This window comes from Macaca mulatta, chromosome 1, assembly GCF_049350105.2.
Source record: "Macaca mulatta isolate MMU2019108-1 chromosome 1, T2T-MMU8v2.0, whole genome shotgun sequence".
Taxonomy (NCBI): Eukaryota; Metazoa; Chordata; class Mammalia; order Primates; family Cercopithecidae; genus Macaca; species Macaca mulatta.
Window position 1 is genome coordinate 206,070,553 of NC_133406.1, and position 143,517 is coordinate 206,214,069.

Here is a 143,517-nt window from a genome sequence, read left to right on the forward strand (position 1 = left end):
GACCTTCCCTGGCCTCCCCATCTAAAATCGTAATTCCCTTCTCAGTTTTTGTTTATTGTCTCTCATATCACTAGAAATCTGTGGGGCAGCCATTTTCTTTCTGTTGTGTTTGCTGCTATATTCCCGGTGCCTAAAACAGTGCCTGGCACTTAGTAGACAAAGAATACTTGTCACACGAGTGAATAAGACCCCCAAAGCATGGTAAGCTCCTGTCCCAGGCCAGTGCATGGCAGCCGTGTCATCAGTTTCCTTCTAGCTCAGCATTGCCACCTCCTACTTGCCAGAAGTTCCTCCCTGATCAGCTGCCCTCCTCCAGGAAGCCCTTTTTGGCTGAGCCTCATTTTTCCCCTTTCCTTCCTGCCACCAGGTCAGAATCCCCGGTGCTCAGGGGTCAAGTGGGCTGCGTGGCTGGCTGTAGTCTGTCTGTCTTCACCCAGCTCCTTCCCTCCTTCTGGATGGGAGGAGGCTCCTTGCTTGGGCTGCGGTTCGAGCTGCAAGAGTGTAGGGCATCAGGATGTCTGGGGAAGCCAGCTTAAGGTGAGATGTGTGCAATAGGCCCTGAAATCAGTCTGCCGCCTGACATGTGGGAGCTTTTGGTGCCTTGATCCTGGGCTGCAGAGGTGACGGCAATAGATTTCAGGGCATAGAGCTTAGATTGTGTCTGAGCTGTAGGGCCATATTGTTCCCGGCCTCGCTGTCTCTACAAATTAGAGACGTCCTGACATAAGCACCTGATAAGATGGTTTGCCATTACCTGAGCTGTTAAGGATTAGGAAAGGAGCATATTGGGAGGGGCAGAAGAAAACAACAGGGTCCTTGTGCCTGGAGTTTGCTAAATGATCTGTATGTTTGTAAATGTGTTCTGCTGCGACCATTTTTTTCCTTTTTTAAAATTTTATTTCAGTAGTTTTTGGGGAACAGGTGGTTTTTGGTTACATGGATAAATTATTTAGTGGTGAGTTCTGAGATGTTGGTGCACTCATCACCTGAGCAGTGTACACTGTAGCCAATATGTAGTCTTTTATCCCTCACCCCCTCCTACCATCCCCCCAATTCCCCAAACTCCATTCTGTCACTCTTATGCCTTTACTTCTTCACAGCTTAGCTTCTACTCATAAGTGAGAGCATACACTATTCTGTTTTCCATTCCTGAGTTATTTCACTTAGAATAATGGGTTCCACTCCATCCAAGTTGCTGGTGCAGCTATTTATTTTTATTTTTTAATTTATTTAATTTTACTTTAAGTTCTGGGATACCTGTGCAGAACATGCAGGTTTGTTACATAGGTATGCATGTGCCATGGTGGTTTGCTGCACCTATCAACCCGTCATCTAGGTTTTAAACCTTGCATGCATTAGGTATTTGTCCTAATCCTCTCCCTTCCCTTGCCCCCCACCCCACGACAGGCCCCACTGTGTGATGCTCCTCTCCCTGTGTCCATGTGTTCTCACTGTTCAACTCCCACTTATGAGTGAGAACATGCCATGTCTGGTTTTCTGTTCCTGTGTTAGTTTGCTGGGAATGATAGTTTCCAGCTTCATCCATGTCCTTGCAAAAGACATGAACTCATTCTTTTTTATGGCTGCATAGTATTCCATGGTGTATACGTGCCACATTTTCTTTATCCAGTCTGTCATTGATGGGCATTTGGGTTGGTCCCAAGTCTTTGCTACTGTAAATAGTGGTTGCAGCCATTTTTGACAAGGCCATTGGAACATTCTGACATGGCCTTTAAAAACGATTTCTTATTGTGATAAAAGTGCACAACAGAAGCTTCACCCCATCCCACATGCATCCCCAAGCTTCACCTAATCCCCGGCACTTAGCCCATCCCCAAGCCTCAGGACTGATTGTTTTCACACAGCCAAAATGTCCTTTGCCTCCTGATGCCCTGCTATGGTTGGGTCTGAGTTTCCCAAGAGACATGTGTGTTTGGATGTCCAGAGGCAGCTGGATGAATGGGACTGGGCCTCAGGAAACAGAAGAGGAATTGGAACCCTTGTGTGAGTTGGTGCAAATGTAAAACAGTGCAGCCTTTTTGGGAAACGGTGTGGCAGTTCCTCAAGCACTTAAACACAGAATTACCGTAGGACCCAGCAAGTCACTCCTCGATATACACGCAAAAAGATTGAAAACAGAAACTTAAACAAATACTTGTACACGAATGTTCTTAGTAGCGCTGTTCTCAGCAGTCAAAAGGTGGAGAGAACCCGAATGTCCATCAGTGGATGAATGGATAAATGAAATATGGTCTATCCACACAGCGAACTGTTATCCAATCAGAAAAGTGAATGAAGTTCTGATACGTGCTGCAATATGGATGAATCTTGGAAACATTATAAGTGAAATAAGCCACACACCAAAGGAAAAATATGATATGATTCCACTTTTTTGAAATGCTGAGAATAGGCAAATCCACAGAGACAGGAAGTAGGTTAGAGGTTACCAAGGGTACCAGAGGTTGCTGGGTGAATGGAGGTTATTGTCGAATGGGTATGGATAGAGCTCTTGTTGAGGGTGATAAAAAGCCTCTGAAAGGCTGGGCGCGGTGGCTCACACCCGTAATCCCAGCACTTTAGGAGGCTGAGGCAGGCAGATCTTCTGTGGTTGGGAGTTCGAGACCAGCCTGACAAACATGGAGAAACCTCGTCTCTACTAAAAATACAAAAACATTAGCTGGGTGTGGTGGTGCATGCCTGGAGTCCAGCTCTCGGTAGGCGGAGGTTGTAGTGAGCTGAGATCATGCCACTGCACTCCAGCCTGGTGACAGAGCAAGATCCATCTCAAAACAACAACAACAACAACAACAACAACAACAACAACAACAACAAAGGCTCTGGAAATAAGTAGTGGTGATGGTTGCACAACATTGTGAATGTAATTAATGTGACTGAATTGTACACTTAAAACAGTTAAAATGGTAATTTTTATGTTAAGGATATTCTATTACAATATGAAAATAAAAAAAAAAGAAGGGTGGAAATACAGATTTTGTAGTCAACAGTGTTGGGATGGTGGTCAAGGCCATGGGAGAGGATGTAATTGCAATCGCCCAGGGAGGGCAGGGAGACTGAGGAGAGAAGGTGGCCTGGGACAGAGCCCCAGGGACCTTCCTAATTAAGAGGTGGACTGAAGGAGATTGAAAGGGAGCGGCCGGAGCAGTGGCAGGAAAACCAGATGAGTGGTGTCCCAGAAGCCTGGGTGTATTAGTCAGCACTCTTAATTGCAAGTGACAGAAATGCAGCTTGAGTTAGTTCCAGGCACAGAGGGCAATTCATTGGTTTAAAGAAACATGGGAAGGGCAGGGGGACCTTGGGGCCCCAGGGGTACCTGGAATTAGGTCTGGGGTGCATCTGGAGCTGCTCTCCCGCCTACTTCACTTCTGCTCCTCTCTAACTGTTGGCTTTCTTCTCTCCTTGCACTAATGGGCTTTTGCACAAAGTTACTCTTAGCTTGAGCTCCTCCCTTCCAAGTTTTGCCATGACACTCTTCTCTTAGAAATGATTGAAATGATCTGCAGAAGAATGCTGATTGGCTTCACCTAGAGGACACCCTGAGGACAAGGGACCTGGGCATCAGCCTGGCAGGTGCCTTTAGAACCCCAGTTTAGAGGAAGAGAAGTGCTGAGTGGGCAGAATGGGGAAGGACTCAATGGCCTGGGGAAGAGGCTAAAGAAGGAAGACCATCTACCCTGCTAAATGCCTCATCGCACAGACAAGGGCTGGAAAGCATCCACTGGGCTTACTGACAAACGAATCATAGGTGAACTTGGCAGAGGCAGGGCAGTTTGAGTGGCATGTGAGGACAGAGACAGATCATAGCTGGTGGGTGGGTGAGTGGGAGGTGAAGAAGTGGAGACAGTAAGTGTAGACATCAGTTTCAGGAGGCACAGTTGTGAAAGCCAGGAGAGAGATAAGGAGGTTGCTGCAGGGAACATGGGGTCAAGGAAGGGTTTTGCTTTTGTTTTTGGATGGGAAAGATCTGAGCATGCTTAAATGCTGAGAGATCCAGGAGAGAAGTAGGTGTCAGAGATGCAGAAGAAAGCAAAGAGGTGGGGGAGAAAGAGGATCCTGTGCACAGGTCAAGAGTTTAGAGAGTTAACAGTCGGCCCACCCCTTTGTGCTGTAGGAAAGGAGAGAGGGAGGTGGTGGATGAGCATTGGTCTGTAGGTTTGGTGGCAGTCGAGAAGAGAGCATTCTTCCCAGATAGCTTCTACTTTCTTTAAGAAATAGGATGTCAATAAGATGGAATGTGCTAGAAAGTTTGAGGAGAATGGAGAAATTGAGGAAGCTGCCACCATGTACAACAGCAGAGAGACCAAAGCAGAATTCGTTAGGTGGCATCGAGCGCCCAGGTTAGGCTGGAGAGCAAGAATTTGCAGTGGCCTCACTCTATTTGGTTGCGTGGTTTACTCTAGCAGAGTCCAACACAGGATGGAGAGATAGAGAAGCCCTGTTGGATTGATCGGGGCCTGGAGTTCTGCTAAGGAAGGAGGGGCAGAGGGTAGCGGGGATGCTGTGAGACAGCAATTCATTCCAGTCACCATCTCAGCAAATATTCATTACCCTTTTACTGTGTACTGGCCATGGTGCGAGGTCTGAGGATACATTGCCAAACCAGGCAGATACTGTTCCTGCCCTCAGAGAGCCTGTGGTCTAGTAGGGAAGGCAGATCCCATGTGAGCTGAGGGTGATAATAAAGACACTGTGGACCTCAGGCCTAGGCTGGCTGCAGAAGGAAGGGAATGTAGGGCAGGGAGGCTGGTAGATTGGGAGAAGGACACAGGGTCAGCTCTGGAAGTGCCTATGGGGTCATGAACAGGTGTTGAGGGATGAGCTAAGTGAGGGGGCTGGGGTGGAGGCTGTGGTCAGAGCATAGGAAGGCTTGCCCCCGTCTCACCATTTCCTTCTTCCCTCCTGATACAATAGCCAACCCTCCTTCTCTAGTCCAAGTCTCCAAGTCTGAGCCTCCTTCTGGCTCTGGATCCCATTCCTTCCATCTCTCTTTGGGACCTTGACCCTCCTCTACTGGATTCATCCCATGATTATTTAAACATTCTCAAGCCTCTCCTATCATTAAAAAAATCTTCGCTGGTCCGCTGATTCTCCTGCCAACAAACACCCTCTCATTTCCTATTCTTCTCACAGCCACATTCACCAGCCAGTTGTTCACACCTGTTTCCATGTGCCTGGCCCTCACTGTCCCTTCACTGCCCTGGGACCTGGTTTCTACATCCCATTCTCCTGCACAGGTACCCATGACCATCTTGTGAATGGAACGAACACTTTTCAGTCCTTATTTGATTTGGCCCGTGTCAGCGTTTGGCTCTGATGATCACTTTCTCCTAGAAACACTTCTCTTGGCTTCTGCGACACAATCTTCCTCCTCTACGACATCATACTCCCGTGGCTTGGATGATCTCTACTTACCCTTCCTGGAGCTGTCTTCCCCCATGTTATTTGACCTTTAAGTCTCCATCCTAGGGTATCTTCTCATCTCTCCCCCAGTCTCTGTATGGTCTTACCCACTCCCAAGGCTCAAGTCCCCAACTACCATAGAGGCCCAGATATGTCTCCAGATAAAACGTAACCCCCCATATTCCCATTGAGGAGAGCCTCAAAAATGTGTGTGGGCTGACTTGGATACATAAGCTCTTAGTGTGGTTGAAATAAAATGTACTTTATTCACTTAGTTTGTTATACATTTTAAAAATCACAAATTGTATAAAACAATGTAGTAAGAAGTATTAGTTTTTCTCTCCTCGTGCTTTATGAAGTAATTTTATTTAAATTCTTAACATTTTTCTCTAACATCTGAGTCCATATCATTAGAGCTTTGGTTGTTATCAACATTTTACAAAACACAAAAACTTTATTTCTGCCTAAATTATTTGAGACATAGTGCTTTTTGAATCAGTGTATGATGCTGGAGATTTTATTCTTTGCCATAAAAGTCTGGCTGCTTAATATTAGGTTGCATAAATTAAAAAAAAACTTCCAGTAGGTATTTGTCATCTCCATAACATAACCACTTCCTTTATTGTTTTTTTTTTTTTTTTTTTTTTGAGACGGAGTCTCGCTCTGTAGCCCAGGCTGGAGTGCAGTGGTCGGATCTCAGCTCACTGCAAGCTCCGCCTCCCGGGTTCACGCCATTCTCCGGCCTCAGCCTCCAGAGTAGCTGGGACTACAGGCGCCCGCCACCTCGCCCGGCTAGTTTTTTGTATTTCTTTAGTAGAGACGGGGTTTCACCGTGTTCGCCAGGATGGTCTCGATCTCCTGACCTCGTGATCCGCCCGTCTCAGCCTCCCAAAGTGCTGGGATTACAGGCTTGAGCCACCGCGCCCGGCTCCTTTATTGTTTTAAAGTGATTTTTTAAAATGGGTTTGCTTACAAAGACAATACTTACAATTGTAAAGTCCTGCCCTTGGGAATAATGATCCAATATATGTGAAATGCTTTTGCCTTCACCTTTTTTTTTTTCTAATTCTGCCAAGCAACCACCATGAATATCCAGAACTTCATTGATTGAGGTTATTTCAGGCTAATGAGTTTTCCCCAAAGAGCGTTTTGTTGTTTCAAAATGCAATAATTGAGAGCATGCCTCCCAAATGCAGGGGACTTTGTAAGGACTTGAATGAAAGACAAAAGCTTCCTTCCTAAAGGGTAATTTTGGAGCAAAATCGTGTCTTATATTCAGGCATTTATGCTGACAACTCCCAAATAGATATCTCCTGACTAGTCCTTTTCCCTCTTACATCAACAGCCTACTAGACGTCTCCTTCTGGGTGCTCATCATCAGTGTCAACCCATTTTAATTGAGTGCCTACTATGTGTCAAGCACTGTTCTAGGTGCTGGAGGATAGAAGGGTGAAGACAACAGAGTCCCACTTCTTAAGGAGCTCATCCCAGTGAGGCAACAAAAATAATAAATATGTAAAAAAATTTCATGTACTAGTAAGGGCTACAAAGAAGATAAAATGAGGTCACACAATGGAGAGTGATGGTGTGTGGTGGGTGAAGAGGTGGGTCAGAAAGGACCTCCTGGAAGAGGGGATGTCTGAGTTGAGATGTGAATGCTAGGGAGACAGACATATCAAGCTGGAGGGGAAGAGCCCTGTCAGCGGGGCAGGTGCAAAGACCCCAAGATGGGAGAAGGCCAGTGTGGGTGGAGCATGGCAAGAGCGGAGAGTGAACGGAGGTTGGTTTGGAGCAGTAGCCAGTGTCTGACCCTGTAAGACCTTGCAGGTGATGGTAGAGTTTGGCTTAAATTTATTTTTCTGGCCATGATGGGAAGCCACTTGGAGGATTTTAAGTCAGGGAGTGACTCCACTGATCTGACTGACATGCTAGAAAGATATTTCAGGCTGTTATGTGGAAGAAGAATTTTAGGGGAACAAGAGTGGAGGCAGGGAGATCAGCTGCTGTAGGTGTCCAGGTGTAGAAATAAGGTGCCTTCACCTGGGACTGAAGCACTTGGAAAGACTGGGGTGTTGGATATGAAGTCACCAAGTGATTGGATTTTGAATATGGCATTTTGGAATGATAGCCAATACAACTTGCTAATGGTGCCAATATGATTATGAGGAAAGAGATTCCAGGTTTTTGAACTGAGCATCTGGATGGATGGGGATGACATTTTCCAAGGTGGGGAAGGCTTGGAGAAAGCTTAAATCTGTTCTCGATTAGGGGAATTAGGAGTTCTGTTTTAGATGACCAATAGGAAGTTGAATACAGGAGTCTGACCCTCATAGGAACAGTTAGGTCTGGACACATCAGTGTGGGAGCCATCAGTTTATGGATGGTTTTATAGGTGGTACTGGATCAGGTCAGTGAAGGGGAAATGTATAGAGAGGAGGAAAGAAGGTAGAGAACTGGGCCCTGGGGCATCTTGCATTTAGAGCTTAGGAAGAGGAGGGAGAGGCATTGAAGGACATCAAGAAAGACCCATCAGCGAGGTGGGAGGAAAGCCAGGAGAGATGCTGCCTGGAAGCCAAGAGAAGACAATGTTTGAGGAGGGAGCTCTCCATGACTGAATGATTCTGAGGGAGTTAGGCCAGGTCAAAGAATGGACCACTGGGTGTGGCAGCTTGGAGGCCCTTGGGGATATTGACAAGAGCAGTCCTGACTGGAACAAGTTAAAGCAACAAGGAAGTGGAGGCAGCAAGTATAGAAGACTTTTGTTTTGGCAATGAGGTAGCAGCTGGAGAAGAATGGAGTGTCAAGAGAGAATTCAAAAAAAGAGAGAGATGAAATTATTATAGTACATTTGTAGAAAGGGAAATGGCAACGCAGGAGAGAGAGGCACCAACTGTGGAGCACAGTCTAGAGCAGGTGAGGGGTGAAGGGGTCCATTGTCCAAGTGGAGGGGAGTGTCCCAGGAGCAGGGACGCTTTGTCCATGTTACAGGGGAGGAGGCAAGGCCAACAGCCGCTCATGCTGTGAGTTTAGCAGATGTAGTGGTGGTGGGCTGAGCTAAGCTGGCCGGTTGCTTCTATTCCCAGCACTCTGTGATGCCTATCAGCTTAAATGGAGGATTAGGAGAATGGCGTCTGTTTGAGGAAAGAGGAGAAGGCATGATAGAGTCATTTTGGAGAGTAGGGATAAAGTTTTAGGAAAATATAGAATTTCTTAGAGGTGCTGAGTGTCCACTTGAAGTTTGTGGTCAGAAGTTTAAATGGAGACCAGTCAGTCCAGTTGTATTATCCTCCAGGTGCTCAGGAACAGGTGCCATGTGGAGAGTCTGGGTTTAACTGCAGTTAGGGTCTTGCCAGGTGAGAGCTAGAGAGGCATGGGAAGGTGAGGGAGTGGAGGACATTTGTGAACTGGTGATTAGCTGGGGGTCTGTGGAGTCTAAGCTGAGAAAGGAGGGCAGGGAGAATGGGAAGGGGTGGGGGAACATAGTGGTGGGTCAGTGGATGGGGCAGAAGGATTGCTGGAATGGGAACCAGGTTGGGTGAGCCACATAGATGGGAGATGATGCAGCTCTTGGTGGAGACAGGCCTAGGGTGCAAACACGCAGGTGGGTGGGTTGGAAGGGTGGATAAAAAGATTGTTGAAATCAAGGAAGTCAAGGAACTGAGAGGTCAAGGTGTTGAAAGTGGAGTCACTACTAATAAATGTAGTAGCAGATGGAAGACACTAGGCGCTGAGGGGCTGAGGTCATCCGTGAAGGAGAGGGAAAAACCAGGATATCTTACTTGTATCTCAGATTCAACATGTCTGAAACTGAAGTCATCCACACCTCCCCACTCAAGTAAATGGTACCACCATTCATAGCCAGAAACTTGGGTGTCACTTTGATCCCCACACCCAATTAAATCACCACATGTTTTGGATTCTATCTTGTAAACATTTCTTAAATCCATCTACTTCTTTCCATCCCCAAGGTGCACACCCTAGTTCAGGCCATCTCTCTAGGGATTTGTCGTTGTCCTCAGGATAAAGTCCAAAGTCATTAGCAGAGATTTACAAAGAAAGCACTACAAGGATCCAGCCTCTGTCTACTCCATCCTGACTCCTCCCTGAGCCCCTCACCCGGCCTGAGCGCTTCTGGGTTCTCCCCATCTTTGTCACCCGGCATGCTCTCCCTTTGCATAAACTGTACCCTCTGTCTGGAATTCCACCTGCTTGCTTGGCAAAATCCTCCTTCTCTAGATGTCTCAGGGAGCCTTTTTCTGGATGCCTGGATGTTAGATCCCCTTTCCTCTCTCCCCAGCTTCCCCAGTGTGCCATGAGTTAGGTAGCTGTCCTCTTCTCTAGAATGTAAGCTCCATGAGGTCAGGGACCATGTCTGATTTTTCCCAGATGACTCCTTAACACCTCATATGGAGCTTTCACATAAAAGTGAATAATAAAGAACAAATATTTCCAGGAATGGAAGGCTCTAGAGGTGGAAAAGTTCTGGGTGATGACCAGGTCTGGGATGGGGTCCTGCTAGTGGGTAGCTAAATGCTGTGGCAAAGGTAGTCACGGGATGGAAAGGACAGGATGATGCACAGGTGACCCCTGAGGCCTTGGGTCATGGGAGAATAGCAGGAGGAGAAGGCCTTGGGCTATAGGCTCAGTCTCCAATGAATGAGGAGAGATAGGTCACAATGATGTGGGCAGGACAGAGGGCAGAAGAGGAAGCAAAGAGGGATTTTTTTCAAGAAGGTGAAGGTGGACAGGTGTGAATGGTGGTGAGAGCAGTGTGAGTCTTGACATTGTAAGTGGGATTGAGGATAAGATGGCCTGATGGTTGAAGTGGTCCTTAGTCCCAGGCTCCTCTGAAAGTCCCCACTTGGCTCAGTGGCTCAGGACTCGAGACCTTTGGGAACAGCATCTAACGAGAGGTCGCCATGGGAGCTGTCAGGTCCTGGAGTGAGCTCACCATAAGCTGGACCCAGCAGCTGTCCCCTGGAGGATGGATCTGGAATCTTGGGGGCGTTGACTATTGTGGGGTCCCCTGGCCTGGACTTGGGAGCTACTGTGGTCTGAGCAGTGTGGGGCTATCTGGCTCTGAACTGGTCAGGAGTGCCCCCCTGTTCTCTCGGGCTGGTGGTCCAGCTCTGGTCTGGCTTGGAAGTGGGAGTTATTCTTGTTTCCTGGAGTCAGGAGTCTAGTAGATGGTATTGGTGCCCTGCCCATGTCCCCTTTACTGGGGGACATCCATTCCCCAAATGCTGTGAATATTGGCTGCTGATGGCTTATGGCTACCCCTGAAGAATTGATTTTGACTGAGCCAGAGCCACCTACCCCTTCCTGCCAACCCTCCTGCCACTGGGGGCGCCTGAAGTAATGACTGACTGAAATGTGGCAAGACTTATGATCTGAAGCCCCCTCATCCCACAGGGATCGGGCCAAGGCTGCATCTTCCTGAGTCTACATCCCTGCTCAGTTCGGCCCCTCCGTCCCCCACTCTCCTTGCTCCTTCCTTCACATGCACGCAAACCCCTGCCTCTGGCTCTGCTCCCAGGGAGCCTTGCCCTAAAGACGGGTGACTTTGATCTTATGCCGTAATCAGGGGTGGGTGTGGAGGCTACCTGTGGACCACAGAGGACACAGCCCCTGACAGACTCAGCAGATCTGTGTGGTCTTGAAGGGCCTCTTCCCCTTTCTAGACTCAAGTTTGCTTACCTAAAGGTGAGACCTTGATGCTGGCTCTAGTTAAACAACAGAAACAAAGCAAAGCAAGCAAACAAATGCTTTGCTGAACTCCGCAGGCTAGGTGTGGTGGAAGATTCAGATGAACAAGACTTAGTTCCTTCCCCCAAGCAGCTCACAGACTATTTACTCATCCAACAAGCATTTACTGAAGGCAGCAGGGACCTGGATGACTCAGTGACCTGCCCGTAAAGGGCTCAGAGACTGATAGGGAGACACTCGGGAAGTAACAGTTCCAATCTGGGGAGAGTGGCAGAGGGACAAGTGAGGCTGGCACTTGGAGAGATGGGTAAAGCTGTCCTAGAGTTTTGAGGTAGGGTCACAGAGAAGGTGGGAAGGGCATTCTAGCCAGAGGAAATAGCATGACAAAGGCACGAAGAATGACACCATGTGACGTGTCTGCCTGGGGAATCAGGAGCCCTTTGGTATTACTGGCAGGTAGAAAGGAGGAGGAAGCTGGGATGAGGAGGGCAGGTCAGCAGGGGCCATGCTGAGGACATGGGGCTGGTGATGGTGGAAGAAGTTTTAAAGCAGGAGGAATGACATGGTCAGTTGCATAGACGGGTAAATCACTCCATCCCTGTAGCGGAGGCAGATGGGGGAGGTCCAGTAGGTAGTTAGGTTGTTGTAAGGAGAGGAAGAGCAGATTCAGGTGACATTTAGGGACTGGAATCAGTGGGATTTGGTGCCAGTGGGGATGTGGGGTATGAGGGACAAGGATGTCAGGCTTGTCCCTTCCCCTGGCTTGGGCAGTTGGGTGAATAGCTGTGTCCTGCATGAGATGGGGCGGGGCATCTTTCAGGGGGCAAGTCTGTGGGGAGCTGCTGAGGTCAGCTTGGGAGTGGCGAGCATGAGACGGCTGGGGGCCTCCCTGGAAATTGTCTAGTGGGCATTTGGTGGGGCTCGGAGGCATGTTAGGGTGGAGGTGTGGTTCTGGGAGTTGCCAAAGTCTGAGTGGTTGTGGGGTGGGGGAGTATGGGATGGGGAAGTTGTATCAGTGAAAAAGAACATGAAATTCCATAGACTCCAGGATCCACGAGGGACCTTTCAGCTCAGACACTCTCAATGGGCCCTGGCCTGTAGGATGTGCCTCTTGGGCACCTTGACAGACCCCCATCCCTGGCTTGCTCTCAGCCCTGCCCCTCCCACTGTCAGAGGGGACTCACCTATCTGGGACCCGTGCTGGGCAGGGCTAGGGAGGCCCAACCCACGCTCATTCCTGTGATGGGCGCTCACTGAGAACCGGCTCCTGCTGGGCACAGAGTCCCCTGGGGTTCATCTCCTCCGGCTTTGGTCAGCTGGTTGCAGAACCAAGAGGCCCCTGGAGTACCTTCTGCCTTTAGGCACTCCCCACCATGTCCTGGGGGCACACTCTGTGTGTGCTGGGGGGTGATGGGTGAGCCTGGATCTGAGGTTCTGGTGCTCAGGTGCTCACCGAGTTGCCTTGGCATCCTCTCTGAGGTCCACCTAATCCCCCCACCCCCGTTTTCCTATCCGCCACTCCCCATTTGGTCTGCAAAGTACTGGGAAAATCGTATTTATTAAGAGGTTTGACATACACTATTGCCATATACAAAATCCCCGCCAGCCATCAACCTCCCTCCCCTGAGGCTCAGGACCCAGGGACCAAACTACCCGCCACCTCCCACATTGGCCCCTGGGTGAGCTTCCTGAGCCCCCACAGCCACCGTCCTCACCACCCTGCTACGGTAAGGATGCCCCTGCCCCTGCCTGTTTTCCTGGGTGGCCTCAGGTGGGGGGACCTGGTGATCTTATCTGCTGACCTCGCAGATTATGGATACCGACCTGCATCCACTGGGGCCGACCCAGCCTTCATTAGGACAGAGTTCCCATCCTCAGGGTGCCCTCCCTGGGAGAGGACATACGGTGGGCAGGTGTCGGGTAGGCGTTCCCGGCGCCGAGACCGCCGGTGCCTGGGGCTGAAGATCTCCGTGCACCTCTTGCCCACCAGGTAGAAGACCTCACTGAGGTTGAGCAGGATGCAGATGGCAGCTGTGGTCACCATGAAGTAGGTGAAGACTTTCTTTTCCGTGGGCCGGGAGATGTAGCAGTCCACAGTGTGGGGGCAAGGCTCCACGGAGCAGGCCACTACGCGGGGCATGTCGTAATCCTTGTAGAGGCGGTGGAAGATATAGAGGAAGCCGGCATCCACAGCGGCCTTGAAGATGAGACTCAGCAAGTACGTCCACCACAGCCCGCCCCGCTTCTTGCTCGGGTTGTTGTACAGGGACGGGGCATTGGGCCCGTGTTTCAGGCGATGCTTGCGCTCCCGTTCCTCACGGTAGGCCACGTGCATGACCACGAGCAGCGAGGGGCACGTGACCAGGATGAGCTGCAGGGCCCAGAGGCGCACGTGGGACACGGGGAAGAACTCGTCATAGCAGACGTTGGGGCAGCCGGGCTGCTTGGTGTTGCAGACAAAGTCCTTCTGCTCATCGTCCCACACCTCCTCCGCCGCCACCACGTACACCAGCACGCGAAAGATGAACACCACAGACAGCCAGATGCGGCTCAGAGCCGTGGAGTACTTGTTCACGCCACTCAGGAGGCCCTGCAGAAATGCCCAGTTCATGCTGGCTGTGTCCTGGGTACTGCACGTGGAAGATCTATACCTGGGTGCTACCCACCCACTCAGGCTTTGGGAGCCTTGAGGCCTGGGGGAACCTGGAGATGGGCACGCTTAATGCTGGTGCGATGGAAAAAATCTTTTCACAATCACCGTGTCATCATGTCCTCACTCCCAATGACTTGGTAGGGTAGGGATTGCCCCTGTCCCCATTTCACAAAGAGTAAGTGAAGGCCCAGAGATACCCACCCAAGGGTCCACAGATGGAAGTAGCAGAGTCTTGCACTTTGGCCTTCGGGTTCCAAAATCAGGATCTATTTTATTCTACAAGGTAATAGATACATGTGAAGACAATCATCCTGCATGGACATGCCAGCCAACCTCTATTACCCCATGTTTCAGCCCATGACTTCTAAAGAGATTGTGGGAAGGTTTGAATTGGATGATCTGCTCTCCCGTCAGCTGTCAGGGCTGGGCCAGGGCAGGAAGGGTGGGAACGTACCCTTATCAGTTGTCACATCCATCCCATTTTTACTGAACACCAACAAGAGCCTGGCCCTGTGCTCACATCAGCCCCTTGGTAAATCCCAGAACAATCTTCAACCTTACTCCTTGCCTCTGGCTCCAGGAAGGTTCTCTGCCCTGGCATTCCCTCCCAAACTAAAGAGAGGTGCTTTGGAATCATGGGGACTTGATATCATCCCTGCCAACCCATGTATTGATGCTGGGGCCTGAGGGCTGACTGTCTTGACCACAGTGGGTTCCTCTGGAATTCTAACCATTCCAGCTTTAGGAAGGACCCAGGATGGATTCTGGCATGGTCTGGACTCCCCATTTACTTTCTCTCAGGGCACCCCCTCCTCTGTCCATTTAGTGGCTGTTTGCTAGCCGCATTTCCATTATTTCCTCTCAGGCCCCTGTCCTGTGGACTCCGACCTCCACACCCCCTTATCTGGAGTCCCCATCAGGCTTCATCTCCAAACCCTCCCCTCCTCCTACCCTCTTCCCTCCCTGTCCCCAATCACTGACTCTGCTCTCAGCCTCTTCAGACATCGTGTGCCTGGGACATTTTCCAAGCAAGAGGTATCGCCTGTACCCAAATGGTCTATTCACCTGTCTTATTTTTTTGCCATACTGTCAGCTGCTAGAGGGCAGGCTCTTCACCTCTGTCTCCCTAGCACCCAGCACTGGCCTGGCCCAGTGGACACACAATAGATGTTTGTTAAACTGAACTGAAACCCATTACTTCCTGATCCCCCCTCTTCCCTAATCTTCTGTCCTCCCTTAGGTCAGCCAGGACATTCCTTCTCCTCCTTGGCACTTCCCTGGGGATCCTTTAGGGACCCTGAGCCTCTGACTGCCTCCCTAAAGCCCAGCTCACAGCCTGAGATCCCTTGGATATCCTCAGCTCAGCTGGTTGCTTTCTTCCGGCCAGCCTCCTGCCCTATTCAGTCCTCACCCTTCTTGGGTCCAGTAGCTCCTCCCTTGTCCTTAGGCTTGTCCGTCTGCCTCAGGACCTCCTGGAGGCAGCTTTTGTTCCTCACTCCCCTGCTGGGTGGGGCTTTCTGGGCCAATGAGCCAAGCGAGAGTGATTGGGTGGGCAGGCAGGAGGTTGGATTTCCCCGGGCACATATTCAGAGCAAACACCTGTGGCTCTTCTCTCCTGGCCCACGCCTCCTCTCTAGCCTGGCTGGGCATGGCTGGGCCTGGCTCCCAGGCAGGCAGGTATGTGGGTGAGACTGCTCTGTGGGGTTCAGGAGCCCAACATCATTATGCTCAGGCCTAGGACCGCACCAGTGGGATTGACCGTGTCCCCTTCCCATTGCCTCCTTGCCCTGCCTCCTTGCCCTCTCTCCTGCCCTTTTCCTGGGAAGTCTGATTCTGAGGTCCTCAGCAGCTGACATCTACGGAAAGGGGCAACCATAATTTAGTGCAGGAATGCATCCCATTCTGGTGGTGGGATATTTCTGGGATTGGAGCCTGGGAAGCTCTTGGATTGTGTAGGGGATGGGAGGGGTCAACTATGACTTTTCTAGACCAGGGCACCCACAGCCCTGGTGGAGGCAAGGAATGCAGGTCAGCAGCATGAAATGCCCCAGTTAGTACAGGGCCAGACACAGCATCGCTGTTCTTCCTCTGTGGGTCCTGGAGAAGGCCTCCAGGGAAGCTGGAGTGTGACCCCACATATGCTGGTGGGGGGCCTGGGACCTGTGTTCTGGCTGGGATGATGAAGGTTAATGTGCAGCTAGGGAGGGGCCTTCTGCCTCATTTCCCACAGGCATTATCGAGCACTTCCTAATACCAATGATTAACATTTATGTGTCCTTTTACAGCTGGCTAACCCTGTCCACAGCCATGAGCTCATCAGTCCTCAGCACAACCCCACAGGCTAGGTATTATTAACCAGTTTTGGAGAGAAGCTGAAGTTACTTTCCCAGAGCCCCGGTGGAACTTGGATTCGACACAGGCATTCTGAGTTCATGAACTTCCCACTGCCACGTGCAGCTCCTTGTGGACTAAGCTCTATTCTCTCTGCAGACAACCCACAGGCCTAAACTTGCCATGGGGCATAAAGGCTAGATGGGAGCATGAGCAAGTAGCACATCCCCTGGAGTTCTGGGGGGCCCCCTTTCTGGAAGAGAGGATGCCTCTCATCAGACTGGACCAAGTGCAGCCCTTTGCAGAGGCAGAGAGATTGACACCATGAACATGTGAGGGTCACAAAGGCCGCACAACCAGAGGGCACCTGGAGCCAGCAAACGAGTTGACTTTTATTAAGCTCTGACAGTGGGCCAGACATGATGAAGATGCCCGCATGTGTGTTCTATGAATGCCCGCCTCCCTCCAACCCTGGGCAGTGGCCCTCACTATTTCCATTCTAGAAAAGGAAACCGAGCTGCAGAGCAGAGGGGGAACTGGCCCAATGCCGTCCAGCTGGGGCAGGTGGCTGGAGCGGAGGACTGGGAATTGGCTCCCAGAGTGTCTGAATACTCTCTCTTGCCTGCCCCTACCTCACGGCTAAGCTCCCCCACTCTCAGGTTGCACCTACGAGAGAGGCTTAGAGCCTCCCCATCCAGGCCCAACCTGCCAGCCCAGTCCAGGCAGCCCCTCACAAGATGGTTTTCTTCACATGGTCTTGGGGGCGGTCTGGTAAGAGAGGAGGATGACTGTCTGAGCCCAGAAAGATGAGGTCACCCGAAAGGAGGTCGTCTTGTTTGCAGGAAGAGGTGGTGCCATGTGGGTGATGACCTGTGTACATGGCTTGGGCTTTCCTTGCTGCCAGGCACTCGTGGCACCTCTTGCTCACCAGGTAGATGAGCTCCACGAGGTTGAGCAGGATGCAGATGGCAGCTGTGGCCACCATGAAGAGGGTGAAAATGTTCTTCTCTGACGGTTTGGAGATGAAGCAGTCCACTATATTGGGACATGGATCTGCGTGGCACTTGACCACAGGAGGGAGGATATATTTGGGGTAGAGTGAGTGGAACACATAGAGAAAGGCGATGTCCACGCTGGCCTTGAACACTAGGCTGCAGACGTATGTCCACCAGAGCCCACCCCGCTTCTTGCCGGGGTTCAGGTAGAGGCGCCCACTGTTCTCCCCATGGGCTTCTCGGTGCCTCTTCTCCTGAACCTCCCGGTAGGCCACGTGCATGACCACGAGCAGGGAGGGGCACGTGACCAGGATAAGCTGCAGGGCCCAGAGGCGCACATGGGACACGGGGAAGAACTCATCGAAGCAGACGTTGGAGCAGCCAGGCTGGCGAGTGTTGCAGTCAAAGTCCTTGTGGTCGTCACTCCACACACGCTCGGCTGTCACCAGGTACACCAGCACACGGAAGATGAAGACCAGAGACAGCCAGATGCGCCCAAAGGCTGTGGAGTACTTGTTGACCCCGCTCAGGAGTCCCTCAAAGATACTCCAGTTCATGGTGGACCCACGCGTCAGCTGCTACTGCACGGAAACGAGAACAACAATTTCCTACATTTATCACAGACTCACTCTGAGCACTTTGTAGAAATATGTCATCGCATTTCATCCTCACCACTACTAGAGGAACTAGGTTCTACTACTGTCCCCATTTTATAGAGGGAGGAAGCTGAGGTTTAGAGGCATTATACAAGGTTACACAACTATTAGGTGCAGAGCTGGGATTTGAGCATAGGTAATTAAGTCCAGAACCCAACTCTTACCAATAAAAGTGGATGAGGGCAGGTCCAGGGAGCCACTCATTCCTCCCAGGGCCTGAGGCTGTGGTCTTGGGGTTCTGCAGAGTGAAGACTTACGGAGTTGGGACATTCTGCCTGCTCCCTCTATTTCAACCCTGGCCCTCCTCCTCAAGGGACTGAGCCTTGAGATGGTTCTCTCCTTTCTGAGCATTGCTGCCTCTTCTCAGACAGCCCCTTCCCCAGGGGAACCTGCTCTTTGTTCTTTTCTTGGCTCAGAGATGGGACTGGAAAGGAGGCTGGAACCTTGTTCCCAAGCCCCCATCTGCTCTAACACTCTGTAATTAGCCAGGCAGAGTCCTGCTTAGTGCCACTCATCCGAAGCATGCCAGTGCAATCCAGCTGAAAGCTAAAGCAGACAGCAATGAATTCTCCTCATGCAGTTGGCTGCCTAGAGTAGCCTGGTATTCCAGTGTTTCCCAAACAGTGTTCCCTGGAACCCTGTCCCATAGGTTGGCAATAGGAGAAGTGAGAGAAGAGGATTCTGTGTCAAGAAAAGTTGGCAAACGTTGGGTTTAGTAAAGTTAAATAGGGTTCTTTAGCTCAACCGTGCTAAGAAGCTCACTAATAAATTCACCAAAAGAGGTATGAAATATGTGGCATTGCCCAAACTCCTTTGCCCATAGAAGCCCTTTTCCTCCTTTTATCATCTTGTGGAACAGCCTTGTCAAGACATCAAGTGGGAAATGCTGCTCCTGTCACTTCTGCTGGTGAATTTGGCCTGATGGACTCACAGAATCAGATTCACCTCCAGGTAATGACCGTGACTGCAGAGTAAGGGGTCCCCACGTCCTCAGCTGCGAGTCCTCTGCCTGACTCCTGGGGATGGGGGTGTGTCCACTGAGACCCATGCACTGTGGTTTCGACCAACGGTGCACCCTGGGGCCCCAAGGAACCTGTCTGCCTAGCCGCTAAAGGGCTCAGGACGGTCTTCCCGTGCTGGTGCAGGCTGAAGCCCACCAGGCTGTCCCGAGCCTCCACAGGGACAAAGCAGAGGAGTGATAACAGCCAATATCCATGAAGCATTCGTGCCGTGCCGGGAACCGCTCTAAGTTCTTTGCATGAATCAGTACATTATTCCTTCACAGCAACCTTAGGAAAGGGCATATTTTTTATTCCCAATTTACAGATGAGGAAAGAGGAACACAGAGGGATTAATTAACTTGTTCAATGTCACACAGCTAGTAAGTGGCAGGGCAAGGATTTGAACCCAGGCAGGCTGGCTCTAGAGCCCACCCTCCGGGAACTGCCCAGCCTTAGGCCTCAGACTCTTTCCTCAAGTTTCAATGAGCTGCCTGCCTATTTGTGTGCAGACGGATTCTGTCCTCCCCGTTGTGCGTGGATCCTGGATGAGGGTGGCTGGGGGTTGGACGGCGGATGGGTGGAGGTGGGGGTCGGGGGGTGGGGGGCCTCTGATCTGAATCACCAGCTTGCATTCTCAGTCCTGTCTAAGGTAGGCGAGACTCCTGGCAGCTTCTCAGGGAACACCCAGGGAGGCTCCGCCTTTAGCCCCCAGGGGCTGTCACCCAGCCCATCCCTACTTGGAGAGGAGTGGGGCAGGGCTTTGCAGGCCCAGGCAGAGCTACCCTGCCTGCTGAGTTTCCGGCCTGGCCCCTTCTTAGCTCCTCTCCCACTCAGTTCCCTGCTCCCACCTTTGCCTGGCTGGGGAGAGCTGAAAGAACCCAGAGCCCCTTATGCCTCCACCACCAGGACCCAGGGCGGCGGATATGTCCAGGCCACCTCCCCCGACTCCCCAGCAGAGAAGTGTCCTCCTGCCACGTATGCCAAGGGGCAGGGCACATGTGGACACAGATGCCCTTACCTGAGTGGCTACTCCTCAGGGCTCTCCTGGCTCCCAGCAGCCGGCAATAGGACTCAGCAAGCAGCTGGAATTTCATATCCAGAAGCGGGGAAGGTTTTCAGGGAAGCCCGTTGAAGCCTGTTCCCAGGACAGAGCCTGTCGGGTGTGCCAGCCCAGCCCGGGAGGAGGAGGAGTTGGGGCCTGCACTGCCATTGGCTGGGCCCGAGCCTCCCCAGACTGCTTCTGATGAGGCTCAGGAAACTGAGGGGTTCACTCTTCCCAGGGCACTGAGCCTCAAATCCTGGTATCCTCTCAGGGGAGAGGCACAGGTCCACTCTGACTCCTTATTCATCCTTCCATCTGTGGGCTTGTGTGGGAGAAGCTGAGGCCTGAATCCCAGCTCTGCCACTTTCTCACTGTGTGATGCCTCGCCTTCTCTGTGAAAGTGGGAAAAGAACAAATCCTACCTCATAGGGTGGATGCATGAATTAACCCAGCCGTAGGGGTAAAGTGCTTAGAACAGTGCCTGGCACAAGGGAAGCCCTGTCTGCAATTGCCTGTAATGCGTGTAAACTGCCCAGCACAGGCCTGCCGCATAGTATGTCCTCAAAAAAATATTTCTTCCTCCCCCTTTTCCTTATTCCTAGGCGTTTTCTTTCTGAGATACAGGGAAGGCAGAGGAGAAGGGAGGGAGAGTCATATTCACTAGAGAAAATCTCATTTGGATGCATGTTGTCTTTGGGTTAAAAAGGCCAAACCCAAGCCAGGCAGGAACCACAGGAGAGGTGGAGAAGGTGGGCGGGGGTGCCTGGGGAAGGCTTCTCGTTAGTGCACAGACACAGTCCGTTGGCCTAATTAACTTCCAAGGCGCCCTGTATCAGCAGGTCACATAGGGTCAGGATTCAACAAAGTATTCAGCAGCCACAAACACCACATGTCCACAAGCAAACACAATGTGGCTTCACATGTGCATACTCTTACACACACAGGCCACAATTATGGGCACAGTGTTGCACACACATGCAGCAGTGGCTTTATTTTATTTACTGCTCTACCTCTCGTGCCTAGAATGGTGCCTGGTGTCTTGTCCAGTTAGGCTTCAATTTGTACTTATTGAATGAATGGTGTGTGAAATGCACACACCCTACAGAGAGTCACACATTTCTATACTCCTTCAGGCTCTTTCCAAAAAGCTGTTGCCAAGTACAGGAGAGAGGAGGCATATAAAGAGATCACTTACAACATTGGGAGAAGTCCTAGAAAAGACATAGATAGAGAAGGGAGTTTTAAGTTCCGCCAGAGGGAGACCCAGGGAAGGTAACATTTAAGCTGGGTCTTGAAGGATGTATAGGAGTTCACCAAGAAGAGATGCTGAGTGAGGAGGAGCCTTTGAGGCAGTGGGCACATAGTGTGCAGAGGACCTTTGTGAAAGATAATGGAAGAGCATTAGAGAGTGGGCTGGGTAGTGGTGGGGGCACCACATGGCCAGGTGCCTGGAAGGTCAGCAAAGACCTTCCAGACCATGAAGGACCTGGAATGTCATGCTAAGGAGTCTGAATTTATCTTGGGTGCAGAGGGAGGCATGAGGGAATTCTTTTCTTTTTTCTATTTTTACATTTGTGCTGAGGCAGGAGTGAGTTCTAAAAAAGGAAGAGACATGGTCAGATTGGTACCTCTGATTGTCATTATTCGAGGTAGTTATATTCTATAAGTCACCAGGAACACCAAGTTAGTGCATATTGAAGCATTCTTCCTAGAGGACATATGAGGTTAGGTTCCTGCAAGCTTCTGTTTGCAATGTGGTTATCAACTGATCAATATAGAAGTCTGTTTTATGTGTGTTTCTGAAGACACCTTGTTTAATATATATTGTTGACTCATTAATATTGGACTCATAGCCAACACCACTATAACTCGACTGAATGAAGCTTGTCTAACACACATATTTTTTCCATAAGGCCCATTATAGTCTTCGTGTGCTTAGAAACACTAGATGGCAGCTGGGCGCGGTGGCTCAAGCCTGTAATCCCAGCACTTTGGGAGGCCGAGACGGGCGGATCACGAGGTCAGGAGATCGAGACCATCCTGGCTGACACGGTGAAACCCCGTCTCTACTAAAAAATACAAAAAACTAGCCGGGCGAGGTGGCGGGGGGCCTGTAGTCCCAGCTACTCAGGAGGCTGAGGCAGGAGAATGGCGTGAACCCGGGAGGTGGAGCTTGCAGTGAACTGAGATCCGGCCACTGCACTCCAGCCTGGGTGACAGAGCGAGACTCCATCTCAAAAAAAAAAAAAAAAAAAAAAAAAAAAAAAAAAAAAAAAAAAAAGACATAAATTGTGGTGAGCTGGAGAAAGCACAATACGGAATCTGTGAATAATGAAGATGAACTGTGTGTTTAGAAGGCTCCCTCTGTTTGAGAAAAGAGGCTGGAGGGGCTTGTGAGACCAGTATGAAAGTTACTGCAATGATTTAGGCAAGAGATGAGCAAGAGGGTTGGATTTGGGAAATAGCTGGTAAATACAGCTGGCAGCTTTGGAGGACTGATTGGATGTAGGGTGTGAGGCAGGAGGCTGACCTAGGATGGTTCACAGGTTACTGATTTTGGTGATTTGATAGGTGGTTGGGCCACTGATAGAAATAACCCTATGAGGTAGGAACTCCAATGGCCCCATGTTCCAGATGGGAAAACTGAGGCCCAGAGAGGCTAAGAAACTTGCCTGGGCTTGCACAATCAGTAATCAGGAGAGCTGGGGTTGGAATTCAGGTAGCTGAGCTCCGGAGCCGGTGCTCTTAACACTGTAATGCTTCAACATCTTCATACCCAAGGATTTGGCCACACTGTTGGCTCCCTTATGCTTGATAAACAGAATCATTTACTCATCGTCAAATATTCATTAAGCACCTACTATGTGCCACATGTTGTGCCTGGTGGTGGAAATAGATCAGTAAGCATGATTCTCATGGTTCAACCTCTGGGCATGGTCCTCTTGAAGATTACAGTCAAAGGAGGAAATAAGACATTAAATACACACACACACCAATAACTCTAAAAATACAATTTTGATAGACACAAAGGAGAAGCACAGTGCCTAGAGAATGTAAAATGGAGAACCAGACCTAGTTTCAGGAGGCAGGGAAAGCCTTTCCAAAAGAGTAAGATGTAAATTGAGGCCTGGAGCTTTCTCCTCTGCCAGTAACCCTCTGCCTGCTTCCTAAAATGCCAGCACTCTCCAGAGCTCTGCTGGATTCTCTTCTCTCAGTGCACTCTCCACAGGCTGTGGCTCTTACCACCAGCTTGGGGCTGAGGACTCCAACTATTGCTGCCACCTCGTGGCCCTGGATAGTTCAAGTGGCGCCTACTCGGCACACATAGCACTGAACTCATTAACTCCAAACACATCTGTACGAACCTATGCACCACGTTTCCCACTCACTCCCCCTGCTATGCTTGGAATGTGTCCCCCAGTATTCTCACGTACTGAAACTTAACCCCCAATGCAACAGTGTTGGGAGGTGGGACTTTAAGAAGTAATTAGGTTAGATGAACATCATTATCATGGGAGTGGGTTTGTTATCATGAGAGTGGGTTTATTATCAACTGAGAGGTTTCAATGGAGGCTTCATGACTGTTCTTTTACTAAGGGATGGGACTTGGGGGATGCTGGAAATCCAGGAGTGAGCTGGAGGTGGGAGGGGTGGAAGGTGGGCATGACAGAGAAGAGGCAAACCTGGAAAACAGGGAAAGAGTTGTGTGATGGGCAGAATCTACACAGACCTGGGCTCAAACCCCATTTCTACTCCCTAGCTATGTGGCCTTGGTCAACTCATTTCTTCTCTCTGAGACTTAGTTTCCTTTCTTTAGAATGTGGAAGGGTTGGTGGGGGGTGCTGTTGTGAGGAGTGCTTGAGAGGATGTATGTAAACATGGTGATTTACAGTTGGCATGTCCCACACATTCATTTTCTTCCACTCTGTGGGCTGTTGCTCTCTGACCTGTTGGGTGGACATTTGTTTCTCCCCTGGGACGAATGGTCATGCTCTTCCCCTATGATATGCCTCCCTTCCTGGGCCTCTAGACCTACTCCACCAGCTCTGCCCATGCTTCCAAGCTCAGCCCAAGGGGGCTGAAACTGGAATGTGCCCCTTGGTCTCTCCCTATGATTTCTGAGGCTCTGTGTGAGCTGGGTCATGGAGAGGCTCACCATTCCTAAGACTGGGGCCCAATGCTTCTAGGTATCTTCATCCCTCCAGCCCGGCCCACACTAAAGCTGAATCGCTGGTCTCATTCACACAGTGTTTTGTTGTCTCTGGGCAGGTTGTCTCAGTTCCATTTGGGGCCTCCCTTTTAGAGTATTGAGGGCTTATGAGCAGTTCTTGAAGCTTTGGCCACTGGCTGCCACCTTTCCCCTTGCTAGCCAAGAGTTCCAAGGCCAAGGACCTTCCTGTTGGGCTCTTGCCTGGATGCTCAGCATCTCTGCTGAGTCATGGTCCACTGTGGGGACCACATGACTTACTGAAAGTTACCAGACAGCTCTGGATTTTAAATCTGGTTCCATCAAGTGGTCAGTACATGTAGCAGGTGCTATCAGTATCAGCCCCAGGTCCTCTTGGCATACTCCATTTCGGTGGTTAAGAGGACCTTGTACAGCACAATGATTTACAGAAGCAGGACCAGGGTCCAGTGGCCAGCACCTGCCACTCTGCCTGGGGCTCTCCGGGCTTCTGGGCCTCTGCCTGCAAATGGGGTAGGCTGGAAGTGCTAGCGAACTGATGCCCCACTGGGAAGAGCCCTCAACAAGTCACTGATAGAAGTTAGGGTATAAAATCTCCAGCCTCCTCAGCCTTTGATTGAGATGACTGTGAAGCCATTTTCTGCTGTTTCCCAGCAGTCCCCAGCAGGATTAAGCTCCATTGCCCATGGAGGTAACTCACTCAATTAAACACCCTTCATTAGCTTTCTTCCCTTCTCTGACTCACTGCCCATTCCCATGCTGATGTTTCCTGGGATGGCCTCCCAAATAAACAACTTGCATGCAAATCCTGTCTCAGGCTTGGCTTTTGGGAGAGCCCAAACTAAGACATCTCTTGTTTGAACAGAGAAGCAATCTCATTTCCTGGGGAATTCGCCTGTCCTCACTCTAACCAGCCGCATCTTCGCACATTGAGTGTTGATTGGCTCAGGGCTGGGACTGGCCCCTAACTGAGCTAATCAGTCACACGGATCTTGCTCAGTTGATTGGTCCAATGTGACAACTTAACCCATGCTGATCTACCAAGGGGTCTTCCCTGGGACTTTTGAACATGGGATAGGGAGAGTGTCTATCTGATGACAGACATAGTGAGAAGTGAGGCTCCGGAATTGTCGGCAGTTTGCTGTTTGAAAAAGCTGCTTTGCTGAGTGAGACAATGAATCTGATGCAGAAAGGGAAACAGAAACAAAAGATGAGCAAGCGAGTGCTTGGGAGGCTCTGGAGTCCCCGGCTTGATCTATCTTGGGAGCCCAGCCATAATGTTTTCTTTCCCGCATGCACATAAACCACTGCATTTTCCTTTTGTTTTAGCCTGTTTAATTTAGGCATCTGCCATCTGCAGCCAAACATACTCTCTATAACCTTGGATTTACCATTTAATAGTGCCTGGTGCATAGTAGGTGTTTAACAAATATTTGTTGACTGACTTGTACCCTCTGGACCCTGTTTCCCTTACTTGTGTGTTGGGGGTGATAAGAAGTAGCTCGTAGGGCTGTTGCATGCATGAAATGAGAAAATGAGAGGGAGAGGGCTGTCTTGGCCTGTTTCATGCCACTGCAATGGACTACCACAGACTGGGTGATTTATAAAGAACAGGTATTTATTTTCTCACAGTTCTGTAGGCTGGGAAGTCCAAGACCAAGGTGTTGGCCTCTCGTGAGGATGTGGCCTCTGCTCCCAAGATGGTGCCTCAAACACTGTGTCCTTCAGAGAGGAGGAATGCCGTGTCCTCACGTGGCAGAGGCAGAAGGGCCAAAATGGTCAAACTTCCTCTATTAAGCCATCTTATAATGTCATTAATCCATTCATGAGGGTGGAGCCCTCATTACCTAAACACCTCCTCAAGGGCCCCATCCCCCAATACATGGGGGATGAAGTTTCCAACATATGAATTTTGGGAGACGCATCCAGACCCTAGCAAGGGCTCTGTCAACTACGAAGTGTCAGAGCCACGCAAAGAGCTTTGTTATATGCCTGTGAGCCAGGGAGGGTGCCAGGGAGGGTGCCAGGGAAGGTAGGGCATCTTGGATGAGGTGCTCAGAGCCCTGCCTGGATCTGTGGATGCACAGAGCCAGTGAAAGCTGCATGAAGATGAAGCTGAAGGGAGTGGAATGGGAGGAATGGCTTGGGGAGATTTCTTTTTTCTTTTGAGAGAATCAATAAGAAGGGCAGAGAAGGGAATTAATGTTTATTGACTCTCTGTTATGTAGCATTCACTGGGCTCAACTCCTCGCATACATCAGAGAGTGCAAACTGGTGACCTGGAGGCAAATGTTTTGTTTGGCCTTCACGGTGCCAAAGAAACATTTCAATTAATTATCAACATATCAAAATCTGGAGGTTCCATATAAAAACATATTTTGGGGGAAGGTCTTGAAAAATCAGAAGATCTGGCAGCACAGGGTCTGTATTCCCTGTAACATCAAGAGCTGGAGCTGACAAGCGCTGCCCCTACCTTGTAGTCATTAAGATGGTAATCCTGGACACTGTCAACTTATCTTCCTAATAGCCCTGCAAAGCCCACTTGGTTCCATTTTACAGATGATAAAACTGAGAGTCAGAGATAAAGTGATTTGCTCTAGACCACACAGTTAGGGATTGATGGAGCTGGGGTTGTGGCTCAGTTCTTACTGACCCCAGAGTCTATTCTCCTACCACAGTACGGAGACTGTCTGGCTATCTGTGGGAGAAGAGTGAGGAGGGGGAGAGGTTTGGTATCGGTGATTAGGAAGGGTTAGGGTGCCACAGGTAGAGGCAGGAGAACTTGAGGGTGGGGAGATGATGATGTCAGACCAGGCCATTGCCAGTTCGAACGGACCACAGGATGTCCAGGTGAACGGGTCCACTCCTAGGTCACTTTTAGCACCTGGAGCCTGGGCCTGGTGATTTGAGAAATAGAGGATTGTGGCTGGAGATATTTTGGGGACCTGGTGGCTGATTAGCCAAGGGGAATGAGGCAAAGGGAGGAGACGGAAATGCTGTTCAGGTGTCTTGCTTGACAGCCTCGGTGGCTGGCCCTTCAGGGGCTCAGGGTTGGGGGGGCAGGAAAGGGGAGGAGAGAGAGGTTGGGGGAAGCCGGTCTGGTAGGGGAAGATGGTGCATCCAGTTTGGAGGTGTTGAGTTGGAGAGAGATGTCCGGGGACAGTTGGCTGAACAAGTCTGGAGCGCAGGAGGATGCTCCTAGCTGGAGATGATGATCCAGAGAGTAAGCTGTGGTGCCCAGTACAGACAAAAGGAGCCAGGCCTGGGTGTGCAGACCAACTGTGGCCTTAGTGCTTGGTGGAAGTTGGAGGGATGCCCCCCCATTCAGTCTCTCTGACCTTCCACACGGTAATGAAGATCCCGCCCTCCTCACCCAGCGGGCCCCTCTGTAATCGGCTTCCCTGGGGATGTTTGAGCGAAATGGAATAGCGAGGCAGGCAGGGAAGAAGGGAGGGAGAACTGGTTATCGCTTCCCCTCAGCTCCAAGTGGATAATTACACAGCTCTCTGAGCCCCAGGACTGGGCCAGGCGGCAATCCATACAGACAGCCTTTCAAAATTAATGGGACTCCAAGGGGTTTGGGGTGGGGGAGCACCAAGGCTGAAAGAGGCTGAGGAGAGAGAAACTAGACTTGGGAAGACTGTGTCTGACAGAAAGAGCCCAAGATGCAGGGTCTGAAGCAGAGATGGAGGGAAAGAGCAGGAAAGTTGAAGGGAAAGAGAGGTTAAGTCACCTGCTCAGAGTCACACAGCAACAAAGCTGGGATTTGGCCTCTGTTTGTCTGTGTCCAGAGTGCATGCTCTTCACCCATTCCATGGTGGACCTTCTCCCTCACTGAGAAAGTCCCTGGAAACAGGCCTTCAGCACACAAACCCTGCATCAGAGCTGCTTCCCGTCTGAGTGAAGGTGGGGACCTAGGGAAGAGCAGTGACTTCTGTAGATGTGAGGGAGGAAAAGGGAGCAGGTGTGACGGATCCTTCCAGTCAGCTCGCACGGGGCCCCTCCCTCCCCTGTTGGAACTGAGGGCACCTCTGCATCCCGCCCCTCCGCACCCCCAGCAGTATGCCTCTCTAGCATGCTTCTGGATTTATCTGGAGTTTGGTTTATAGTTATTGTGTCAATGGTAATCTCTTAGTTCTATAAATGTACCATGGCTATGTGAGATGTTATCAGTAGAAGGTATACAGGAGCTATTTGTACTATCTTTGTAGTTTTTAGATTCTTCCAAAATAAAAAGTTTATTATAAAAAACCCACAACCAACAGCAGATTGCAGCTGTTGGTTGGGGGCAGGGAAGGGGGTTAATGAGGGGAGAGGTCAGGGCCCCAGAGGGGAACTGGGGTGCGGAATATTGATGCAGGCCCCTACGGCAGTGTTCTCATATGAGGGCCCTCTGGCACTCGAGTTAAGCCAGTCGGGTCAGTATCATTCACCTAGGTCCCCATTGGCCATGTCACCAGGGCCTCAACCTGAGTCTACACTGTGTGCACTCAAGATTCAGTCCATCAAGCCTGTAATCCCAGCACTTTGGGAGGCCGAGACGGGCGGATCACGAGGTCAGGAGATCGAGACCATCCTGGCTAATAAGGTGAAACCCCGTCTCTACTAAAAAATACAAAAAACTAGCCGGGCGAGGTGGCGGCGCCTGTAGTCCCAGCTACTCGGGAGGCTGAGGCAGGAGAATGGCATGAACCCGGGAGGCGGAGCTTGCAGTGAGCTGAGGTCCGGCCACTGCACTCCAGCCTGGGCGACAGAGCGAGACTCCGTCTCAAAAAAAAAAAAAAAAAAAAAAAAAAAAAAAAAAAGATTCAGTCCACTAGGAGGGGTGAGGATGCCTGGGTGGGGGGTGGTGGGGGGAGGGGAAGCACCGGAAATATCTACAACTTACTTCACATCTGTTACATGCTGGTAAGTCTCCTAAGCTGCTTCATATACAGCATCAATTTGAATTCTCACAAAATCTCATTTCCTGGAGGAGTCTGAAGCACAGAGAGGTTAAGTAACTTGCCTAAGGTCACACAGTATGTTCTGACCAGAACTCTTCTGATAGCCAGGATGGGAGACCTTTTAAAGCTTGTCCCATGAAAGGGACACACTGTAGGTGCGGCAGGACTTCCACATCTCCCAGGGCAGGAGCCACTGGACCAGCAGGTTTCTGGCGGCCTGCAGCTTGGGAGCCAGCAGGACTGAGATGGGCTCTGGCCTCTCTCCCGGGAGCTTCTTGGGCATCTCGGCTTGGCATTTCTCTGCATGGTTGCTCTGTTCTCTCTTACACCTGGTCTCCAAGGCTATTCTGCCCGCTTTACTCCACGGTGGAGCTCAGTCTCTCCTCCTGGCCCCTGCGCCCACTGCTCCCAGTCTAGCTGAAGGAGTGACTGATTGGCCCAGCTCCTCCTTGTGATGATTGGCTGCCCTTAGGTCCAGGTGTCTGTGACCTGGATGGGCAAGACAAGCAGGATTGTATGGTTCAGTGCCATGAGCCCCGGCTCTGCAGGTGGATTGCTTAGATTTGAATCCCACTTTCTCCCTGTGTGACCCTGGGCAAGTGACTTCACGTTTCTGTGCTCTCAGCTCATCCTCGGAGGTAACAGTGCTATCTTCTCCATGTGAAGACTGAATACATGATGCTGTGTGAATGAATGCATGCAGAGCCCTGGCCCAGAGGACGCACTCTGCCACCACCGCTTGTTGCCATTATTATTACTGCCATCATAGATCACGGTGTGTCTACTTGGCAGGGGCAGCGAGTAGGGGAGGGAGTGATGGACACCCCTCCTACACCCAGCCAGCCCAGGGACTGCTCATCCTCATGCTCCTAACCTGTCTGTGAATCTGGGTGAAAGACTTCCTAAGGAAGGGGAGAGTTCAGGCTTCAGGCTTCAAGGTGTGTGTGTGTGTGTGTGTGTGTGTGTGTGTCTGTGTGTGCACGCACACATGGAGAAGTAATGCCCCCTCTCCCGCCCCCCACTGCCGTTCCTGAGCCCCTGGGCTATGGCCTTGCTTTGTCTCTTATGCCCTGACAGTGGTGAGGGAGGGCTCTTCCCTACCTCAGCAGAGCACGGGTAGATGTGTGTGTAAATGATAGGCTTTTAGGGGGAAAGTAAGGACTGTGCCTCACAATCAGGAATCTTCCAGGATTACAAGACTCTGACTGCATCTGGGTAAATGAGCAAGTGGGTGCTGGGAAAGGAAGGCAGATCTTGTGGGCAGAGCTGCAAAGCCTGAGCTCCTCCCATCCTGGTCTGTGGAACACCTACTTCTCCCACCTCAGAGTCCTGCCTAGAAGTCTCTCTGCACCCCAACCCCGCCCCCCGCCTCCAGCTGCTGGGCACATTGGTGCACATCGCAGGCACAAGAAACCTGAGGGCTCTGGTGCTAGGATGGCTCAGGCCTTCAGGTATGGGGCCCAGGCAAGGCGTGGGATGGGGAAGAAAGGCCAAGAGGAGGCTGAGTTATCCTAGCAAACAATAAGACATTGCACATGTGCACACCTACAAAGCACCTAGAAACATCTCTAGCTCACGGTGAGTGCTACCCAGGTGCTATTAACGCAAATGAAGATAGGTGAGACCGAAGAAGCCTGTGTCAGAAGCTGCCAGAGTCCGCTGACAACCAGAACACAGCCTCCTCGGGACCCCACACCTGCTGGAGAGAGGGGACACCAGCACGGGATTCGGTGCTTGCTTTGTGCCAGATAAGGTTCATTTAATCCCAACAGCCACACAATGAGATGTGACGATCATCGGCCCATCTTCCAGGCCAGAAGATGAAGGCTGAAAGAGGTTAAAAAACTCTTTTTCTGTTCATTTGGAGCACGCCAAGATGATGTCTTTGCACCTGCTCTTCCCTGTCTGCAGTGCTTATGCTCTGCCCTAAAATATTCACAAAGCCAGTATACGAAGCTGTAACAAATCACCCCCAAATTTAATAGCTTACAATCACAAGTGTTTATTATCTCCAAGTTTCTGTGGGTCAGGAATTCTGGAGCAGCTTCAGGAGCACATGATGATGTTTATGGGACCTGGGCACTTTTGCCTTTTTTGGCCTCTTCCCTTTTCTAAGAATATTTGAAAAATTACATTTCATGATTGTGTTGGTATAAAGGTAAATATATTAGTGTTATAAATTAAAAACATGTTCTTTGACCTAAAAGTTCCTTCTTTCTCTGATTTTAAAGGAAGTGTAAAACATTTTCTCTAGTCCTAAATGTCTTGTGGGCGCAAGGCACGGTGCCTCTTGTGTTTAGTGGACAAATTGACCCTCAGTGGCTTAGCCAGGTAGTTCTGGCTCAGGGTCACTCATGTGGCTGCAGTCACCTGAAGGCTTGACTGAGGCTGGAGGGTCCATTTCCATGATGGTGTACTCATGGTTACTGGCAGGAGGCCTCTGTTCCCCGCTGTGGGCCTCGCAATGGGTTGACTTGAGTGTCCTCATTGACAGCTGCTTCCCCTAGAGTGAGAGAGGGGAAAGTAGGGTGGAATCCTTTCATGCCATATCTTGGAAGTCGTCCATGGTCAAATATCATTACTTCTGCCACATTATTCTTGTGAGTCATTAAATACAGCTTGCATGTAAGGGACATAGGGAAAGGGAAATTAGGCTCCACTTTTTGAAGGCAGTGGATAGACATATTCAAAAACCATCATACTTGACTTCAGACAGGCCAAGACCCTTCCCTAAGTCACCTAATTTTGACCCTTGTTGCCACCCTCCAAGTCCCCTACAACACATCACTCAACTTATCGCTATCAGAGATTACCTTGTTCGTTGATCCGATTGTCTGTCTGCCCCAGCTGGAAGGGAAGCTCCTCCGTGGGAGGAGACCTTGTATGTCTGTTCTCTGCCGTTGTTCTAGGGTCTAGCATAAAGCCCAGCACCCATGAGGCTCTCAGTAAGTATTTGGTGAACGAAGGAATGAGAGAATGAATGAGCGTTGGGGGTGGTGGTGGGAGAACCTGCGGTCACTTCAAACTGGTGGTGGAAGGGGCGTGTGTGGAGAGGCCGAAGCGCTCTGCTTGGGGTTTGTTGGCCTGGGATGGTCTCCAAGGCCCAGGGGATTGGGAAGGAGGTCTCGTAGGGAAGAGCAGGGTAGAGCAGTAAGGGAGTGAGAGGCCTGGAGAGGCTGGATGACCAGAAGGCATGGGATTACCTTGTGAGTGGGGACCCCAGATTATAAGATCTAGTGGGGTCTAGTTGCTACAGATGTAGGAACAGGAAAATTACAATGCATTATGGCAGATGCGTAACAGAAGTGTGTTCAGGACCCATTGGGCTGGACGCTGATGCTGACTGGTGATGGAGGACTTTGCTTTTGGCCACACCCTTGACTGTGGACTTTGCTCACTTGCGGAGGTGTTAGGGGATTGCTGAGTCCTGGGGAGACACTTGGCTTCTGGTCACTGCAAGACTGGCTCACCTGCCCGAGCTGCTCCATTCAGCCGCTGGGGGGCAGCAGAGGCCCAGGCTTGGCGGCAGCGCCCGGGCTCCTGCAGCCTCCGCCCTCAGAGCCGTTCTCTGCGGCCAGCTACCAGCAACCAGCTCCTGCTCCTGTAGGGGCAGAAGCTGCTGGGTGGGGTGGAGGTCCCAAGTTTGGGGTGTTCCAGTCTGTGCTCCTGCTGCTGAATTGTTCCTTCCACTCTCCCCTGAGCCTTCTCCTAGTATCCTTTCCTCCTCTACAAATCTTCCCCGAAGATGAAAGCAGGTGGGGGTAGGGTAGGGGCCTGGAAATTGTCGACTTCAGTAAAGGAGTTGGACTTTACCCTAAGAGCCATGGAAAGTTCACTGAAGTGCCTGATTTGTGTTTTCGGAAAGGTACCCCTGGCTACTGGGAAGCAGAAAGCACAGACAAGAAGCTGCTTCAATGGCCCAGGTGGGAGAGGAGTCGGAGAAGAACCAGTGAGACAATGAGGCGGATGGTGGGTACCCCCTGCTGGGACATGGGGAGAGCTGGGCTGAGTGCAGGGGGGCAGTGCTGAACCCCAGAATGAGCACACTATTGCAGTGGTGGCAGAGGGTTCAGGACACAGGGCACCCCGCCCAGATAGGCCTGAGTTCAAGGCCAGGATTCCCTTCATGGGGGTGACAGCAGGCAGGAGGGGAGCAGCCCCCCATCCTAGATGGACTGGCTTGCTAGAAAGTGACTCAGGAACAGGGGCCAGGGACGCACAGCTGAGCACAAAGTGAGGTGTTGGGCTTGACCGTGGTGGAGTCTCTGACCAGAGCTAGGCTCAGAAGGGCAGCTGGCCCTCTAATTCCTAAAGGCTGTTCTCTCATGCCATGTGCTCCAAAGGTGCTGTCACCAGACATCAGGGACAGTGTGAGGAAACCCTAGAGGATTAGCCTGGTCTTGGCCCTGATCTCGAGTTGACTGAAGCCCTACACTTTTCTACTTGGGACTGAATCCACAGGCCTCACCAGCCTTTGTGCCTGCTGCCTGCTGGCCTTCACCCCACCTGGCTCCAGGTCCTCCAGGTCCTCTAGGTTGGTACTGAGCTGGAAGCTGGCTGTGTGATCACAGGTGGCCTTGTGCCCAGAGACTACACTTGGGCTGGCTCTAGCAGAGGGCCTCGCTGCCTCCCAGGGCTCATAAGGGGGACTGCTACTCTAAACTCTTGCTGTAGGTGGTGCAGGACTCATCCCTGAGCCTCCAGGAAGGTTTGGCCCAGAGACTGCATACAGTTGGGCTGGGTCTAGCAGAGGGCCTGGCTGCCTCCCAGGGCTCATAAGGGGGACCGCTCCTGTAAACTGTTGCTGTAGACGGTGAAGGACTCATCCCTGAGCTGCCAGGAAGGTTTGGGCTTGTGCCCCTCTCCCCCTTCCCACCGGCTGTTACTGGCATCTACAGCATTCTCTCGCTGCTCTCTTTTACCTGGCCAACTCCTAGTCATCTTTATGTCTCAGTTTAAATGCCACTTCCTTGGAAACAATTTTAGTGCACCCATTATTCTTTCTCAGAGCATCCTTTGCTTTTCCTGCAGTGTATTTATTACAACTTATTATACTTTTATTTTGAGTGAGAGAGTGAGAGAGAGAGAATGTGTGTGTGTGTGTGTGTGTGTGTGTGTGTGTTAACATCTTGACCCCCTGAATAGACTGGAAGCTCCCTGGAGACTGGAAGCATGTCTGTTTTACTCATCATTATAGTCCCCAGGCCTGGGATACTGCAGGCACTCTAAAAATATTTGTTGAATGGGTGAAGGAAAGAAAGAATAAATGCATTATGGATGCCCCTGGGGATGCCCTATGTGTTGGGAATTCATAAAGCCAGAGTAAACCTGGCATCTCACTGGATCATCAATTTTACTTGATGGTAAGGAATTAGAAGTATTCTATTTACTTATTAATCAAATATTTTACATTACAAAAGTAATACATGTTCCTTGTCAAAATTCAATCAATAGGTGTTATTTTTATATTGAAACAAACTCTGACACATTATGGAGTAAAATGAAAAGTTCACTTGACTTTTAAAGAGAAAATAGGAGGCTTCAAAGACATTTTGAGCTTAAGAGGGGCCAGACTGGCCTGTGGTGCAGGCTCCTGCAGGGATGAGGTCACTCCTGTGGGTTAGGGCACCTCCATGGGAGAGGCTGAGAAACTGCTGTTAGGCAATTGCACTGTTGTTGGCATTGTGGCTGCAGAGCCCGGGTGCTGACTGCATTTGGAGAGAAAGCAAACGCCTGCTTTATATAACGAGAAGTGGGCTGGTCAGACTCCAGGGGCAGGGGCCTGGAGGAGAAGAGTGTTTTTACAGAGGAGTGGGGATGCAGCGAGGCTTTCTAGGGGGTATCAGGAAGGAAACCTTCCTGGCAATGATATAATAAAAATCCTTTGCAAAGAGTGAGAGAGTTTACCCCCAGGGCGAGGGTGCTGTAACAGGTCAGCCACTTCAGAGGGGCTGGCTGTCCCAGGCTGGGGGCATCAGGGTTGGGGAGTACCGGGGAGGTGGGGAAGTAAGTGGCGGGGGATGCCATTGGATTGCCTGAAGGGGTAACCCACGGCCATCCAGGGAGACCAGCATTGAGCGGGCCATGGAGAATGACACTGTTACGTGCAAAATGTACAGCTCGAGGTGGAGTCAAAGATGTGGGCCTGGAGCCTGACAGATCTGGGTTCAAACCCCAGCTCTGCCGTTTTTAGTGATGTGACTTTGGTCAAGTCCTTTCCTCTCAACCTCATTTGCTCCATTGGCACAAGGGGAATCCTGATCACCATCCTGAAGGGGGTTGTGATGGTTCCATTAGGAATTTGTTCTCTGCACGTTCAAATCACCTGGGTAGTGTTTTAAAAAATACTGATGTCTGGGCTTCAGCTCAACTACCTGAAGCAGAATCTCTGGGAGTGCATCCCCAGCATCTAGGATGCTTTGGCAGAGTCCCAGGTGATTCCGTGTGCAGCCGGGGAGAATCCCTGCCAGAGGTGATCTGAACACAGCCTTATGATTGTCTCCAGCAGAGGAAGAGGCTCTGGCTGCCCCAGGCTTTGTGGTCAGTCCACAAGCTGCTTTGTGCCTCTCACTGGGCTTTTCTCCTCTGCCTGGCTTGTTTGCTCTTTGTCTGGGTCCCAGCTGTCAGGGACAGGGCACGAGCCAAGTGCCCACCGGGATGCAGCTGCTTTCTGTCCAGTGGCCTTGGGAGTGACAGACAGATGCAGACCTACCGGGAGAATGACGCAGGGGTGGACAAGCCAGGCCGAGAGCGAGGAACACTCCTCCTTCCCCGCAAGGAAGATCCAGAAAGAGATTGACTTGGTGCTAAACTGGAACTGCACCAGAAGCCCCGGGGATTGGGGAAGGGGTGTTAAAATACAGATCGCCAGGTCACCCATCCCAGGGCATCGGCTTTGGTAGGTCTAGGGTGGGGCTGGGAATGTGCACTTCTGACAGATTCCCAGGTGACACTGCTGCCCCCTGGACTACGCTTTGAGAACCACTGACTTAGAGGCCCACAGAGAAGTCAGCTACACACCAGCTCCGCCCACACGTACCCAGAGCCAGAGAGCAGCAGGCCCAGAGGATTGGCGGGCAGTCAAGCAACCCACAGACACACTCTAGTCAGAGGAGGCACCGAGGAGGCGAGAGACCCAGACGCACATCAGCAGAGCTGGGGAGACAGGGACCCCAGTGTAGACCCAGGGAGGAGACACCTAAGGGACAGAGGCAGTGACATCCTGGTCCCTCACCCCAGCTCAGAGAATGACCTCGGGAGAGAGAGTGGTAGGCTGACCCAACGACAGACAGACAGACCTACTGGAGGACAGAGTAGGGTGGAGATTGGCAGTGTGTGAGCACCGAGCAGTCGGGGGGGAACGACAGATAGATAAACTGACTGGAGGACAGAGAGGCGGGTAGAGATTCGCAGTGCGTGAGCGCTGAGCAGCCGGGGGGAGCTCTAGGGTGTGCTGGTGCCAACGTGTACCCCTCAGTTTTCAGGACATTTGCCAGTGAATTGTAAACCCTTAATTGTTGGAAGTTAGCCCTGGTGGGATTGTTCACCCTGGGTGAACACCCTGTAAACCCCATGTGCTGGCGACTTTAGAAGCAATGGCTCCTCTTTTCTGGCCTAGGTTTGACCCATGTGGGACTTTTTGCCGTTCTGCTCAAAGGTCAGGTCCTGCCACCTCCTCCAGGAAGCCTTTCTGACTGCTCCACCCATGCGGCAGATGCTTGTCTCCTGGGAGTTCTGTGGCGTCAGCTTCTCAAGCCTTCTGTGGATTTTTCAGGGCTTTGGTTCATTATTTCTGGTGTGACTCTGGGTTGCGTCACCCCCTTCCCGGCCCTCAGTGTCCCCAGTGGGGATTGGCTGAAGGATCCCTAGGGCCTCTTCCACTTGAACTAATTTGTGTTTAGTCTCTCTTTCCTACCTTTTTTGATTGTGTTCCCCTGTCCTTGAAATTTTCTTGAGTAAGGCCCATCAATATATGTATGTTCATTTATGAAACCTGTACATACATTATGAGACATATATAAAGTATAAATTTAAAAGGATGAGATAAAAATACAAATAGAAGTTACTATGTGTGTATATATACACACATATAAATATATGTAAATAAATATATATTTATATATTTATTTTCAACAGTGCTTGAGAAGTAATATAAATATACGGTAACTGTAAATATTCTATTACTGTTATCAAATAATCAAAGAACAGGGGTAGCTGTTCGCTCATTATCTGATAATAACAGTAATAGAATATTTACTCAGCGCTCTTGCTATGAGCTGGGTACTGTGCTAATTGCTTTACATGAATTGACTCTTTTAAGCTCCTTAACAGCCCTATGAGGTGGGCACCATCATCATCTCTACTTCCCAGGTGGGGAGACTGAGGCACAGAGATGGTGGGTAACTTGCCCATGATCACACAGCCAGTAGATAGTGTGACTGGGATTTGAACCCTGGTCCAGCCACCAAGCTCAAGTCACCTGTTAGAGGGCAATTGACGGAGGTTCTGCCTCCAAGCCCTGGTCCCTCAACCGGCATGCTCCCAGACGTGAGGACCACGCTGTCTGTGTCTGTTTTCTTTTTTCTTCTTCTTCTTTTCTTTTCTTTTTTTTGAGACTGAGTCTCACTCTGTCACCCAGGCTGGAGTTGGAGTGCAGTGGTGTGATTTCAGTTCACTGCAACCTCCGCCTCTGGGGTTCAAGCAATTCTCCTGCCTCAGCCTCCCGAGCAACTGGGATTACAGATGCCCACCACCACGCCCGGGTAATTTTTGTAGTTTTAGTAGAGACGGAGTTTCACCATGTCGGTCAGGCTGGTCTCAAACTCCTGACCTCCAGTGATTCACCCGCCTCGGCCTCCCAAAGTGCTGGGATTACAGGTGTGAGCCACCGCGCCCGGCCCATGCTGCCTGTTTTCATTAGAACCACTGCTAAATAGTCTCTGAGAACTTCTTGGACTTCTGGTGTCCTGTCCAGGAGCTGTACCTGCATTATCTCATTGACTCCTTCCTCAAAGCCCACCAGGGCAGTATTGCTATCTTTACAAAGCCTGAGCCCAGGAGGCAGTGCCCTTCCCAGGGACCTGGCTGGGCACTCTCCTGCCACCCTAGTTGAGCAGGAGGGTGAGATTTCCCTATAAACATTAGGAGAACATTAGGAGATACATCAGGCTGCCCTAGAAACTAGGCTCTAGTTAAGTGCTTGAAAAGTAATTATAAACTCCAGAATATCTTTCAGCCGAGCAGGTGGCTGGAAAATTAGAAATCTATTTCTGAGACACCTTCTGCTTTCCAGAAAGGCTGAGGTTATGTTTCAGGCAGGTCAAGTGCTGGTGGCCTCTGTGGAGTGTGTGTTTGTGTGTGTGTGTGTGTGTGTGTGCGCGCACGCGTGCGTGCAGGGTGCAGCACTGAGGGGCCAAGGAGAGAGGAGACGCCAGTCTGGGGGTGTAGCTGTCATGCCTGCCCTTCCCTGGCACTCCGTGCAGTGTGGAGGCGGCAGGCGCCTCCTCTCTGGTGTCACCCCTTGAGAGCTGGGTTGCTAGGACACCGGAGCCAAGGAGATGCCAGTTGATTTGCCAAACAATTTTTCTTCCAATTAGGAATAATTAGACAAAGGGAGAAAGTGTGTGCTTTGGTGGTGGCAAGAGAGGCTTGGAGCTTGGGGACCCCGAGGAGCTGTTAGGGTTTCGTGGCTGAAGATGGTTAGGAGTGTTGCCCCACCCCTGGGAAGGAGCCTCTTTCTGGACCCATGGCACCCACCTTGGGGGAGAGAGGAGCAGATCTCACATTTATTAAGTGTCTACTACATGTGTGCAGCCCTCTTTCATGCTCACGACAAGCCAGGAAGAGGGACTAGGATCTCGTGTGGTCTCTTCACTGCTTGCAGCCATGCTGGGCTCCCTCAGTTCCCAAACTTCTTGAGGTTTTTGCACACACTCTTCTGTCTGTCCAGAGTGCTTGCTCTCCTTTATGTAGCCGGCTCCTTCTCGCCCTCCAGGTGACCACTCTTATTATCCACAATAGGCCCTCATGCCAGCTTTCCCCCCACAGCCCCTGGCTGCCTCCCTGCGTGGTACTCATTATGGCTTGCAGTTATTTTATTTGTTCGGTCACTTGTTTTCTCGTCTGTCTTCCTAGCTAGAACATCACATTTGTGAAGACAGTGTGTGGCACATGGAAAGGTCTCAGTAAATATTCGTGGAATGAATGAATGAAGATCTCTGTTCAAAAGGAAGTGGAGGCTTAGTGAATCTGAAGTTCTTCCCTATGGTCTGCAGCTCAGTAAGGGGTAGAGGGGTAGACCCAGGCCTTCACCTTGTGTCCCCCTTGCACCCAAGCTGGCGCTCTTCCCATGGCATCACACTGCCTGCAACCAGGGGCGGCCTCTGTCTGTTCCCCTCTTTCCAAAGAGGCTTGCATCAAGGGAAGGCTGCTGGGCCTCCTTGGATACAAAGACTCCAAGTGCTGGCAATGGAGCAGTGCAGGGTAGTGGTCCCTGGAGTCTACCTGTCTGGGTTCAAATTCCAGACCTGGGCTGGGTGCGGTGGTTCACACCTGTAATCCCAGCACTTTGGGAGGCCGAAGTGGGGGGATCATGAGGTCAGGAGATCGAGACCATCCTGGCCAACATGGTGAAACCCCATCTCTGCTAAAAATACAAAAATTAGCTGGGTGTGGTGGCGCGTGCCTGTAATTCCAGCTATTCAGGAGGCTGAGGCAGGAGAATCGCTCGAACCCGGGAGGCGGAGGTTGCAGTGAGCTGAGATCATGCCAACGCACTCCAGCCTGAGAGACAGAGTGAGGCTCCATCTCACAAAACAAAACAAAACAAAACAAAACCCAAAATTGCAGCTCTGCCTGGCTGGGCCTCAGTGCTCCTGGCTGTGGTGTGGAATAACAACAGAACCCATTTGTCAAGGGTCTTGTGAGGATATAATGAGACAATGCACGTGGAATGTTTAGAGTGGTGCCTGGCACATAGGAAGTGCCTCCTATGATACAAGTTATGGGAAAAATTGGGGTGACAGACAGCTTTGATCCTTCCCGCTTGTGTCAGTGACACATAGTGGGCCAGATGATGCGGCGCTTTAGGTGCCTGGCATAAATTATTCATCTTGGCATCTGAAGCCTCACATTCTTAAGAGCTCCACTATTAGGAAGCTGAGAGAAGCTAGCCAATGTGAGAGAGCCCAGTACAGTGTCTGGCACATAATAAGTGTTCAGTAAAATGGCAGTTGAACCACTCTTGAAATAGCCAGGCTGAAAGTCCAACTGACTGTCAAAACTCTCCACCTGGGTATGCCTTTGGTCCTTCAAATGCAAGAATAAAAATAGCTACTGAATTATAAGGCCACTGTGCCTGGCTTTTTCATGTACTTTTAACTATTTGAAATTATCCTATTTAACTCATTTATTACCTATCTCTTCCCACTAGAATGAAAGCTCCGGGAAAGAGGGATTTGTCTCCTTTTTCATTGCTCTTTTCTCCATGCCCAGGGCAGTGCCTGGCTCATAGCAGACCTCCAGGGAAATATTTGTTGAGTTAATTGCCGTCATGTCTGTTATGGATCCTGTATTAGACTCCTATTGTTGTAACCAATGACCACAAATGTTATGATTTAAAACAGTAACATATTTAATATCCTACAGTTCTGGAGGGGAGAAGTCTAAAATGGGCCACAGTTTGTGTTCGTTTTGGAGGCTCTGGGAGATCATCTGTTTCCTTGCCTTTTCTATCTTCTAGAGGCTTCCCACAATCCTTGGATTGTGGTTCGGCATCACTCCGACCTCTGATTCAATCATCACGTCTCCTCTGACTCTGGCCCTCCTGCCTCCCTCTCAGACCACTCAGAGAATCCAGTATAACCTCCTCATCTGAAGATCCTTAGCTCGATCATACCTGCAAAGTCTCTTTTGCCCTATAAGATAACACTCACAAATTCCAGGAATTAAAATGGGAACATCTTTGGGGGGCTGTGATTCTGCCTGTTGCAGGCCTGATACGCCGTCTGTTCTTTCCGATGATTTATTCTCTTTCTCTCTACTTTCTTCTTTTTCCCCCATCCCACCGCCCCACACCCCTGGCCCCCCAGGCTCCACAACATCAAGGGTCTGCCTTCAAGGACAGACCATGGTTTCTCTTCCCAACGGCTCTTCGCTCTGAACTCTGGGAGTGATAAGGGGATTCTAAGACTTCTTAACATTTAATATTCAGGTGCTCTGGTACACTGTAGTGTTGTTAGGCACTGAAATGCAGGCAATTTTTGTTGTACGGGTATTTTTTCAGTATTTTAGAAACATCTGAATCACAGCTGTCTGAAGTCTACTCAGAGAGTGATACACTGCACTAAGATTTCCAACTAAACAAAGGTGTATTCACGTAGAAGGCATGCTGATCACCTTCTGACCCTCTCTGAGACCCTTCCAAGTCCTCTTAGTGTGGATTTAATTCCCTCACCCTGGGCGATAGTGAAGATGCAGAGCTGAATGTCTTTCCCCTGTTTCAGCCACTGTGTTCCCTTTAGAGCCACTTTGGGTCTGTGATGGAGTCTACCTAGGATCAGGTGGTGGGGAGGACTTTAAAGAAAATGGGAAGAAAGTTTGGTTAGGAGACTTAGGAGAGAAGAGAGTGGAAAAGGTATAGGGAGATTTCCTAGACCCAATTCTCAGACTTCTCCACTCTCTTCACCAATTTACTTAACCAACCCTCATTAAGAACTTAACATGTGGCCGGGCGTGGTGGCTCACACCTGTCATCCCAGTACTTTGGGAGGCTGAGGTGGGTGGATCACTTGAGGTCAGGAGTGAGGCAGGTGGATCACTTGAGGTCAGGAGTTCAAGACCAGCCTGACCAACATGGTGAAACCCTGTCTCTATTAAAAATAAAAAAATTAGCTGGGCATGGTGGTACATGCCTGTAATCCCAGCTACTCAGGAGGCTGAGGCAGGAGAATCACTTGAACCTGGGAAGTGGAGGTTGCAGTGAGCTGAGATTGCACCATTGCATTCCAGCCCGGGTGACAGAGTGAGACTTTGTCTCAAAAAAAAAAAAAAAAAAAAAAAAAAGAACGTGACATCTTAACCTGTGCCAGGCACCTTTCTAAGCACCTTATATATATTAATGAATTTACTCTTCAAAACAACCCATTGAAGTAGGTCTTATGATTAACCCTGCTTCACAGACAAAGGCACAGAAAGGATAAACAACTTGCTCAAGGTTTCACAGTGATGAGCGGAGCTGGACTGGACCCAGGCAGTTTGGCATTGGATCCCACGAGTTCACTACTGCACGATGCTGGATTTTGCCTGATAGCTAAATTCCCTCTGATTTCCTCCTCCTTCTTCCCAAGCCAGCTCTGATATGGTTTGGCTGTGTCTCCACTGCAATTTCATCTTGAATTCCTGCACGTTGTGGGAGGGACCTGGTGGGAGGTCACTGAATCATGACGGCAGGTCTTTCCCGTGCTGTTCTAGTGAGAGTGAATAAGTCTCACGAGATCTGATGGTTTTAAAAAGCAAAGTATCCCTGCACAAGCTCTCTTCTCTCGTCTGCCACCATGTGAGATGGGCCTTTCACATTCTGCTATGATTGTGAGGCCTCCCCAGCCACATGGAACTGTAAGTCCAATAAACCTCTTTCTTTTGTAAATTGCCCAGTCTTGGGTATGTCTTTATCAGCAGTGTGAAAATGGACTAATACAAGCTCCTTCCTCATGGGCCCTGCTCCTTCTTCTCTGATAATTTATTTTGGCCAGGATCTTGTCTCCATCATTATACCTGGAGAGACTCAAACCAGAAAGATGGAGGAAGCTTAGTTATTTCTCCTGGCCCATCTCAGATAAAGCAGCATTTGAGGACCCTGTGTGGGTTCAGTGGTGATCATAGTTTGCTTTTTTAAAAATTGGCATTTTAGTATCCTTTTAACAAATTATGGAAATACAACAAGGGATTATTTTGCTCCAGAGCTGCAGCCACTAGGTCAGAATCAGAGCATGGTTAACGATGAGGCCATGGGGCAGTGACCTGGAGCACCCGCCTATATGGAATTCCACACCTCTTTGGAATAAATTGCAAACTAACTGAGGTTTCCTTACCAGACCCTGTATGTGGCACGTAGAATGTCAATGAGTCCTACTTCTGCAACACCCTCAAAGGGATCACTCCCCAACATCGTGGACATAGGTTATTTCTTTTACTTCAAATAGCAGTTCTATGAAGTATGCATTACTATGTGCATTTTATAGATGAGAAAATTAGGCTCAAAGAGGCTCAGTAATCTGTCCAAAGTCACAGCTAGTAAGAGGCAGAGCTGGAGGGTGAACGTGGAGTTGGCTGTGTCCAGGGCTTGTGGTTTTAATGTCGTTCCTCTGCTGCCCCAAGAGGTGGATAGTGGGGGAAGAAATGGCCTGCAACGCTTCCTCCTCCCTCTCCATCTCACAGCCAGTGTGGGGCAAAAGTGCCTGCAGTGAACTTAGGTCTGAGGCTCGTAATAAGTACTTGTGTGTTGTGGAGGTGCAAGCATCGTGACTGGAAGAAAAGAGAAAGGAAGGAAGACAAGAAGGCTTCAAGAAAGAAGTGGCATTTGAATGAGGCCTTTGATACAGGGAAGGGCCTGTCTCCATTTATGACTGTGTGCACATGGGTGGGTTCATTCACTTATGATTTCCTGAACCCTTACTATGTGCCAGATCCTATGCTGGGCACAGAGTACACATTAGTGAGTAGAAGAGGCATTGCCCTGCCCTCTCTAAGCTACAGTCTGTGGCAGCACTATCCAAGGGAACTTTCTGGGCCGATGGAAATAACTCACAGTGTTCAGTGGAATAGCCACTGGCCACATGTGGTTACTGCAGGTTTGAAATGTGGCTAGTGGCCGGGCGAGGTGGCTCACGCCTGTAATCCCAGCACTTTAGGAGGCCAAGGCGGGTGGATCATGAGGTCAGGAGGTCAAGACCATCTTGGCTAACACGGTGGAACTCCGTCTCTACTAAAAATACAAAAAATTAGCCGGGCGTGGTGGCGGGCGCCTGTAGTCCCAGCTACTCAGGAGGCTGAGGCAGGAGAATGGTGTGAACCCAGTAGGCAGAGCTCGCAGTGAGCTGAGATCATGCCACTGCACTCCAGCCTTGGTGATAGAGTAAGACTCTGTCTCAAAAAAAAAAAAAAAAAAAAAAGAAAAAAGAAAAAAGAAAAAAAAAAGAAATGTGGCTAGTGTGACAGGAACTGAATTTTACATTTTTAAATTAATTTTGTATTTAACTTTAGTTAATTTAAATTTGAATAGTCACACGAGGCCAGTGGCTGTGCTATTGGACAGTGCAAGTTTAGAGGGAAAGGCAGACAGTAAACATAAAGAAGTGCTTATGGTGATGAGTGCTATGCAGGAAGCAAGACCCAGTGGATGAGAATAATGGGGAGTGTCCTGTTTAGACTGAGTGATCAGAGGAGGCCTCTCTGAGGAGGTGACGGTTCAACAGAGACCTAGAAGATGAGTGTGGGCCATAGGAAGAGTCAGGGGCAGAGGGAAGAGTGGGAGAGAGGCCCTGAGTAGGGAAGGGGTGGGTGTGCCTGAGGCAGTTCGAGGAGGCCAATGGGTGAGAGTGTTGTGGGCGAGTGGAGGGGATGCAGGAGATGAGGTCAGGGCATGAGGCGAACAGGGTCTGATCATGTAGGCTTGTAGACTCGGTTAAGGAGCCTGCACTTATGTAAAGTGCAAATGATGTCACAAAAAGGTCTCTTGCTCTGACTGCCACAGATTGTAGGTGGCGACAGTGGAAAAAATGACCTCAGGGAGGAACTATAGCAATGGCCCGGGGTTGGGGAGATGGGGGCGTGGAGTGGAATGATGGCTTTGGAGATGACGGATTTGACTGAATTCAAGACATACTTTCAAGGCAGACATGGCAGATAGCCTGGCTGTGAGGGGTAAGGAAGATTCTCGGGTTCTTGGCCCGAACCACTGGGCAAATGGTGGAACCATTTTCAGAGAAGAGAAAGTTAAGAACAAAAAATCAAGAATCCAGGCAGTTAGTTGCATGGTCATCCAGATGGTTGTTTGAAGTCGGAGGGAAGCTGAGTGTTTATCTGATTATGTTGTGTCTCTGTGGGCTGAGTATGTGAGCACAGTCTGTGTGGGCGAGCATGCATTGATGTTTGTACACATTTTTGCTTTGGGGAAAGTAAATGCATCCATTTGGGGTGGGGTGAGGGTGTATGCACATGAAGGTCTGTATTTGGATGACTATAGGAATGTCTGCACACATCTGTGCAGGTGTGGGTGGGGTCAGTGTATGTGAGTGTGTACCTCTGTGTGTGTCTGCACGTGGGGTGAGAATGTCTGTCTCGGGTTCAGGGTGAGCCCAGGCCTCGTTTATATCTGTGAGATGCGTATAAGGGAGGTTTGTGTGTATGCATCTGTGTGTATGCAGGGTGAAGGCGTGCGCGTGTGTGGGGTGACTGTGTGCAAGTTGCTGTACATGTGTGGATGCAGCAAGTGTGTATCTTCATGCACGAGGGTGGAGCTGCATGTAGTTGCCCATTTCTTCCTCTATGAGGCGTGAGTGTGTGTGGTGTAAGGTCTGTGAATGCACATCTATTTGGGGGATCATATGCACAGACCTGTGTGTGTCTGTCTATGGGGAGAGTGCATGCACATACGTGTACAGGCATGGAAGGGGGATGTTCCAGGGATAGGTGTATATGGGGGCGTGTGCCCATCTGTGCCGTTTGACTGCAAGTCACAGAGGCAGCGGCCTGCAGAACATGTTACGTCATGTTTATAGGTCTCTCGACTTTAAAGCATTTTAAATTTCCAACCCAAGGTGACCCCAGTGGATGGCAGAGCCATTTGTTCCTTGCTTTGATTTAAAAAGAAAGTTTCCAGAGTAGAATCCCTTCTGCCCCCAGCGGGGCAGTCCCACCTGATTCTTTGACTCTTCAGTGGAAGGAGGACCCAGACGTGGGTTCCCAAACGGTTTGGGTGGATGGGGACATGGAGAGCGAGCTGGGGAGAGAGCTCTTTGAGTGTGGAGAAGGAGGAGGAGTAGAGGCTGGAGTGATAATGGGAACGAGGAGGTGGGAAGAAATCAAGCCCTCTCCTCACTAGGGCAGGCCCAGGACACAAAGGCTTGCAGACGTGGTCTCTTTTGCATACCCTCTTTCTTTCTTGTCTTCTTGAGGATTTGCACTTGGCCTTTTGCTTCTCACAGTACACACACTCCCTGAGCAACTTGACCTCTAGCTGCTCAAGGCAACCCCTGATACCGTAAATCCCTTTCCAAGCTGCCCTGCGCACCTTCTGGGACCCCTCCTGTGTGCCTTTGTCAACCAAGAGTGTCCACCACTTTCGTTTCATTATACTCCAAGTTGCTGTGGTGATGTCTCCTGTTCCTATTGAAGCCCAGAGTGTCAGCTGTGTCCCCCAGACAGAAGGGGGAGGGGCCACAACTCCTGCTTGTCACAGTGTGTGCTGAGGGCCTGAGGGGCTGCTCCCAGCTCAGCTGCTTGCAGAGACCCACGGAGGTAGGAGAGAAACAGCTCCTCACACTTCAACTTGTAAAGGTGAGGAGATGGAGGCCACCTTGTGCCAGATCTCAGGGATGAGGTGGTTGGGGTTGTGCTGGAGCACTGAGTGACACACCAGAGCTGTGCTAGAACCTCCTTTACCTTCATCTTTGGACCAAGTTTGGACCTCAGTTTTCCTTTCCCTTAGATGAGTTCTCCCTCCTTCATGGCAACAGCTCCTGGTGGGCCTGCCTTACCCCTCCTGCAGATGTGCTAGAGTCCAAGGATGCACATAGATTGAACCCCGGCTCTCAGACCTCTGCACCCGTTGATACCACCTCTCTGGTGATCTCACTTGCTAGCCATTTGGGTCTCATTTGAAACAGATATTCATCATAACACGTTTTTCTGGCTTTGAATCAGGCATGAATCTGGGGCTTGGAACTGAGTTCCATAGGGGTCTCTTTCTTTACCATTGGTCAGTTGTAGACTCTCAGGATGGACCTCTCACCCCACCAAGGGATAAGCCTACAATCTGGGTCTCCTTAACATCCTTTCCACCATGGGACTTCCTGGACCAGATCTTGTCATGTCCCTTGAACTTACCTTGTAGGAATTCTGTCTATACCCCCAGCTGGTAAGGGGGCAGGAGAATCCTCAACAAAGACCTGGGGATGTGTCTTTTGGAAACTTAAGGCACCTTAAAGCCAAGTTGATGATTTTTTTTTTTTTTTTTTTTTTTTTTAAACAGAGTATCGCTCTGTCACCCAGGCTGGAGTGCAGTGGTATGATCTCAGATCACTGTAACCTCCACCTCCCGGGCTCAAGCGATTCTCCTGCCTCAGCCTCCCTAGTAGCTGGAATTACAGGTGTGTATCACCACGCCTGACTAATTTTTGTATTTTTAGTAGAGACACGGTTTCACCATGTTGGCCAGGCTGGTCTCAAACTCCTGGCCTCAAATGATCTGCCTGCCTTGGCCTCCCAAAGTGCTGAGTCACAGGTGTGAACCACTGCATGCAGTCTTTTTTTAAATAAGAAAAATAGTCTTATTGTTTCGTAGAAATAGTGTCTAATCACTGTGGAATAGGACAGCTTAATGGCTAAGCACATGGACTCTGGAGCCTGGCTGCCTGGGTCTGACTCTTGTCTTTGTCACTTTCTGGCTGTGTAACTGTAGGCAAGCTGTTTGACCTCTGCGAGCCTTAGTATTCCAGTCCTCTAAGATAGAGGTAATAGCAGTATCCACATTGTAGCGTTGTTATTAGGATAAGATGAGTTAACATATGTAAGGGATTTACTGGAGTCTGCAGCACAGAGTAGGTATAATAGATGCACCTTCATTATTATTCTTGAACACTTTCAATGCGGAAGAAAGCAAAATCGACACCAAATGCTATCACCCAGGGGACCTTCATCCAGACATCTCTCCTGGGGCTAAAACACACATAGTTTTATACAAATGTGATTTATGATAGGTATTGTTCACATACCTTTTTTTCTATTTAACCGTCTGTCTTAGAGATTTTTCCATATCAGTCCCTATAGATCTACTTCATTCTTTGAAAATTAGTATTAATGAGCTACAATTTATTTGCCTGATCTATCACTGACTTGTGGGAGTGAAGGTTGTTTTCAGTTCTTCTCTATTGCAAACAATACTGTGTGTGTATGCTATGCATATGTCTTCTTTTGCGTTTGAGCTGTTATCTCCTTGAGCTGAATTCTAGAAGTGGGAACGCTGGGTTAAAGAGTACGCACATTTTACATCTTGATATATGTGGCCAAGCTGCCCTTTGGAAAGGTTGTCCTAGTTCCTAGTTTACACTCTTTCTGTTCTCTCTCTTTGATGTCTTCTCGTTAAACCTTTTTCATTTTGATTCTGGGTCTCCCATTATGTCCCCCTTGTGCCCTGAGGTAAGGCCACCTGGATGCAGAAGGAAGCTGGATGAACACTTTTTTTTTTTTTTAAATTGGTCCATGAGATCATGAGCTGCCAGGAAAGTGTTGCCACTGAAGGCACTTTCTGATGTGGCCGTTGAGGGGCCTGCTGTGCCACTGCAGTTCTTCCTGAAGCAGAAAGGGTGAACTGTGAAGCATGAGGAAGCCTGTTGAAAAGTGACTTTGATGAATGTTAAGCATTGTTCTCTCCAGGCTGCAGATCGAAGCAGCCCGGTTGATTTTACCGGATTTTGCATGTGAATAGAGGCTTGGAGTGGCAGATTACCCTTTTCAAAGATGGTCACAACAATAGCGTCCATGCCATATGTTTGTGTACAATGGGAACCTTGCCATGCCCCATCAAGAGGTGGAGTCTAATTCCCTTCTTCTTGAATCTAGGCTGGCTTGTGACTGCTTCGACTAATGGAGTCTGGTGGAAGGGATGCCCTGCTTGAATTCTGGAACCACAAATTTGGGAGTAAAATAAAACAGTGGTCATTCTACATTTCGGGGGTCATCTATTACACAACCGTAATATCTGGAATGTTTAGCTACTGCTTACTGGGGAAGACAGTCCAGTGAAGTGCAGCAGTTTTCAACCTTAGGGTACCTGAGAGTCAACTGGAGCTCTCGTGAATGACGCAGATTCCTGGGCTCCACCTCCAGAGGTTCTGACTCACTGGACTTAGTGTGGGGCTGAGAAATCTGCATTTTTAAAATGAGCACCCTAGGAAATTCTGACACTGGGTAACCAACCGAAAACTTTGGTGCATCATGTGAGAGCAAAAGCTGAGGAGCCAGAAAGACTTGGATCTGAATTCTGGTTCCGTGGCTACCATCTATCTGTGCCTTCGTTCCTCATCTATAGAGTGCAGGCAACCATGTTTCCTACTTCATGGTGGTATTGAGGGGTTAGATGAGATAATGTGTGTGGTCCTTACCATAGTCCTGACACGTAATGAATACAAGGAAATAGTGTTTGACATTGTAGCCTCATGGGGCAAGGATTCTTAAGGGTTCTCCCCAGTGCTTTGATATTAAATAGAAAATGTTGTGTTTGGATGTATTTAACTAGGAACGGGGTCCACAGTTTTAATCAGATTCTCAAAGAGTCCTATGTCTAAAGAAGGTTGAGAACGCTCAAGAGAAAGTTTCTGCTGTTTGACCTGGCTCCAGCCTCAAGAGCCCCTTTTCCTTCCAACTGAAGCCTCTTGACCATACTCACGGGGTTGGCTTCATCCCAGAGCATGAAAGAATGACTTTCAGGTGTCCTAGTTTCACCTTCTGGGACTCAGTGAAAGTATAAGGTGGTTGGAACAGCATGGACAAAGATCTGGAAGTGGGGTTGAGCTGGAGCCCACAGGAGGCGGCAAGCTGATGATCAGAGAAAGAGGCAGTTTAGAGTCAGATCACAAATATTTAGAATGTCCAGTTAGGGAGTAAAGAAATAGGGAGGCAAGGCCACCTTCTGAGCAGGAAAGTGGCAGGATCATCCTTGAGTAAGACATCTCCGTGATGCTGGTTGAGGCAGGATGGTGGCTTGGTTGTTAAGGCAAGGGAAGAACCCTGGATTCAGGAACAGGCTCAGTGCAAAGGCAAACTGCAATGTTCCTGCCTGGGAATTTTGGAAGAGCTGTTAGCGGCTGACTGCTTCTGTACCTCCCCTGCCTGGGCGTGTGTGGTTGACGGAAGAGCAAAGGACTCCATTCTTTGGGCTGGAATGCCAAGGCCTGGGTGGTGGTGTGGCAGAGGGAAAATTAAACTCCGGCTGTGTCCTTGAGTAAGCCACTCCTCTTCTCTTGGCCTCAGTTTTCCCATTAGTAGAATGAGGGGTTAGGAGACCTGGGTAGGTTTGTGACTGCTTCATCCTGTTTCTTGGAGCCCTGCTATCGCAGAGTAGGAATGGCAAGCGTGTTTTAACTTCTGTGCCACTGCTGTCTGGAGTGTGTGCTGAGCTGGATTCTGAAGTGGAATCTGGGCTCAGTGGGGAAGAGCTCTGATAGATTAGCAATGCCTGCCCTGGTGACTTGGACAGTGGCCTGTCTCGTTAATGTCCCATCATATGGAAACCTTATGTTCACATGGCATGACTTTAGTCACTCAGGTTAATATCTATGTCACAATTTTTGCTCTGTCTATATACCATCTCAATTAACTTAATTTAAAATTAGTATTTCTTAAAAATGGACTCATTTTGAAATTATATTGATTATTTACATGATTGTGAATCAGGATTATTTAAAAACACACATGCAGCTAAGTCTAATTTTTATTCCTAATCCCTTTCCCCTGTTCTTGCCTGTCCTCCCAGAGACAATTGTTTTTATTTGTTTTTGGTTTATCTTTCTATTGTTCCTTTTTGCAAGTTACATAGTACATTGTTACTTTTCTAAACTCTGTTGATCGGTAAAAGGGCCAAAATGTTATTTTCTTTTTCTTATCTAAATTAAAAACGATAATCTTATTGTAGTATAATTGTGGTATAATGTATATACAGAAAAGTACACACATCTTAAGTAGTATAATTGTGGTATAATGTATATACAGAAAAGTACACACATCTTAAGTGTACAGCTCCGTGAGTTGAAAATTGGAAACTCAAAGAGTGAATGTATCCATCTAATCAACTCTCAGGTTAAGAAAGGAAAGTGTTCCCAGGTCTCCGCAAACATCCTGCAGGGTTACCAGTTTATTAGATGTTTGGACATCTTCTTTTTTGGAGTGCCTATGTGTTTGGGTAATTTTTCATTTGCATTTTATCTGCCTTTTTACAACTGGTGCGTAGGGCTTCTTCATACATTCTAGTTGTGTGTCTAATGTTGATTACAAATATTGCAATAATATTCTATTCTGTGGTTTTTATTTTACTCTCTCAGTGGTGTCCTTTGAAAAAAAGAAGTTCTGAATTTTGAAATAGTCTGGTTTATCCATCTTTTTCTATATGATTAATAATTTTTCGTTCCGTTTAAGTAACTCTAACCCCAAAGGCATAAGGCCCTCTTACGTTTATCATCTAGAAGCTTTCTTGTTCTATCTTTAAAATGTAGGATACTTGGAACAGACTTTTGTGTATGTTAAGATAGGGGTCTGAATTCCATTTTTTCCATACAGCTATCCCACAGACCCAGCACCATTTATTGAGAAGACAATCCCTTTCCCCTGTACTTCAGGAATTCCATCTAAAAAAATTGAGTATCATTTTGAATCATGAGTTTGACGCGCTAAATTATTTTTGTAAAATACATTAAAGTAGATATATATGTGAAAATAAAAAATGTTTAATGTGCATTAAACCACCTAAAATCATCTTACGTACGACACTTTAGGAAACCCTTCAGTGGGATGTTGAGATAACAGCCACAGGTAAGGGAAGAAATTCTCAAAGTACATTTTAAAAATTCCTTTAAGAATTCATTATATAAGAAGTTCATATTTGTTTTAGAAGCAATAGAAAATACAGTTAACTATAAAGAAGTAAATAAAAATCCCCTATAACCCTCTTACCCAGAGGTAAATACTCTTGCCATTTTGGTATATTCTTTTTCAGCCATTTTTTCCCCCATACACACACACACACACACACACACACACACACACACACACACACACACACACTGTATTATATAAAAAAGGGGTAATGAAATACATACTATGTTGTATCCTTAATTTTTACTTAATGTGTTCTTAACAACTCTTCGTGTCGATAAATCATATTTTTACATAATAATTTTATTAGATGTCTAGGCGTGATATGCTAACTGGCTCCCACTTCTTCCATTCCCCTAAATGTAGATTCTTATTCCTTTCTTCCTGTTGCTAAGCCCTTGCCTTCCAGACCCTCAATTTAATAGTACCTACCACCAAGCTGAAGAAATAAAGCCAGACTGGGTGCGGTGGCTCACGCCTGTAATCCCAGCACTTTGGGAGGCCGAGGCAGGCGGATCACGAGGTCAGGAGTTCAAGATCAGCCTGGTCAACATGGCAAAACCCTGTCTCTACTGAAAATACAAAAATTAGCCAGGTGTGGTGGCATGCTCCTGTAATCCCATCTACTCAGGAGACAGGAGAATCGCTTGAACCCAGGAGGTGGAGGTTGTAGTGAGCCGAGATCATGCCACTGTACTCCAGCCTGGGCGACAGAGCAAGACTCTGTCTCAGAAAAAAAAAAAAAAAAAAAAAGAAAGAAGGAAAGAAAGAAAAAAAGTCCTCCTTTGATTCCTCCTTATCTGATTCCGTTTTCCTTCCTGTCTCCTGAGTCACCATCATCTACAGCTAGTGCTTCTAAATAATTTAACTTGCCATGTATGATGTGCACTTTTACTATATTCAAGTATATTCATTAACAATATATAGTATTGCTTTGTAGGTTTAAAAATGTATATGTAAATGACACCATACTGTACACATCTTTTTGCAGGATACTTTCTTTACTCAAAATTATGCTTCTAGGTTTTATCCATGTTGCTGTAGGTAACTATCAGTTATTAATTTTTAACCACCATGTAGTAGTATTTCCTTATATGAATGTATTGCAACTGAATCATCCATCTTCTTCTGTTGGGAAAAATAAGGAATGATGCTCTCTGTTTGAGTAATCTTTAAGTGTTTCTTTAGAGTTCATACACAGGACCAGAATTTCACGTATGCAATTTGACTTTACCAGTTATTGCCTGCCCAATTGTTTTCTAAAATGGTTGTAAATTTACAATCCCATCAGAAATGTAGAAAATTTCCAATTTCTTTGCGTCTCAACCAACCTTTGATATTGTTACATTTATAAATTTTTTTCTACCCAATTGGGGTGAAATGACATCTATATTAGCCAGAACTCAGAAAACCAGACACCACACAAGGTATTTCAAAGAGAGTGAATTTAATACAGGAAATTGGCTACACAGATGTTGGAGAGCTGATAGGGCAAAAAGGGAACACAGGGGTAACTCAGAGATAATAACTGCAGGAAGCAGGTACCAACCCTAGGGCTACAGGAACAAAAGAAGTTTGGGAACCAGGACCTAGGAACTCAGAGTATGGGTCCTGCAGTCCTGCAGAACTGGTGCTGAGACCTGGGAATGGTATGTGGCTGCTATTGGTATATGGAAGGATTGCGGTGAGGCTGGGTTTGGGAGTACAAAAAGAAAGTAGGGGCTGGAGCCAACTGCTGCTGCTGGAGTGATGCTGGCAGGAAAGGAAGAAACAGGAACCAAGTCCCTTCTCTCCTCATCTTGCCTTCCAATCTTCCTCAAGTGCCTTTCATTGCAGGAACCTAACAGGAAGCCAGCTGGTTCTGGATTCTGGGAAGCATTGGGTTTGGAGTTCTGGCCTCAGCAAGAGCAGAATACAAAAGGGTAGATGTGAGCTGAGAGACACTGGGTAAATAACCTGCATAGAATCGCACTGTGTGTATATTGCATCTCGGTTCTTTCCATTTTTATATGTAGCTATTTTAAATGGTGCTTCACAAACATCCTTGCACATACGTTTTCCTTAGAACTTGTTTCCGAAAGTAGAATTATAGAGTCAAAGAAAATGCATATTTTTAAGGCTTTTGGTTCAGGCTGACAAAATCACCAGAGAGTAGGGTTTGGAGGAAAGGGAGTCCCCCCACCACCCCACACAGTGTATTCCTGGAAACCGCATCACAGAGCAGATGGTAGTGGAGGAGATCATCTTTCTATGCTGGGGCGCTCTTACCTGAGGATTGCTTCCTGCCCAGGGAATGAGTACCAGGAGACTGCAGTTCTAACAATGCTATCTCAGAAAACGAGAGCTACAGCCTGAAACTTCTGCATCATTTATACTAGTTATATTAGTCTCTGAATTTTATATCTATTACCCATTGACCACAGTGAATTATAAAATATACCCACACAACTGAAGCACACAAAGATGTAATTCTACGGTATCACTCACGCAATCTACCACCAGTGATGTATCCTTCTGCTGAGTGCTCAGTATTAAATTAACTGTGGATTTGTTGGCTTAATTGGGCTTACAGGGGCCAGGAGTGTGTGTATGTGTGCAGTGAGTCTGGGCAGCTGGAAGGCAGAGGCTAGAGGGAGTGTAGAGAGGAGATAAAAGTCTGAGTTTAGGAGGGTAAAGAAAGTTGGGGTCAGTTGGCACAGTGTGAGCCCCAGAGGCATTTAGGGGAACAGAAAGTGTAGTGGAAAGAGGGATGCATGGGTATGAAGGCCTGGGAATCCATGGGGCAGTGCTGAAGAAACACCTCACCTGTATCACCAGATAGCTAAGAACTACTCCGCCTGGCCCAGATTCTTTGGCCTGTGTCTCTGCTCAGCTCTGATGAGTGCATGAATCCCTAATCAGATGACTGCAATCACAAGACTCCCCTCCAGCAGGTAATCAAGAAGCCAGAGCCCCTGAACACTGGGCCAGGTATCCATCTCCAAGGGAGCTGCCCCTCCCACGGTCATCTTGGAGCAAAGCCCTGCAGAGGGACATTGGCCTTGGCTGGATATTGTGGGAAATGCAGGGTTGAAGTCTGGGCCTTGAAGAAATCTTCTCATAATTTTTCCAGCTCTTAACACTTTCTGAAATGTGTCTGGGGCAGTTGGGAGAAGGCTCCCAAGCTGTATCCAGCCCTGACTATTCTCTGAATTGTCTCCTGGATGTCTCTTGGCATCTTCCTCTCACCAAGGCAGAACTCCCATCAGGACAAGAACTATGTCTGTTTGGCACACCATAATATACCCAGAGCCCCATGCAGTGCTTAGCACAGATACTCAAGACACACTGATTGGATGAAGGAATGGAGTTCTAATACAAAAATGTTAACTTTCCACCTGCAGACAGTTCCATCTCTGGGCTGCCTAGTCTGTCACTGATGTTGCCGTAGTCATTTCAAATTGATTCTCCCTCTTCCTCCTTCTCTCATCCAATTGGTCATGTTCATTCTATCACCACTCCAGTGCCCTAGTGTCATCCTCTTTCTGCGCTTTATGCCGTCCTTTGACTTCACATCCAAAACGCCCATCGGGGTTCCCTTTCACTTTCAGGATAAAATCTAAACTTCTTAGTTCGGCCTTCAAGGCCCACCATTGGCCTCCAGCATCCTTCTGTCTGCCTCATCCATTTCTCTCCTGCGTGTCTCCTGATGCTGCCAACCTGGTCTCCTCCTAACTGCTCACATATATTCTGGATTTACCTGTCCTTAGATCTGGGCTCATCTCCCTGCCTGTAATCTCCTCTTTTTACTGGCCAATCCTGTTTGATGATTTCTCCTTCCACTGAACTGAGAATCAGATTGAAGTCACAATATGAGACCAGCTCTGTGTCATAGTAGGTGTTGGGAGCTGGTGATGAAACTGAGGCTCTGGTACGTGTAGTGATGGCCGAGGTCACACAGCTGGTAATAACAGCTGCCATTTATTGGCTGTCTTCTATGTTTTAGGTCCTCTTCTAGGTGTTTCACACACTTTCTTTCCAATATGCTCAGTACACCTGCACCGTATCATTCAAGTAAGGATATAGCGTTAAAAGATTCCACAACTGTGCCCATTGCCAGGCAGGACCATTGCGGGAAACTGGCTTAGTGATGGAGTAAGTCATGGCTGGAGTAAGGAGAGGATAGGATCTTGGAGTGCTGCTGAGGACACCAGGGGTCACCTTGTATAATAAATGCTCAGTTCCTGGGGCAGGCAAGAGAAAGGAAAGGAGAGATGCCAGGAAAAAAAATCCTCCATTTGTGTCAGTGTCTCAGGTGGGGCCTGGGATTCTGTATGTCTAACAAGCTTCCAGGTGATTCAGACGCTGCTGGGCCCTGCACTTTGGGTAGCAAAGCTGTAGGAAGGTTCCATCTTCCTGTGACTGGGGGGTCTGGATTGATGTGTGACCAGGGCCTAGGGTCAGTCTATGACTGGGGAATTGGGTCAGTTCAAAACTGGAGAATTGTACAATTGACCATACTTTTGATTTTGACCAACACTGCATCTGTCCTCCAACCTATAGCTACAAGTCATAATAAAAAAACCACACAAGAGTGAGGGAGGAAAAAAGAGATTTCCCCTGAAAGGGGAGGTGCAGAGCACGTCGGGGAAAGATTCTCGTACTATCTGGGTTGGTTAGCTCCTTTTTCGTAAAGGTAATTTCTCCCTCTTCTTCTCTCACTCTCCCGCCCCGCATTTTACATATGTTCTTAACAAAGAAATATATGGTTAGTGCCACATCTGGGAGCCTTGTCTGCGAGGCCTGATGGCAATATATAATCAGTTTGGGAGAGGGGGCAGCACAGCATAGAGAAAGGAAATGGTTTCTCTAGACTAGGAAAGAAAAACGGAAGAGAAGGAAACCAACATGTATTGAGCTCCTGCTATACACCAGGCACTCTACTAGATGTTTATATGTAAGCCAATCATTCATCTTCCCAAGAATAAAATACATTTCTTATCTTATTTCACAGATAAGGAAACTGAAGCCCATCAAGGCATCAAGTACCCATGGTTGCTTGAGTGTTAAAGCCAGGACTAGATCTGTAATCTCAAAATCCTTGCTGCCTCATGGGACCTGGTCAGATGGGTGCAGTTTGGGACACAATGCATTTAAGGAGCCTGTGGAGTGGGTGGGGGGAGCAATACTTAGGTGGAGTGGTTGAGGTCCTAGAATTCCCACATGGCAGAAACTGCTCTCTTCTTCTTCCTCAGTGTTCAGAATACCTGTGTTTCCAAATGACACAGCCATTTGGAATGAGATTCTGCTTCTCCTTCACCCACAGAGCTGGGTGTGGGTGTGTGTTAAGCTGTGAGTAGTGGGAAGTGTGAGAGGGTGGTTCTTACCTGCCTTTGTCCCTTTGTGCTCCCCTTTCCTTCCTGCAGCCTGGAATGAGGCTGTGAGGCTCCAGTAGTCGTTTTGTGCCATGAGGCAGTAGAAACCTGGGTTCCTGATGACTGTGGAGTTGCCAAACTAATCTGGACCTCCAGATTCCATACCTGCAAGACACATGAACATCTGTCTTATGTAAACCACGTTTACTTTTTTTTTTTTTTCTGTATGGCAGAACATAATCTTAAGTAACACAGAGGCCAAGGGCATCTTCTCCATTCAGGGCTGCAGTTCTCAAACCCAGCTGCACTTTAGAGTGCCTGGGCCTCCCAAAGACCAACACATTGAGACTTGCTGGAGGGCGTGGCTGCACATTGGTAGTTTGAAGCTCCCTAGGTGATTCCAGTGTGTAACCACTGATCTAGGACTGAAAAGGATGTGGAGAGGGCATGTTCATAAAGAGAGAAGAACCAGGAGAGTGAGCTGTGAAGGCGTGAGGAGGGAATTTGAGTTAAAAAACAGGTGGGCATCAGCACTGAATGCCTCTTTTGGAAGCTGGGGGGAAGCCATGGAATTAGGTTATTGGGCTCCCTGGTGACTGGGTGAGAGGCATGAGGTCAGGGTCCAGTTTGAAATGGGCTAAGGAGGGGTGAGTGCTTCATAAGAAGCCTGGTCAATGATACACTGGATCAATGATACACTGGATAAAGAAAATGTGGCACATAAACACCACAGAATACTATGCAGCCATAAAAAAGAATGAGTTCACGTCCTTTGCAGGGACAGGGATGAAGCTGGAAACTATCATTCTCATTAAACTAGTACAGGAACAGAAAACCAAACACTTCATGTTCTCACTCATAAGTGGGAGTTGGACACAGGGAGGGGAACATCACAAACGGGGGCCTGTCGTGGGGTGGGGGGAAGGGGAGGGAGAGCATTAGGACAAATACCTAATGCATGTGGGGCCTAAAATCTAGATGATGGGTTGATGATGGGTGTAGCAAACCACCATGGCACATGTATACTTATGTAACAAACCTGCACATTCAGCACATGTATCCCAGAACTTAAAGTAAAATTAAAAAAATAAAGAAGCCTGGTAGTGTAGGAAAGAGAAGTAGGCCACTAGCTTTATGGGACAGTGAGCTCATATTTGTACTAATGACTGAATTTCCTTGAGTGATAAAAGGGCAGGCAGGGTGCTAAGCCTTGCCAGACATCGGCATCTCATTTCCCGTGACCCTTCCTCGGAGTTGGTGGCTGTTATTTCCACTTCACAGATGTAGAGGCTGAAATACAGAGATGGAATGACTGGCTCAAGGTTATGCAGCTGGTAGGTGTTGGAGCCTGAACTTGAATCCAGATCTAAGTCCATCCTGGGAAGGCCACCTTTAGCCTGGAGGCACCTTGAGCCTGTTTGTTGCTGGAGGTCAAGGGAGAGGTTTTACATGCAGATCCTTGAGGTTGAGTGAGGGTGTGGGGAACTCAGCTGCAGGCTTGGACTTGGATGAAAGAAGGGACCTTTCCTCTCTCTGAGATGGAGGTGAGGATGTGGGCAGTTGTGGAGAGGAGGGAAATTGGGGCCCTCCTGTAGCACCCCCATCTTTCCAGGAGCCAAAGCAGGGTCATGGCAGGGCACAGGGGCAGTAGAGACTGACAAAAGCTTGAACAGCAGGAATTTGTTCTCTGCCAGAGGGCAGCAGAATTGGCCTATCTCTAGTATTGACCTGAGGCTGTGGGACCTTGTGATAGAAGCTTGATTCCAGGCTCTGTTAGTGCTAAGCCAAGCAGAGCTGATTATTAAGTGTCCAAGGACACCTCTTCTGATAGAGACATAGGTGAGTTTTCTCCCATTCCCTGCCTCCCATCCCCAGGACAGCCTGCTAACAGGATTCTGTTGTGGCTGCAAATGAATTTGCTGTGATCCCAAACTCTTTGATTCCAGCAGCCATCCCTGGAGAGGAGCCCTGAGGGAGAGCATCCAGGCCATCCGGATTTTCTGCATGGAAGACCTGGCTGACCGCTGCCTGGGCTGCCTTTCAAGTCTCACCGAATTATGAAGTCAACTGTTGGGTGTTTAGAATGTCTCAAGTTCAAAGACTAGCAGGCTGGAAGCAGACATCCGAGGGACCTTCAGGCACCTTAGCAGGAGGAATATTAAGATGTGGCACGCTGGGCTTATCAGGAGACTGGATAGGGAATCAGAAGGAATACATTTTTATTCTGCGAGCTGCAAAGTTCAGGAGTCGTTCTTCTGACATCAGGCCCATTGGTGGGTTTAGCTTTGGTGCAACTTTCTTGGCCATGGAGCTTAACTAGGAGGGAATGAATTCCAATGGTTTTGGCCTGTGCTCCTTAGAGTCCCAGGGATCAGTGGGAGGTGAGTGGCTGGGTGGGTGGGTGGAGCAAGGAGAACAGGGTGCAGGAGACACTGACTCGTATTTGTTTTTCCTACAAATATTTATTGAGCCTCTAAGTATGTACCAGGCACATTCCAGAAGAGTGACTCAGAGGTCGTTTGAAGTGTGTGCCAGGAACCACTAAGCATGGCCCTTGTCTCTCTTTGTGGGCCCTCTTCAGACACTTCCCCCTCATACACGGGATCTGGGATCACTAAACATCTCATTGTCCTTGGATTCACCAGCCTTTGAACGTGCTGCTCCTGCTGGAAAAGCCCTTGCTTCCCCTCTTCACCTGGAAAACTTCTATTCATTCATTAAGGCCTGACGTCACGTTTTCTGGGAAGTCTTCCTTGCTCACCCCCAGGCAAATTTGATTTTTTGTCAAATTTGTATTATTTATATCTTTGTGTTATTAAACTTCCATCACATTTCAGAGTTTCTGAGTGTTTAACTAACTTAACCTAAGTTCACACAGCTAATTAGAGTCTCAGCTAGGATTTGAACTTGGAACTTCCTGACACCAAAGCCAATAAACTTAACCACTAGATCACATGTCTACTGAAATTAGTGGTTCCTTCTCTAGGCTCCCAGGGCCTCCAGAATTTTGTCATGGAACTCATCATTCTCGATTGTCATTATTCATTTGCTAGTGAGGTTTCTAGGGGAACGGGCTATATGAAGTCGCTATGATGACTCAGCATAGAGTGGACAGCCCAGGTGCTGGTGGGATGATAACAAAGGTTATTAACGTGCCCAGTACTGGGCTAACCTCTCCATATTCATTGTATCATTGATTACTCATGGCAATCCATGAGACAGTCATTACTACTCTTCCATGTCATATTTGGAACAACTGAGGCTTAGAGAGCTGAAACAACACATCCAACTCCCACAGCCAGAAGAGGCAGACCTGGGGTTCAAACTCAGGTCTGGCTTAGTCCAGAGCCCATACTTTTAACTGACATATCATACTACTTCTCCTGGACATGTTCTCTCAGACCCTATAGTGGTGCTGGGGTACAGAGACAAGTGCCACCAAGCTCCTACCTTCAAGGAGCTCACAGTCAAGTGGAGAAGACAGGCATCCCAATATCCCAGGCATCCCTGATTACCGTGACATGAGCAGATAATCATAACACATGCTGTAATGTAGGTAGCCTGGAGAAAGGAGTAAATAATTAGTCAAACAGAGGGAGTGCTGGGGAAAGATTTGAAAAGCAGAGAGGATACCTGAACAGGGGTTTGAAGGTTAAATAAGTGTCTTCCAGGAGACAAGGAGGTAGAAGGACACCAGACATACAGAGCAGCATACACGAAGGGAGGAATGGAGGGAGAGAGAGAGAGAGCTGCTGGGTGGTAGGGAAACTCCAAGTGATTAGAACTTTTACCCTTCCTGTCTCTCCTTCCCCAGCTGACTGTGCTAGGAAATGTGGAAAGCTGCAGCTGCAGAGAGCTGGCTGTGCCTGCTCCACTGGAGTTCTCAGTTCTCTCACACCTGTCTGTTTAGAAAGGAGCAGGTGGGCTGTGAAGGTCTGCAGGATTCTTCTCAGTGCTGGGGCATTAGGAGAAATGGTGGGGACAGCCACTCTGGGCATCAGAACTGAATACCTGCTCCCCACTCCTGTCAGTTGCACAGCCCAGCACCTGGCTTCACTGCAGTGGGAGGGGAGATGAGGGACTCTTGAACTCAGAACATGACTGACCAAGACCCTTACAGCTGGGGTGGAGGTAGGGGCCCGAAGGCAGGTTCTGGAGGTGGGGAGCGAGTCTTCTGGTTGTTTTCCTGGCAACAGCAGGAATAATAGAGTCTAGGTTCTGGCTGGCTCAGGAGCTGGGGTGTCTGGCCTGACTTTCCTCAGTCCCTTCTGCTATAGATACTGATAGTCCTCTGCCACTAGGCTCTGCCTACCAAGTCCCTGAGCTCTTCCTGACCTAGCCTGGCTCTGAGTGGGGAGCCAGCATGGCAGAGGGTGGGCCTGGTACCAGTTGTGTCTCCCTGAATACAGGATCTCAGAGCTGGGGGGCTTTGGACGCCCAGAGCCCATGAGCCTGTTCTCTTCCCTCACTGTAGGTTCCCAAGCCAATGGCTGGTTCCTGATTTTACCTAGTTTTCTGCACTGGGATAAGAACCTGACATCCAGCTTCCCCTTTGGGAGTAAGGCCTCTTCCAGGGGCTGCTCCTGGTCTGTGTTTTCCTCTGCAGTTTGGAAGCCTATTTCCCCCATGAGGGCCCTAACCCTACCCACGAAGACACTACACACCCTGCTTTGAATTAATGTCCAGACTGGACTCCAGATGCTGCCTCGGATTAGACCCAATTTGGCCACATCTTCCTGGAGCTGTCTAGTAATTTGGAATCCACCCTGCTCCCTACTTAGCCACATGCAAAGCAGGGTCCATCTCCCAGCCTGGTTCTGCCTTTTCCTCAGTCTTATATGTGTGTGTCTGAGTACATGTGTCAGTCAGTGATCATGCCAGGATGGCCAGTTGGACTTGTGTCAGCATGCATGTGTGTTCCTTGAGGCTGTCCCGTGCAGGTGTGCACCAAGTTCTCAGCCCAGTTCTGATGTCTGTTTGTGAATATGCCCAGATACATCATGAACATGGCTGGGATGCTAGGAGGGGGATCAGTATGCATGACATTGCATGTCTTCAAGTACACAGGTATGTGTCTATGCACACGCACAAACCTCTCTAATATGTATGTATGCATGTGTACATGTGTATATATGGCTAAGTGTGTGTCTGGGAGTGTTTGACCATGTCTGAGATGAGTCTTCTGCCCATTCTGAAAGGAAAGCGGACAGGGGTCCACTCTCCCTTTTTGTAGTCACACTGTGGTTGGGGCTGGCTTGTGACAGAGGGAGTGAAGGTAAGTGCCCCTCAGAACCTTCTGGGATCTTTCTGCCTAACATTCTGAGACTTCCCCAGCTGTTTCCTAGCCTTGCAGCCTTGGCTTTTAGTACTTCAAGATTATTTGGCCAGGCGCGGTGGCTCATGCCTGTAATCCCTGCACTTTGGGAGGCCAAGGCGGGCAGATCATTTGAGGTCAGGAGTTTGAGACCCAGCCAACATGGTCAGACTTTGTCTCTACTAAAAATACAAAAATTAGCCAGGTGTACTGGCACGTGCCTGTAATCCCAGCTACTTGGGAGGCTGAGGCAGGAGAATCACTTGAATCCAGGAGACAGAGGCTGCAGTGAGTTGAGATTGCACCAATGCACTCCAACCTGGGTGACAGAGTGACACTTGGTCTCAAAAACAAACAAACAAACAAACAAACAAACAAACAACAACAACAACAAAAACAACAAAACAAGAAAAGAAGATTATCTGGTGCCTTGGCCCAGTCCCCACCCTTCACTTTGGAAAGGGTGTACCTGCAAAAGGTACCAGAGGAAGCCCACACCCCCATATTTAGTCTGGCAATGAAGTCAACCATTCAGGACTTGCCTACTGTAGTCTGTGTAGGTCCTCCTCCTCCCCCGCTCAGGTCCAGGCCATTGTCCTCAGTGGGACAGGGAGGCCCAGGGAGGGGCTTCTGGCCTGGCTGTTCTGGAGGCCTGGGCTTGCCAGAGGCCTTCAGCTTTGACAGAGGACTCCGGGCTGTTTGGAGGCACTCCCAAGGCCCCTGTGCTGTGTCAGGGGCAGGAGGTGATGGCGGGGGGTGGGTAACATGTCCAGAGCTTCCCCTTCCCAACAAGTCTGTGGATGGGCACGGAGAACACTCGTGGGGAAATTACCAATTTAAATCGGAAACGCAAGCAATTTGGATAGAACCCCAGGACTGCAGTTTGAGAGCTCGTTCTCTGCCCCGTGGGGGTTTGATTACAACCAACTTGGCTGATCACGTGCAGAGAGGGCCAGAGAAATGGTTTCCAAGGAAACTCAGATCTTTCTAAGCCCCTTCTGGCTCAGGTGGGAGCCAGGGCTGGCCGGGAAAGCAGAGGCTGTGCTGAGTACCATGGGGCTCAATTCCCGGTGAGCCCTCTGCCCACTCTCTGCCTGCTTCTGTGCTTATCCCTGCTTCCCCAAACCTGGCCTGCACTTTCATTCCTGTTTACAACAGTTGTTTCTCTCTTTGTCTCTGCTCCCTTAGTCTTGTTATTTATCTCAGTTGATGTTTGCACTTGGGAAAGTTGGCAAAAAGTTAAAAAAAATTCTTATTTTTTCTTATTAATGGTGATTAAAAATATCACGAACAATCTTCTACATATACTCATTTACTCTTTTTCTTTGTAGGCCGTGGAAACAGAAATCTAGTGGAGGACTCTGATCCCTAGGGGATGTAGGGCCACTGGACCCAATTCCTGTATAATCTTGTGTGGTATTTCCCTGCTTCTGCTCACCTTCATTGGATGGTAATGTTACATTTGTTAACCCACTAAGGTTTTGGGGGTTGTTTATTGGGCAGTTGTCTAGCCTGATAACACAAACCTGAAAGAAGGGCATTCAGCACCTACTCTGTTCCAGAAATGCCACAGGATTTAGTTCTGTTATTTCCATTTTCACAGCAACCATATGGCAGACAGGATACTATGAGTTCATCAAACCTTTTTTCTCCTGAAACTACATTTCCCAGCATGCCTTGCTATAAGGTTGCATCATGTGACTGAGTGCTGGCCAATGGAATGTGGGTAGGAGTAATAGATGGCACTTTTGTGGCTGCTCTCCCCCAAAATATCATGAACAATCTTCTACACATACTCATTTCCTCTTTTCCTTTGTAGGCTGTGGAAACAGAAATCTAGTGAAGGACTCTGATCCCTAGGGGAAGTAGGGCCACTGGACCCAATTCTTGCATAATCTTGTGTGGTATTTCCCTGCCTCTGCTGACTGACCTTCATTAGATGGTAATGTTACATTTGTTAAGCCACTAAGGTTTTGGGGGTTGTTTATTAGGCGGTTGTCTAGCCTGATAACACAAACCTGAAAGAAGGGCATTCTTATCCCTATTTTTCCATGGGGGAAATGGGCTCAGAGATACTAAGTAACTTGCTAAAGTCACACAGCAAATAAGTGGCAAATCCAGATTTGAGCTCAGGTTATGTCTTTTCCACTATCCCAGGCTAATAGGATGATTGTTCCTGTGTAGATGTTGCCTTGGTCTTTGTCTCCTGAGGAGTCACAGAAAGAAAGACACAGACAAGGACTTGGAGGTAGGGAAGGAGGGAGCAGCTGGGGGGCAGGTGTGTAGTGGCACATCATAGCAGCAAAGGGAGGTAAAGGTTCTAGGAAGGGGTGGTCAATTGTGTCTAATGAGACCCAGCCAGGTGGAGGAGGAAGAGGGCTGGGAAGAGCCCATTAAATTTAATGACCTCAGTGACAGTTTTATCTGAGTGATGGGGCAGATGCCAGCTTGCAGGGGGTTTGGGAACAAGTCAGTGATTATGACGGTTAAGGGAAGGAGAGAGGAAAAAAAAGAGAGATAGCTTTAAGTGGAAGCCAGGCCAAAGGAAAACATTTTGAGAAGGAAATCAGTAGTTAGGGAGAGATTAAAAATAAGAAAGGGAATCATGACCTACATAACACAAAACATCTGAATGTGATGATTTCCTCCTTTAGACTTGGTTCTGCTGTGCATTTCCAGGGCTAAGCTGACTGGCCAGGAAGCAGGGAGCAGGGAGGTTGGACACAGCCAGCAAGTCATGCAGCATTAACTGGCCTGAGTGGGCAAGCAGGTGGCAGCTGAAGTATTGTGAATTGAAAGCCTGAAATTCTTCAGGATCTTCTAAGATTATATATTTGATTGGGTCACAGATTTAATGTGGATAAGCCTAGTTGATCAACCTGAGGAATAGAGGGTGCTGTCACCTGCACACCTACCACAACTTCCTAGAACCTAGTGGCCGAGCTTGTTAAGTGTCCCCAAATGCCCATTCTCTCCTTCCTTTTAGTCAAGGAGCCCTGAATTTTAGGGAAGAACATGATCATTTAGCTCAGGACCACAGTTCCCAGACTCCCTGCAGCTGGATGTGGATGTCTACTCAGTTCTTGCTAAAAGGATGTGAGCAATTTCCAGAGCACATCCTTATATGGAAGCTATTTGCAGTGAACATTGTCTATTTCCTCCTTTCAATGAGGTGGAACTTGGAAGTGCTGGAGATGAGCTAGCTGTGGCTGTATGGACAAAGGCAAGACCCTATGGGATGGCCGAGCAACCAGACAGAAGAACTCTTGAGACCTCAAGGAAAAGAACTGCCCGCAACTGCTCTTGACACTCTCTCCCTCTGGCCTGTTGTGTGGGAGAGAAATAAACTTCTATGTTATTCAAACCACTGGATTTATGGGTCTTATTGGTACAGCAGCTTGTCCTGCACCTTAATTAATATTCCCCCTGCCCCCTCCCTGTCAATGTCTCTTTCTATAGTGTTCTCCTTCATTCAGTAGTTGACCCATCCCCCCTCTCTCATTTCTTCCCTTCTTTCTCGTCTCTCCCCGCTTTCATGGCCATATTCTTTGAGTCTCTACCCCACATCTAGACCATCTCCTCTTTCCTGTTCTGTTTCTTCTGTAGAGCAATTTATGCCTACCAACACGAGCGCTCTCCAGGGTCCCGGTCTTGGCCCTGCTCTGCTTTCCCCTCCACACTCTACGTGCTTTCTTGAGTCAGTCTCATCTACTTTCTCAGTTTAAATTCTGCCTGATGACATCATACCTGTTTCTCCCACTTGACTTCTTGGGTCACCTCAGTTACATTCAACATATCTGTGTCAATTAGGATGCTTGTGGCTGTACATGGCAGAAAACCCAACTCAAAATGTCTTAAACAATAAGGAAATGTACTGACTCATATAAAAGGATAGGACAGGTTGACCTTCTGGATGGCTTGATCCAATGATTCAATGAATTCATTAAGGGTCCAGGTTTTTCTGTCTTTCCATTATATTCTTCTTCTAGAATGGCCTTATCTCTTGAATTGGAAGATTGCTGTCAGTCCTAATCAGTATGGCATGTTTTCCTGTTCTCATCAGGAGAACGCTCCTCTCCCACAGTTATTGAAGACAGATGCTTTTCTTTGGCCTGAAGGAATCAACTTATGGCCCCAACACCAATAAAGACACAAGGGAATAGTATGTGCTTATTGGCTTAGACTTCTACTCCAATCAGTCATTAGCAAGGGGGATTATTATGGGATGGGTTATCATGATTGGGTTACACGGGTCAAGGCCCATCCTGGATTTGGAGTGATTCCTCACATCGTGTTTCTGGGACAAGTGGCAGAAGGCCTGAATGGATGTTGGGCAGCTGATTACAATGTCAACTTCAATATTAAAATCTAAATTCATCATGTATACTCATCCCCCTCAAACCAGACCTCCTCTTGTCTTTTCTATTTCAGTTCATAGTCCTACCATGAACTCAACTACTTTATCTGGAAACTAGAGTTTTCTTTTTGACCCCCTCAATGATTACTCAGTTACCCAGTACTTTTCTCATTTGTAGCCCCCTCTTCTATCTGCTCTCCTCACTCTAACAGTTTTTAAATTGGCTTTCTTTCTCCAATCCCAGTAATTTTCAATCCACTCTCCCTGCTGCTTCCAGAATGAGCTTTTGAAAATACAAATACGATCCTTTTTGTCAACCCTTTGCTTAAACCCTTCACTGGCTTCATATCATTTACATGATAAAATCTGACCTTTCCCTAGGTAGCTGGGGGGTAAATAGGATTTAAAATGCTTTATCTTGGCTACAAAAGGAGCACAGCTAACACTGATGCATAGTAATGTCAGTAAATATTTGCTGCACTAAACAGAATGCTGCGTGGTGTGTACATATGTGTACAAGGGCCTGAAGAGAGGGTGAGTGATTGGCATGAAGGGAGAGTCGACACGAGGTAGCCTGAAGTTTGACAAAGCTCAGAATTCATACTGGCATGGTAGGTTGGTCTGTCTGTTTTTAATTGTAGTGTGGTGCTTAGGAGCTTTGGTTTAGAAGTTACGCAGCTGGGGTTGGGTTTGAATCCTGATGTCATTCATTGCCACCTTGGGCAAACTGTTGAACTCTCCAGCATCAGCATCTACATTTCCTCTGCAAATGAAGATAATACTATTACCCACATCCAAGATTTCTTGTGAGAATTTGCTGAGGTGATGCTCAAAAAGCACTCAGCATGAGGTGAATACGAAATTAATGTTGGTTGTTATTGTTATTACTTAATTGAAATGTAACATAAATTATAGTCATGCTCCATACAATGATATTTTGGTCAACGTCAGACTGTATATACGACAGTGGTCCCCTAAGATGATAATGGAGCTTATACAGAAACTTGATATATGGCACTTGATATTGGCATTGTAGATCAAGTAGGGGAAAATGATTGATATTCTGTAATGGTGCTGGGACATTTAGTTTTACATATGATAAATATACATATAAATAAAAATATATATACCATCTAGGTTTGTGTAAGTACACTCTATGATGTTCAAGCAATGACAAAATTGCCTAACGACACATTTCTCAGAATGTATCCCCATTGTTAGGTGATACGTAGTTGTACTAATATTTAAAACGATTAAGAGATGTTTTATTAGTACAAACTTCTCCTATAAGAGGATGAATTACATAATATTTCCTTTCACACACGAACACAAATTTTTCTATTGATTGTCTTCACTGCATTAAAATTTGGAATGGGATGTCTTTAAGTGCAAATATTTTTACATTACTTTTTAATTTTTAAAGTTTTTGAATTTTTTTTTTTTTTTGAGACAGAGTCTCACTCTGTTGCCCAGGCTGGAGTGCAGTGGCTTGATCTTGGCTCACTGCAACTTCTGCTTCTCAGGTTCAAGCGATTCTCCTGGGTTCAGCCTCCTGAGTAGCTAGGACTACAGGCGTGCGCCACCACGCTCAGATAGTTTTTTGTATTTTTAGTAGAGATGAGGTTTCACCATGTTGCTCAGGCTGGTATCGAACTCCTGACCTTAAGTGATCCGCCAACCTCGGCCTCCCAAAGTGCTGGGATTATAGACCTGAGCCACTGTGCCCCACCATTACTTTTTAGGTAGTTAAAAATTCCTAAAAATGAAATTCAAACCAAATGTTTAGGGACCTCTTGGAACATTTCTGAGGAAGGCTGTGCTCCATGGGACATAATTTAAAAGCTGTGGATCTAGCCCTGCCCTGTACAATACGAGCTGTGTGCCTATTGGGCAACTGACATTGGCCAGCCCAAACTGAGAGGTGCTGTAAATGTACAATACATATGAGACTCCAAAGACTTAGTACAAAAAAAAAGTAAAATCTCATTAATATGTTTTCATATTAATTACCTGTTGAAATAATATTTGATATATATTGAGTTACATAAATATATTATTAATATTAATTTTACCTGTTTCTTTTTACCTTTTTAAAGGTGGCTACAGAAAATGTGCAACATAGGCTGGGTGCGGCGGCTCATGCCTGTAATCCCAGCAATTTGGGAGGCCGAGGTGGGTGGATCATGAGGTCAGGAGTTCGAGACCAGCCTGGCCAAGATGGTGAAGCCCCATCTCTACTAAAAAATACAAAAATTAGCTGGGTGCAGTGGCGGGCACCTGTAATCCTGCTATTTGGGAGGCCGAGGCAGGAGAGTCGCTTGAATCTGAAAGGCAGAGTTTGCAGTGAGCTGAGATTGTGCCGCTGCACTCCAGCCTGGGTGACAGAGCAAGACTCTGTCTCAGAAAAAAAGAAAGAAAAAGAAAATGTACAACATGATATATGTGGCTTGCATTATATTTCTGTATATTTCTAACAGGGCTGATCTAGACTTCCTCCAGCCTTACCTCCTTCTTGCCTCTGGATTCACTGCCTCTCTGTTCTGTTTTGCTCTCCTTAACTCCTTTGGAAGATCTCCAACATCCACGTTTTGCCCCGCATGTCTTGTAAACGACCTGTGGCCAGAGGTTCTGCACAGTTCTGCTCTGGGCACCTGTGAATTCTCAATTAGAACTTCCTTGGCCCACTCTGCCACCCCCTGTGGGTGGAACTGAGACTCAGGAGCACAGCCTGATGTCCCTAGAGACTTCATTAGGGCCAGTTCCTGTGTGTGGAACTCAGCAGAGCCTTTGGCTGAGCAGGAGTGGCTGGGTGCAGGGCAAAGCATACCCTTTCTGTGACCCTGGGGGATGCTACTCCTCCAAACGCCTGCTCCTAGACTTCTGCACTGTGGTGGTTATCAGCGTAACAGCAAACAATGGTGCGAACACAGGCTTTGGAGCTGGAGGTTCTGATCCCAGCTCCACTTTACGAGCTCTGCAACACTAGGCTTGCTTATTGATCTCTTTGCATCTCAGTTTCCTCTTCTGTGAAATGGGAGCAATAGCAAGCTGTGAGAATTACTGATAGACTTTAAGGGGCATGCATATAAACTGCCTAGCCTGTGCAGACCCTCAGTGGATCTGACTTCACTTCCTCTCCCGAAATCCATCTCCACACTGGGTGAAGAGTGAGTTTGGTAAAGGAGATGAGATGAGGAGAGCGGGAAGATGGAAAGGGCTCAGACCAGAAAGGCTGAGGGCACCAAAGGAAAACTTCCTGACCGTCCATTTTTGTCCAGGGCTAGCCCTGAGGGAAGAGACAGGACTGGGGCTGCTGGGAGCTCTGGGTTAATGAAGAACTGGAGCCCACTCCTCTGCTGTCACCATTGATCTTTCATTCCAGGCAGCTTGCAAGCTGCCCCAGGAATCAATGTCGGAAGGTGAAAACAAATTTCTAAAATTAGCCCAGAATACACTGCAAGAAAAACCTTTTGTGCAACAAATTGTAATGAAGCTAATATCCGAGGAAGGTGTCATAACAAGGAGCTCAGGAGACAGGCAGCACACCCAGCACTCTGCCTCACCACAGGGGACTCCGTCCCCATGGGTACTGATCCTATCCACTGGGAAAGACATACAACTTGTCACCACACGGACACATGCACAGCACATTCCAGCGCCTGTGAGTCCTATTATGCAGCCATTAAACCAGCAAGAAAGGACAGCCAGGCTAAGTGCTAATTTTGGGATGGTGTGGAGGGAGGGGCGCACATTTATACTCTGCTGGTGGCACTGGAAAGTGTTCCGTCTTGCCAGAAGGCTCTTATGTATGTGCAGTAAGTGCTGGAAAACCATTTAGATTTTTGGCCAGGTTACTCTGCTGAGCAGAGTCAGATGTGACCATTTGTGCTGGGTTAGGAATCCCAAACATGACAGTTTTCTGCTTGCTTTTCATGATGATGTGTCTGTGGTAAACCTTACTATCTGAAGTGAGCACCTCACAGAAGCCCAAATGCCCGAGTGTCTTATTTTGCAGTCTTCCCACATCCTCCTGCCAGCATAAGCTATAAGAAGAACGGAAATAAACAATGAATTTCAGGAGAACCATTTGTGTCAGGAGATACTCACCTGGGACCCATCTCCAAGACTGTGGAATTGTAGCAGGGGAGTTTCAGGAAGGGTGTGTAAGGGGGGAGGACATTTATTCTGGCTTTTTATGACTCATGGATGACATCAATTAGCTGAAGACAAGCCTATGGATTTCCCATCCTCAGAAGTCGTTGGGATGTTTTAGTACAACTAAGTGTCTGAGTAAGAAGGCTCTTGGTCTCTTGTCCTCTTGCAGTGGGACCGAGACATCATTACAATCCATAGCAGCTGGAAAAGCTTGAGTTTAAGGCCCCAAATCTGCCAGAGGAGACAGTCGACAACTGGAGGAAGACATCTCACAATCTCCTTTTGCAAAGCTGGTTCCAAGGAAATAACCAAGAGGGAAAACAAATGTTCGCAACACCCATGTTTTAGCTGCATACTTTTGTAGGTGCAAAATATTGGAAACAACCAAATGTGCCACTTCTGGGATTTGGTTAAGTGGCATAGTGGGATCATGGGGTGCTATGTGGGGACTCAGGGCGAAGCAACTAAGGTGAGATGTTATGGGCTGAACGGGACACAGAGTCATTTGCCCACTGGGACTGCAGCTGGGTTAAATGCAGGCACAGACATGAAATGAGTCATGATGCACTCTGAGTGAATAGATGCATAAAGCAGATGGAATCAAGGAGGAAGAGCAGATTTATTCATGTGTGTACTGTTTTGTTGTTAGTAAAACCAAGCTTATTGTACCAGAAAGAAAGGAAGGAAGGAAGGAAGGAACAAAAGAAAGAAAGAAAGAAAAAAAGAAAGAAAGAAAGAGAAAGAAACCTGAGTCCACAGGGCATCTGCAATTTGCTGTGATTCCCACCTCTCCTCCTTCTAAATAAACATTCACTTCTGTATTTAAAAAGAGTCATGATAGGCTGGGCACGGTGGCTCACACCTGTAATCCCAGCACTTTGGGAGGCCGAGGTGGGTGGATCACGAGGTCAGGAGATCGAGACCATCCTGGCTAACACAGTGAAACCCCGTCTCTACTAAAAATACAAAAAATTAGCCAGGCGTGGTGGTGGAAGCCTGTTGTCCCAGCTACTCAATAGGCTGAGGCAGGAGAATGGCATGAACCCGGGAGGAGGAGCTTGCAGCGAGCCAAGATTGTGCCATTGCACTCCAGTCTGGGCGACAGAGCGAGACTCTGTCTCAAAAAAAAAAAAAAAAAAAAAAAAAAAAAGAGTCTTGGACACTAACTATAAAATTCACCAAGATCACAGACCAAATTCTAACAGGGCCCTTAGGTGTAATTTGGTCTAACGCTTCATCTCAGTCATTAATTAATTCAACAGCATCTACTGTCAAGCATCTACCACAATCTAGGTCATGTACAAAGGACCTGGGGAAAAATGTTGAGCAAATCCAGAGAACTGACCCTCATGGTCTTCAAGGTTTAGGGTCTCTAAGGCTTAGGTAAGGTTTCAATGTACGAATCCCTTCTACATTGCTTCTCATAAACACTGGCCGTCCGATATCTGCTGGAATACCTGTGGGAGACCATCTGCTGGACACCACTTCTTTTTGAGGTCAGTGTTCCTCCACTTGCTTGACTGTGGTCACACCTAGAGGGAATGGTGTGCTCAGAGCTGCTGTCCCATCTCCCAGGACTGTAGAAGGCCTGGCCCTGCTGATCTGCTCCCTAGGCCCACCATGATGGGCTTTCTTCCGCAGTGGAGACCTTTCTAAGTATGGTGGACTCATCAGTTGACCTAATATGGGCTGGCACCCAAGGAGTTACAGATCTTTTAGGCTGTTTGGTTTTTAACAAGAAGGAACTTTAACCAAGTCCCTTAGAGGCTACACTGGGTTGAGGTGGGTAAGGATGTGACTAGTTTTTTGACTTCACATTCCTATTTCTCCTCCCCCAACTCCAGTCTTACGTTCTTTGACTTCCTCAAACCCAAGAGTCAGAACTTTCTTCATTTTCTGTGAGAGAGGATCTTAATTTGAAAGCTCAGGCTCTAGAAACTCAGTCCCAATGGCCCCAATCTTCAATCCCCATGGCACCTTCCCAATTTCTCCCAAGAAGACGAGGGACCCTTAGTCAATCACAACCCCTGGCAGCCAGCCATAGAGGATTCCCCGTGTGGGTCTGTCAGGAATGCTTCATGCTCGGCAGCACTCACAGTATTCAGGAAGCTGTCTCTTTCCAGCTTCCTTTCTCCGGGTCTAATGTCTTCAGGAAATCTTGGTGCTGCTGTTCACTAACTGTATGGTCTTGGGCAAGCTCCTTGGCCTCTCTGAACCTTGTTGTAAAATGGAGAAAGCCCTGGTATCTATTTCATAGGGAGTCATGAGATATTGGAACTGAATGAGATAACTGATTTAAAGAATATGCCCATCTGGGCGTCGTGGCTCACGCCTATAATCCTAGCACTTTGGGAGGCCGGGGGGTGGATTGCCTGAGCTCAGGGGTTTGAGACCAGCCTGGGCAACAAGGCAAAACCCCGTCTCTACTAAAATACAAAAAATTAGCCGTGTGTGGCGGTGTGCGCCTGTAGTCCCAGCTACTCAGGAGGCTGAGGCAGGAGAATTGCTTTAACCCGGGAGGCGGAGGTTGCAGTGAGCCAAGATCACGCCACTGCACTCCAGCCTGGGCAACAGAACAAAACTCTGTCTCCAGGAAAAAAAAAAAAAAAAAAAAAAAAGGAAGAAGAATATGCCCACTACCAGGTACACTGTAATCACTCAAAATGTTTGCTTCACTGTCTATCACTAAGTTGTAAAGGGAGGCACCAGAACTAGACTCAAGACCCCAGTCTTTGTCACGCCAAAGTACAACAGAATTTTTTTCTCCAACTTTTTAGACATTAGCATTCTATATTTGGGAATTGCATTAGCTTTCGAATACCTTCAAAAGCTTTATGCATTTACTGAGACCTCCGCTACCATCCCCAAGTCACCCCGAATACCACCCAGAAACTGATAAGTTCACATTTTGGTCTGTATCTTTCCATAACTTTTTTCAATTCCTTTTCTTAAAAAATAAAAGCGGGTTCAAACTCTTGCTTTGTAACCGAATGTTTTTCCTTTCATACTATTTCCCGATGTTGTTTAATATATTCTTATGCCATTATTATTTTTAATGGGTATATAGTTGTCAACTGCACGGATGAACCATGTCTAGCAGACACTTAGATGGCTTCCAATGTCTAGCTATTATAAGCAGTGTTGTGATGAACATCTGGTTTTTTTTTTTTTTTTTTTTTTTAGTGTCATAGCCATGTTGACTGTGTTCACTAAACCTCTAAGTCTTATTAAAACCTGCTGTTGCTAAGTTCCATTACTGTCCCACCCACCTCAATCCTGTCCTTGAGCAGTTATTATTTTGAAGCCAAGTTCAGGACTTGACATTTAAACCCTGTTTTATTTTCTCTTATTAGATTCAGCCCATCAGTCCAGCCTGTCTAGAGCCATCTGGATCCTGTCAATGTTTTTGTAGTCTGCCTCTCCTTTTATTCTTTTTAAAAATTAACTACAAATTTGGTAAACAAGTCTTTTATGTTTTCAACTAAGTCATTAATAAAAATGTTGTACAGGTCAAAGTTGAGGCTAGAGCTCTGTGGCAGGCTTCCAGAGACCTTCTTCAGGTTGGATCAGCCCTTGCTGGGTTCAGCAAGTTACAAATTCTCCTAATTGAACCAGCATTCAGCACACCTCCTCCTGTAAGTTTATAATAAAGTTCATAAAACAAAGTTGGACCAGATGGTCTCAATACCCAGGCTCAGTCAAGGGGAACCATCTTCAGTTCAGGTTCTGGATGGAGAATTGGGCTCCCATTGTTTCTATTTTAACTGGGGCACTTGGCCACCTGGTCTACTCACTGCCTCCTTAGCGACCCAGGCTGAGGGCTCCCTGGGGTTACTGTCCCCATCATCAGTCAGTGACAGCCCAGGGGGAATGGCTGACAATACCAGCTGAGCCTAAGTAGGAGTGAAGTCCAGTGCTGAAGGAACCCAGCCAGAGAGGGGCACCTCTGAGTGCTTTGTCAGAGCTTCAGTCTTGACCCCACATGCAGCACTGGGCTGTGGATACGGGAAACCACACATCTCAGGCTTTCACCATGGGGGAGCGACCTGGCGTTGATAGGGTGGTTCAGGGCCCTGCAGAAAGTACAGACTCCAGTTTCGGTACTTAGCTGTGTGGCTGTGGGCAAGTCCCTTTTCTTCTTTGAGTCTCAGTGTCCTCATCTGTTGGATGGGGATGAATATTATATACTTTTTAGAGGCTGCTAGCATGCGCATTTAATGAGATAAGGTAGAGACAATAAATATGGTACAGTGGGTGCAGACCAGTGGCTAAGGGACTCGATTTGGCCAGCAAATGTGTTTTGTTTGGACTCATAGCATTAAAAAAATTGAGGTGGTTTTCAAAAATCAGGCTATTTTACTTTATACTCTGAATCCTGGTTTCTCTTGAAACATTGGAACATGTAGCAACATTAGGCTCATATTCCTAGCTTCCTGCACATGCAGGAATATGGCAGACCATTCATGACTCTTCCCCTTGGACGGGCATTCTTTCTGTTAGCTGTTGTTGTGGTCTCCTCCACTCACACAGCATATACCTAGGCACGTATGCCCAGCCCGCTTGACCTGCTTACTTCGCAGGCTTGGGTCCTGGAGAGATGGGTTCATCACCCCTGGTGCAATGTGGATGAGCACTGGCTCAAAATTGGGTTGCTTAGCCCTTGTGTGACCTCTCGGTGCCTCAAATTCCTCTTCCATAAAACTGGCATTAAGAATGAGTTGTTACAAAAATTGTGCCTGTCGCAGCTCTTAGCTGGTGCCCTGTGGAGTTGTGCAGACTGCGTGGCCACCCATGGCAGCCTCAGCTGGGAGACCCACCTTGGAAACTGGTGGGAGCCAAGGGAAAGCCAAAGTGCAGAGCAGCAGCAGACACAGCACCTGCCTCCTGGCCTCGCCACATCCCTCAATTACAAGAGGCCATGGAAACCATCGTAGGGCAAAGGGATGTCCCAGGTGACGTTCACTGTAGATCACGAAATGCAGCTACTGGAGAAAATGTCATCTGTCATAGAAGAGGTACCCTATGCCTGTGTTACTGTGCCCTTGATCTCTTCCATCTGCTTTGCTACAGGGGTCCCCATGGGCCTAAGACGTCAGTCAGGCCTTTCCCTATGCTTCCTCCTCATGTCTTCAGAGTATTAGGGCTCTTCAACATGGATTTTCCTGAGAAACCAGAACGGGGCCCTGTGGGCCTCAGAGGAGCAAAAAATTCTTGGAAAAGGGTGCAGCCTCACCAGGCCGTAGGGGGCAAGGAGCTTGGAGACCAGAGCTTTTTCACTTTTAGCCTAAAAACTTTCTGGCGCCATAGAGCAGCCCAGTGCAGCAGTCTCTGGGCAGTGGTGGGTATCAATGATCATCCCTTATGCCTGTCCAGTGATTTCAAAGTGCTGGGCTAGTAAACCAGCTGGCTTCTGTCTACAAGTTTTTGGCCCAGTGCTCTGGCCTGTTGTATAAGTTTGTAACAAACTCATCTGTGTGCTATCAGCAGATTTCAAAGCTACTTCCCGTCTCTGCACTCTGGTCTCCACTGGAGACCTCCTTCCTCTCATCTGGTGGGGGTGGGGGCGTTAATGAACCCTGCTGGGCACAGCCGTTGGAGCGGCTAGGATCTGATGCCTGCCTGCCATGCAAGCCTTTCCCACTTTTGTGAAGCCACCAACTCTCCACCGCCTGATTTATTTCCTTTTCTCTCTTCAGAAGGTGAAGACCATCAGGCTTAAGCTCAACATTTCTCTGTACATTTTCCCAGTGCCTTGTTCTTTCTTCCTGCCTCAGCATCCGGTAGTTCCTGTCAGTGTTCAGAGAGCACCTACTATGTGCTGGCACTGTGGATAGCACTCAGCAGTCAAGGTCTCCCTTCTCTCCAAGGTTTATTACCCCCAGCTGCTGCTCCAGAAGCACCTGCAGCATCCTGTGCTCTAGATTAGGAGGTGGAAACTTACAGCCTGTGGGCCAAATGCATTATGATATCTGTTTTTGTAAATAAAGTTTTATTAAGACACAGCCATGCTTATTTGTTGACACGTGGTCTTTGGCCGCTTTTGTGCTATGATGGCAATTGGGTGATTGCAAAAGAGATTGTATGGCCCCCAAAGCTGAAAAAATTTACTCTCTGGCCCCTTACAGAGAACATTTCCAATCCCTGCTCTAGGTGCCATGCCTCCCTGCCTCCCCTACCCCCAGGTGAGTTGTTCCTCTCCACCTCCACGGACCCCTTTCTCTGGTCCAGGTTGCTTCCCTGTTCTGTAAAACCTCCCTCTCTGTTCATTGACAGATTTCTTGAAGGAGTTATGTATACTCACTGTCCCCACTGCCTCCCTGTGCTAGCATCCAAGGGGGCAAGGGTGTCTGCCTTCCCAGGCTCTGAAAGCCACTCTCTGGATGGGACCTGGGAGTGGTGGGAGTGGCATGGAAACCTTCAGAGGAACCTGCCCCCTGAGACCCTCCTCCTTGTGGGGCGCCCCCAGCCCCCTGAAACTCTTGCTTTTAGTCCAGCTATGCACATGGATGATGTGAGGATCTGAGAGGGGAACAGGATCATACAGAGAAAAGAACGCAGGATGAGGACTCAGGCAGATCTGGGGGCAACTCTGCCACTTGCTAGATGCGTAACCTTGGGTTGGTTCCTTCGTCTTCGACCCTCTCAGTTTTCTCATCTGTACAATGGGGTTGTGATGCCCTATCTCTGGCACCTATATCTAGAAGGCTTCCTCTCCTCTCCTGTTCCTGCCCTTCCATCTCCCTGGGGGTACCACTCCCCTGGAGGATGGCTAGAGGATAATAGAGGCAGGCTGTGCTGAGTGGAATGGCTCATGAGCTCAGAGCAAGAGGGGCCGATGGCCCGTGGCCTGACCCATTTCTGGACTCTGGATCCCTGCCACATGCCCCTCCCCTGAGCCTGGTCCTTTCTCACAAGTGAGGGCTGAGAATGAGTGTGCCCAGCCAATGGCAGGCTGCAGAAGGCAGCAGCCGTAAGAGCTGAGGGCCTTTGAGAGGCACAGGTGCTGGGGCCTGGCAGAGGAGGCCGGGCTGGTTGCTATGGAGAGAGAAATGTTATGTGGTTAAGTTGTTTGATTGGCGGCCTTGAGAAATACCCATGTCGCCCCAGGGCCTCAGAGCCATCTATCACTTGGAAGGCCTCCTTTCATGATGAGGGTTATCTATTTGGCTAAGAAAACCACAATCACAATCCTTTCCATACAGACGGCCCTTCCCATTTTACACATTTTAGGGAGCCCTCTTCAGTTTATAAGAAGCCTGAGGCTTCATTCTGTTCGGGGCTGACTTCCACTGGGGCACATTCTGTGTGCTAGGCACAGAATGGTGCGGGCTAAGCCCTACAGAGCCTTTGACTTGTAGCAGTTCCTAATCCCATGCAAAGATGAGCTCAGACCAGGTGCAGTGGCTCATGGCTGTAATGCCAGAATTTTTGGAGGTTGAGATGGGAGGCTCACTTGAGGTCAGAAGCTCAAGACCAGCCTCTACAAAAATAAAAATAAAAATTAGCTGGGCATGGTGGTGTGCACCCATAATCCCAGCTACCTGGGAGGCCGAGGCGGGAGGATCACTTGAGCCCAGGAGGTCCAGACTGCAGTGAGCTGAGATCCAGCCACTGCAGTCCAGCCTGGGTGACACAGTGAGACCCTGTCTCAAAAACTAAAAATAAATAAATAAAAAAAGATGAGCAAAATCTCAGAAGCAAGGTTCTGAGTGGGAAAGAAAGGGGATGTGAAGGTGGCCTGGGAAGGGAGGAGGGATACCCTCATCTGAGATGGGAGGAGAGGAGGCAAAGAAGGATGAGACTACAGGAGTGCTGTGAGGGGAACTAACAACAATTACGTGTCCACTTCGATCCAGGCACTGTGCCAGACATTTGGCGTACATCGATCACTGTGCCAGGCATTTGGCGTACATCGATTCATTTATCACAACAGAATTCTTTTGGTGGTGAGTAACGGAACCACAATGCAAACTGGCTGAGATGAAGAGGTGATTACTGGCTTGGGTGCTCAAACTGTAGGAAGGGCTATGTTGACAGAGCATGAGGAGTCAGTTTTTCATACCATGTGGAAAAGGCCACCAGCTGTTCCCAGCCTCCCCATTTTGTCTCCCAGGCAGGGGACATTTTGCTCTTTCCATGGCTGCAGTTAGAAATATCCCCGGGAAGGACTCTCACTGGTTCAGACCACGTCAGGTGGGCCTCTGAGTTTGTCGCAGTGCCAAGAAGAGGGGCATGTCAGAAGGTGGCTGGGAGCTCCCATTGGACCCTGTGCTAGAACTGGGATGCAAGGTGGGAAGTAGTCATTTCTAGGGGAAGTGACAGTGGTGGTAGCACAGAAATGGCTCCAGAGAGTCATTAAAAAATTCATTTAACAAAATCTGATGAATACCAACCATGTACCAGGCATTGTTTTGCCATGGCAGCTTACTAGGACCAATACTCAGCCCCTGCTCTCTTGGAGCTTATACATTTGTGAGGGAGACAAGGAATAAACAAGTAGATGAAGTAACACAATTTCAAGTGTTAAGTGATAAGTAAAACAAAGAGAAATACTGTAAAGAGATTAGAAAAAATGGGGGAAGGTGCTGGCTTTGTTGGAGTCATCAGGGAAGGCCTTGCTGAGGAGGCTGCGTTGGAGACACAAACTGTCTGTAGGGGAATGAGTTATGCCAAGATCTGGCAGAGGGAACCACATGTGCAAAACCCCTGAGGCAGATGAGCTTGGCATGTTTCAGGAATAGACAAAAGGCAACGTGGCTGGAGCAGTGTGAGCTGGGGGAGAGGAGTGGCTGGTGGGGTGACAGTAGACAGGGCCCGGTTGCATGGTGTCACCTTTGCTGGCCATGGTAAGGAGTTTGGATTTTGTTCTAAGTGTGATAAGCTTCCACTCTGGAGCAATGACCTTTTGCAGATAAGGAAACTGAGTCATGAGGAGGTGGAGTTAACCTGCCCAATAATAAAGGTCGTACATGGTGGGACTCTCTCTCTGGAGCCAATCCTTGCTTTCTTTCTTCCACATCTTTCTTCCTCTAGTTAGCTGTGAAAAAATTAGGAGGGGGCAAGGAGAGAAAGTGGGCAGCAGAAGCAGCCTCATGACCTGTCCTTCCTCTGTGAAGTGGGACAGATGGTCTTCTGAGAGGGAGGGGCAGCGGTGGGTCAGTGAGACTGGCAGAGGGTGGAAAGGGTTGGCACAGCCGTGGAACAGAACGGGAAATGGAGAAGCCCGGGAGTGAATAAGAGGATTGGAGGGCCGAGGAGAGCTCAGCCAAAGCTGGAGACCGAGAATCTGTAGTGGAGTGGATCAGCACAGTTATTTGATTTTCTCCAGCAGTACTTGGCAGGCAGCCAGCCTGGGACAGAGGCAGAGAGGAAGGAGGGATCTGTGAATAAAGGTGGGGATTGGGACCGCAGGTTCGAGGGCAGTGGAGGGTGCTGGTGGGGATGTGGTGGAAACGACTTATACGCATGTGCAAGAATATATTTTGGTGTTTTCTAGGACAGGTGCAATAAAATGTTATTTAATTTTCAACAAAGGTGGTTATTTACAGTTTTAGTTCATTGAGGTTTCGGTTTTACACATGTATAAGATCTTGCTTACAGATAACATCACTGTCATGAGATAAGCTGTGCCCACCCCACCAAATTCATATGCTGAAATCCTAACCCTCAGTACTCAGAATGCAACAGTATTTGGGGACAGGACCTTTAGAGAGGAGGTGAAGTGAAAATGAGTCCGTTAGAGCAGGTCCTAATCCCACCTACCTGGCATCCTCATAGAAAGAATGAGGCCCTTAGAGCAGGTCCTAATCCCACCTACCTGGCATCCTCATAGAACGAATGAGGCCCTTAGAGCAGGTCCTAATCCCACCTACCTGGCATCCTCATAGAAAGAATGAGTTCGTTAGAGCAGGCCCTAATCCCATCTACCTGGCATCCTCATAGAAAGAATGAGGCTGTTAGATCAGGCCCTAATCCCATCTACCTGGCATCCTCATAGAAAGAATGAGGCCGTTAAAGCAGGCCCTAATCCCGTCTACCTGGCATCCTCAGAGAAAGAATGAGTTCGTTAGAGCAGGTCCTAATCCCATCTACCTGGCATCCTCATAGAAAGAATGAGTTCATTAGAGCAGGCCCTAATCCCATCTACCTGGCATCCACATAGAAAGAATGAGCTCATTAGAGCAAGCCTAATCCCATCTACCTGGCATCCTCATAGAATGAAATTTGGATGCAAAGAGACACCAGGGGTGGCGTGCACAGACAGATGACCATGTATGTGGAAAGGTGGCAAGAGGGTGGCTATCTGCAACAAGTGAGAGAGGCCTTGGGGGAGACCAACCCTGCTGACACCTATATCTTGGACTTCCAGCCTCCAGAACTGGGAAGAGTAAATTCTTGTTGTTAAGCCACTCAGTCTGTGGCATTTTGTTATGGCAGCACCAGCAAACTAATACAATCACGAACCAAAACATTTTCTTTGGGTCAGACTGTGTTTTAACTTGTCCTGCCCAGCCCTGCCTGATCTAGCCCTTAACTTCCTTAGCCCTGCCTGATCCAGCCCGTGCTGACCTTTCCATCCTCACCATCTTTGCTCCCCTTTCTTCTCTTATGCTCAGTGTTCCAGCCACACTGCCTTGAAATGTCCTTCTTGTCTCAGGGTCTTCCCACATTTTGTCCCCTCGGCCTAGAACACGCTTCCTCTCTTTTTTCATCTAGATAACTCCTTATTCTTTGGATTTCAGCTCAAATGTAATTTTTTTTGTTAGGAAAGCTTTCTGTGACCATCATACACTCCCCCCAACCCCTGGCCCCCAACTAGCGCAATCCTTATTTGACATGTTGTCTTAGTTGTTCCTTTGGGGATGGATTCCAGGACAGGGACTTGTGTGCATGGAACCGATGCCCACAGGGGATGGGGTGGGAGTGAGAATGAGCAGGTGGAGTGGTAGAGCTGTGATAATGTCATAATCAAGGCAACATCAACCCCATAAGGAGCTGTGGAGCTGGGATGGTCCAGTAGCTTTCCCGTGACTGCATTTACCTGTCACTGGCAATGAGATGCCTCAGGGATGGGGCCTGGTCTTTGTGAGGTGGTTGTTAAGGGCTGAGGGCAATTCCTGAGGAAGACTCAAGTGAGAGCTGCCAGCAGCCAGTACCCCTGGCAGTTGGGAATAAGTGTCTCAGCCCTGAAGGGAGGACTGGGGGGCACACCACAGCACCCACTACCTATGCTTCCACCTTTCCTTCAGAGCACTTGGCGCCAGTTGTAAGTAGATATTTCTGTGATTAGTTCACAAATTTTCCTTTCCCACTAGATTTAGAGCAAAGATGAGTTCCTTGACAATAAAAGTGGCACCCCATAGGGCATAGAGGAAGGAGGTGAGATGGGTGGGTATATGGGGAGAAGACCGTTGGACCAGGGAATGGAAGAGCAGGGACCTCAGGAAAATCTAGGAGGAAATGCTTGTGTGGCTGGAGACTTGACTTTGGTTATTATTGTAGGAAAAAAGGGAACTGAGTGAGACGGGAATGTTAGTTCATTTGCCACCTGCTACGTCCCAGGCACTTCCCTGTTTAATCCTTATGACAACCCTGGGACTAAGGATTGTTGCAGCTTGAAAAGGGTTGATGAGATGTCGGGCGTTTCTAAGAGGAGGCTGATAGGTTGGCTGCTAAGAGGGCTTTGAAACTGGCATTAACTTTGTGAATTTATTGCAGAATAAATATGGCCAACTTCTGGCTCCTTGGGCTCCCCTTGTCTCTGCTCCAGGCTAGGCATGTTCTTTCTGTTCACGCAGTCTTTTGCCAGCTGATTTAGTTAATTAGGTTTCTGCTTACTCAATTACCATCACCCCCTCCCAAAGTCTTGCCTCCTCGTGACCATACCTAGGCCACCATGATTGGCATTTGGGGTCTTCCCAAACTCTTCAGTCACATTTTCAGGTCATTGCTTGGTTTGTGCCAACTGACGGCATATCTCATCATTCTGCGTGGATTTTACTAACCTCTTTCTCAGAGGGCGGTCTTGCTTCTCGGTCCCATATTCACTCCCACATGTGGCTGTCAGGTATTGCTTTTGTAGCTTTGACAGTGACAGTGAGTAGCTTTGAAGCTCAGAGAAGTTAAGTTACTGGCCCAGTAGAGCTGAGATTTGGTGGCAGGTCTTCTGACTTCCAAGGCAGAGACTGAAGGGATGGATAAAGGACAGGATGGTCACAGGTCAGGGTTGCACAACCTCATGTTCCACGGGAAGTTCTGGGCATAGATTGCTTTGTGGTCATGTACTTAGGGTCTCCCAAGGCTTGGTAGAGACAATTGCAGCCAGTTCAACCAAGAGCCACTGGATCCTTGGGAGCCACACCTGTGTTGGCCAGAGCTGAGTCTGTGCTCCAGGGATCTCTCAGAGCTGAGCCTACTGTGGTGGCCCCAATGGGAGCTGACTAGTGCTGCTGCCTGTGGTTGGGTAAGTTGAGTCTGGGGGGTGATTGGGGTTAAAACCCAGCTCACATATACTCACCAACCTTTGCACCCTGGTTTGGGGCTGCCGTAGCCTAGAAGAAGGAGCACCTTCTCCCTTCCAGACGAGGCAGCATTTTGTAATTTTACCACCTTGTGGGACAGCCTTTCTCTAATTCCTGCAGAAGTGCAGGCTGAAAGTCAGCTGAGTGGGTTGTGCACAGCACTCCATGAGCTCTGCAGACCTCTCATATGCCCCTAGATTTCTGGAAAGCCCTCTAGGCAGCCAGTACAAGGTCAAACACTTCTGTGTAGCGAATCCCTGCAGGGGGATTTGTTCCGGGAAGGGAATTACATTTCAATTTGATTTAATTCAATGAGAATGACACCAAATTGATCAGCTGGTAAAATGCCATTTGATGGGCAGATCTGCTCTTTCCAAGTCAATAAGAACCACCAGAAAAGTCAGTCTTATTTTTTCAGACAGAACTGAAAGTTTTACCCATTTTCTTTGCCTTTTAAAAAGGGTTCAAATTTCCTGAAGGTGGAGAGACTTTTCCTGATAGGCCTGGTGACCTGAGCAAAGTGATTAAACCACCAGGCACCCAGGGAACACAAAACAAGTTCTATATCCTTTTTTTTTGTTTTGTTTTTAATTAAAGGCTCCCTAAATGCTAGGAGCTCTCCAGTTGTGGTTCCTTGCCCCTTGCTATATGCCAACTTGCTTTCTGGGGTGTTAGCACACATTTGGGTATTTGACCATGCCTGCTGCAGGAGTTCGCAGAAACCATCTGGTCATCTCTGTAGACCTGGAAGTGTGCAGCGGTCCAGACTTCTGTGCACTTTGTACTAGACTCTTGTAAGATCTTGAGACATTTCTCAGATTCTCTGAGCCTGAGTTCTGTCATCTGTAAAATGGGCATGCAGCCTCCCTCGGTCCACCTCTGGGCTACTGCCTTTGGAGTAGCAACGTGAAAAATAACCACGGCCCCACAATAGCCACTGCCATTATTCCGCACACCACAATCACTAGCATTATTTTTGAGCAGTTATCATGTGGTAGGCGCTATTGAAAGCTTCATCTGCATTAAATCCCATAATCCTTGTAACAATTCCATCAGGTAGATACAGTCCGTTTGGCTATGGTGCTTATTTTGAAAATGCAAATTTGTTTCAATGCGATCCATGTGTCAGGAAACTATTTGAGCATTATGTTAGTTTTGCATTTGCTTATGTCTGATTTGGTGTGTGAGAAACACAAGGCGAGTGCAGAAAATTGCTCCCAGTTGAACTGAGCTGTGTAGTAAACACACATATGGACACACTTCAAACATCTCCTGGCATTCTCAGTTCATCATGTATTATGAGCCACTCACAGGGTGCTACAATCTTCCTTCTGACTCCAGGTCTACCTCCTCCCACCACCTGACAGTAATTCTGAAGCTCACTTCCACACTCACAGCATGTAGCATCATGCTTATTGTAGTGTCTATGTGTGTCTTTTATGACATTTAACATGTGTAAAACTGTATTACCATTTTTATTAGGTTTCTTTTATTTTTTACTGTGTCGCTGAAGGAAGTTTGAGTGTTGTACCCCAACTCCATTGTTCTCATGAACCCTTTGGTTTTTGCACAGCGTGGTGATTTTTTGTTTTATTATTCTTTTTTTCTAAATTGTGATAAAAGACACATAGCATAAACATTTCCACTATGATTTTTTTTTTTTTTTGACAGAGTTTCTTATTCTGTCACCCAGGCTGGAATGCAGTGGCATGATCTCAGCTTACGGCAACTTCAGCCTCCCGGGTTCAAGCAATTCTCCTGCCTCAGTCTCCCGAGTAACTGGCACTATAGGCATGTGCCACTGCACCTGGCTAATTTTTGCATTTTTAGTAGAGTTGGAGTTTCACCATCTTGACCAGGATGGTCCTGAACTCCTGACCTCAGGTGATCCACCTGCCTTGGCCTCCCAAAGTGCTGGGATTATAGGCATGAGCCACCATGCCCAGCCCACTGTGACCATTTTTAAGTATACAGCTCAGTGGTACTAAGGACATTCATATTGTGGTGCTACTGTCACCACCATCCATCCACAGAATTATTTTTATCTTAAAAAAAGTGAACCTCTATACCCAGTTCACAACTCCCCACTTCTCCTCTCCCCTGTTCCTGGCAAACACCATTCTACTTCCAGTCTCTAGAAATTTGACTACTCTATAAGTGGAATCATACAGTATATGTCCTTTCGTGACTGTTTTTTTCACTTAGCATAATGTTCTCAAAGTTCATGCATGTTGTAGCATGGGTCAGAATTTCCTTCCTTTTTAAGGCTGAATAATATTCCATTGTATGTATATACTACACTTTGTTTATCCATAGCAAGTGACTTTTGGGAACACTTACGAGGCATGACAGCAGAGCTATCCTGTTACTTTTCTGTTTTGCACATGAGGAAACTGAGGCACAGAGTGGTTAGGTGACTTCCCCAAGGTTTCCCCACTAATAAATGGGAGATTTGAGATTCAAACCCAGGCCTCGCTCATTCTGCAACTTGTGCCTCCGATACTGTGTTACCTCAAATGCTGTGTTACCTGCTTCCTTTTTTTTTCACGTTACTGTCATCAAACCAGACGATGTTGACTTTGAGTCAGCTTGGTTATTAATTTCCTGTTGTTAACAGAAGCTTTAGTGTCTGAAATCTCTGCTGCACCATCTGGAATTTTTAATAAAAACTCAAGGAATTTCCAGGGGTTTCTGTGTATTGCATATGTGTACTAGCAAGGGAAAAATGTTATTTAAAAATAGAAATGCCTACAGCCACTTTTAAACTCCAGGTGTGGGGTGAGGAGGTGCCCAACAGAAGGAAGGCTGCTCTTTTGTTTAAAAAAAAATTATAGTCAGGCTTTTTGGATTATTCAAGGGAAGGCTCACTCCCTACCTCCACCTCGAATTGTCTGGAAAGGGGAGGCTCTAAACTAAATTGCTCTACAGAACAAGCTAGCAGGAATTCGAGAACTGTTCACTGGCAGCTCAAAAGGGAGGGAGTTTTCAGGGTCTTGTAACACTCATGAAAAGAGGAGATTAAATAATGTTCATGGTAGAGAAATTAAGTGCCTCTGGACAGGGCAGCAGTCTGGGGCCCCAGAAGAGTGGTAGGCAGATGGGTACATAGTCATAGCAATAAAGAATACTATGGGAAGTCTCCTTTGTTGAGGTGGTTGAAGAACTCCTTGATGGTGACAGTTTTAAATGTTTTCAGCTGTGTGCTATTTTGTAAACTCCTTCACCCTTGGTGTAGTCAGCTACAGAGAGCAGGCAGGCTTGGGTTAGTGATACCTTAGTGAAGGAAGGTGGATGGTATGGGTTCCTGAGAAGGAACAATTGTAGGGAACAGGACAGCAGGGATGGGAAGTGCCACATGTGAGGGGTTTGAGAACTGGGCTGAGAGCAGGGGTTGGGTGCAGAGAGCAGGGATGCAGCAGAGTGGAAGCACACCCTGAAAATGGTAGGAAATTGGGGAGAAGTCTGCTCTTAACACAATTAGCTTAGATGGAGGCTGAGGTTACTTTTCATGGATGACAGAGGAGTGGATGGTTCAGAAGACAGCACACATGGCCATCTGGGGAGCTGGCTCCCAGGGAGTGATCCACCTGCTGCCCCTCCTGGGCTGTTCTGCAACTTAAGGGCATGTACTTTATAATGAGCATGGCCGTGCTCTTTTACGGCTATCGCTTGCACATCTCCAAGGCACTCTTTGCACATCTAGGTGCCCTTCTTAAAGTCATCCGCACAGATTTGAAAAGCTGGCATGAGTACTTCTCTGCAATGGCAATAAGGTAGCATGAGGAAGGGACTCTCTTTTCTAATTTGCTCAGCCATCATCTGGGCTTGTGGCAGATAAATAGCGCTGCCCTTTTTTGAGTACTTAATATGTGTTCTTTATGCATATTACCTCTTCAGATCCTTAGAACAACCCGACAAAGTCAACCTTGTTCCAGTTCTTATCAAGGAAGAAAGAGAGGCTTAGAAAGGCTCAGAGGTTGGTGACTTACCCAAGGTCATGCATCTAGGAATTGGCAGAGGTGAAATGTGAACCAGGACTCACTCGTCTCTCAAACCTGTGCTTATAACCACTTTGGTTGCTGCCTTTGTCCTTGAAAAAGATGGGGGATTCTTAGATCCATCCTTTGGCCTATAAGTCTGCAAGGCTAGGGGTTCTTGTATTGAGCAGTGTTAGAATCACCTGGAGGGTTTGTTAAAGCAGATGGTTGGGTTCCCACCTCCAGAGTTTCCTGGTAGAGTCTGGAAAATTTGCACATCGAACAAATCCTCAGGTGAGCAGAGTTGCTCCTCTGAAGACAGCAGTTGAGAGCACTGTGCTAGGCTGATCTAACTTGCTAGGTCACCTAGGCATTGTCTCTGAACCCCATGCTGTGCTCTGCTATACCATCCATGGACACAGACTGGGTGGGGCTTTGATTTACTTTCCTCTCAGGCTGGGTGCTCGGTGCTGGGTGCTGTCCCTGTCTTCCTGGCTAGCTGCCCAGGTCTGTCTGGTTCTGGCTAGGTCTGGTGTCCAGGCCCTCTCTTCTCCCTTATGGGAACATGCACACTTTCTGTGGCTAGGCTGCACATCAACAGTGCTGAGATCTGAGGGACTGGAGGGAGGGGAAGCAGGACCTCAGAGCTGAAGCGGGCTGGAGGACAACGGCTTCATCTGTTCTCTCCCTCAAAGAGCAGGTGCGTGGGGCGTGGGGCATGCTGACTCAGGGATTCAAATGGCCTGTGCAGCAACTCAGGGGTTCCTCTCCTCTCCCTGCTGGGTCCAGACAGCCTTTCCCTTGGAGACAGACAGGTTGGAAATCCAAGCAGAAAGAAAAATATCTTAATGTATCAATGTCTTTCAGCTGTGGTTTAAAGGGTCCAAGAGATAGGCTGTCAGATGCAGTCTCTGGGTCCCCAGACCAATATGCCTCTGCTCTGCTCCTGACACCAGTCTCTTAACTCCACAGTTGGAAGGGGAATCAAATCATGAGAGTGTGTGAGTGTGTGTGTATGTGTGGAGAGTGGTACCTTCCATAAAAGAGGAAGAAGCTAAGGAGCTGGGTTAAAGCTTCTATGTGGTGTGAGGCTGTATGGGGTCAAGGGGAAGCAAACAAACAGGGAATCTGGATTGGAGAGATTCTCACAACAACCCCATGAGGTAGGGACTGCCAGTCTGTTTTACAGAATCTGAGGCAGGGAGAGGTTGAGCCACTTGCTTGAAGTTACGCAGTTGGTAAGTAATATGGATGGAGTTTGAACAGACACTTCACCAAAGAAGAAATGATGGAAAATAAGCCCATGAAAAGATGCTCTACATTATTACTCACCAGCGAAATGCAAATTGAAGCCACAATGAAATGCCACCACACACCCTCTAGTCCCCCTAGAATGGCTAGTGTTAAAAAAACCCAAAACTGTATCAAGTGTTGGCAAGAATGTGGAGGAGCTGGAACTCTAACACACTGTTGGTGGGAATGGAAAATGGTAAAGCCACTTTGGAAAACAGTTTGCTAGTTTCTTAAAAAGTTAAGCCTACACCTATCATAGGATCTGCCATCCCACTCCTGGGTTTTTACCTGAGAAAAGAAAGTCTTTGTTGACACAAGAAGAACTCGTATATGAATGCTTCTAGCAGCTTTATTTGTGATAGACCCAAACTGGAAACAACCTAAATGCCCATCAGCAGGTGAATTGATAAACAAATAGTGGCAAATCCACACAATGGAATAATACTAAGCAATCAAAAGGAGCTACTGATATATGCAACCATGTGGATATATCTCACAAGAATTATGCTGAGTTCAAGAAGCAAGACATAAAAGAGTACATACTGCATGCTTCCATTTGTATAAAATCCTAGAAAATACAAGCTAATCTGCAGTGACAGGAAGCAGATCAGTGGTTGCCTGAAGATGGGGGAGTGAGGAATGGAAGGGGCAGGAGCAGGGAATTCAAAGGACACAAGGAAACCCTTGTTGGAGGGATGGAGGTGGTCAATATCTTGATTGTAGTGATGGTTTCAAGGGTGTATACCTGCGTCTAGACTTGTCCAATTGTGTAGTTTAGACATGTACAGTTTGTTGTATGTCAATTATGCCTCAATAAAGCTGTTGATAATAATAATGAACAGAACCCAGGCTGCAGTCTGTCTCTATGCTGGAACTCTAATCTACTCACTGTTCTATTTTGCAGCTGTGTATTAGAGAGTAGGGCTGGCTCTGGGTCTGCACAAGGTAGGTCATCACAGCACCCTATGCTGGGTAAAGTGCTTGGTACTTCACATTGTTTACTCTTCTCATTTCTTAATTCTCTCAGGAAGGTCCTGTTTGATTATGTCCATTTAATGCACATGGTGTGGAGTTAAGCGACATACTCAAGGTCACATGGGTGGGGCGTGGGAGAAGGATGGCCCCCCTCCTTCACCACTTACACAGCCACCACCTCCTTCAGAAGACAGGTGAAGGAGTAGCAAACCCAGCCCAAGTAATTTCCAAGGCCTTTGGTCAGGGTCCAAGAACAGGCTGGCCAGGGCAACAAATTCATTCTCCAAAGAGGGGAAGCAGATCTAGTCTAAGGCTCCTTCCAGTTCTGGTCTCCAGTGCGTCTGTGAAATGAAATAGCTTTCATTACTTAAAGGCCACCTACCTAGGTGGATGCGTTTGCCTGCATTTTAGAAATAGACCTGGTCCTGCCATTTACCTTCCTGGTGACCTTGAGCAGTTCAACTCTCTGGGCCTCTATTTCCTCATCTGTAGAACGGCAGTAGTTAGACCTAACTTCTAGGGTCTTAAAAAAGGGTTCAATAAATTAAGGGATATAAAAGTGCTTTGGACAATGGTGAACCCTAAAAAAAAAACCTTTGTTTGTTTTGGTATTTCATAGTTCATTGTTTGCCCTAAACGAGGTCAATTTTTTAAAAAAATTGTGGTAAGATATATAATATTTATTATTTTAACTCTTTTTAAGTGTGTAGCTTAATGGCATTAGGTACATTTGCAATGTGGTACACCACCATCACTTTTCATTTCTAGAACTTTTTAATCATCCCAAACAGAAACACCAACTCTTCATTCCCCTTTCCCTTCACCCTCTGTTCCCTGGTTACCTCTATTCTGCTTTCTGCTCCTATTAATTGGCCTATTCTAGGTACTTCATATAAGGGGAATCGTACAATACTGGAATGGGATCACTAACCCCACATTAATTCCCACTTTTTTCTGTTTGCTTGGTTTTGGTGTCAGGGGTGGGAGGAGATGGAACTTTGGAGACTGCCTTGTAGACAGAGGAGCCCATTCTTTCCAGAGCAGAAGATGGGGTGCTGGGTAGTCCCTGGGCCGCTCTGAGAGCTGGACTTGGCATGTAATCTAATATGACTGATGTTTTTATAAAATGGGGTAAATTTGGACATAGAAAATTAACACCATGTGAAGGTGAAGGCAGAGACGGAGTGATGCTTCTATAAACCAAGAAACTCCAAGGATTGTCAGTAAAGCAGCAGAAGCTAGGAGAGAGGCATGGAACGGATTTCTCCTCACAGCCCTCAGAAGAAACCAACCCTGTCACCATTTTGATCTTGGACTTGAGCCTCTGGAACTGTGAAACACTAAATTTCTGTTTGTTTTAGCCATCTAGTTCATAGTACTTTGAAGTGACCTTTACACCACTCTCATTTAGAGATGAGGTCTGTGTCCCCTCCTCTTGAAATTGAGTGGCTGTTGTGACTGTATACACATGTAAACTGCAGAGCTGCCTGTCTGTGACTTCCAAGGCTAGGTCATGAAAGGAGATAAAGCTTCTTCCTGTCTTGTTGGGCTGCTTGCTCTTGAAGCCTTCAGTCACTATTCATGCAGCATGTCTTCCCAGCTTCCTGTGGTTGTAGAGTGTACGGAAGGCAATTGGACCACTATAGACAGTGGGTAAGAGCTGAGGAAGCAGCCTCTGCCCACTGGTAGCATGGAGGACCCTGAAGGCAAGAATGGGCTCTTACTTGTTGGAAACCCAGTTGAGTCTGCTTACAAATTAATTAGACACGATGCCATTTCCAGATGAGAGTTCTGGGAAGGCTACTGTGGTTAGGGCTTGGTTCTCTTTCCTCCTAGGAAACCATTTAATCCAGACTCTGAACGGTCAGGAGATGGGAGGGCCTTCTTGCTGGTAGGCAGAGTGGCTGGCGTCTAAATGGCATGATTGGAGAGGCATCCCCAGCCTGAGCCCCAAACACTTCCTCTGCTCTCCTCTGTCTTTCCCTGTTAGAAGCACCTCCATTGAGCTGTCTTCACTCACCCTCATAACGGCTTTTTATTGAGTTCCTACTCTGTGCCAAGCACTTTACCTACATTATCTCGTTCAAACCTTGCAATGACTCTGCCCAACAGGTTTTATTGTCTTTCTACTCTATCATTCACCTCTCAGTAGAATTAATTAACCAAATTAATCCTATAAGCAAATCTCAGTTGAACCATGAATGTCTCAGGCAAAATAACAGGTTTTTTTTTTTAAATTTATTTATTATTATTATACTTTAAGTTGTAGGGTACATGTGCATAACGTGCAGGTTTGTTACATATGTATACTTGTGCCATGGTGGTGTGCTGCATTGGGAGTTATACCTGATGTAAATAACAGGTTTTAACTACTGTGGAGGAAGACTGGCCCCTTTAAGGAAGAAGTGACTGCAACCAGGGTTGAAGCAGGTTGTAAAATGTTGAAATCTGCTGAGCTCCGGAATGGAAATTTCTTTCAATGTAGATTAGGCCTTGATTCAGAGTACGGAGAGAGACTGGTACCTGTGGTTCCCTTGGTAACTGCTCTCTGATTGGAAGGAGCCTGAGTGCAGAGAAGGGAGCAGCTGGGGGCCCGTGTGACTCACCCAGAAGTGGGCAGGAAGCAGTTAAAAAGCAGCCATCCGGTGAAGCTGTAGAGGGACAGGGTTTTTGCTTTCTTTTAATCAACATGCCAAGGTTTTGGGAGGGACTGCTGACACCAGAGATATCAGAGAAGTAGCATAGAATAGCTGGCTTCTGAGAAGCCTCTCGGTTGGGAAGGAAGTTGTTCTCTTTCCACTGCAAGCTTAGCCTTCCAAGTTTTCTCCTTCTGCAGCATAAAGAGACAATAAGTCAGAGGAAGGTATCCCCAGGAGTTTCCAGACAGCTGCACAGATTTAAGTGCAGAAATCTGAGCAGAGGTATAGTCCTGGCATTTACATGAACACCTTTCAGTAGCAGGAAGAATAAAAGGAAACAGAGCTACAGAAATACCAGGGGTGAAGTCTTCATCGGAAAGTCCAATCTTGGATCAAGAGCTGGTAGGAAGCCTGAGAATTTGTATCAGCAGTGAGTCTAGGCTGTCCGTTCTGAGTAATTGGGATCAGAGCAAAAGTCAATATCATGCTTACCCTGTGCCAGGCTCCCTTCTAAGGGCTTCCTGGGCACCTGCTCATGTCAGTCCTCACAGCAATCATATGAGGTATGTTCTATTGTTTTCTCCTTGTGCAGATGAATGCACTAGGCACAGAGAACACTGGCCACAGGTGTATGGCTGGGGAGGCCAGAGCCAGGATTTGGACCTGGGGTGTCTTGGCTGATGTGAGCTGGTGTAGGCCAGCATGGGACACAGAGGAGGATTAGCTAGAGAAGCAGGACAGGGGGCAAGAGAGGCGAGATCTCTGACAGTGCTGGACCAGAGACACTTTCCCAAGCCATGACAAAACCTGATTATGGACATGTTTTACCCTGTCAGACTACAGCATCCAGAGGGGTCCCTCCTCAGGGTGGCTCTTGGCCTGTCCTGAAACAAGATGGGTGCTTTTATTATTGTTATTATTAATTATTTTTAGAGACAGGGTCTCATTCTCTTACCCAGGCTGGAGTACAGTGGCACCATCATAGATCACTGCAACCTCGAACTCCTAGGCTCAAGCAATCCTCCTACTTCAGCTTTCCAAGTAGCTAGGACTACAGACATGTACTACCACGCCTGGCTAATTTTTTAAAATTATTGTTTTTAGAGATAGGATCTCCCTATGTTGCCCAGGCTGGTCTCAAACTCCTGGCCTCAAATGATCCTCTTGCTTCGGCCTCCCACAGTGCTGGCATTACAGGCATGAGCCACTGCACCCAGTCTAGATGGATGCTTTCAAAACACAGATCTAGTTACGGTACTCCCCTCTATAAAAAATCCCTCGTTTGTCAGTTAAAGTCCAGACCCTTTGGCCTGTCACATAAAGCCTTCCTGATCAGAACCACCCTGCTTGGCCCACTCCTTGCTGCATTCCTGTGATTCCAAGCCCTAAGTTTCCCAAGTCTCCTTTCCACTGGCAGAGCTAATCATGGCTCACCCCATATTCTGATGGCTGTTCTTTCCAGGTGATGCCACTCCTGTGGTGAGTTGTCTGTAAAGAGAGGCATGCTTCCTCTGCAGGACCCTCAGATAACCATAGACATAAGCAACACAGGAACATAAAGTAAAGATGCAATAACCATAAACCTTGACAATAATCTTAAAACAAGAAAACAAGTGCTGAGTTCTAGAAAATGAGCACATGTACATTAATTATACAGCATACCCTCATGTACTATAAAGCGGGCAGGAAGCAAAACGCCGCAACTCAACCATAAATTTGATGTCAAATGGATGTGCTGGAAGGCAGGGTGGGTCAGAGGCAAGTGAGAGCCGCTTCTGCCACTGCTGATTGTGCGACATTGAACAAATAAGCCTCTGTTTCCTTAATGTTAAAGAAGAAACACCAATAGTGTCCTGGTCATGGTGGCGGCATGGTAATTAAATAATACGTGTAAGGCTCTAAGCAGTCCTTTATCTTACCTTTCCTGGCCAGTAGGAAATGTTCAATAACAATTAATGGCAATTTTCCTCACTTTGTCGTAATGATTCTTATGAATTGTCTAGATGAGGAGGTAGAGCTGAGGTCATCTTTCCCTGTGTGACATTCAAACTCTTTCCGCAATACTTAGAAACACTCAAACTCTGGCTATGTACTTAGAGACACTTAAGATCTTTCTAGGTACTCAGGCTAAGGATTTTCCAGGCATGGTCGTTCGCCCACATAGGGCCCCCTGATGGGCTATAAACAGATAAAAAAAATCGAAGTTCTTGTTTTGTTTTTTGCCTTTTTCTTTTTTTAACAGACAAATGCTGTGCAATCTGCAAACTTTTGTTTTTATATAGCACTAAGGGTTGCTTACTGAGTATGTTATTAAAGATCACCCAAAATCACTATTAAAAATATATTTATAGTAAATATCCACCAAATCAAATAAGTGATGAATCATGATAGCCACCTTGGTTCTTTTACTTATATTTTTTGTAAAAAATATCTTTATTGAGATAGAATCCACATACCACAGAATTCATCCACTCATTTGTGATTGTGCAATTCACAAGTCATCGTTTTGTTCCTTGCCAGTTTTTTGATATCACAGTGCTTCCCAAATCTCCCCGTCCCTTTGAAAAGTGGGACCAGGTAGAGAGGGAAGCCATGGGTCTTTGACCACACCTGAGGGAGTATGGTAAAGCACTTGGAGACCTTGTGCCTTGCAGTTGTCTGGAAAAGTAGCCTGCATCCCCCACTTTTACCACTGGGTGTCAGGCTTGAAGGTGGGTACAGTCTCATGCTTGGGGAACCCAGCAGGGTACCGGGCCCTGCACTATTGCTCTGCAGGTGAATGTGATGAATGGAAGAGAAGAAGTAAAATTAGACCTCACAGGATGATTAGAACTCTGATATTTCTTGTGTTTGGGCTTGGAGAATTGCATCACATTTCCTTAGGCCTGTGGCAAAAACAAACAAACAAACAAACAAAAAAATATATATATAGTTTTTTCCCCCCTCCTTTTGCTCACCCTTTATTACTGTATTTCACCATGTTTTGAGGATTGCTGTGTGTCAGGAACTGTGCTGGAAAGGGGAAATACAGAGATGTACAAGACACAACTGGTCCTTTCCCTTAAGGTGCTCATACTATAGGGAGGAGGGAGATTATAAATAGACCAGCAGGCCACAAATGGCAAACACGAAGAAAGTTGAGAGTACAGAGTCAGAACCAGGGGAGAGGAAGGACTGTACTACACACATAAAAACAAAACCAACGCAAACAACACGCCTGACCCGTGTGGGGGTTTACACATTACAAATGCTTTCACAGACAGGGTTTATATATTATTTAAATTATATTTGTTGAGTACTGGGTTAGGTACTGAAGACACAACAGTGAAAAATTACTATGGATGCTATTGTTTATACTTTGCATGTGCCAGACAATGTGCCTGGCTTTTAAACATACATTATCACATTCAGTCTTCCAAGAAATTCTACAAGGAAGGATTTCTTAGACTGATTTCTCAGATGAGGAACATGAGGTACAAGTTTCTTCCCCAAGAAACCTGTAACTTAGTGAGTTTGGATCGGTGTCCCCACCCAAATCTCATGTTGAAATGTAACCCCCAATGCTGAAGGTGGGGCCTGGTGGGAGGTGATTGGATCATGGGGACCGTTTCTCAAGGTTTAGCACCTTTCCCCTAATGCTGTTCTCGTGACAGAGTTCTCACAAGATCTGGTTGTTTAAAAGTATGTAGCACCTCCCCCATCTTTCTCTTCCTCCTGCTCTGGTTATGTAAGATGTGCCTGCTTTCCCCTTTACCTTCCACCATGATTGAACATTTTCTGCGGCCTCCCCATATCACTATCAGCAAAGAGACTGGCTGTGTGGTGCCCCTGCTCTGGGGATCTGTGGAACTTTGAGCTTGAGAGTGATGATTTACGGTATCTGGTGGAAGAAATTTCTAAGCAGCAAAGTGCTCAAGATGTGGCCTGGCTACTTCTAACAGCCTATGTCCATATTTGTGAGCAAATAAATCACATGAAACTGGAACTTATATTTAAAAGGGAAGCAGAACATAAAATATTGGAAAATTTGCAGCTTGGCCATGTGATAGAAAAGAAAAACCCATTTTCTGGGGAGGAATTCAAGCCAGCTGTAGAAATTTGCATAACCAAAAGGAAGACAAATGCTGATACCCAAGACAATGTGAAAAGGCCCTCAAGACATTTCAGAAACCTTCACAGCAGCCCTTCTCATCACAGGCCCAGAAGCCTAGGAGGGAAGAATGGTTTTGTGGGCCACACCCAGGGCCCCTCCACCCTGTGCAGTCCCAGGACACTGTCTTCTGCATCCCATCTGCTCCAGTTCCAGTCTTGTATCAAAGGGACCCAGGTACCCTCTGCTTCAGAGGGTACAAACCATAAGCCTTCGTGGCTTTCACGTGGTGTTAAGCTTGCAGGTGCAAAGAGTGCAGAGTTGAAGCTTGGGAGCCTCTGCCTAGATTTCAGAGAATGCATGGAAAAGCCTGGATGTACAGGCAGAATTCTACTGCAGGGGCAGAGCCCTCTTGGAGGTCCTCTACTAGGGCAGTGTAGAGGGGAAATGTGGGGTTGGAGATGCCCAGTGGAGCTGAAAGAAAGGCCACTGTCCTCCAGATCCCAGAATCATAGATTCACACACAGTTTGCACTGTGCTTGTGGAAAAGCCATAGACACTCAACACCAGCCCTTGAGAGAAGTCACAGGGATAGAGCTGCCCAAGGCCTTGGGAGTCCACTCCTTACATCAGTGTGCCCTGGATGTGTGACATGGAGTCAAAAGAGATCATTTTGGAGCTTTAAGATTTAATGATTGCTCTGCTGGCTTTAAGAGTTGCATGGGGCCTGTAGACCCTTTCTTTTGGCCACTTTCTCCTGTTTCAAATGGAAGTACTTACCCACTGCTTATACTTCCATTGTATCTTGGAAGTAACTAACTTGTCTTTTATTTTACAGGCTCATAGACAGACAGGACTAGCCTTGTCTCAGATGAGACTTTGGACTATGGACTTTTGAGTTAATGCTGTAATGAGTTAAGACTCAGGGGCTGTTGGAAAGCCATCATTGGATTTTGAAATGTGAGAAGGACATGAGATTTTGGAGGGGCCGCAGTGGTATGATGTGGTTTGGATCTGTGTCCTCACTCAAATCTCATGTTGAAATGATGTAATCCCCAGTGCTGGAGGTGCAGCCTAGTGGGAGGTAATTGGATCATGGGGGCAGTTTCTAAAGGCATAGCAACATCCCTGTAGTGTTGTTCTTGTGATAGAGTCCTCACAAGATCTGGTTGTTTAAAAGATTGTGCCCCTGCTCCAGGGATCTGCGGAATGTTGAGCTTGAGAGTGATGATTTAGGGTATCTGGAGGAAGAAATTTCTAAGCAGCAAAGTGCTCAAGATGTAGCCTGGCTGCTTAACCTATGTCCATATGTGTGAGCAAAATGGACAGAGCAAATAAATATCATGAAACTGGAACTTATATTTAAAGGGAAGCAGAGCATAAAAGATTGGAAAATTTGCAGCTTGGCCACGTGGTAGAAAAGAAAAACCCATTTTCTGGGGAGGAAGTCAAGCCAGCTGTAGAAATTTACATAACTGAAAGGAAGACAAATGCTGTGACAAAGACAAATTTTTGTGACCTTGAATTAGACAAAGATATCTAGATAGGTTGCCCAAAGCATAACTTGTAAAGAAGCAAATTGCTAATTTGGAACTCATCAAAATTAAAAATTAAAAACTTCTGCTCTTCAAAAGATACTGCTAAGTGAAGCAAAAGACAAGACACAAACTAGGAGAAAATGTTTGCACTGCATATATCTGATAAAGGATAAAGGACATGTATCCAGAATATATAAAGAACTCTCAAAACTCGATAACAAGAACACAAACCAATAGAAAATAGGCAACAGATATAAGCAGACACTATCAAAAAAGATGTGTCATGGAAGATAAGGATATGAAAGGTGTACAAAATCATTAATTATTGGGAAAATACAAATTAAAACCTAATGAGGTTTGCTACACACCCATTGGGATGGCTAAAATTAAAAAGACGAACCATATCAAGTGTTAGCCAGGACTTGAAGGAACTGGAACTCTCAGACACTTCTAAATGGCAGGTAAAATGGAAACCACTTTGGAAAATAGTTGGGCAGTTTCTTAAAAACGTAAGCATGCACCTACCATATAAGCTTGCATTTTACTCCTATTTGCACAAAAGAAAAGAAAGTTTATGTTCATACAAAGAGTTTTACATAAACATTTATACCAGCTTATAGCACTTATTTTCAAATAGTAGTCCTAAACTACAAAAAACCTGAGTGTCCATTAACTAGTGAATGGAAAAGTAAAAATTGAAGTAAGTCCATATATGGAATAATTCTAAGAAATAAAAAGGAACTACTCATACACACAACTACATGAAGGAACTTCAAAAATGTTTCTGCTAAATGAAAGAAGCCAAGCAAAAAGAATTCATACTATGATTTCATTTTTATAAATTTCTAGAAAATGCAAGCTTATCAGTGATGAAAACTCAATGGTTGCCTGGAATTGGGGAAGGGGAGAAGAGAGGGAGGGATTCCAAAGAAATTTTTGGTTAATAGTTATGTTCCCTATAACTACTGGTTTTGATTTTGATAATAGTTTCATGCGTGGTCAAAACTTACCAAATTCTTCATTTTCTATCTGAAGTTTATTGTATTCAGTTAGACCTCAGTAAAATTGCTAAAACACTCAGTAGCAAGAAAACAAATAATCAAATAAAAAACCCAAAGATTCAAACAAACATCTCACTAAAGAAACAGTATCTGTGGCATATTAACACAGGGAAAGATGCTCAAGATTATTAGCATTGGAGAAATGAAAATTAAAACAAAAATGAAAATTAAAACCAAAACATATCTATCAAATGGATAAGATTAAATTAAAAAACCCAAACCTAACAATATCAAATGCTAATGAGTATGTGGAGCAACTGGAATTCTCATACATTGCTGCTGGGAATGAAAATGGTACAGCCACTCTGGAAAACAGTTTGACAATTTCTTATAAAGATATACTTATCATATGATCCAGCTATCCTATTCCTGGGTACTTGAGGAAATGAAACAGTGTTTACACAAAAAGATCTGTTCACAAATAGCAGTTCAATACACCAAAAGAATGGAAACAACTCCAAAGTCCTTTAATGTGTAAGTGGATAATCAGATCATAGTACATCCATACAGTAGAATACCACACAGCAATAAAAAAAAAAGAATGAGCTAAAGATTTATGTAATAGTGTGAATCCATCTCATGGGCTTTATGCTGAGTTAAAGAAGCTATTTTCAGAGTTATATATATTCTGAAAGACTTTCAAGACCAGCCTGGGTAACACAGTAAGACTTTGATTCCACAAAATAGGAAAAAACTAGCCAGGTGTGGTAGGGCTCACCTGTAGTCCCAGCTACTCTGGAGGCTGAGGCAGGAGGATCAGTTGAGCCTAGGAGTCTGAGATTGTAGTGAGCTGTGATTGCACCACTGTATTCCAGACTGGGCAATAGAGTGAGACCCTGTCTCAAAACAAACTTATATTCCATTATTGTATTGACATGAAATCCTGGAAAGCTATAGGCATGGAGAGTGAATCAGTGGTAGGGGAGGAGTTTGACACAAAGGGGCAGCATGAGAGCATTTTCTGGGGTGATGAAACCGTGTTATATCTTGATTGTGGTGAATGCATATTAAAGCTCATACAAGCATCCACCAAAAAGAAAGCAAATTTCCCTGTATTTAAATTTAAAAAAAAATTATGGTATGAATCTAAAGCAGTACTCAGCAGGAAATTTTTAGCGTTGAGTAGTCTCATTAGAAAAGAATAAAGGCTGAAGATTAATAAGCTAGACCAGGGTTTCTCAACTTCAGTGCTCTTGACATTTGGGCTGGATAATTCTTTGTTTCCGGGGCTGTGTTGCTCACTGTAGGATGTTTAGCAGCATCTTTGGTGACTACTCACTAGATTCCAATATCTTCCTTTCCCCAGTTGTGACAACCAAATAATATCTCCAGACATTGCTCAATGTCCCATAGGGGCCAAAATTGTCCCTGATTGAGAACCACTAAACTAAATATCCAACTGAAGAATTTAAAAAGGAATAACATAAGAATAATCCAAAAAAGCAGAACATAGTAATTTTTTTTTTAAAAGAGAAAACCCTTATGAGATAAAAATCAAATGCACAATGAAGAGGCTTAATGCAGCCAAAAGTTCTTTCTCTGAGAAACTAATAAAGTTGAAAAATTTCTGTTAAGATTGAGCAAGGAAAAAGAAAGAAGACAGATAAAACAATGCATGGAATAAAGAAAGCAAACATATTTACACATGCTGCAGAGATTTAAAAGATAATTAAAAACTTTATGTTAATACTTCGGAAAACTTAGATAAAATGGAAAAATTTCTAAAGAAGTATAAGCTACAAAAACCGTTTCAAGAAGAAATATGAAACAAACAGTAGTATAATTATTAAATAAATGGAACGATTAGTTTTAAAATGGACCCTAAAGAAAAATCAGATCCTCCCAAATGATTTCACTAGTGAGTTTTACCAAACATTCAGGAGATAGATATTTTCAATCTTACACGAACTAGTCTATAATATAGATAAAGAGGAAATATGAATATGCCCTAACCCATTTTATAAAGCTAGTATAATTTTGATACTAAATCTTGACAATGATAGTGTGAGAAGAAAATTGCAGGCAAATTTTACTTAAGAACATTGACACATAATTCTAAACCGAATGTTGGTAAACAAAATCCTACAATGTAGAAAAATGATAATAAGCCACGAGCTAGTTTACCTAAGGCATGTAAGATTGGGGAAACATTAAAGCATAAAAAATCAATGTGACTCCTTACATTAACAAGATAAAGAAGAAAAGCAATGTGAGCATTGTATTAGTCTGTTTTCACACTACTATAGAGAATTACTTGAAACTGGGTAATTTATGAAAAAAAGAGGTTTAATTGACTCACAGTTCTGCAAGGTTAACAGAAAGCATAACTAAGAGGCCTCAGGAAACGTCCAATTATGGTGGAAGGTGAAGGGGAAGCAAGCAACCTTGTTCACATGGTGTCAGAAGAGAGAGCGGGTGAAGGGGGAAGTGCCACACAATTTTAGTGAGAACTCATTCACTATCACAACAACAGCAAGGGGGAAATTTGCACCTATGATCCAATCATCTTCCACCAGGCCTCTCCTCCAATTTGACAAGAGATTTGAGTGGGGACATAAAATCAAACCATGTCAATCATTTTAATAGATACAAAAATATAATAAAATTTAATATTCACTTGTGATCTTTTAAAGAATTCTTTGTAAGCCAGGGATAGAAGAAAATGTTCTCATCTGATAAAGGACATTTATGAAAAACCTATACCAAATATCTTACTTAAAGGTGAAGCACTGAAATAATTCCCTTTAAGATAAGAAACAATACAAAGCCATCTGCTATCACATCTATTCAGCAATATACTGAAGGTCCTAGCCAATGAAAGAAGGCAAATAACACACACACACACACACACACACACACACACACACACAGAGGACATATGAATCACAAAGAAAAACCATATTGTTATCACTTTAAAACATTAGCTTATAAACATAGAATCCCCCATGAATATACAGATACATTATTAGAATTAATAAAGGGTCTCTGGATATAAAACCAGTGCAAAAAGTTAACTGCATTTTCTACACCAACAATAAGCAGTCCAAATTGTACTTCAAAATAGATACCATTTACAGTACCTCCAATGAAATGAAATATCTTGGAGTAAATCTAAAAAACTGTACAGGAACTTTGTGGAGAAAATATAAAAACTATTGAAAACATTAGAAAGTGATAAAATAATAGTGGGCTAAGTTCATGGATTGAAAGGCAATAATGTAAAAATTTCTGTTTTCCCAAATTGACTCAAACATAGATTTGATGCAATTTCAGTTAAAATTCAATAGGTTTCTTTTTCAGAGATTCTGAAAAACTGATTCTAAAATATATATGAAGAAATAAGAGGTAAAGAATAGATACCATTTACAGTATCTCCAATAAAATATCTAGGAGTAAATCTAAAAAATATGTATGAAAACTTTATTGAGAACACATAAAAAATATTGAAAACATTAAAAAATGGTAAAGTAATAGTAGGCTGGCTGGGCACGGTGGCTCATCCTATAATCCCAGCACTTTGGGAGGCCAAGGTGGGTGGATCACCTGAGTTCAGGAGTTCAAGACCAGCCTGGCCAACATGCTGAAACCCCATCTCTGCTAAAAATACAAAAATTAGCTGGGTATAGTGGCGGGTGCCTGTAATCCCAGCTACTTGGGAGGTTGAGGCAGGAGAATTGCTTGAACTCAGGAGGCAAAGGTTGCAGTGAGCCAAAATCACGCCATTGTATTCCAGCCTGGGTGACAAGACAAAGACTCTGCCAAAAAAAAAAAAAAAAAAAAAAAAAAAAAAAAAAAAAGACAAAAAAAAAAGAAACAAAGAAAGAAAAAAAGAAAAAGGCAAAGTTCATAGATTGAAAGGCAATAAAGTAAAAATTTCTTTTTTCCCAAATTGATTCAAACATAGATTCAATGCAATTTCAGTTAGAATCCAACAGGTTTCTTTATGAAAGATTCTGAAAAACTGATTCTAAAATATGTATGAAAGAATAAAGGGTAAAGAATAGTCAAAATCTGCTAAAGAAGAAGAGGGTGGAGGACTTATCAAAAAGCATTACAACACTACAGAAATTAAAACAGAGTGGCACCATCTTAGGAATAGACAGACCAATAGAAGAAAATAGAAATCTCAGAACAGCTCCTAATACCTAATACAAGTGGAAATTTGATTTATGACAGAGTTGGTATTGCAGTTCAGTAAGGAAAGACTCAATTTACAAAACTGTATTGGGTAAATTGATAATTCATCATAAAAAATGTCGGGCTAGCACCTCACACCATATATAAAAATAAATTTTAGATTGCTAAAGATTTAAATGTAAACACCAATATTCTAAAGCTTGGTGATGATGATGATGATGATGATGATGATAGCATGTAATACTATGTAGACAATTTTCAGTAGAGGTTATTTAGTCCAACAGAACAAGTGTACAATGTAGGTACTAATATCATCTCCACTTTGCATTTGAGTAAATTGAGCCACGAAGAGGTTAAATAAGTTGGTCAAGGTTTCATTACTACGATTTGAACATAGGAAGTTTGGCTTAAGAGTTTATGTTCTTAAATACTGTAAATAGAGAGGCAGTGTGCATTTATGACCTCAGGATAGGTAAGGATTTCTTAAAATCCAAAAGTAGGAGCCATACAGACAGTTTTGAAAAATGTGACTACATTACAAACTTTTGTTTGTCAAAAGACACCCTAACAAAAGTAAAAAGAAAAAGCACACACTATAAGAAAAGATTTGCAACACAAATAAAAGGAAAAGATTAGTATTGAGAATACGTTAAGCAAACAAACAAAAATACCTCCTACAAACCAATGAGAAAATGACAACCTAATATGGTTTGGCTGTGTCTCCACCCAAATCTCATATTGAATGTAATCTGAATTGTAATCCCTATGTGTTGAGGTGTTAAGGGATCTTTGGGGTATCAATTGTCTGGCCAGAAACCTCTCTGGCTGGTGGCACCTTTGCTGAGTTCTTGTCCTGTGTCCAGGAAGAATGAGATACGCAGACAGATGGAGGGTAAACAAGATAAAGAGGAGCTTTATTGAGTGTTAGAATAGCTTGGAAGAGACCTGCAGTGGTTAGCTCCTCTCTGCAGGCAGGTCATCTGGTTGAGTGTTCAGCTCTCAGCAGAGAGGAGGCCCTGGGGTCAGTGGCTCCTTTCTGCTGGCAGGTTGTCCCATTAAGGGTTCAGCTTTCAACAGAGAGGAGGCCCTGGAGAGGGTAGCTCCTCTCTGCAGCCAGTCATCCTGATGTCTCCTGCTTTCAACAGAGAGGAGGCTCTGGCAAAAGTTGCTCCTCTCTATAGGCAGGTGTTCCTGTCTTCTTCCCAGCTCTCAGCAGAGAGGATAGCTCCTCTCTGAAGTTGGTCATCCCATCGTCTCTCCATCCTCTACCCTGCTTTGGCTGAACCTGAGACTTTTATGGATGTCAGAGGGGAGGAAGTGTGTGCCAACTGGTTCATGGGTGGCCATGGGCAGGCCTGAAAGGCACCACAAGTCCCCACTCTGGTCTGCGGGACTGACAGCTCAGCCCCCAGCCTTTAGGCCATCCCTGGCCTAAAGGTGGGGCCTTACTGGGGACCCACTCCATTCAGCCCAGGAGCCTGTCTGCCTCCTGCTGCTGTCCATGGTGCCTATGGTGCCCAGGCTGCTTGCACCAAGAGGCACCTGCAGGCCAGTGCCAAGCCACCCTCAGCACTCCCCCTCGGGTTCTCCTTTCACACTTGTTTTGCTCAGATTCTGGAGGGGGCCAAGGTAGCAGGGCACTGGCATGTCAGTGCTGCCTCAAGCATGTGCACACCTAGCCAGGCTGTGCCAATGCCCAGGATAGGCCCCACCCTGGCTCCAAGATCAGAGTGGGGTGCCAGGAGTGGAGAGGCCAGGCAGCAGGAGCAGACACTCCTGAGCCTGTGGGCCAGAGGGCGGGGGGGAACTTCCCAGGCACCCCAGAGTGAAGGCTGCAGAGATGCTTGGGTCTTGTGCTTGGGAGGGTGGCCACAGCTGCACCCAGGGAGCTCCCACCTTGCCAACTCAAAAGGGGTGGGGCTCCCACTTGTTACCAGCTCCTGCCTGCTTCACAGAGTGTGCAGCCCTGGTGGTGCCTCCCTGCTGCAGCCTGCATGATGGCAGCGGCCACTGCCAACAGAGAGAGGAATCTGGTGAGAGGTGATTGGATCAAGGGGGCCGGTTTTCCCCATGCTATTCTCGTGACAGTGAGTGAATTCTCATGAGATCTGGTTGTTTGATAAGTGGCACTTTCTCCTTCTTTCTCTCTCCCTCTCCTACTACCTTTTGAAGATGTGCTTTGCTTCCCCTTCGTCTTCTGCCATGATTATAAGTTTCCTGAGGCTTTCCCTGTGAGTGCATTAAAACCCCTTTCTTTATAAATTACTCAGTCTCAGGTGGTATCTTTATAGCAGTGTGAAAACGGACTAATACACAACTCAATACAAAAATGGGCAAAGTAACTTAAATAGACACTTGACCAATTAGGAAATCTGAATGTCTAGACTGAATGTTCAGTTTCACCAGGGAAGTAAAGGGACTATTTGTATTTATTTGTATGATTATTTGTAACCAGGGAAATAAAAATAAAACAGATACCATTATATACTCATTAGATTGTTAAAATTGAAAAAAAAGTCTGATAAGATCAAGTGCTAGCAAAGTCATGGAGTAATAGGAACTTTTACACTGCTAGTGGGAGTTTGCAGTGATGAAATTTCTCTGGCATAAATTTAGCATTATCTAATAACATTAATAATGCACACGCCCTGTGATCCAGAAATGTTACTAGGTCTATACCTTAGAGACCTTATATAGGTGCAGCAGTGGACACCTCAAGAAAGCCCTTGGTAACATTGCTTGTGAAAGCAGAACAATAAGCAATGTCCATCAATAGTATAATGATATAGCAAAATACAAAACAATATTAGAATGATACAGCAACAAAATAAAACAAATCCATCTGCATAGATAAAACTGAGGAAATAATGTTGAGTAAAAAAGCAAGCTATAGACAAGTTACAGAGTAGGAGAAGATATATTCAAATCACATATCTGAAGAAGACTAGAATCTCAATTATGTAAAGAGCTCTCAAAACTCAATGGTAAAAAGAAAACAAGCCATCCACTAGAACATGGGCAAAACACATGAATAGATATTCCACAATGTAAGTTATTCAAATGGCAAATAAATTCATGAAATATGTTCAACATAAGGGTAATGCAAATTAAAACCATGATAACATATCGCTATGCATTATCAGAATTGCTAAAATAAAAAAAAATAAGAACACCAAACATTGGCAAGGATGTAGAGAAATAGGCTTGTTCATATATTGTTGGTGGGATATAAAATTGTAGTTCTAGCCTAGAAAACAGAGGGCAGCTAATTATAAAACCCAGCATGCCTATGACCCAGCAGTAGCACCCTCAGGTGTTTACCCCAGGGAAATAAAAACTTATGTCCACACAAAAACCTGGGGAGCTTTATTTGAAATAGTGAAGTGTTCACAGCAGCTTTATTTGTAATAGTCAAATATACTACAGTTTGTTTTACCATTCAAATATACCACAGTTTGTTTGACCATTAACCTGTTTGTTGAAGATGCCTTTCAAAGGGTGACTGGTTAGACAAACTGTGGTATATTCACAGGATGGAATACTACTCAGCAATAAACAAGCAACAAGCTATTGATTACAAACAACTGTGATGAATCTTCGGGGAATTATTATGAGTGAAAAAAGTCAGTGCCAAAAGGCTATATATGTATGACTACATTTGTATAACATTTTGAAATGACAAATGTTACAGATAGAGAAGGGATTAGTGGTTGTCCAGGGTTAAGAATGGGATGGGGTGGAGGGAGGTGGTTATTAAGGCACAATATGAAGGATCCTCATGGTGATGGACTGGCCAGTATCTTGACGTTAGTGATGGATACACACACACACCCACTCACAAACACACACACACACACCACAAATGATACAAGTAAATGGGAGAAATCTGGATAAGATTGGTGAGCTGTGTCATGTCAGTATCCTGGTTATGATATTGTACTCGTGTTTTTAATATGTTATTATATTAGTCTGTTCTCATGCTGCTGATAAAGACATACCTGAGACTGGGTAATTTATAAAGGAAAAGAGGTTTAATGGGCTTACAGTTTCATGCAGCTGGGGAGGCCTCACAATCATGGCGGAAGGTAAAAGGCACGTCTTACATGGCGGCAGATAAGAGAGAAATGAGAACAAAGTGAAAGGGGTTTCCCCTTATAAAACCATCAGACCTTGTGAGACTTATTCACTACCATGAGAACAGTATGGGGGAAACCGCCCCCATGATTCAATTATCTCCCACCGGGTCCCTCCCACAACACGTTGGAATTATGGGAGCTGCAATTCAAGATGAGATTTGGGTGGGGACACAGCTAGACCATATCGGTTACCACTGGGGGAAACTGGATAAATGGTACACACAATTGCATATGAATTTATAATTATCTCAATAACAAATTCTAATTAAAAAATTATTAACTCCTTCACTCAAAAATTTCAAAAATAAATTTATCATAGCTTTGACTTGGCTACAAAAACCCCAAGTCATACAAACCTACATAACTGCATGATTCTAGTCTTAGAGATCAAAAACATATTGAACATTATATTGTTCAGGATATAAGGTCATAAAGAGAGAAAATGTGGGAGAATGAAACACATAATTCAGATTAGCGTTTCTCTGGGTTAGGAAGAGAGGGGATCAGATCAAGGAGGTCATGCTTAATGGTCATGCTTTCATTCCTAAACTGGATGGTGGGATACACGAATGTTCCCTTTATTGTTATTCTTTGTACAGCAGACATGTTTTATAAATATCTTTTGTACCTACTCAGTATTTAATGAAACCTTGTAGAAAGTCTTTGGTGTGTGTTGGTGTATATGTTGTGTGTGTATTTGTGTTCGGCAATGTGTTTCCACCTCCTGAGCCTGGCAAGCTCTTTCCTGCCACAGGACCTTCACACTTGCTATAACCTCTTCTGAGAACTCTCCTTCTTTGGCTCTTCAAAGATAGTGGTCCCACCTCAGCCCAGGCAAGTGAAGTGAAGAGACTTTCAGATCAGTGTGTATGCATCCTGAACGGTCTTGTTTGTTGATTCATGTATCTGCCTCTTCTGACTAGAATGTAAGCTCCCTGACATCAGAGAGCTCCTCTAGCTTATTCACCCAGCACCTAGACATGGGTTGGCAGACTGAACCAATGCATATTTGTGCATATGAATTTAAGGTCTAAAAAAACATGCCAATTGAAAGTGTTGGCTTCTTAAGAATTTGTTTGGGCTACTGACTATTTTATTCTTTAATAGTATCATGGTAAACTGGGGGTTAAATTGCTTTTGCAACTGAAGGCTTCTGAGTGAAGGGAGTTATGTAGAATAACAGAGGGCATGTCTTTGAAGGACACAGGTAACAGCAAAGAACAAGTTTAAAAGAGTTAAACACATTCCAGCTAAAGAGGGAATAAGTTTAAATTGGGTCATTTCCCCTGGAGATTATTGCAATTTTAAGAGTAATGCTGCTTCCAAGAATTTTAGCTTTACTCTTGGTGATCATGGATATAACAGTGTGTAAGTCCATCATTAATCAGGATAAGGCATTACAGATCTGGGTCCTATTACCCTAGGTTTGTTTGTAAAATGGATTTCTTTGCAGGCAGCACTGACGTGTGACCATGTGATATTTGGATTGTGCTTCAGAGCAGGGGATGGCTTGGCAAAGGCCTTTGTGGTTTATAACCTATTTTATTTTCTACAATTGAATTTTGAATTTTGAAGTCCAATCAATTTGAGGTCTTTACAAGTATAATTTGGTTACCCGGGGAATGGTTTGAATTTAAGTTTCATGGAAGTAACTTTGCATGCATTTTGGGCTTTTTAAATTAATTCTCATTGGAAATATTTCATTATTCTGAAATGTTTGGTGATAGCAATTGTGAGGTTACAACTGCTTGTTCATAAATAGGGTTATTATTGGATTTCCTCATGCCTTGAATGATATATGATGAAGAAGACACACCTGTAGCATAATGCTCTTCTCTTGGTGGTGATTTCAAGTACAATCGCCATGGAATGTAAAACCAGGATACAGAAGTAGAGAATTTAGTTCATGTCTTTCTGGGTAATTGATTTGAATACATTGAGCCAGGTTACATGCTTCCGGGGAATTAGAGGATCAGCAATTTACAAATGTTGCCATTATAATCAGATCTGAAAAAGAAATGATGGGACCTGCTGGGTGGTGTGAGGCAATGGGAAATGTATCTTTTGACAGGAACCCCAAAGCCTAGGATTTTCTGTAGCATGAAATGGAGTGAGTGTGCTGCGCTAGGTGGAAAGCTACCATTTCTGCAATCAAAATTATAAAAAGAAATTATAATAACTGCCACTTATTAAGCATTAACTGTTCACCAAGCACTTTGTTAAGACTTTATCTGCATTATTGCATTTAATCTCATAAAAAAGATTATTGCATAATCTCATAAAAATCTCATAAAAAAATCTCATAAAAATCTCAAAAAATGCAGTAGGTTGTGCTAGGTTGTCGATTGTTCACCTGGCATCACCACCACTTGTCATCAGGTGTCCCTTGCTTTGTGGAAGAGGAGATGAGACCTACATTTCCCAGAATGCCTTTGCCATATGGCTCCTGGTTTGAGTCTGCCAAGAGAAGTGCATAGGGAAAGTTTGGAAAGTAGAAAAGGCGGCAAAGCTGTGATTCTCCAGAATTAGTTGCAGGTAGGTAGATAAATAGGCAGACAGGAGGTTAAGCACCTTCCACTTGAGCTTCTTGAGATTCACCTGCTTCGTTGCTGCAGCCTGAGAAGGCCAGCAGAACTTCCCAGGGGTTTTGGGTAAGGCCTTGGGAAATGCCTGCTGTGCTGGTGTCCTTGGGTGCTCAGCCGTGGCTTCCCCAGCGATTCTTTCCCAGGTCTTCTAACAGCTGTAGAAGCTTCAATTTCCCTTCATTAAAGCCCTTCCTACTTGGACTACATGGAATTGGCTTCTGTGTTTCTGGGTATTATTCTTCTTTCCCGTGTAAACGAGTGAACTGAGGTTTAGAGAGGTGAACTGACCAAAAAAATGGCAGAGTGGGATTTACACCCAGACCGTAATCACAAACCCTCACCATTTCTGAAAAGCACCTGAAGATCCAGGTGCATGAACACTGCTCACAGCCTCACACATGCAATGTTTGCTCGATCCCAGAACTATAGCCCCATGTTAATTGTTACCGTGGGCATCCCTCTCAGAGACAGGGTTTTCCATTTGTTGGTCCACTTAGACTGCATGGTCACTGGTCAACTGTGGTTGCTCTTCCTTGTTGGAAACCCAGACAGCCTCTGGAAATTAGTTAACTTGTGGATGAAAACAAGAAATATATATTCATACCTTGCCTTGCTCATACCAATTGCTATTGTAGATGACAGATTCTTGCATCAGTGATTTTAAAGACAGCTAAAATTGTTCATAATGGGTGTCCACTTGAAGGTTACATAACGGGATATTAACACTGCTTACATCAGAGGAGAGGTCGTGGGTGGGGACTGGCGCTATAATTTATCATCTTTTTATTGTATGTTTCAGTTGTTATAATCAAACATGTGTTACTTTTGTAATTTGAAAGACGTGCTGTAAGCAAACTGAATATAAAATCAAAAGACATGCTCAGTTAGATACTAGGGCATGTGGCATGATGTATGTGATGGTGACACCAAATTGACAACAGACATCTATAACGTCATATAATGCACTTTAAGTGATGGCACAGAACTTGTATATGGTAGCAAGCAGAGCAGCAGTGGTTTTCAAATCTTTGTCCAGTTGGAAGAACCACTTGTAAATAACATCTCACATGGAACCCCAATATATAAAACTGATAAGAGGGGAGCTACTCTGAATAAAACTACAGTAATCCCTGGAGCCTCAGAGCCCCACAGACTAATATTTTTGTTTCAACCCCATCTTCTTCCATTAGCCTTTAGAAAAGCCACTGTAGAACCTTGCTGCCATGAAGACGACATAATGACAACATAAATGGCAACAAGAAATCAGCTCTCCTGCTGATCGATTACTTGTGTTCTCTCATTAGTGCTCCTTCTCTTTGTAGGGTAAGCCATAGGAATGAGCCCTCGATGCTTCTCCACAATCATAGTAAAAGTCAGGCTTCTCCATGGGACAGAACTAGCTTGGACACTAGCCTGATGAGCAGATATCTCGGGAACTACATGGCGTGGGACAGAGGTCCCAGTAAGCATTGTTTCCCTGAGGCCTGGAGTCAGAAAGCCCCATGGGATGGGAAGAAGAGGGAGTGTGTTTTCAACTAGAGATGTTCTAAAACCCCAAGTCACCTCAGATTGGCAGCCCAACACAGACAGGCTTGGAACAAAGAGCAAGCATTGAGGGATGGATGAGGCAGAGGAAAGGGGTCTGGATCAATGCCTCCATGGTGAACTATGAGACTCATGCATATTGGGAGTTCTCTGAAGGCAGCAGTGTCTCCAGCATCACACCAAGAGCACCTGAGGCTAGGCTTGTGTTTCTACCCTCTCCCTTCTAAGTGAGGGAAGTCTTTGGTTTCCTGTGTGTCCCCCAAAAATGCCCAGCATAGGGATTGATGCAGAAGGTGGTGTTGTCTGAATGTAATCAAGTGCCTTTGCTTCTCCGTCTTAGCTGTTTTATACTCTGCTATCACAAAATACCACAGAGCATGGATGGATCTGGAGGCCATTCTCCTTAGCAAACTAACACAGGAACAGAATACCAAATACTGCATGTTCTCACTTAACAGTGTGGGGGTTAAATGATGAGAACTCATGGGCACAAAAAGGGGAACAATAGACACTGGGATCTTCTACTTGAGGGTGGAGGGTAGGAGGAGGGAGATGGTCAGAAAAATTAACTATTGGGTACCAAGTTTAGTACCCAAGTGATGAAATAATCTGTACACCAAACCCTTTTGACACAAGTTTACCTATATAACAAACCTGCAAATGTACCCTGAACCTAAAGTAAAGTTAAAACACCCACAGACTGCGTGATTTATAAAGAACAGAAATGTATTTTCTCACAGCTCTTGAGGCTGGGAAGTCCAAGATTAAGGTTCCAGCAGGTTCAGTTGTCTGGTGAGGGCCTGGTCTCTGCTTCCAAGATGGCGCCTGGAATGCTGCAACCTCCAGAAGAGAGAGATGCTGTGTCCTCACATGGCAGAAGGCAGAGGTCAAGAGGAGCAAATTCCATCTGTCAAACCCTTTTATAATTCCATTCATGAGGGCTTGAATGGGCAAGTGCCCATGAATGGGCACTTAATTCCATTCATGAGGGCTCCACCCTCAAGGCTTAATCACCCCCTGAAGGCCCCACCTCTTAATATTGTTACATTGGTGATTAGTTCCAATGTCCAGATAATGGAGAGGACACATTCAAACCACAGAATTTCCTCTCTGCTCAACATGAACCCAGTGTCCCCATCTAAGGTTGGGCTTGGATCCTGGATCCCTGATTTCAATTCTCAGGGCCTCTGGACACTGTTCTGGTGACATAATGGCTCAAAAATATCTTGAATCTTAAAACCCATAGTCTGTGTCGAGGGACTCACTTACCACTCTAGAGCTCAGCTATGCTCTGGGAAATACAGCAGAAGGGGATGGCATCTGGGAGGACCATGCAGGATGCGGAGGACATGGACAGGGAGAGGAAGGGAGGGGCAGTGAACATGGCAAATTTGGCTTGTGAACATGGGGCCCTCTCTTGGCCAATTTCGAGGAGCTGGTGGTGACTAGGTGGTTTAAGTTTTAGACTAGTCATGGTACAGGTATTTATTGTCAGATCTGAGCTGAATCTGCTCAACAGAGTATCTCCAACAGGCCTGAGCACTCACACTCATTCCTCCTTCTCTTTCTCTTTCTTCCTCCTCCTCCTCCTCATCATCATACTAGCCTGAGTTTGCCAGATAAAGAGAACCAATAGCATATGTTTATGTATAATATATTCCTTATCACATAAATACATATGTCATTATATGATAAGGAATTGGCTTACATGGTTATGAAGGCTGAGAGGTCCCATGATCTTCAGTTGACAAGCTGGAGATCCAGGAGAGCTGATAGTGTAGTTTTGGCCTGAGTCCAAAGGTCAGAGACTATTGAGTGCCGTTGAGGGCCCATGTCCTTGAGGCCATCAGCAAGGAGAAAGCAGCTTTTCCGTAAGAGGAAAAGAAGATAGCAGAGAGGAAAAACCACAGAGAGGCAGTCAGGAGAGCTGATGGTTAATTTCCAGTCTGAATCTTAAGGCAGCAGAGAAGACCAGTGTCCCAGCCTCAAGACAGTAGGGCAGAGAAAGTGTGAATACTCCTTTACTCAACCTTTTTGTCCTATACAGGCCTCCAACAGATTGGATGAGGCCCACCACTTTGGAGAGGCAATCTGCTTTACTCAGTTTACTGATTTGAATGTTAATCTCATCCAGGAACTTCTTCACAGGCACACCCAGAATAACATTTAACAAAATATCTGGGCACCTAGTGGCCCAGTCAAAATGACATACAATTAAGCAATTACTATTATTATTATCATCGTTAAATATCTACTTAGTAGCAGATCAAGCACAGTCGGCCTTGGTGAGAATTTTTTTTTTTTTTTTAATTTTATTTGCGATGGAAAGCTTCGATGATGTGATCTGATTTACACTGTAGAAAGACAACTCTGGCAGCTGTACGTGAGGTAGGGAGACCTGTTAGGAGGCTGTTGCAGTAGGCTAGATGGACAATAATGGGGCTTTGACTAGGGGTTTTGGAGGTAAATCTGACAGGTCATTTGGAGAAGATTTGAGGAGGAGCAGATTTACGAGGATGGTTGGTAGTAAAATCAAGAGTTATGTGCCAATGTTATGTTTGATCTGCCTGTTAGATACCCAAGTGAAGACTGGAATTGACAGTTGGATAGATGGGTCTGAAGCTCAGAGAAAAAGATATGCCTGGGAATAGACACACAAGACCCATCAGGCCGAGTGCTCTGGCTCACGCCTGTAATCCCAGCACTTTGGGAGGCTGAGGTGGGTGGATCATTTGAGGTCAGGAGCTCGAGACTAGCCTGGCCACCATGGTGAAACTCTGCCTCTACCAAAAATACAAAAATTAGCTGGGCACAGTGGTGGATGCCTGTAGTCCCCGATACTCAGGAGACTGAGGCAGGAGAACTGCTTGAACCCGCGAGGTGGAGGTTGCAGTGAGCAGAGACTGTGCTACTGCACTACAGCCTGGGTAACAGAGCAAGACTCTGTCTCAAAAAAAAAAAAAGTCATCAGCATGTGGAGAGTACTTAGGGCCATGGGGCTACATGAAATATTTCAGTCAGCTTTCACTAGGTCATGCTGCACTAACAAATGACCCCCAAATCCCACAAGTGCCAGTGGCTTACAAACAACACCTGTTTATATTACTCTTGCTTTACCTATTATCTGCAAGTCAGATCCCAGGTCTGCTCCTCATGTCTTTTCATTCTGGTAGCTGGGCTGAAGGAGGAGCCCTTGTCTAGAGCACGTGGTTCATGGGGCAGAGGAAAAGGAGTAAAGGCAGAGCAATGTGACCCTAGAAACTTCCGTTCAGATGTGGCAGGCATCGCTTCTGTGCACACCCCCTTGGCTCAAGCCTGATGTTCCATGGCCACGCCTGATGTCAGTGGATGGGAAGCGATATCCCCTCCTGCAGGGAGGCCCTGTGAGTCACATGGAACAGGCAAGGAGGCAGTGAAGAGTTTGTTTAATCAGGACAAATGGCTGACTACTCTGTACATTTCCCTCTCCCACAACATTCACATCTGCATCCTCAAACACCATGCCCTCCAGTGCATAGATCAGCTGTTTGGTGCAGCGGCTCACACTTGTAATCCCAGCACTTTGGGAGGCTGGGATTTGCCTTGCACAGGTGGGACCTATATGCTCTCAAATAAGTGGCCCTCATGGTGTACATGTGTCCCCAGCACAGGGTGTATGAACTTTCCCGATGACTTCGGAGGCTGAGCACATGTTCCTCCCATGTAGCCTGTCACCCTGTATGTGTGACACATTTTAACATATCCATCCCCTCTCTGCATGCACCACACTTAACGGAAGGAAGATCCTCAGGCTGCTTCTGAAGATCCGATCTTGGGACTTTGGAGGTTTTCTCCTGCCCCGATCTTGAGATTTTCCCCCTGATCTCTAGAACTCACTATCACTGGAAGTTCTAGGATTGGGGGAAGGGACAGGAAGGGAAGGGCAGACACCCCAGATGGAGGAGATTAAAAAAAAAAAAACAACCATTTGCAATAAATTCCTGAGGAGTAGGGTGGAAAAGCTGGTCTGTCACCAGGAAAACAAAGAGGTAGCAACAAATGTGTGCAGGTGCTATTGAGACCCACAGCCTTGAGTGTGGACAATGAGGCCATGGGCAAGGGGAAGGGCAGCTGTTCTGTGGGAGGGAAAGATGGTGGCAGGGAGAAGAAGCCACAGAGAGGGAGTCAGCAAAGGTGGGCAGAGACATGGTGACCGAGCAGAGCCACAGACACACAGAGAAACAGGCATAGCAATGCTGATGCAGGGGCCAAGGTCCTGGGCCACCTGAAGATTCACTGAAAAATCAATTCACAAAAGACAGATTAATAGGAGAAAAGGCATACACATTTATTTAGTGTGTGTACACGAGGAGGCTTCAGAATGAAGGCCCAAAGATGCAGGAGAAAATGTCCACTTTTGTGCTTGGGTTCAACAAAGTAGGAAGAGTCGTGTAGAGATATGATTGGACAAAAAGACTGGGATCGAATGCTAATAGACTGAGAGGGGAAACCCAGCAGGGCCTGTCCGCTTAGATTCTTCTTGGCATCTGTGAGCATGCATTCCTTCCTTCTGGGCAGAGGGTAAGACCTTCTCTGGAATGGGAGTCTTATAACCTACAGTCAAACAAGGTAGATCGGATAATTTCTTTTTCTTTTCCTTTTTTTTTTTTTTTTGAGACAAGGTCTTCCTCTGTCACCCAGGCTGGAGTGCAGTGACTCAGTCACGGTTCATTGCAGCCTTGACCTCCTGGGCTCAAGTGATCCTCCCATCTCAGCCTCCCGAGTAGCTGAGACCACAGGAGCACACCACCATGCCTGCCTAATTTCTTTTCTTTTTTTTTTTTTTTTTAATAGACAAGGTCTCACTGTGTTACCTAGGCTGGTCTCAAACTGCTGGGCTCAAGTGATTCTCCTGCCTCAGCGTTCCAAAATGCTGGGATTACAGGTGTGAGCCAGCACCCCAGGCTAGATAATTTTTTTATGGCCAGTTTTTACACAGAAAGGCAGAGGGAAAGTTAGAGTAATATTTTTAGGTTTTGCGGCTGGCTTTGGGTAAAGGAGGTTCTGGTTTCTATGACCCGCCTCAGGGAAGAGAGATTCTAGTTTGTACGGCTAACCTCAGGGGAGAATGAGACTGAAACAAGAGGGCAAAAGAAGGTCAGAGAAGAACTTCTGCTTCTGAGGCTGCTTCTGAGGCCTTCCTTTTGGGGTGTTGCTTTCTGAGCCCCAATACTGACAAGGCGCAGAGACAGTGATGAGGTGAGATAGAGGTGCAGAGAAATGGGGGTGTTCCAGAGAGCACAAGAAAGAGGCAGGTAGAGCCGGCCAGAGGCAGGGCTGAGGAAATGAGAGAGCTGTTCTTCCTGTTCGCCTTTATCCAGGCGGTTGGCGGGCCCTGGCAGATGCTACGAGGGATTGCCCTGGGCAGGTGCCAGGCAGTGGGTATCAGTAGGAAAAGCTCAGTCAACAAATGTGGCTATGTGCCCGTCAGCCCATTCAGTCAACAAGGGCCAGTGAGCAAATATCAGCCAGCAACTCAAACAACCTGAGAAACACGGATGCATCGCTCTTGGGGTGCCAGGCATGGTGCTGGGCGCTGGGGAATGGAAAGAGACAGAAGAGGAAGGCTCAGACTCTAATAGGGCAGGCGAACACATCACCATGGAGAAAATACTGCTGTTTAGTGTTTGCTGGATGAGTACTGAGCCCGGTGGATCAGCATGGACGCCTGCCTGAGGCCTCACAGCACCCTGGGAGGTAGACATCAGTATCCCCGTTTCACAGAGGAAGAAACTGAGCCTCAGAAAGGTTAAGCAATGAGTGCTGGGCAGAACTAGAGTTTGCACCCAAGTTGGTTGGATTTCCAAAGGGGCTACACTTGCCCACGGTGATTTCTTAAGTCTGTCCAGCAACAGAGGACTGAGCGCTGACCAGTGCACAGAGTGATAGAATGATGCTGCTTACTGTGGACTGTCAGAGAAGGGAGTGAGAAGAATTAATTGGTGGGAGGGCAGCCCAGGAAGAGGGAACAGGCTGGGCAAAGGCAAGATGTCCCAGGTTTCTCTTACCTCATATTTTCTCTGCTGAAGTCCTGGGATTGGTCATTTCTTTAAGGAGTCCTGGCTCCTTTTAGTGGAGAATAGTATTTAAAAACCAAGACCTAGGTGCTAGGTGTGCTTGTTGCTACGGGGATTTCTTTGCATCTTGGCCCTCTTAGCAGACAGAGCTGGGAGACAGATACATTTTTTTTTTCTTTACTCTCATTGCCCAGGCTGGGGTGCAATGGTGCAATCTTGGCTCACTGCAGCCTCTGCCTCCCAGGTTCAAGCAATTCTCCTACCTCAGCCTCCCAAGTAGCTGGGACTACAGGTGCCCACCACCACACCCAGCTAATTTTTATATTTTTGGTAGAGACGGGGTTTCACCATGTTGGCCAGCTGGTCTCGAACTCCTGACCTCAGGTGATCCACCTGCCTTGGCCTCCCAAAGTGTTGGGATTACAGGCATGAGCCACCGAGCCTGGCCCAGATACGTGTATTTTTATACACACATACTTAGAGACTATCAGGGGATGCAGTCTGAGCTGCTCTAAAGGACTGTGGTTGTGAACAGCATGGGGAACCTTACACCCACTTTGGGATCTGGAAGAAGACAATGTGACACCTGCGAGCTGGTCCTGAGACCAGACCCTCTGTTTCAGACTCAGAACGAGAGAGTCTGGGAACGGTGTCTGCTGCTAGTGGGATTGCTCAGGAAGCCCACCAGCATTCCATCCATCTGCGGTGAAGAAATGTGGGTTTATTTATGATTCATCAGTGGGAATCTGTCTGGGGAGAAAGCATTTGAGCTCTCCCCTGCTCAGAGCTAAATGCAGCAAGCCATCCACCCCACATTGTCCCTCAGTCCCTCCCACTGCAGCCTCATGCAGGGGGGCCACAGGGCTGGCACTGTCATCCACCAGGAGCTATGGAGCACCCTGGCTGCAACTCTGAGGGACAGTGCACCCCGCAGAGGGATGCCACCCAGAAGGCAGAGAAAGGAATGCCTGGAGTCAGGAGTCTGGGAAAATGTCATGTCTATGCTAGCATGAAGGTTTTTTTCAGGGCTACCCCTGCATCACCTTTGTATTGTCAGTGTAAAGTTTCACTCTGGGAAACCATTTGCAAACGTTTAAGAAATGAATGAATGCACAAGAAACACTCAATGATGTGGGAAGGAGGAAAAAGCCAGGCAGATTGTGTTTTTACGGCTTAGCTCTGAGTTGAGTCTGATTCTTGTTGCTTTAGAAAAGGTCCTTGCCTCCCTTCAGCCTCTGCACTCTGGGCAGGACTGGTTCAGATGGCTCAGTTTATCTATCTACAGGAATAACTGCAGATGATGGGATCCCAGTGGATGGACTCTCAGAGTAAAGGAGGACTTGGTGGGGTCTCAGTCTGGGTAGACCCAGGCAGGCCATGCGGGGACTCAAATCCACTGATCTAGAATTTAAGGCAGATATTTCATTTCCGAGGCAAGACTGAGGCCACTGCAGAAGTGGGCGTAAGGCCAGAGCAGGGCAGACAGCCAGGCTGGATTGAGGCTGTGTTCCCTTGGGCATGGGCTAAACCCTGTTGGGCTCCTCCTGTTGGGGCAGGGTTGGTATTGGAGTCTGAGGTTGGCCAGGGCTGCCAGTATGCGTCTAACTTCAGCCTGAAGGTGGGGAGAGGTGGATGTACTGGGGGATGTGGATGCAGGGATTCTGGGGGTGTTCAGTTTTTGTGCTAGCTTTTTTATTTCCTGCAGCCTTTTAAAGAGCTTTCTAAATCTCCTCCCTCTCAAACCATCCGTTTCTCTCATCAGCTTTGATATTGTAAACACAACTTTATGGGTTTTCTTTTCAAGGAACTTGGATTTTATCTTCTATATCTCCTTTGAGTCCTTTTCAGAGGCCTCCTTTTCTGTTTCTAGAAATCTTTTCTCTCCAGCTGCTCCCCCCAAGCCTGCTGCCCCAGCAGGTAGGGTTTGATGTTTGCCCTCAGGCATTGTTATCCTCGACCTTCTTGTGTTGACAACACAAGCCTAGACACCTGAAAGCTGTTGTGTATTGATCCTGCCAGGTCCTCATCAGTCCTGGGCGCTGCCGACGGAGATCTCACAGAACTGGAGCTTGGGCAATTGGTCCAGACTCTGCCTGATAGGGCTTTGCTTTTTCTTTTTTGGTAAAACATACAGATTTCCTAAGTTTCTCTTCTCTTAACCTGGCATTTAAAATCCAGGATAATCTGATGTTAAACGAGTTTTCTAGCACTGCCTCCCATAAACCCTCCTTAAGGTCCATATGCCTTGGGATCTTTATGCTCCTTCATATTTTATTTCTTTTTATTAAAAAGTTGATCTATGTATATATTGCTTGGTCGATTGGTTGAGGTATATCCCAATTCTTTTGCTTACCTTTTCCATATTCCTCATGTCTATGTCCTGTTCATCCCACAAATGTCACCTCTCCCAAGGAGTCCTCCCTGATTTTCCTAGTTAGCACTAGTCATTCCTTCTGGGATGCAGGGCTCTTTGCTTTTCTCTCTATGGGACTAATTACTGCCCTGGGTGTGTGCTTCTGCTCATCTCTCCCACCAGGTTCTGAGTGCCATCTCCTTGTTGACAAGGGCTGTATCGTGTTTATCAGTCTCCAGCATGGCAAGCCATGGCACACAGTGGGAAATAATCCAAAAGAATTGCATTTAATCAAACATCATTTCCCATGGACTTTTTCTCCTTTCAGTTTGCCCTAGGATGTTGATGCTTAAGCCCTTTGCAGCTTGTCTGCGAGTTCTTTGCCATTCTGTGTGGTCCACAGAGGAGCAACAGCAAGCACTAGGGAGTGCATTAGAAATGAAAAATCTCAGGCGTCACCCTGGGCTACCAAATTGGAATCTTATTTTAACAGGATATCCAGTTGATTTCTGTGGGTACTGGTCTAACTTACTTGCTGGGGGCTGGAATGAGGGAGGTGAGGACAGGACTGACATGTACAGCTGTGCAAGGTATACACTGCACAAATGTGCCTGGCTGACTGGCTAAGTTGGGGCTCCATTTGCCCAGCTGTTCAGGTGGGCTGCCAATCCAGAGGGGATGCCTTCTAAAAACTCATGCCTTGGTTCCACATAGGCTACATGTGTGGGGAGGGGTGGGGTTACTGTCATGGATTTATCCCTTGTTGGTTTCTAACTTCATGGCCCCTGACAACAACCTGAAAAACATGCCTTTTTTTGTGTTCCAACCCTTCTGGCCTTTTGGTCTTTCAGTTCCTCAAATATGTCATGTTTCTTTCCTCCATAAGGCTTTAACAGCTTCTTTCCTCTGTACTCCTGTCTTCCTGTCTTTCTTCCTCTCCTGCCTCCCTCTACCCTCAATCCATCATTACCTCCTGTTTAAATCCTTTGAGTCTCAGTTTAAATGTCACTTCCTCAGGAACGCTTTCTCTCCTTCTCCAGATTACATCAGATCCCCAGGGTTGTTGGCTGTCGGAGCTCCCTGTACCCCTTCATGGCATTTATATCCATTTATAATTATATAACTAATTGCATAATTAGCAGTTTCATGCCTTTCTCCTCCCTCTCTTTGTTGCAAATGCCTCAAGAACTCTAGCCTCAGCTCCTAGTTCACTAATTTACCTTAAGATGCTTAAATAATATTTGTTCAATGGATGCATAAGAATATAAAGACACTAGCCAGAGAAACAACAAAAGAAGACACTAGGCAGGACTGCCTGGATCAATGTCTTCTTCCTTTCCTATCATGAAAAGTTCTATCGCTCCCACCTTGAGCTTGGGCCCTGGTCACGCTGGTATGTTAACCCGTCCTGCAGGACTTCTGATGCACCTGGAAGCTGTGTGTTCTTAAAGTGAACAAAGAGATTTTCTGGCCAAAACCTGCTCCTGATGTAAACCTAACACAGTTTTCCTTCCCGCCTTCATCTGGCATGGTCCGTCCTTGTGCCTTGCTTAATTTCACCAGACAGCTAGCCAAGACATTAACCATCTTACTTCCCCACCTTGTGTTTTGTGTAAGGGAGCACAGAATTTGATATTAGATTTGACTGTAGTCACTAACCATGTGACTTAGGTAAGTTGCTTCCTTTTTTTTTTCCATCTGTATAAAGAGAAATTTGGCTAGATAAGAGAGGGCAACTATATAGTACACAGGCTATCATTCCTGTTCCTGCACCCATGGCAGACATTATTAATTGATCATTGAATTCTTTCTTGCTGAATCTGGACAGAACCTTAGAATTCTTCCTAAGGCAGTGCTCCAAGCAGCCACTAGCAGTTGATCAGCGTAGGCACTGAGGTAGAAGTTTGCGTCTGAGCAACAGGTGTTCCCGAAGGTTCCCTCTTGCTCTGGCATGTAAAGATTTTGTTTCCTCTGCTGTTCTCCCCAGCCTCTCTAAGGAAACCTTGTCAGCGCTCAGTGCTCTCAAAAACCTCCAACCTCTTATACCCTCTATTGCAACCATGGGATTGCCAAGTATTTGTGACATTCCTCTTCTTTCCTGTGTATTGTGGAAAAGCGCTCCCCGAAATGTGTGCAGGCCAGTCTCAGAGGTCCCCAAAGTGATCAGAATTTCAATTCATTTGAGCATGCATTGAGCAGTAAACCTTTACTTTAGTATTTAAAGTAAATGACTTGAGCCCACTCCTTCCCAGTGGTTTTAATGCCTTCCCCAAGGTTTCAGCAAATTCCTGGGATGGTTTTTGTTCTTATGCTTACTTTCCCTTCTGATTTGCTTTCTCGACTTCTGAGTCATCTGCTTTCCAGCTCCACTCCTCTGCTGTCCCTCTGTGCATTGTCCCTACAAGATGAGGTTTCTTTGCCTTTATTCCTCTTGAGCATTGCCACAACAATGTCGATTGCTAGCCTTTGCCTGAAGGTTTGGGGTACTGTGGGGAGAGGGGCAGGACTGTGTGTGTGTGTGTGTGTGTGTGTGTGTGAGTGAGACAGGATAGAATAGCACAGGAATAGCACATAGAATAGCACAGCATAAAATAGCAGGAAACATTTTAAACCTGGATTGTTGACATCTGTTTCTTCAGGTTCCTCAGCCCACACTGCCCCAGAGATGTCCCACCAAACACCTTTTCTCTTTAGACCCTAAGCCTTCTGGCTGGGTCCAGCCTCCCTACGCAGCTTCCCACATACTCCTCACGTCCCTTTGTTTCCTCAAGAAATGCATACCTTCCCACCGGGGCTGTCCAGAAGAATGGAAATATGTCTCGTTTTTTCCTTTTTTTTTTTTTTTTGAAACCTTTCTTCATCTTACTATGCAGTTTGCACCCTCCTTCATATGACTGCTCTTTCTAGATTGTGCCTAGGAGAGCATCACATTTCATCCCAAAGAGGCGCTGCACCATATTTTCCTAAATAAACAGCTATCTCCTCTGATAGGAATTTTCCTATTCCCCTAGCATGTAAAAGCAACTACAGTCAGTTCTTATTTTGAAGGGCAATCATTGTTTCTTTCTGATATCCAAGATGAATAAGCTGCATCCTTAACCTCAAAGTGCTCACGGCTGGATGGTGGATATAGAAAAGTAAACCATCAGTTACCTTATGAGGTGAGCAGTGTGCAGGAGAGAGGACTGAGTAAGATAAATGGGGGCCCTGGGGAACACATGGTGGGAGCAGTGGGGCAGAGCCCACTTAAGCTTCTCAGAGGACGTGCACCAGAGGAGAGTCAGAAAGGCTAAGTAGGAGGTAGAGGTTAGACTGGAAACAGTGGTAGAGAAGAGAAAGGCACTCCAGGCAAAGGAGACTGCATGAGCAAAGGCATGACGTCTTGAAAGAGCATTGTGAAGTCCACAGCACAGTTCCCCTCCAGTGCAAAGAGTAAGGTTAGAGATGAAGTTAGAGACATAGGCAGAGACCAAGTCTCAGGACTTTAGCTAGCTCTCTTACAGGGCATTAACCTGGGGAGTAATGGGGCTGCTCTAGGAAGACCTCTGGGCAGCTGCTAGTATGGAAACTAGATTGGGACAGAGACAGAGTGTTGATGGGAGCCCAGAGATTTACTTTTTGCTAGCCTCTGGAAGAGGGAATAAGAATGTGACCAAGAGCAGGGGCAGTTCTGATGGAGGCAAAACTGGATCTGAGGGACATTTAGGTAGAGCAGGTTAAATAGGATGAATGGAGGCTGGTTGTGGGGGTGAGGGCCGGAAGGACTCTTGGGATTAATTTATTGATCAAACATTTATTGAGATACATTTATTAGGGCCCGCTCAGGAATTCCAGATCTCCTGACCAGGGGCAGAATTCTCCCGTAGCCTCTGATTCCACTAACAGCTTTGAGGACCTCCCATACCCACACTTTGATGGACAACCCCGGGAACAAGATTGCCTCCCTGCTATCAGCTGGACCTCCAGTGTGTTGGATGCTGCATTCAGCCAAGGAAAAGGTGATGTTCTGTTTTATGGTAGATGAAGAAGCTCTTCAGATCTGGGAGTGTGGGTGTGTGTGAGTGCTGGGTTGTTCAGGCAGGTCAATGAAAAGTTTAGAATCATGTCTCTACTGGTAAACCCAATCCAAACAAAACTAGTTAGAAGACAATTCCACAGGGAAGCTGGGAATCACTGTTTCCTTGTGGAGTGGGGCTGGCAGTCTGAGAGCAGCTGAAATAGGGATTCATGGAATGAAACGTGACTCTGGTTTGGGATTTCAGATTCAAATGGGTCTAGGACGCAGAGGGCAGGCGTTGCGTCTGCACATCTCATCACAGGCTCTGCTTTTAGGACTCTGCTCCTCTCTCCTAGGAAGGGGATAGGAAGGAGCCATAGGTCCCTTCAGATCCCCACTTTCCCCATAGCCAGCCAAGAGGGTGGAGTTTGAAGTTAGAGGAGATTGGTTTGTGCTCTAGGCTTGACAGCTTGGTTAAGACTCAACCATTCTGAGTATTTTAATTAATATTCTTTTATTTGCAAGTATCAGAGACCAAGTTGGCTTAAACAAAAATAGATAATTTTGGGCAGGCATGGTGGCTCATGCCTGTAATCCCAGCATTTTGGGAGGCCAAGGTGGGTGGATCATGAGGTCGGGGGTTTGAGATCAGCCTGACCAACATGGTGAAACCCCGTCCCTACTAAAAAAAAGAAAAATACAAAAATTAGCTGGGCGTGGTAGCGTGTGCCTGTAATCTCAGCTACTCAGGAGGCTGAGGCAGGAGAATTGCTTGAATCTGGGAGGCGGAGGTTGCAGTGAGCTGAGATTGTGCCACGGCACTCCAGCCTGGGTAACAAAGCGAGACTCTGTCTCAAAAAATAAATAAATAAGTAAAACAAAAATAAAGAATTTTTTTTTTTTTTTTTTTACAGGGAGGCAGAGGCCATCACAGGAAAGCAGTAGCTCTCACGAGGGACTGGGAGGCCACGAAGAATCAGAGCAGTCACCCTATCTCAGTCTCACTCTCCCTGGAGCCAGACAGTCTTTCATGTTTGGGTTTCTCTGGGCCTGTGCTTAATCTTCTCTCTTCCTCTTACTTGTTTTTCTTAGTTTACTTGTTTTATTTTATTTTTTCAAAAATTTTTATTTATTTGTTTTTTTGAGACAGGGTCTCACTCTGTCGCCTAGGCTGGAGTGCAGTGGTGTGATATCGGCTCACTGCACTCTCTGCCACCTAGGCTGAAGTGATTCTTGTGTCTCAAGCTCCCCACTAGCTGGGATTACAGGTGTGCACCACCACGCTCGGCTAATTTTTGTATTTTTAGTAGAGATGGGGTTTTGCCACGTTGCTCAGGCTTGTCTTGAACTCCTGGCCTCAAGCAATCCACCCACTTTGGGCTCCCAAGGTGTTAGGATTACAGGCGTGAGCCACCATGCGCGGCCCTCTCACTTGTTTTTCTCTGTCTCTTGGCACCTGTCATCAGATGATAGCTCAGTCTCCAACTTCCCCAGTGCGGCTGATTACGAATTGCATATGTTAGTGGGAGGAGAACCCTGATTGGCTCATCTTGAGTCATGTGCTCTCTACAATCCAAACAACTGTAGCCAGGGGGAGGAGCCAGCTACTAGAATGAATGTCACTGTCAACCAGGAAGGGGGTCCGGTGGGGACTATATGACCTGAGCCTTTAGGCATCTCTTCTGGAAAGTGGGATGACAGTGCTCACCTCAAAAGGTTACGTGACTGTGAGAGGAGCAAAGGCATGTGGAAGGCCCTGGTCAAGTCTATGGCACTGGCACACACCCCTCCTTCCTGCTGCTTCCCCAGCTCCAGGCGCGCTGGCACGCTTTCCACCCTGCTGCTCTTCCTGCTGCTCTCCCTGCGGGGAGAGGTCCTGAGCTGAGGGAGCCGGTAGTGGACTGCTAGGGTCAGTGCGGCTTTGTCTAGGCCCTAGAAGCTGTAGAAGAGGACGGCAGGGTCAGCACCGGGAAGATGAGGGGAGGAAGACCAGAAAGCCAAAGTTCAGGAGCCATGACATATCTGGATGTGGGGAACAAAGAACAGAGGATCAAGGATCAGGGAAGTGTAGATGACCTCTTCTTTTTTCCTTCCTTCCTTCCTTCCTTCCTCCCTCCGTCCCTCCCTCCTTTCTTCCTTTCTTCCTTCCTTCCTTCCTTCCTTCCTTTCTTCCTTTCTTCCTTTCTTTCTTTCTTTCTTTCTTTCTTTCTTTCTTTCTTTCTTTCTTTCTTTCTTTCTTTCTTTCTTTCTTTTCTTTCTTTCTCTTTCTTTCTTTCTTTCTTTTCTTTCTTTCTCTTTCTTTCTTTTTTCTTTCTTTCTTTCTCTTTCTTTCTTTCTCTTTTTCTTTCTTTTCCTTCCTTCCTCTTTCTTTCTTTTTCTTTCTTTTCCTTCCTTCCTTCCTCTTTCTTTCTCTCTCTCTCTTTTTCTTTCTTTCTTTCTCTGTCTTCTTTCTTTCTTTCTTTCTTTTCTCTCATTCTTTCATTCTCTCTCTTTCATTCTCTCTCTTTCTTACCTTTCTTTCTTTCTTTCTTTCTTTCTTTCTTTCTTTCTTTCTTTCTTTCTTTCTTTCTTTCTTCTTTCTTTCTTTCTTTCTTTTTTTTTTTTCAGAGACAGAGCCTCGCTTTGTCACCTATGCTGGTGTGCTGTGGTACGATCATGGCTCACTGGATCCTTGACCTCCTGGCCTGAAGTGATCCTCCCACTTTAACTACCAAAGTGCTGAGATTACAGGCATGAGCCACCTTGCCCGGCCAGTGATTTCTTTTGAATAGTTTGTGTGCTGTTTGAGCAAGATTTTACTGGGCTCATAATCAAAGAGATTTTCTTCCCCCAAATCACATAGCAGTAAATGGGGGGAGAATAGATTCAAATCCATCCTGTTGGATTCCACCACATTCCATTGTCTCCTGTGTTAGTGGGAGAGGCTTTCCCCCTACTCTCGATGTTTCTTTGGTGAAGGTGGCTTAATTAGTGTAACTCTGAGTCCTTTTCTACCCCATTTGTTTTTGCTACCCTGGGGAGATGGAATGACTTATTATCTGATTGGCAAATTTAAGAAGAATAAGTCATGTCTCTGTGGTACCTTGTCTTCCTTGGGAGTGATCTGACCTGGATGAGACCATGAGGGCTCTCCCGTGCTATGTGTCTTGACTGGGCAGGGCTCCCGCAAAGAAGTCTGCCCTGTTCTCTGTGTGTGTGAGGCACTTAAACCTGGAATTCATTCTCCTGACTGTCATCACTTACTCTAAGCTACATCCTCCAACTCTGCTTCTGTCAGTAATAATATCAACATTTTGATCTCCATCTATTTGTTTTATTTTTAAAAAATTCTTCAGATTAAGTCAAGAAGAGGGCTGCCACTTATTGAGAACCCCCTGGAGATCCCAACAATATTGCAATGGTTACTAACAATATAAATAATAATAACAGTCAGAAACAGTGCTTGTCTATGGAGATTTTACTATGTGCTAATAGCTTTACATGGATTATCTCAAGAAACACTTGCAACAGTCTTAGGAAATAGAAGCTATTTTTTCTCTACTTTACTGTTGAGGAAATGGGAGTTTAGAGTAATTTGGCTATTAAGCAACATGCCCAAGTCACACAATTAGTCTGAGGTAGAACCCAAATTTTACTAGGCATGACCGAAACCATGTTCCTAACCACTGGGGTATACAGCCTTCTGGAAGCAAAAGGTCTACGGAGATGATGTCATTAGAGATGACTCCCTAGAGGAGGAGGGGATAGAGGCCCTGAGCTGAATCTTGAAGGCTATGAAGATAAAATACGTTGAGCTGTTAGTTTACCAATTCTGTTTTGCTTTGTTCACTGGCAGATCCCAATGGTATGTGCTCCATAACTCTCGGGTGCCTCTCCCTCAAATTTAGATATCATATCATTTGTTTAAATTGCTGAATAAAGTAATTAGTACCTGGGAGCCTGCCTGCCTGGCAGAATATATTGGTGCAGCTAACGAAGTTTATGCCTTCAGGCCGTGCAGTAGAATTTGATTTAATTTGTCCCAAGGTTAGGGAAGACGATGGGAGACTTTGGCATCTCCTCCATCTCCGTCTCGGAGTAATTCATTGCCAGTGTGGAGGGAGGCAGCATTGGGCCGTTTTAGCACTAATGGGAACTCCAGAAGCTTTCCCAGTGGAGTATGACTTGCTTTATGGATGGAGCTGAGCAGCTACCAACTTCCCTTGCAAGGGAGATGCTGTCTTTCAGAGTCACAGGGACCATACCTGGGGAAGGGACCGTCTTAAGCCCATCCCATGGCAGCGGCTCCTGCAATGGCTTTTGCCTACAAGATTGTGAGGTCCTTGGGGTGGGGATTTTATTTTATTCACTGTCTCTGTTCCAGACAAGGCATTAGGTGGGACTCTGCCATTCACCTTGTCCTGTCCCTGTGATGACGATTCTGTTTGAGAGGGAGAACAAAACTAACCCTTTCCCTTCCCCAAGGCCTCTGCCACAGCCAGCCAACATCCTCCCTGCCTATGGTACACCTTTACCCGTTGCTCCATGCTGTTCTCCCAGACAATGCCCTTTCTCTCTGTCTTCAACTCTCTGAATCCTTCCTACCCTATTAGTCTCAGTTTTACCCTTCCTTCCTCTAGCCTTTTCTTCCCTGGATTGCGCTAGATGGTATGGCGCTGGGAGACAATGTAATGCAGAGAGTCAGGACTCAAGCTCTGGAGACAGATGGTCTGGGCTCAAACACCAGCTGTATTGCATATCTGCTGTGTGATCTTGGGAAAATGACTTAACTTCTCTTTGGCCTGGTTTGCCCATCTCTCAAATGGGAGCAGACAGGGTCTTTTGAGGATAAATGAGTTAATCTATAGGTAAAGTATGTAGAACTGTGCTGGTACATGGTATGTGCCATCTAAGGGTTAAACCATAACAATGTTGCTCTCTCCCTCCATGCTCTGCGTCCTCTGGGGACTTCCCGCCTTCAGGAGGCTGCTGGGGTGTGCACCTGGTCTTCATCCAGTGACACCTGGGCCAGCACATCCCTTCTCCTGCCTTTGGTTTCCCCAGGAAGCTGAGTTAGGTGCGAGGCTGACCTGTCCCCTTCTTGGCCACACAGGTAAGTTGGGTTGGCTGGCAGGCGGGATGTCTGTGCCCTCCATCAACTTTCATGGTCTGGGTGCTCTGTGGCAGATGCTGGCCTTTGCAAATAGAGAGAAACCTTTTAGAAGTGTGCTGTTCAAGGGAGGAGCCTAGAAACACCAGGGTCCCTGCCCAGAGAAGGGGTGAAGGAAGAAGAAATGATTGAAGGTCTTAACTTGGTGGCAAAGTGCCTCATCTCCCAAGTACAATGAACTGGGGGAAGAGGATAAGGAGAAAAGACCAGCAGACTTGGGGATGCCATCCTTCTCCGGGTCTCTGCAGAGCTCTCAGGGGAGGAGAGTTAAGGGCTGCTTCCAGGGCGCAGCTAGGACCCAAGGGGAAGAGGAGACACAAGTTTTGGCTCAATAACAGGTTGACTGTTCTAGTAACTAGAGCGGGCCATGTCAGGGTCTTTGTAAGGTAATGAGCTGCCCATCACTGGAGAAGTTAAGTACAGCCTGTGTGGGATTTGTTGTGCTGACACATCTTAAGAGCTTACTATGCTCTAAGCCCTGCATTAAGTCCTTTATCATCTCATCTAATCCTCATCACAACTTCATAAGGGTGGGTAAAATATAATATGATTAGCCTCATGTTATAAATAAAAAAGTTAGAACCTAGAGGGTTTGTGGGACATACCCAAGTCAGGCAGGCCACCGAGAGACCCTGGCTTGACCACCTGTTATATATTACTGGGTACATTGCATTTCATTTCTTTAAATTTCCATATCTGAAAATTGGAGATCACAAAGTACCGTACAAGGTAAATACCCAGCAAATACGAGCTACTGTTATTCTCAGACAAGGTCATCTCCTCAGGTGAACACAGCTGGTTTCAGCATCTTTTTTTCTCTGGTCAGGTCACTGTGGTCCCGGGTTGAGTCAGACCCCAGTCTCTTCTCTTATTTGCAGCTGAAAGTCTTGGCTGTGCCAACAAACATTTCCTTAGAGAATATTCTTAGGGATGTTTGTAGGTATCCACGAAAAAGGTACCTTGATCAGAGCAGTGCAGGAAACAATGAGTTAAACAAAATCAGCCTGGTTATTTCTTGCAGGGCTTCTCAGAGCATTTACAATGCTAATGGGCATTGTGAATCTCCCAGAGAAGGCTAAAGTATGCAGCATTTCCAAAATTTATTTAATCATGAACATCTCCCATCTTTTTGTTTTTGGTGTGATTGCCCAGGATTGTGTGCTGACTCCCTAGCCAATAACTTCTGCAAAAGCACATGACTCTCAGGCTATTGGTAAAAGGGCAGGGAAAGTAATCAAGAGAGGAGGCTGTCAGGCTAGCTGGCACCCAGGCTGGTTCACAGAAGTTGCCAGGAGAATGGCCTTCCTTAACTCTTGGTCAGAGGTTTCTCTCATGTGGTGACAGCAGCCGATAGGCAGACAGGTGCTTGATGTGAACTCACTGACAACTGCTTATGACGGTGGCAACCATTGGTGGTAGGAGAAGTGACAGCAGGTACCATGACCAAGACATTCTTGATCACATGGGTTTCATATATCCTTTCTACCACTCAGGTCTACCCCCGTGTGCTTTAATTCTTTAGCCCTAATTGCAATGCTCTCCCAAGTACTGTTCCAGGATCTCCTTCTCAGGTTATAAGAATGTCAGGATCATCTGATCTTTTCCTCATTGTCATTTCTGGGTCTCCAAGATTCTTATCACCTGAGGTATGTTTTTCTTGCTTACCAAGGGGTTTATTTATTCTACTGATTCAATACATCCTATGTCCACCAAGAAAAAAACATAATAGATCAAATATTCCCAAGCATGCATAACCACAGCAGAACCTCTTACAAGGTACACTTCCCTTTCTTATTATCTAACCTAATTATTTCTCTCTGTTATAGCACAATACATTGGTCCATTTGGGAATCATGTCTTAAAGACAGCTAGAGGAAAGGGGGTGAGGGGCTTTGCAGGGTGGGAGTGGAGGGCTCTGTCTCCAGGCTTCAGCTCTGGCAGTGCCGAGGGTTACTTGATGTGGGGTGGAGGGAGTCAGCTTTCAGCCCAGGAAGGGTCCAGCCAAATGGTTCTGACCCTGTGGCCTCTAGGGCCTTTTAAGAAAGAAAAATGAGTCAGCATCAGCTCCGGTGTAGTTTGCTTCCCTCCTAATCGGTGCCAGGGCCCCAGATACCAGGGCTGTAATTACTTATGCTGTCGAGAGAAGGGAGTTCTTAAAGTGATTCATCATGGAGGCGACAGAAAATGACAATTGCTCATCACTTAAAACAATGAGCCTGCCAGATGCTGACCATGCAGGTGCAGGCATGTGGGGTGGCAGCATTCCATCTCTATGGGACTTCACTGGCAGAGTTAATGAACAATTAGCCCCTGAGGGACATTGCCTCCAGGGAGAGGCACCCACGGTTGGGGCTGTGACTCCCATGCAGGCTCTTCTGAGAGGTTTTAAAAACATGTATCACACCCTTACTCTATCAGGCACTGTGATGTGTTTCATGTAGATCATGACATGAGGTGAAAATTCTCTCTCAGGTGTGCTGAGAACCCCAGGGAGGCAGGGGTCCCCATAGCTGGACCATCCTGAAGGGCCAAGAGAGCCAATTGTCATGGCAACTGGCCAGCCAAACTCATGTACCCACTCCCAGGACCAGGGCGGGAGTTGATGGCAGCAGTGAGCTTTGGGGCTTTCTCTGCCCCTGCACTTTACCCCCTGACGTCCGCTAGGCATCCTTGACTTCTTACCTCAATGTGGCAGGTGGAACGTTCTTTTCTGTCTTTTCTCCCTTCTTTGTTTTCCTCTGGCTAGACTCTTGTCCAAGAAAACCCCTTCTGCGCATCACGACCCTCCCTGACCTCTTGTGCATAGACACACACTTCTCCCATCTCTCCTCCTCAAGACGCATTGCAGTGCAGTTGGGTAGCACTGCTGCTGGAGTCTGACTGCTTGTGTTCAAATCCCAGCTCTGCTTGTTAGCTGTATGACCTTGAGCTAATTATCTAGCCTCTTTGTGCCTTGGTTTCCCCACTTGTAAAACGGAAGTACTTTAAACATTAAAAAGATTAATGTATGCAAAGTGCTTAAAATGACTTTGTGTGTCACTGTTACTTACCTCCTTTAATTAATATCTTGAGCCTCTACTGTGTGGTAGTGGTGAGACTGATGCCAGGATATACACAGTGGTCATCCTCACAAGCACAGCTCTGCCCTCAATGCACTTAGAGCCTTCTTGAGAAAGCTGACGGATAATCACACAAATAATTATGTACTTAAAATCGTGACAAATGCGACGTAGAGGGGATACAGAAGCTAGGGGGACACGACCTTGTGTGGGAGATCCGGAAGGCTTTCCTAGGGAAATAATGTTTAAGCGGAAATTTGCAAGATGAATAAGGGGTCACTAGACAAAAAAAGAATAGAAGACAGTGTTCCAAGTATACACACACACATACACACACACAAAAGAAAAAAGCAAAGCATGTGCATAGGCCCTGGCTACAAAGAAGCATGGCATTTTTGCAGAGCTGAAAGGAAGACCAGTTTGGACAGGCCACAGATAGAGTGAATGAAGTTAGGGATAAAGGCTTATTTTCTTCTTCTGGTCTTTCCTGGCCTCTCTCTGCTCCTTCCCTCTCTCCTCCCAGGGAAGACAAGTGATTATTCTGACTAGTGAGTTTGAGATGAGGTGCTGGGTATTCTGGACTCCGTTAGGGGGTCTCTTGGCAGTAAGCGTTCTGCCCCTGCAGGGTGAAGTCTGCAGGTCTACTGTTCCTTGAGGCTGGACGTGTGAGGATGCTTGATGATGAGGGTGGACTTAGGAAACCCATTGTTGACACTTAAGCCACAATCCACAACAATACACTTTCAACAACGCAGCTGATATCTTGATCTCCATCTGCAGGACTTCATAAGTTCTATATTAAGGCAGGGTAAGAAAGGGGTGTCATCTATTGGGCCCTATGGGAAGGGGCCAGATCATGCGAGACCTTATCAGCCATCCGCTCTTTCTCCACTCTCTGGCCCAGAGTCAGGTGTTTCTGTTTGGAGGCATGATCAAGTGCTGAATATCAAATATTTTTAATACAACTTTTTTTTTCTTTTATACTTGGTGGGCTAGGGGTGGGGGAAAGGAGTCCAGAAACCTCTTTAATATCAAAAGGTCTAGGGATTCAATTATACTTTTCTCTGACAGAAAGTCAATTTTAAAGGAATACATCAACAATTTAAATGGTAGTGCTGCTTTTTTTCTGCAGTGAGAAATTTTGAATTCTCTAGCTTGGTCTCTTTGCGCCCAGCCAGCTTGGTAGATTTTGGTCCAAAGCATGAGGGACCCCGTCACCCATTTACCCCCACTTGAATTGCAAATGGCATGAGTCTTTCAATTCTTTTGCAGCTCATTTTTGAAAGGATACACCTTCCATCTCATTATGCCCTCAGGAGAACCTTGCAAAGGAAGGAATTTTTGTCCCATTTTACAGATGAGGTAACTCATGCTTACACGGGAAGTAACTGGCCCAGGGCCACACAGTGAAACATGGAGGGTCCAGGAATCGAGGCCAAGTCTCTATGATTTCAAAGGCCCTGCTATCATCTGCTGGAAGCCTTATCATTTTATTAGGGTTTGCTCATTACTAGCCCATGGGAGGAAAATGGAGTGACTGGGAAAATAAGAGACAAAACTGCAGTTGCAGGAGCCTCAGGCCAGGAGCCATGGACACACTCACTCTCACCTGCTAGCCTCCTTTACTCCCATAATGGGGAGTCATGTTCCACTTGGTGGAGAATGGGGCCACACTTTGTCCCCGGTTCCTATTGCCAGTTCTGAACAATCACTCACCTCTCAGCTTAAAGATTCCTTCCTCAGGGAAGCCTTCCAAGATTACAAGTTTAGGCCTCTCTGTCATTCCCCTCCACAGCACTGATCTCAATTCTTAATGATTGATTAATCTTGTTACTTGATTTGTCCTTTGAGGTAAGTATGACTCTTCCATGAGACTCCAAACCTCATGAGGACATCACCTGATACAACCCTGGCATTCTGTAGGTAGCTCTTGAATGAATTTGTTGAATAAACTCAGCAAGTGAAGAAGAGGGGGAAAAGTGTTTTAGGCAGAGGGGATAGCACTTGTCAAGGCCCAGAGGACGGAACGAATCTGGCACTCTAAAAGCAAGCATGTTGAGTCCAATCAGATCAGACTGCAAGGGGAGGGGCACTGGAGGCATCATGCTACCTGACTTCAAACTATAGTACAAGGCTACAGTAACCAAAACAGCATGGTACTGGAACCAAAACAGAGATATAGACCAATGGAACAGAACAGAGCCCTCAGAAATGATACCACACATCTACAGCCATCTGATCTTTGACAAACCTGACAAAAACAAGAAATGGGGAAAGGATTCCGTATTTAATAAATGGTGCTGGGAAAATTGGCTAGCCATAAGTAGAAAGCTGAAACTGGATCCTTTCCTTACTCCTTATACAAAAATTAATTCGAGATGGATTAGAGAATTGAATGTTAGACCTAAAACCATAAAAACCCTAGAAGAAAACCAAGTAATACCATTCAGGACATAGGCATGGGCAAGGACTTCATGTCTAAAACACCAAAAGCAATGGCAACAAAAGCCAAAATTGACAAATGGGATCTAATTAAACTAAAGAGCTTCTGCACAGCAAAAGAAACTACCATCAGAGTGAACAGGCAACCTACAGAATGGGAGAAAATTTTTGCAATCTACTCATCTGACAAAGGGCTAATATCCAGAACCTATAAAGAACTCAATCAAATTTACAAGAAAAAAACAAAGAACCCCATCAAAAAGTGGGCAAAGCATATGAACAGACACTTCTCAAAAGAAGACATTCATACAGCCAACAGACACATGAAAAAATGCTCATCATCACTCACCATCAGAGAAATGCAAATCAAAACCACAATGAGATACCATCTCACACCAATTAGAATGGCAATCATTAAAAAATCAGGAAACAACAGGTGCTGGAGAGGATGTGGAGAAATAGGAACACTTACACTGTTGGTGGGACTGTAAACTAGTTCAACCATTGTGGAAGACAGTGTGGCGATTCCTCAAGGATCTAGAACTAGAAATACCATTTGACCCAGCCATCCCATTACTGGGGATATACCCAAAGGATTATAAGTCATGCTGCTATAAAGACACATGCACACGTATGTTTATTGTGACACTATTCACAATAGCAAAGACTTGGAATCAACCTAAATGTCCATCAGTGACAGACTGGATTAAGAAAATGTGGCACATATACACCATGGAATACTATGCAGCCATAAAAAAGGATGAGTTCGTGTCCTTTGTAGGGACATGGGTGCAGCTGGAAACCATCATTCTCAGCAAACTATCGCAAGAACAGAAAACTAAATACCGCATGTTCTGACTCATAGGTGGGAACTGAACAATGAGATCACTTGGACACAGGAAGGGGAGCATCACACACCGGGTTCCATTGTGGGGAGGGGGTAGGAGGGAGGGATAGCATTAGGAGATATACCTAATGTAAATGATGAGTTAATGGGTGCAGCACACCAACAAGGCACATGTATACATATGTAACAAACCTGCAAGTTGTGCACATGTACCCTAGAACTTAAAGTATAATAATAATTAAAAAAAGATGATTTAAACCCAGTTAAGGCTTTTGGATTTCCTCCCAGGTGCAATGAGAAGTCTTTGCAAGGTTTTAAGCAGGGGAGTGATGAGATAGATTTTTGTGTTAGCAAGATTGTCTTGGCTGGAGCAAGGGGTGAAGCCGGAAGCAGGGATTTCAGGAAGGAGGCTCTTGGAACAGCCCAGGAGGGAGGGGAGGGTGGCATAAACATCAAGGGCTACCGTTAGTGGTGTGGGAGGGAAATGACACATTTGGATGATGGGATGGGTAGGACTTGGTGTAGGGGGTGGGTTAAGAAAGGTTGGCTGGGCACCGTGGCTCACTCCTGCAATCCCAGCATTTTGGGAAACTGAGGCAGGTGGCTCATCTGTGGTGAGGAGTTCAAGACCAGCCTCGCCAACATGGCGAAATCCTGTCTCTACTAAAAATACAAAAATTAGCCAGATGTGGTGGCTGGTGCCTGTAATCCCAGCTACTCCGGAGACTGAGGCAGGAGAATTGCTTGAACCTGAGAGGCAGAGGTTGCGATGAGCTGAGATCATACCACTGCACTCCAGTCTGGGTAACAAGAGCAAAACTCCAGTTCAAAACAAACAAAAAACAAACAGAAACCAAAAAAGGTGTCAGGAAGAGGCTTGGGTTTCTAACTGAGGCAACAAAGCGGTAAGGCTGTAGTTTTGAGTGGACGGTTGTTGGTCCAGGCTCATTCACAGTGGCAGGATTGAAGCCAGTTCCCACAGGGCTCCTGACTTCACACATCTTAAAGAGGTTCTGAGCTGGGCATGGTAGCTTATGTCTGTAATTCCAGTGACTCTGGAGGCTGAGGGGGAGGATTGCTTTAGCACAGGACTTTGAGATTGGCCTGGGCAACATAGCCAGACCTCATCCCCCAACTGAAAAGAAAAAAAAAAGAAACAAAAAATTCTGAGTCACCCTCAGCAGGTAGAATTTATCCTATTACAGATAGAAATTCTGGTCCAACTGTCTGGGCCACCTGAAATCCCAGCTGGGTCAGCTGCTGGAGCTCAGGAAGCCTTTTCTGGGCTGCCACTCAGAGAAAGGCACTCTCATGTGGGAAACCAGAGGGCCAGTGCCTTCTCAGTCTGAAAAGCAAAACTGAGTCCACATCAGGCTTAGGACGTCTGGAGAGCCAGCTCTGGTTTGTTCATACAATCCCAGATGTGAACACCAGGGGGCTGCCTTGAGTCTTGAGAAATAAGCATGGGCCACAAAAGGAAGCTGGATTTCCTTACCTTTGTCTTGAGAAGAGGTTAATAGGCTCGTGGGACTTATTATCTAGGGCAGGCTAGGATCAAGTGACTGATTTATGGATTGATTGGCAGACACTCACCCAATGGATACTTATCGAGGACCTGCTATATTTCGCTCTGCAGTGCCCTGAGGGTTTGAGGTCTTGGACTTGCTACCAACCTACCAGGTAACCATGGACAGGCCCCTTCTCCTTCTTGGATTGATAATCATAAAAACCACACTTTACTGAGTCATGAACATGTTCAAGATGCTGATTGCTCACCACTCACAACAGTCCCTTGAGGTAAGTATGGTTACACCCATTTTACAGATGAGGAAGCTGAGTTCGGAGAGATTTAGTAATTTACCCAGGGCCATATGGAAGCAAGGTGGAGCTCCCAGAGGTCAAGGGAGAACGCACTCTCCCATGGGGCATCTCGGTGGTGAGGTGCCAGGAAAGAGTTTTAAGTAGGAGGATGACACAGTCAAACCCTTGTATGGAAGATGGATTGAATGTGGGGTGACCAGATGGGAGGCGTTATAGTAGTCCAGGCTGGAACTAGGGCAGGGACCGTGGACTGGAGAGGCGGGGCTGGATAGGAGTTACATGGCAAAGGACGAATCCCCAGCACATGGGGTCGGAGTGGACAAAGCAGTGGGAGATTCTGAGGTTTTCAGTGGTGTGGCTGGAAGGATGATGGCAGAGACAAGGAGCAGTGGAGGAAGAGCAGGTTTTGGGGGCAGATGAGAGCTTCGCAGCCTAGAGGTAGCCCTATCCTGGCACTGCGGAACAGTCTCTGTTCAGACAGCAGTGCCTGAGAGGGCCCAAGTCGTCTGTGGTGTGGAATTCTATTTTTCTTAATGGTTTCCCAGGCAGGGGCCATATCTTCCTGTTTAGTCTTTAAGAATTACTTAAAATGGAGTGTGTGTGTGTGTGTGTGTGTGTGTGTGTTTATTTCTCAGCTTTTAACCTTGCCAACTTGTGCCTCTTAAATACTAATTACCTCTTGGGTGCTGACAATTCTGCTTTCTTAAAACAGCCTCAGCAGGCCTCTCCTGCCCACGAAAGGCCAAGAGTGTGGCTGTCTCTGTGCCGAAGGCCTCTGGACAGTGCAGGGCGAGGCTCCAGGATTAGACAAGGTGACTCAGGGTTGGCAGCCACTGCGTCTCCACAGCAGAGCTCTGGTGCTCCCGGCAGGAGATGCTGCAGCAAGCTGCTGGCTGTGCTGCGTTCCTGTCCCCCCAGGCCTAATGAGAAGAGACAGGCCAACCACAGTGCCTGCGGGTGGCGGGTGCTCCATGGGGACCAGCAGGCTTTTCCCGGGACAGGCTGACAGCCGCATTGCTTCCTTAGTGCTGGAGGGGAAATGAGATTCCTCCTAGGGGGGTAGTGTCTACCCTACAGTCCACCCAGTCCTCAGTCGCCAAGCTCCCCCCTCCTAGGACCAACCTTGGGCAGAGCAAAGGGATGTGTGTGTGGGAGAGAGGGAGGTCCTTTGAGAGGTGGGCAAAGTCACGGCCTATGCTTTAAGTTACCAGATATGTATGTGAGAGGTGCTGAGCACCACTCAGCCTCTCCCCCACCCTCCACACCCCATGCAGCATGGTTAAAATTAGTGGTTAAAATCTTTTGGTAATCAGGCAAACCTTGTTTGAAATGCCAACTCCTCTTCTTCCTAGCTGTGCGATGTAGGCGAGTTACTCAGCCTCTGCAAACCTGAGTTTCTGTAAAATGGAGATAACAACAGAGCTGGCCTTCTAGAATGGTCGTTGTGGCTTGACGAACTTGTGTTTGTTTGCTAGGACTGCTGTAACGAAGTATTATAAACTGTGCTTAAAAAAAAACGAGATTTTAGAGTCTCACAGTTCTAGAGGCTGGAAGTTCAAGATCAAGGTGTTGGCAGGATTGGTGTCCTCGGAGGGCTGTGAGGGAGGATGTTTTCCGGGCCCCTCTCTTTGGTCTATAGATGGCTATGTTCATGCCATGTGGCATTCCCTCGATATGCTCGTCTGTCTCCAAATTTCCCCTTTTTCTAAGGGCACTAATCATATTGGATTAGGGCTCACCCTAAATACCTCATTTTAACTTGATTATCTCTGTAAAGACCCTATTTCCAAGTAAGATCACAGTCACATCCTGGGGGCTTGGAATTTTGGGGAATGGTGACATACATTTTAACCCATGACAGAGAGAGATGACATGCAAAACACTTAGTAGGGCACAGAATAAGTGAGCTATAAATTATTATTGTCCTTGCCATAATCCTATCCCTAATCTCCAGCCCCCTTCTGAAATGTGCTCTGTTTCAGCTTCCTTATCCTGTCTGTTCCCCAGAGCTTTCTCCCCTGTCCTTTCCCACCCTAACCTCTATTTTCTGTTTTCCCTGATCTGAGTATTCAATCCTTATCCCCAAGATGGAAAAGGATCACTGAGAATGGTGTGACAAAAGTTTAGATCACTGGGTGTGTGGACCACATGTCAAGGCTGCTGGTCTGAACCTAGGTCCTGGCTGATAACTGAAGCCCATCTCCTGCTTCTATGATGGTCATCCTCTGGGACTTGCTTACCTTAGTCTCCAGAGAAAGATGTGGCTGAGAAATAAAAATAAAATTTGAAGCCCCATAATTAAGTGACCAGACCCCCTCTTGGCCAAAGGAACCTCAGAGAAACTGTAAAAACTGAGTACCCATCCAAGACAGAATGGGATGGGGAGCCAGACACACCTTGTTATATCCCCTCCCTCACTGACTGCCATTAGACTCTTCCCTAAAGGTGAAACAGAAACCAGCCCTTGTGAAAGACTTGTCAGACTCCTTCCTTTTTGCAGTTCCGACACAACCAACCAGCATTCCTTCCTGATAAGAGACCGCGGTCTGGGCCGGGCGTGGTGGCTCACGCCTGTTATCCCAGCACTTTGGGAGGCCGAGGCCTGTGGATCTCCAGAGGTCAGCAGTTCGAGACCAGCCTGGCTAACATGGTGAAACCCCGTCTCTACTGAAAATACAAAAATTAGCTTGGCATAGCGGCAGGCGCCTGTAATCCCAGCTACTAAGGAAGCCGAGGCAGGAGAATCTCTAGAACCTGGGAGGTGGAAGCTGCAGTGAGCTGAGATCATGCCACTGCACTCCAGCCTGGAGGACAAGAGTGAAACTCTGTCTCAAAAAACAAACAAACAAACAGACAAATAACAACAATAAAAAAACCAAAACTGCTGACCATGGACTGGCCGATTTACAGAGGCTGTGCACAGGATGCTTCTGCGTCCTTTCTATGACCTTTTGACATACAGAGCCTAACTTTACTGTATTTAAAAGTTAAGTCTCCACCCAAAGTGATATGGTTTGGCTGTATGTCCCCACCCAAATCTCACCTTGAATTGTAATAATTCCCACGTGTCATGGGAGGGACCTGGTGGGAGGTGATTGAATTGTGGGGGTGGGTTTTTCCCAGGCTGCTCTCATGATGGTGAATAAGTCTCAGGAGATCTGATGGTTTTATAAAGAAGAGTTCCCTTGCACGTGCTGTCGTGCCTACTGACATCTAAAATGTGACTTTGCTCCTCCTTCACCTTCTGCCATGATTGTGAGGCTTCCCCAGCCATGTGGAAGTGTGAGTCAATTAAACCTCTTTCCTTGATAAATTACCCAGTCTCGGGTATGTCTTTATTAGCAGTGTGAGAATAAATTAATACACAAAGTGAACATGGATGTATGTACCATACATGCTTGTTTATTATGCAATCACATGCCCCCCCCAACATGAATAGTCATAGCTCCTCCTGTAACCCATTAAGTGTGTATACTTATCCAACCCATTGTGCATAAATTACGGTTCCACCCTTACCTACCTTGTAGTGCTTGCTTTCGGTTTCTACTGGAGGCTAAATTTTCCCACCTGTGGGATAGCCAGCCCACAGGCTGCAACCCTTTATAAGAAATAAAGTTCTTCTTTCCAAATTTATGAATCTTGTGGTTCTTCAATTGATATGGATAATGGCTAAGAATTTGGACTCCAATACCCTTGCTTCCTAGCTTATGGATCAGCAAACTCAGCCTGTGTGTGATGTTTGGTCCACTGCCTGATTTTTGTAGATAAAGTCTTATTGGTACTTCATTACATCCTTTCATTTATATATTGTCTATGATTGTTTTCATGCTACAAAGACAGAGTTGTATATTTGCATCAGAGATCAACCATATGGCCTGCAAAGCTGATAATAATTACTATTTGGTTCATTATGGAAAAAAGTTCACTGACCCCATCTTAGCTTTATGATCTTGGCAACTATCTTTACCTTTCTGTACCATGCTTTCCATTTATTAATTAGAGGTGGTGATGGTACCTTCCTTATGGAGGTGTTGTGATGATTAAATGTGCTGATACATACAGTGCCACATAGGCTATTAGTATTATTATTATACAAGCCACAACCAAACTCCACTGGCCCGGAGCCATGTGCCCTCAGCTGGGATTGTAATCAGGGCCAAAGGCTTGACTTCACAGCCTTGCTGGAGGAACTCGGCCTCTCTAAACCTAGCATCTTCCTGACCTCCACCAGCAATTTCTATTACTAGTTTGCATAGATGGGCCTGCAGTGCCTCTGTTTTTTATCTCCAGCTGCCCCACACAAGATCTCACACTTGTTCCTGTTTACACCATCTCATTCAACAACAATTTGTTGAGGACCTATTAGATATGCAGAGAGTCTTGAGCTGGGCATTAGCCAGGCAGGAGATAAATATAACATCATCCCTGCCCTCATCACATTTATTGTCCTTCTTCCACTCCTTATGTAATAGGATGCCTGGTAGAGACTCAGACCTTACAGTGTTTGTAGGTGAAAAACTTACTGTAAAAATTTTAAGCAGTTTCTGTCTTTAAGGGTGGAGACTGAAATTTACCTTTAGGGCAGACTGTCCCTTTGTTCTTGGCAGAACCTTTTGAGTGGGCCCTTGTAGTTATGTAAATGAGAAGCAAGTGCTTACCCTGGTTCTCCAAGACCTAAATGCAATTGCTTCAGACTGAGATGTTAGGTGTACTGCTTAGTAATGGAAATCAGGTGGGTATTTTAGTGGAATCAAGCCTCTGCAAATTAAGTTTCCTTTAGAGAAATGTTTCCTTTCTAATTCTGGATCGAGACTGCCCCACACCTGTAAATTGTCACATTTGTACCTAGTTGGTGAGATTTTTCTGCAGCAGTTGTTCCTAGCTGTAATCTTGGAGGGCCAGACTCTGGGAAGTGTACCGGGAGATTCTTGTGGGGTTGCCTTGTTATGGACTTCATGCCAGATGTCTCCCTTGTGGGTAAGTGGGGGTCAGATTCAGTGGGGGTTCCCATCTGGGGACAAGATGTGAGGATTTGGGAGGCAGGTCTGGACTCCAGAGTGGGAAGGCTGGTCAGCAGCCAGGGAGGGAACCAGTCCAGTAAGACGTTTTAAGGTGGGAGTTGGGTCTGTGGGTTCAAAGAGTGGCCACTTCTAGTAGCAGTTCTAAATTATTCTTTCTGTTGTACTCCCCTTTCATGAATCCTAAACCTTCAGTTTGGGACTGGGGAGTGGTGGATTGGGGAAGGTAATAACCCACGGTTTAGAAGGAACAGCCAGTTTTGAGTGAAGGCCTCAGATGTGGACATCAGTGGTGGATCAGGAGAGAACAGCTGGGCTCAGTAGCCTGGTGTATTAGTCTGTTCTCACACTGCTAATAAAGACATACCCAAGACTGGGTGATTTATAAGGGAAAGATATTTAATTGACTCACAGTTCTACATGGCTAGGAGGCCTCACAATGACTGCAGAAGGTGAATGAGGAGCAAAGTCACGTCTTACATGGCAGGAGACAAGAGAGCTTGTGCAGGGTAACTTCTCTTTATAAAACCATCAGATGTTGTGAAACTTATTCACTATCATGAGAACAGCACTGGAAAGACCCGCTTCCTTGATTCAATTACCTTCCACTGGGTGCCTCCCATGACACTTGGGAATTATGGGAGCTACAATTCAAGATGAGATTTGAGTGGGGACACAGCTAAACCGTATCACCTGGTGACCTCACCAGAGCCCACAGCAGCAGCAAGCAGACAAGCCAAGGGGCTCATTCTGGAGCATTCAAGGCCGTACCCTTGAAAACTCTCAGAATTAGCTGGAGGACAGGTTGAGGGGTACATTTCTAGCAATGAGGAGATGGTTTCATGGAGTATGCAAAAACAGCCACTTGTCACTCTTCATTTCTTTGCCTGTTAAACAAAAGCACCTGGTAATGATCTGTACTTCCTTTCATCTTAGAATAGTTCACTGTCACTTCCCCAACCAGTTGACATTTGGGATCTGTGTAAATTTAATATATGTTTGGCCTATTGATATTGGACAGGACAGAGCACACTAAAATAAAACTGCTTGTTTAAGATAACTGAACCCTTTGGTACTTAGGAGCAGGTGCTGAAAATCCCAGATGTCAAGAGTTCACAGTAAGGAGGTGGGAGGGGACTCCCAGGATAAGCATCCCTGAAATAGGGGCAATGGTTATGATGGCAGGTGGCTCTCTTAGTAATTTGCTGTTGTGGTAGTGAGAGGGACTTGAAACCAAAGGTAATTGTGCAAAGTTGCAATGGTAGAAGCTGGTGTTTCTCTTTCCACCCAAGCATATT

General features: G+C 46.6%; 2 protein-coding genes, 1 long non-coding RNA gene and 1 other non-coding gene across 5 annotated transcripts; 2 read left to right on the forward strand and 2 right to left on the reverse strand.

The window, feature by feature from the left end:
* Positions 1 to 12,665: 12,665 nt before the first annotated feature.
* Positions 12,666 to 15,266, reverse strand: GJB4 (gap junction protein beta 4). Its single transcript, XM_001108592.5, has 2 exons — positions 15,189 to 15,266; positions 12,666 to 14,053 (listed from the first exon to the last, which is right to left on the reverse strand). The coding sequence occupies exon 2, from the start codon at positions 13,733 to 13,735 to the stop codon at positions 12,935 to 12,937; it is 801 nt and encodes a 266-aa protein (XP_001108592.2). The 5' UTR covers positions 13,736 to 14,053; positions 15,189 to 15,266; the 3' UTR covers positions 12,666 to 12,934.
* A 1,214-nt stretch (positions 15,267 to 16,480) lies between these two features.
* Positions 16,481 to 19,926, reverse strand: GJB5 (gap junction protein beta 5). 2 transcript variants are annotated; one of them, XM_015134904.3, is made up of 2 exons: positions 19,779 to 19,926; positions 16,481 to 17,684 (listed from the first exon to the last, which is right to left on the reverse strand). In XM_015134904.3, exon 2 carries the CDS (start codon positions 17,658 to 17,660, stop codon positions 16,839 to 16,841), a length of 822 nt encoding a protein of 273 aa, XP_014990390.1. In that variant the 5' UTR covers positions 17,661 to 17,684; positions 19,779 to 19,926; the 3' UTR covers positions 16,481 to 16,838. The 2 variants fall into 2 exon arrangements, with proteins under 2 accessions (XP_014990390.1, XP_077820288.1); XM_077964162.1 differs by having other exon boundaries at positions 16,481 to 17,681; positions 19,779 to 19,920.
* A 12,355-nt stretch (positions 19,927 to 32,281) lies between these two features.
* Positions 32,282 to 65,832, forward strand: LOC106997654 (uncharacterized). Its single transcript, XR_001443848.3, has 6 exons — positions 32,282 to 32,903; positions 63,800 to 63,918; positions 64,072 to 64,194; positions 64,288 to 64,410; positions 64,626 to 64,716; positions 65,641 to 65,832. It is a non-coding gene; the product is annotated as an uncharacterized LOC106997654 (long non-coding RNA).
* Positions 65,833 to 106,645: 40,813 nt separating this feature from the next.
* On the forward strand, positions 106,646 to 106,740 carry MIR552 (microRNA mir-552). The gene is given in 1 exon segment (NR_032607.1): positions 106,646 to 106,740. It is a non-coding gene; the product is annotated as a microRNA mir-552 (primary transcript).
* Positions 106,741 to 143,517: the final 36,777 nt, after the last annotated feature.

Bases quoted from the DNA above. Each gene is read 5' to 3' on its own strand.
- GJB4 (XM_001108592.5), bottom strand. From the start codon at position 13,735: ATGAACTGGGCATTTCTGCAGGGCCTCCTGAGTGGCGTGAACAAGTAC.
- GJB5 (XM_015134904.3), bottom strand. From the start codon at position 17,660: ATGAACTGGAGTATCTTTGAGGGACTCCTGAGCGGGGTCAACAAGTAC.